At 43.0% G+C, this 113429-nt stretch overlaps 8 protein-coding genes across 9 annotated transcripts; 2 read left to right on the forward strand and 6 right to left on the reverse strand.

Moving 5' to 3' along the window:
* The first annotated feature begins 1140 nt into the window (after positions 1 to 1140).
* Positions 1141 to 16137, forward strand: ttll10 (tubulin tyrosine ligase-like family, member 10). The gene is given in 15 exon segments (XM_070909731.1): positions 1141 to 1197; positions 1200 to 1230; positions 2147 to 2186; positions 5820 to 5825; positions 8085 to 8461; positions 8788 to 8944; positions 9198 to 9316; positions 9568 to 9688; positions 10777 to 10862; positions 12116 to 12305; positions 12752 to 12923; positions 13508 to 13648; positions 14950 to 15066; positions 15156 to 15249; positions 15485 to 16137. Coding segments are annotated over 15 exon segments (2361 nt in total).
* A 5869-nt stretch (positions 16138 to 22006) lies between these two features.
* On the forward strand, positions 22007 to 26094 carry LOC139289486 (rho guanine nucleotide exchange factor 7). The gene is made up of 6 exons (XM_070911098.1): positions 22007 to 22059; positions 22163 to 22309; positions 23764 to 23850; positions 24069 to 24144; positions 24255 to 24331; positions 25561 to 26094. Exons 1-6 carry the CDS (start codon positions 22015 to 22017, stop codon positions 25690 to 25692), a joined length of 564 nt encoding a protein of 187 aa, XP_070767199.1. The 5' UTR covers positions 22007 to 22014; the 3' UTR covers positions 25693 to 26094.
* A 2107-nt stretch (positions 26095 to 28201) lies between these two features.
* Positions 28202 to 46697, reverse strand: arhgef19 (Rho guanine nucleotide exchange factor (GEF) 19). The gene is made up of 16 exons (XM_070910951.1): positions 46597 to 46697; positions 34759 to 35464; positions 34173 to 34664; positions 32353 to 32485; positions 32180 to 32265; positions 31807 to 32063; positions 31564 to 31724; positions 31306 to 31458; positions 30872 to 31001; positions 30601 to 30675; positions 30426 to 30515; positions 30168 to 30331; positions 28993 to 29151; positions 28832 to 28911; positions 28648 to 28752; positions 28202 to 28466 (listed from the first exon to the last, which is right to left on the reverse strand). The coding sequence occupies exons 2-16, from the start codon at positions 35441 to 35443 to the stop codon at positions 28312 to 28314; spliced, it is 2925 nt and encodes a 974-aa protein (XP_070767052.1). The 5' UTR covers positions 35444 to 35464; positions 46597 to 46697; the 3' UTR covers positions 28202 to 28311.
* A 4290-nt stretch (positions 46698 to 50987) lies between these two features.
* ano11 (anoctamin 11) lies at positions 50988 to 68514 on the reverse strand. Its single transcript, XM_070910117.1, has 23 exons — positions 68383 to 68514; positions 67780 to 67906; positions 67483 to 67676; positions 67286 to 67393; positions 65816 to 65952; positions 65674 to 65731; positions 65481 to 65591; positions 65228 to 65393; positions 64091 to 64181; positions 62327 to 62423; positions 62090 to 62233; positions 60854 to 60991; positions 59806 to 59904; positions 59534 to 59636; positions 56849 to 56960; positions 56713 to 56767; positions 56495 to 56592; positions 54878 to 55014; positions 54551 to 54756; positions 54324 to 54460; positions 53921 to 54011; positions 53443 to 53626; positions 50988 to 51054 (listed from the first exon to the last, which is right to left on the reverse strand). Exons 1-23 carry the CDS (start codon positions 68512 to 68514, stop codon positions 51023 to 51025), a joined length of 2757 nt encoding a protein of 918 aa, XP_070766218.1. The 3' UTR covers positions 50988 to 51022.
* A 7379-nt stretch (positions 68515 to 75893) lies between these two features.
* On the reverse strand, positions 75894 to 88975 carry plekhm2 (pleckstrin homology domain containing, family M (with RUN domain) member 2). Its single transcript, XM_070910816.1, has 20 exons — positions 88840 to 88975; positions 87081 to 87187; positions 86602 to 86711; positions 86378 to 86477; positions 86181 to 86268; positions 85911 to 86085; positions 84521 to 84580; positions 82482 to 82767; positions 81614 to 82384; positions 81462 to 81531; positions 80770 to 80860; positions 80373 to 80437; positions 79923 to 80011; positions 79615 to 79747; positions 79075 to 79265; positions 78303 to 78368; positions 77802 to 77961; positions 76946 to 77125; positions 76195 to 76311; positions 75894 to 76031 (listed from the first exon to the last, which is right to left on the reverse strand). The coding sequence occupies exons 1-20, from the start codon at positions 88897 to 88899 to the stop codon at positions 75894 to 75896; spliced, it is 3057 nt and encodes a 1018-aa protein (XP_070766917.1). The 5' UTR covers positions 88900 to 88975.
* A 1042-nt stretch (positions 88976 to 90017) lies between these two features.
* Positions 90018 to 94926, reverse strand: ddost (dolichyl-diphosphooligosaccharide--protein glycosyltransferase subunit (non-catalytic)). Its single transcript, XM_070910420.1, has 11 exons — positions 94692 to 94926; positions 93801 to 93911; positions 93606 to 93692; positions 93414 to 93517; positions 93231 to 93325; positions 92654 to 92747; positions 92271 to 92419; positions 91556 to 91703; positions 91310 to 91430; positions 91028 to 91134; positions 90018 to 90670 (listed from the first exon to the last, which is right to left on the reverse strand). The coding sequence occupies exons 1-11, from the start codon at positions 94924 to 94926 to the stop codon at positions 90521 to 90523; spliced, it is 1401 nt and encodes a 466-aa protein (XP_070766521.1). The 3' UTR covers positions 90018 to 90520.
* Positions 94927 to 95440: 514 nt separating this feature from the next.
* On the reverse strand, positions 95441 to 103737 carry zbtb17 (zinc finger and BTB domain containing 17). Its single transcript, XM_070910228.1, has 14 exons — positions 103518 to 103737; positions 103147 to 103326; positions 102136 to 102483; positions 101866 to 101955; positions 101288 to 101550; positions 100794 to 100936; positions 100376 to 100676; positions 100067 to 100154; positions 99308 to 99424; positions 99070 to 99190; positions 98580 to 98710; positions 98160 to 98423; positions 97943 to 98032; positions 95441 to 96823 (listed from the first exon to the last, which is right to left on the reverse strand). The coding sequence occupies exons 1-14, from the start codon at positions 103720 to 103722 to the stop codon at positions 96384 to 96386; spliced, it is 2781 nt and encodes a 926-aa protein (XP_070766329.1). The 5' UTR covers positions 103723 to 103737; the 3' UTR covers positions 95441 to 96383.
* A 2599-nt stretch (positions 103738 to 106336) lies between these two features.
* Positions 106337 to 109505, reverse strand: hspb7 (heat shock protein family, member 7 (cardiovascular)). 2 transcript variants are annotated; one of them, XM_070910659.1, is made up of 4 exons: positions 109159 to 109505; positions 108777 to 108781; positions 107177 to 107295; positions 106337 to 106939 (listed from the first exon to the last, which is right to left on the reverse strand). In XM_070910659.1, exons 1-4 carry the CDS (start codon positions 109314 to 109316, stop codon positions 106760 to 106762), a joined length of 462 nt encoding a protein of 153 aa, XP_070766760.1. In that variant the 5' UTR covers positions 109317 to 109505; the 3' UTR covers positions 106337 to 106759. The 2 variants fall into 2 exon arrangements, with proteins under 2 accessions (XP_070766760.1, XP_070766758.1); XM_070910657.1 differs by lacking the exon at positions 108777 to 108781 and having other exon boundaries at positions 107177 to 107301; positions 109151 to 109505.
* Between the last annotated feature and the right edge of the window lie 3924 nt (positions 109506 to 113429).

Consider the following 113429-nt stretch of genomic DNA (forward strand, 5'->3'; position numbering starts at 1 on the left):
AACAGGAGGTAACTGTAATTAGTTACATCCCCGTTGGTGACGTCACATCACATGAATCGCATTCCTGACTGGCAGAGAGCCTGTAGAGGATTCCTGCACTGGTCTGTGCATGCTTGGTGCAGTCAGACCAGATTCCTGCGCTACTGCCGGCTGTGGATGAGGAGATTCACTTAGCTGGGTTTGCCACTGGGGTGGAACAGGAGCACAACAGAGGCTAAACGGCTGTGACATACCTACAAGTGTGCTGACGTGTACAGTCTGACTGAGGCGCTGTCACACATTCATGTGTGCAGGGAACTCCTTTAACAGCCAGTCATAGTAGGAGTGGGATTTATTATAGTTTAGAAGCATTGCCAAATTAAAGTTAGATTTTTATTCATCTCCGTGGTAAAAGTTTTCCACTGCATTTTCCCCATCCTTACTATTTATGACCAGCGCCAGGGACCAACTTCAGTTCTAAGGCCAAAGCCATAGTCAAGGACATGGTTTCCTGTGTTATACTTACAGTACATGCTGTGCTCCCAACACTCCCGTCACACACTTGCATGTATTGCATATAAACAAGAAACACCAGCGTTGCCAAAATGCTAAATCACCTCACTGGTTGGAAAATGGCCTCACTTTAGAGACTCAATACAGTCTTATACAGTCCACCCAGTACCCCTATTCTTAGAAAATGTGACCTTATGTGGAATTATGTGGGTGTCATATTTCAACTGAAAATGTTATCCATCAAGGTAATGTTCTATTATATTCTATTATATTATGTGTATCATGGTGTTCGGCTGTATTTCTGAAAGGCATTAAAGGCAGAAATTCTAAATTTTGTTGCAACATAATCAGTCAGTCGTTACCACCTCAGTGTTTGAACTGAAGAATGAAGCAACATCAAACTGCCAGATAGAGAAAATGAGATGTGATGAACTTCCAGCCCCATTCACCATATTCACACGGCGGCCATTTTCATCTGATGCTACGCTCAGTGACGTCAGTTACTCGTATTATCCAACTTTTCTTTAAACATCCAGCACACATTGTAAATGATGTGTTCAGATATTTGACAACCCATGATGCTTTCCTTGCTGCCTAAACATTTACATGTCAAAAGGGAAAATGAGGGCTATTTTAGCATGCTAACATATGGTTTGGAAAAACACAATATTGCATGTAGCAACAACATTTAACAATGGCTACATTTTGTGCTCCTGGTAAGGCGTGAAAAAGGCAGAAGTGTTCGTGTCCAACCAAAGTTGGGTACGGGTTCAGGAAAAAAATGGTGTCTTTTAAAACAATTAAAATTGCCTGCTAACTAGGAACTGTTAGCAGCTACACTAGCTCATTTTACTAGCCATGACCATAGTAAATAATGAAGTAGCCGGCCATATACCCGCGCCACCTATCAGCAAGAAAAGCAACAGCAGCAACAGTTTGGAGAGGAAATAAAAGTAATATTTCTTCCGCCTATAGGCAATGTTGGATATGAATGGGTGAGTTTGTAAGTGAATAATTAGTCACACAAGATGTAGCGTTAACACATCTGAAAGAGGTGTTCATGGTAAAACTGTCAGGCTGGATGCTAGCTTAGCCTTAGCAGCCTAGGCTTAGCTTCAGCCTGTTACATTTCCTCCGTGATACACTATGGTTTGTATGTGGTTTAACTCACTGACAACATGATATAATATATATAAATATATATTCACAAGTTAAGTTGTGTAAAAATAATTTTTCACAATGTGTTTCTTTGCTATTTACTGTCACTAGTGTGTCCTTGTTTAGTTGTAGCTAGTTAGTTAGCAGAGCTTATACAGGGATGTTTGTTGTTTCAGTTGACAGAGAGAAAGGATTTGGGTTCAAATCACCTAAGTGACCCTGTAACACGTAGCCACTGAAGCTAATAGTTGCTTTACTTTCTGATAGCAATGGGTAAAATGCATCAGAAAAACAAGACAACCACTTGACTTGGCCTGTCAAATGTAACTGTGTAGTCAAAGTTGGTGTGTTAGCCTTGTGTTGCTGTTAGACATGAGGACTGGCAGGCTGAGACACTGAAGCTTAGCTAATGTACACAAACAAAGCCAGGAACAGTTGAGGCATTAGCACTCTTGTCAGTATATTTCCAATGTGTTCCTGATCTCATTTTGAACAGGTCAGGTCGTTCTGCAGAGTTGACTGCCGTCTCTTCATAAGCGCTGAATAACCGAACGGGCTCACCCTGGATGCTCAGGTACACTCACTGCATCATGCACCTCCTCTTTACTTGGCGTATTTCAAGGCTTTGTAAACGTGGAGCGTTGCTTCCTCCACCAACTCTCCGTTTCTGTCATGTTCTTGCCAAACTCTGTTATCGGTGAGTCATTTTCCACTTCAAAATCAAGCGGTATTCCTCCGGTGTCTTTTCATAGCTGTAGAGGGTGTAACCAACATACAGTACTCAATGACGTTAATCCAGGAGGTTGTCATCTGTACTCATCACATCCAGAAAACAAGCGCCATGCATGTTTCTCTGCATTTAGAGTGACAACAGGGGCTCAGCTGGGTGGGACTGCCGCAGCATTTCTCCACCATCTATCACCTGATGCTAGTGGGAAATACCAAAGCTGCATGGAGTACATGAAGTCCTTATTTATTTTAGAGCCATATCAGGGATTTTTACATTATGTATATAACATAAACCACATCTTTACCCAATGTTAAGCTACTTGGTAATGATTTTTTGATGACTAATCACTGCAATAGAGTTAAAGTGGATCTAAAAATGTCACTACGGCAAACCAAACCCTCAACAGCGCTCTAATTTGCTACATAAGCATAAAAAAAAACAGAGGAAGGAAGCCTGTGGAGGTATTCAATCAGCAAAAATAGCGCACAGACACCTCATTATGGAGTTATAAGCATAATACTCGTCTGACTTAATAACGTTTAAAAGCATGTATTTAAAATAACTAAATTAATTAAACAACTGTTTATCTGGCTTGTACATTTTCCCAAGTTAACATCAGTCTTGGTGAAATTTTGCATTTGTCACCAGTGGGAATGAGTGAATACAGACCCTGGGAACAAAATGTTGCCCCCCCTACTACAACAGCCCCCCTCTGCTTTACCGGTGTAATTCTGTAAGGAAATCATGAATAGCGGGAGAGAGAGAGACCCTATTGAGACGAGCCTTTCTTTACATCGTAACTTAACTCCATGCCTTCCACTATAACACCTTGACAAGGAGAATCCCTCCAAATAATGGGTTGTGGAGGGACACCATGGCTGCAGGCTGCATCCCTGTAATTGCTGAGCACTTCCTGGTACAGGAGGCAGTTGAGATGACATGGGAATGGGCGAGTCTCCAAAGACACACACACACACACACACACACTTTATGGTGTCACCACCCGGAGACACGCACACACACACACACACACACACACACACACACACACTTCTCATCTAATGATATATATTCATTTCCACACAACTGAATATATATTTTGTTTCCCTGATAGAAGAAATGACCCTGTTTGTGAAAACTCTTACACATTTTCACCCAGTCTTTCCCTGGGAGAGATGCAGCGATGTAGTGTATTACATGTGTGTGGTTTGTTTGGAGTAGCTGCCATGGATGAGAAGAGCCCCCACCTGCAAATCCTCAAACTTAATTTACATAAAGAAAAGAAAAGGAAAGTTAAAAAAATGTCACAGTTTAGCCCCACATGGAGATCAAATCAAAATAGGAAAGTTATTAATTAACATTTCAATTGTGATATATGTAATACAAAAAAGGGAACATACAGATAGCCACACAAAATACACAAGCACATACACGTATTCACATGTATAAATACACACACACACACACACACACACACATGCACACAGCCTCTTGGCAGATGGTGAACCATGAGGTCGACAGGGCTGTAAAACAAGCCTGTTCTCTTTGTCCACCTACGCAGCACTTTGCACAGTGTGTCTATCAGATGGCGGCTCTTTATCAAGGCGTGGCTGACACTGGCTCCACACAAAGCCTAGTTAAATAGGAATATAGTAGGCCCGCTTCTAATAACTGGGGTGCTGTGGCTGGACTCAAGCAGCTCTCTCTTATCGCTGCCATTTTGCAGTCAGACACATAAATGGGACATTCCCAGCCATGTGTGTGTGTAAATGACTGAACTGACAAGACTGCCGGGTGACTATTGCGTCCTCCTTGTAAATGTAGCCATGCGTGAAACGTGTATCAACACCACATACAACAGGGTGTGATGACTCCTAGGTTGTATTTCTTTGATATGAACCATGGAGGAACAGTTTATTGGGATTGTTAAAGTGTCATAATACTCAGTTAAAAGCAAACCACAGCCTTTAGGCCAAAGTGACTCCAAAGCACCTTGTTTATTGGACAGAATTAGAGACTTAAGGGGAGAGTCAAACCAAATCTGACTTGAAGCAACTACGCCTGTGGTCTTCACACAAAATAGCTAAACAGCTAAAAAAAAAGATGTATTGTATTGTGCTCAATCACGAAGCTTGTCCGCTGTCAACACCAGTCTCTTCTTATACCCATAAACCTTTGCATTTAACAACTTAGCACATAAACCCTGGCATTTTGGGGGGCTGTCCCCCATTTCACGAGTCACTCGGTTCAGTTTCCGTCTGGCATAACACTACAGACTTTGAGTGCTCTAAATATGTTCTAAACACTCTGCAAGGTGTGAATGCGCACTACATTGGTGTTAGGTGTATGCGTCACTCCTGGTTACCCTACTGTATGCGTAATTATACATTTGCGTGGATGCTGTGTCTAAGAGGCATCCACCCCTGTCAATTATCAGACTGTTGGGAGGAAGAGAGGAGATTATGCATAATTGCCAACTGTGGCTGGGCCTAGGTGTTTCCTCCTGAGTCAAATCACTGAGACAGAAAGGTGAAAAGTAGATTTGCCATGCGAGCAGACAAGTGCTACGTAGCTCAACTGCATACCTGCCACCGGATTTGGCACTAGACAATGTGATTAATGATAATGTCTGCCATAAAAATAATGAATCCACGAGTGATTCAGCTGGATTCATTCATGTCAAAATAAACTCACAGTACAGTTACAATACTTTACAATAATTAATCATTTTATCCCCTACTACACCTTTCCTAGAGGAAATCTTAAACTTACAGAATAGAACTTTTCTAGTCCGTGTAGATAAATAACTGTTCAGGCTCAGATGTTTATTGTGTAAAATGGAGCTATGGATGTGGGACAGCATAAGAAACAGTCAACCAGTATAAAATGTAAGGTGGACACCATCATATCTACATTAAACATTATGACACTTGGCAAAACGAATGTCACCTGCAGGATATAATGTCCCGGAAAACTGGCAAATCCATTTTGATTGACACTCATGCTCTTATGTTACCATAGGGTTCACACAACAAAGGCTTACAGGCCATCAATACTGAATGAGGCTAAACTTAGAGGTGGGTTGGGTGTGGGATACATAATCTTGAGTAGTTAGTTTGTCTTGAGCTGCTGTTGTCATAAGATTCAATCTACAAGAGGCAACTGTTGCTAAGGGTCCCATTACCCGAGTAACCGCTGATTGTTTACATTGGTCTAGAGGGTTTGCTTACTTGCAGTGTGACAGTATGGCTGATTTCAGTGGGCTAAACTGCTGACAGACCATGTGATTTCACCTCTGTCAAGTCTGTCCTTCAGTCCGTGGGTTTGCTGTTTGTCTGGGCCCTGCAGTTGGACTACAAGGTTGAGGGCACGTGCCAGAAGACGAATAGGCTGAGTAGGTTTCCATGGAGTCTGGCTGTCCATGCGTGTGACGCTGGAGTTGCAGGTAAACCCCCTTTGCTTCTAAATGTAGCTACAATAAGTAGTTCAGCTATTTCTAGATGGCACATTTTCTTCACATGACATTTTCTTTTTAAGTTTTTAGATTTCGCAGGTTGGTCAAACGTTATATTACATTTCAATAGTTCAAATAATAAACAGACTAAAAAACAGGCCATAAGTTTAAAGCCGCTAGCAGGAGTTAGCAACCCCAAGAGGCTGAAATGTTCATTAAACCAAACAAAACTGTTCTAAACAACATACCTAGCTACATCTAAACAAAGAGTTTTACCAGTAGTGAGCCTTAACATGTAAGCTTTGTTCTGATGGAGGCGCTAGAGGAAAGACAATGGGGTCTTTCTACTACAGTGGGAACACGAAGGTGCATATTTCATACTATACTCATCATCAGAAGGGCAGACCAGCTGCATAGAATTCGTAATATTTTCTTATTAGCCCAAAGCACAAAGTACAGCTGGGTCTCGGGCAGTGTATTTGATCTGTTCGAGTTTAAGATGGGACATTACTTCCTTCACCCCAGTGCTTGTAAGATGGTGGCAGAGCTTTCTTCCAACTAAGGAGTATCAGACGTCTAGCAAGTAAGGTAGAGAATGCTATAGGCTCGGCCTGTTGCGTTGTTATTGGTGTCTCTTGCGAGACTATACCAAACAATGCGTCAATGACCGTATTACACATACACGAGAAGGTATTAAATATACCTGTCCAAAATGGGATCAGTTTGGGACATAACCAAAACATGTGACTAAGGCTAGCTGGGTCTTGACTGTACCTGATGCGGACTAAGCCAGGGTAGAGTTTGGCCAGTTTACTTAGATAGATGTAACTTATGCAAGTTATGCAAAAACTTAAACTGCAACAGCCCATGTCTAAGTGATTAAGTGATGGGGCCTATCATATAATACAGGCACCAGACCCCCGCCAACTGGATCCATTTTTAAACATTCATCTATCCAGGTATCGTTCGAGGAACATGTTTGTTCCAAATAATGGAATGACATTTGTTGCTCTTTGAAATGTATGGGGAATAGAACGCTTGGTTATATTTAGCTTAAATCCTGACACCTGCCCAAACTTGGTGATAAGGTCTAGAGCAATCGGTATAGTAGTATATGGATCTGAAAGAAAAGATCGTCTGAGTAAAGTGATAATTTATGCAATTATCCCCCCATTTGCACTCCAACTAGACTAGTGATCCCTTATTTTGTGCCGCGGAAAAGAGGAAAATACTTATAGATATTATCCTATTTTCCGTACTGAGACTTGAGGCGCTGTATATAGAATCTTGATCCATGCACAGAAAGTAGGGCCAAAGCCAAACCTCTCAAGCGCAGTGAACAGGTAGTTGCACTCAATTCTGTCAAGTGCTTTCTGTGCATCTAAGGAAAATATAAGCTCAGGTTCATTGTTCATTGCTGGGTTGATAGATAACATTGAATACACGGCGAAGGTTACTTGATAACTGTCTACCTACTATGAAACACGTCTGATCTGGATGTATCATTGCATAATCTGTTAAAGTTATATTTCTTTCCAATCCAGATTTGTTGGATTCATCCAAGGAGGGCATTTCCAATTTACTAAAGAAGTCATCTACTAATTCTTTGTTACTCGCCTCTGAGGTAGACAAGTTTTCATAGAAAGACTCTGTAACAATATTACCTCCCTGATTTTTACTGCAGATATAAAACCTGCTGTTGCCGAATGTTTAAGTTGACACATGAGCTTACTGGCGTGCTCCCCATGTTCATAGAAATTATGATGTGATTCCGCATTAAGGTCTTTAGCGTTATCATCAGTCAGGGAGTCAAATTCTGTCTGAAGTGAAATTCTCAGAGGGTGACGTCGAGTGTAATCGGTCAACTAGCGTTATATGATATCACTTGTCCCCTTACATATAGATGGAAAGTTAAGGCGTCTGCACATGAATTTTGTGCCAATTCACCCTCTAGATGTTGAGCTATTTCACTGGTGAAAGTGAAAACTATGGCATGTGATACCACCAGAGGAAAGTCAGGGGATCAACAAAGTCATTGAAATACTTGTGTCTGAAGCAAAGTGATGGACCGACTGAACAACAGACTGACATAGCCGTCCCTAGAGCAATGATTTTAATGAAAATAATCTCCTGTGACCGTACCAAACATGTAGAGTACTATTAGTACTGGTTCTCTTCTTCTCCTCCTCTCATACTCCAACAGATCTTCAGTGTACTATGACTCACAATAAAAACAAATTCTGACTACAGTGTCCCTGCGCACCCAAAAACTGTCCACCTGTCCTCGCATATTGGAACATTTCTAGCCACCGACAACAATCTGCGAGAGCACGAGGTCATGTCATCTGAGTGCTGGGTGGAGCCCTGCAGTGAGGGCGAGGCAGAGGAGACCAGGCTGGAGAAGCAACAAGCGGAAGAGGCGGAGAAGGAGGAAGTGGAGGTTCCCTGCGGGGACAACCAGCCCGCTGGAAGCCTGAGGCAGGAGGAGCCAGGAGGAGAACGGCTTCCATCACCTGACCATAGTGGCATGCAGGAAGTGACATCAGGGAGGGAGGGGAGGCAGACTCAGGAAAAGAGAGACAGGTTTTCCTACATGACTGTCAACAAGGAAAGCCAGGATGGTAAGGGTCAGGTGTGTGGAGGGAAAAGTGGGACGTCAAACGTGTTGTCATTTGTTCTTTCCATATGTTGATCCTTTATTGCAGCGTAACAAAATACAACACAGCACATTTCAGCGCTGTAAAAGGCAATTCCCATTCAGAATCATTCTCTTATAGTCTTTGAGGCGGATGGTAGTTTTTCCAAGGGTTGTTGTGTATTCCACTGATATTTTTAACTGTGCATCCATCGAAGTTCATCAACACAATTTACACGTGATAGAGCTTAAGTTTTTTCGTGAATGTATGAGTGACTGCGTGCATGCATGATTTATGTGTGTTTATGACTGTAAAAGTATCAGGTGCGTGCATGGTGGAGCGATACCTTCAGAGGTCCTACCCCAGGGGCTTGTCGACCTGCTCCTACCCAGACAGGGACAGGGAGCGGCGGGTAGAGGAGCCCCGGGGGCCTGGGCCTTTCTACTTCTTTGGAGGAGCCAACGGGGCTGAAATGTAAGTAGAGAAATATGAAATAGAGAATGTGAAGGGTGTCAATAAGGTGTTGGATTTTAGGTATTTCAAAAAATGTGATCACATTCAAAATAATGCTTTAGAAAGCTGATGACTTATAAGGAGAAATGCCACTTTCATGCTCGCAGAAAACATCATTCACCTGCTGTATGTTTTGTTTCAGTCTCTTTACCTGTGCATTGTTGTGTGATTAAAGCAGAAGTGGGATTGATTTGATCTGGGACTTTTCCCTCAGAGTGAGCAGTTACTGTGAGAGCAGGGGATGGAAGAGGATTCACAACAAGCACAGGGAGGATTTCAAACTCAAGTGGTGTGAGACCAAATCACCAGCCAACTACTGTAACTTCAGAAAAGGTTCAATAATTACTATATCAATCACAGGACGTAGTGTTATATTTTACTATATATTGTAAAAAACAAAAAAAAAAAATTACAGCGGTGTTACCTAATCTAAGGAAAGGGAAAAAATGGACTGTATCTCAAAAATATAACTGATGTTTCATTTCTTGTTTCATTTCTGTTCTCATTTTGCTTGTAGTAGAAAAGAGGTTTACTGCCTCCCACTGACAGAGAGAAAACTTGAAATGCTCATGTGCTGTTCCCAGGTGAACAGTTGGTTTACCAGATTCCCAACAACAAGGTGCTCACCACTAAGATCGGCCTGCTCAGCAGTCTGCGGGAGTATGAGCGAGTCAGCAGCAAAGTCAGCCACAGTCGAGGACTGAGGTGATGTGTGCCTTTGCCTGCTGTTCATTTCTTATCCAGACAGGTTGTGTGTATTAAGAGTAGACCGATATAACAGTCTACTTCCCTCACAAAATTTATAGTTGTGTCACAAATCTCCTAGCAACCATCTGGCATCTGGCCATGGAGGTTCAATAGCGGCCCGGCTCTGCAAATCCAGAGTGAAAGACGTATCAACCTGTGATACTATTTAATAAACACGGCCAAATTGCATCATCAGAAATCAGGCCTCCCATTTCAATCATACAAGCTTGGCAATGAGCATTATGTGTCAATTATATAAACTATTTCAGTGGTTAATCATTTCTTGTAAATGAATACACTCTTTTAACTAATGCGTGATATTTGAGTCGTGTGTGTACAAAGACAAACATGTATTAAATTACCACGAATTGATTGTACAGACACTCACATACAGTACAAGTAGGTTTCACTAAAGTAATTAATTAGGCTACTGCCTGACCTATATATATAATTACTTACAGATGAACCTACTGGTCTTTGGATAATAAACAATTCATGTAATGGACCTCACTGGTACAGTGGTAATACTGTGTTAGTTCATTCCCAACAAGTACAACGTACTTTATATTACTTCTTGGGATTTCCCAAATCATAATTTCTGAATGCGTGTGTCCTACAGTCCAGGCAGCCACTGACTTCCATTCTTTTGGAAAATCAGTTTTCAGAGACGTAAAACTTGCTTGAGTTAATCCATCACAGTGAACATTATGTCTGGGATTTGAAATCAATCTGCGCTCACGGTACAGATGTCGTGTCTACAACTCAATGACAACATAACTGTTCAAACATTAAAAGCAAACATGACGATTACTGTAGTGGATTATCAAACTCATGTAAATTCTCATATTGTAGACAAATACATTAATAGGAAAACGTGCCACGTTCTGTAGTTTAAACATAAAGGTTTTTTTTGTTATTTATCTAAAATAACTTTCTCAGGCAGCTTTGATTTTCAATACATGATTTTTCTCATCCTTCCCTTGTGGCATTTTCAAACAGATGAGCCGTTCATTTGGACTTCCTCTTTGTTGTGTTTTACTTCACAGGGCGCTGAAAATGGAAGAGTTCATTCCCACTACCTTCCGCATGGATGTGAGGGAAGAGAGGGAGGCTTTCTTTGCCCAGCAGGAGGGTAAAAATGCCCAAACATCTCACTCACATTAACCTCTGACACATTAATATCCTGATGCAACAACAACACAACACTGGTACAACTGGATTAGTGTTTAGTTAGCGTGCTTCAGAACAGAGTTTGCGCTTGGCAGTGTTAAGACAACAGTTGCCTTGGTGATTGTTTAATCAAGAGGTTGAGGACGTTGGAAAATAATGCACTTCACCTCCCATAAGCCCTGATAAAATCACCAGGGGAACATGCTGTTGCCATAGAGATGAGTCAGCAGAGGGCAGGGCTGAGACACAAACACGAGGAGAAACGCTCAGCAGGATGTGGATGTAGAGCTGCTGCAGCACTGGACAGGACAGAGACCCATACAACACCTTTAATACCAAAACTGAAATACGTCACGATTCTAAGGACTGGATATGAAATGATCCACTGGTTTCTGTGTTGTTTACAGACACACAGCATTATGATAAGTGGTGTGTACAGGTTATGACAAACATGGTTATCACTAAGTAAACAGGAGAGAGACACAGACAGCTGGTTTAGATCTCTGGGTGACGGATGAATCTGTGGAAAAGAAGACCAGAGAACATGTAACATAGTAATGAGAGAATAAAAAAAACTGACTGAAACACTGTCTGAAATCTCTCCCTCCTTCACTAAATACTGAATATTTTATTATACAGGAAATTGAGATTTCGGGCACCTATAACTCAGAAATGGTACGGTCCAGACCTGCTCTATGAAAAGAGCTCTGAGACAACTTCTGTCATGATTTGATGCTATACAGATAAAATTGAAATTGAACATAACTTCAGTGATATCGAGACTTACTGAAAGTTGCAAAACCTCAAAGTGAGTATTAAAAGGAGAAGTGAAAGTCCTGCACTCATAAGTATTAGATGCAAAGTGTTGAGAGTGTTACATTATATTGTAGGATTATATACTGACATACTGATATTACTGTCAACATGTAAGCAGCATTTTAATGTTGTAGCTGGTGGAGGTGAGGCTAATTGGAAGTACTTTACATACTGTTGGGTAGTTTGATTGATAGCAATGCATCGTATTTTATAAGCACTCGTTGTCATTCATAGAATAAAGACGGGAATATAAAACAGGATAAAACAGAACAGAAAGAAATACTTTAACAAGACACCACAGAATGCAACAGAAAAACCTGGGAAGTCTCATTCATAGTAGGACTTAGTAATTCGTACCTGTACGTGTCACATAAGTTTGTTGATTGACCTGATTGCCAGGTGTGAGCAACAATGAGAGTCATATGTGGATCTGTAAGCCCACGGGTCTGAACCAGGGCAGAGGGATCTTTCTGCTGAAGAGCCAGGAAGACGTAGCCGCCTTCAGACTGAAGCTGCAGCACACGGAGGACAGCCAGGCCAACAGGAGGACACACCACCACCGCCAGCCTCAGGCTCGCATTGTCCAGTGGTGGGTGAACATGTGCAACTGTTGGGTTGTCAAAATGAATATCATGAAACATTTGTTTCTCCAAAAATGGAAGTAGGAAAGTAACTTGTTGACTTCTGACGTCGGGGCATGAGTCTGAGGTTTTCAGAGGGTTTGGAGAGTTTTGTTTATTTATTTTTATTTTTTTACAATTTACACACTCCTAGAGAGCCATTTAATCATTCAGTTGTTAAAACATACAAATCAAGGTTTTTACCTCAACGTTGAATACTAATAGCACCCGGGAACATACAAGGTGGCATACTAAAAGTTCTAGTAAATGGGTATGCCACTTATTGGGAATATTTGACCATCTGAGACTATTTAGACAAATTTGTCTTGGCAATTGTCTGTCATACTACAAATGACAAATCACACTTTCCATAGAAACGTTGATGTAGCTCTTGAAACTGACATTTTGCCCTCAGTTACATCCAGAGGCCGCTGCTCCTGAAGGGGAAAAAGTTTGACGTGCGCTCTTACCTTCTGATTGCCTGCACTGCACCGTACGTGGTCTTCTTTCGCCACGGATATGTCCGACTGACCTGCGACCTGTACGACCCCAGCTCCAACAACCTCTCTGCCCACCTGACGAATCAAGTACGCCTTAATGTTGTGCAGAATCTGGCATGTCAACGTTTAGAGGACAGGTTCACAATTGAAACAGGTTTCGTTGCTGTAATCATTCCTCCTGCTCATTCTGGCCTGATGGGGGACAAATCCGCAGTCCTCATCCTGTGCAAAAATATGCTCCAATTTTTTTATCAGACGTTAATATGAGGCTTCAACAGTCAAGACAAATCAAGTGGATTACAGTACAGATTTGTCAGTCAATGAGGGAATGTTTAAAGGCACTCTGTCATTCATTCACCAGCTTGATACAAAATCATAGCTTTTGATACTCTGGGTTTGGCTTTCAGTGGAGAATATTTGACGCGCATGTTAACTGTAACCAGTTTAAGGCCTAATGTTTACCATTTGTCTTAACTCCCTCACTCAAATGAGGGACAAAATCATCTATGATGATATTGGAGAGATATCTGCATCCCATCCCTCTTTACCTTATTTGTCCCCATCATTTCCAGAGAGGCTGAATAGATCAGGCATTAGCTGTGGCACTAACTGTGTCTCTGCCCCTGCTGACTGCTTCATGTGTCTCTGGTCCCCCTGCTGTCCGTCTCCAGTACATGCAGAAGAAGAACCCTCTGTACAGCCAGCTAAAAGAGGATACTGTGTGGTCCATGGAGAGCTTCAACAACTACGTCAACGACAGGTTTCGGGTTGCCAAGGGTCTGCCCAGGGACTGGGTGCTGGGCGCCTTTGCAGTGAGTGCTGCTGCTGTGTGTTGTAGCGCTCGGGGACCAATTACCATTATAATGATGGCAGTTGGCGCTTGCAGCTAATTGAGATCGTGGTTAGGCCTGGATGATCTCATTCCTGTCTGAGGATACATCATGTTATTACTGAAAGGAAATATCACATGTGCTGTTTGGTGGTTGTTTTTATCCGTAGCGCCTTACAGTGCAACAAACAGTACAATGTACATTTGAATCATTTTTATAATGGATTGCACCTGTTAGAATGAAACCATAGACACATTGAAGTATATACAGCGAACCACAACGCGGCTGTTTGGTTTAACAGAAACCTATTGTATCACAAACATAAGTCTATATGGGACTTAGTCGATAAAACTGAACACACTTAGAGAAAGAATCAAGTCTGTTATTGAAACGCTTATGCCATTAGAATTATTTGAAAAATAACAATTCTACGCGTCATGACAATAACTATTATTAATGGCAGATTTATTAAAGGGGCACCCCACGTATTTTTCATATCAAAGTCAATTTACTAATAACAGCTGCGTAATGTCTTCTGTGAGTCTAGAAGAGTCTCGTCAAGTCTGAGAGAATTACTCCACATTTCCAACAGAAAGCCTGCATTAAACATTGCTGTCAAGACGCTATCAAGTTGCATTATGGGATGTGTAGGATTGAGTGATTTTGGAGTTTAAATCATATTATATACACCGCTGCTGCTTTGATTTCTTTCCATTTCTTTCTGTTGGAATTCCAGCTGTATGGAAGTGCAATACTAATGTCCCAATGTGGATGTCCAACTTTTAATATTCCTGCACTAACCCTACTACAATGTAGCTAGCCATTTTAAACATACTCTTCTGTCAGATGATAATAAGATTTTAAGATAATGTGACACTACGATTAGTGAGAAACATGAATAAGCTTAAAGCTTTGTATATACTCCACTAAGTGTTTTAGCTTCTTATAGCTTGTTGTTTTGTTGTCAGTTATATTCACCAGGTGGCCATATGCCTCCACATGAATGGTAACATTGCTGCACCTCTGCTGAATGTGTAACTAGGCAGTTGTTTGCCATAACAACTATATACGGCGTTAATACCTCAATGCTGTGTTTACACCTTGTTCTTCTGCCCCCAAGTGGCCAGAAAAAGCCAATGAATGCAGCTAAATTGTTTCAACACAAAGCCGGTCATGAAGAAATCCAGCCACACATTCTCAGACATTGTTATGAAGAGCTGCAGACCTCCATAAAGAATGATGGATTGACTGACTGACGGTTGTTTTTCCTTTCCACACATCAGAAGCGCATGCAGCAGATCATGATGCAGTGTTTCTTTGCAGTCAAATCCAAGTTAGACTGCCGACTGGGCTTCTTTGACTTGATTGGCTGTGACTTCATGGTGGATGAGGACTTCAAGGTGGGCGAGACGCTGCTGAACATCTGAATGGTTGGCGGTCAGTGGTCAACATGTGTATTAATGTGCATGTCTTTGTGTGTTCCTAACAGGTGTGGCTGCTGGAGATGAACTGTAATCCAGCTCTCCATACCAACTGTGGAGTGCTGACGGAGGTGATACCCAGCACTGTTGTGGAGACACTGGGTGAGCTTGCATTATTACCAGCTGATCACATCCATACAGCTATAAAAACTCAGAGTTCAGTAGATGTTTAAAAAAGTAAATTAACAAAAATGTTCTCACCTCATTTCACTCTACGCATGGTGCAGTAATAGTTCCCTTTATTAAATATGTCACTGAATATGCTCAACAGGCCGATGTGTGATACCACCCAACATGTTGTTTTCATCTGCTGTCACTCCTTCATGCTCTTCTCTAGATTTAACCCTTGAGATCTTCAACAAGTGTCGTCTCAAGCAGAGGGTTCTTCCTCTGGCCAGTCAGAGGGAGTTTGTGCTGCTGTACAATGGAACCTTTCCTCCTGATTCAGCGCCAGCCTGCGGCAAGAGTAGCACAGGCAGCGAATCCAACCAGAAAAGCACCAAAAAGACCCGAAAGACTGAACCCAAAATTGTGCCCTCAGCATCTCCTGATAATTCTGTCTCAGCGAGCAGTGAAGGAAGAGGTAGCTCAAAGTCTGGCCATCCTTCCACCACCTCACCTCAAAGCTCTCTGTCAGTTCAGGGACCTTCACTGTTACACAGCAGCAGCATACAAACTGTTAGGAGCAAGAACCCCAGGCCTCGGGTCGAGCTCAAGGCCAGCAAATGCACTCTGCGTCATCATTCCAAGGCCGCAGACGACGCAAGGCGCTCTACGACTCAGCAGAGGACGAGGATCGTGTCGCTGTCATCACCGGCGCTGAGTGAAGGGATCTCCGTCTGTGGCTCTCCGGAGACAACGACAGCGTTCCCACCTCGCCCTGCACCTCCTGTGTGTGGGAACGAATGTGAGAGAGGAGAGGAACCCGGTGAAGAAGCGCTCAGAGAAGACACAAACAGCTGAGTTTACCAGACGAAGGAGAAACTTTGAGGCATTATATGCAAACAGCTGGGATCTAAAGAGCGTTGCCTAAGAGAAAATGATCTACACCTCGGACATCTCGTGCTGTTTTACTCTCTTTCTCTTTACTAAATTCTGAGAAATACTTAGAACGTATAATGTGTTTAATGTGACAATAAAGATTCTATCTCTTGAATAATGATAACTGGGTTCATTTTACTGTTGGTTGTGAGGAATATGCTGTAAAGAGCACCTTTGATTGAGCTTTTTATCTAGTGGTAGACTCAAGGCACAAATCAACAGCTCTAGCTAATGGATAATGCATCCATTACAGTTGCGTCACATCACAGAAACGGCTCCTGCCCCGTGGAAAGCCCAGACACACTCAGACGTGATTGTGCATGACCCTCCCACCATCTTACCGTAAGACTAATCAGGAAGCTCAACACAAGGCTCCACTGTACAGTTGTTGTGGCTTGTTGTTTTGACTGCAGTCCGTCACCTCTCCGTTTCACAACACATAATTATTATTACTTATGCCCGTTCCATATTCCGGCTCTGTGCGTGTGCACACAGGCAGGCATGGTCCCATCTTTCCCAACAGGGTGCTTGCTTCATCCACATGCTTCTCAACGAGGAGGCTGAGGGCATCAGAGGACATTTTTCGAATGACAGTAGAGCCAGTTTTTATTTGTCATGCTGAAGCGTCAGCAGGTTCCCAGTGTGAGTTGAGAGTGTTGAACAACCAAAGTGAGGAAGCTGCTCTTTTCTCTGCAGACAGCCAACTGACAGGAAGGAAGGAACAACCGCGCCGCGACTCGATAAAACTTCTTGCCACTTTTATCTTCAATTCCTCTTCAGAAGCTTTAACACCTTTGTTCTCTATGGAAATATACATGCTGGCAAAAAGGGGGAACTAGAGCTTAGCAGCTGCCCCCCCCCCCTTCCCTCCCCTTCTCCAACGCACTAGATCCTCTTTTGGACCCAACCAGCCCCCGTTTTTATGTTATCTCTTCGGTTTTAGTGTGGCACACACACACACACACACACACACACACACACAGTGGGGATGGTTGTCTGGGCAGATGGTGCTCAGTGTGTGGACTAGAAGCTGAGAAAAGGTGGAGAGGGACAGACTCTTTGTCCGTCATGGGATGCTGCAGTGTGACCCAGAGGCATACTGGAGTGGACGAGGTGGGCCCTGATGAGATCGAGCTCCTGGAACTCTCTGGAGACAATCTAGGGTAAGACACGGCTGCAAGTTCACAGTTTAAAGTTAAGATCTGTTCAAACAAAGAAAAGTACTAATCATGACTGTACTTGGATCCTGGAACAAAATATTACAGCAGATATAAGAGCTACCAGCATTGCCTCATCCAAAGTGTTAATACAGTCATCTTCATTGTGCTTTAATCACAGCTTTAGAGAGAGTGCCTTTTCGGTTTAAATTTTGTTTTGTGTATCGTGAGTTCAGGAGGACACTTCAGTTTTGAAAAAAAAAAAAAAAAAAGCACTTTAGCAGCTTCTCTTTCAACCTCTGCGGTTTTCTTTGGCATCTCATGCACGATGTTTTGGAGCCGAACACGTCAAACACAAGAGTGCGTCGTCTCCTGCATGACTTTTCAATGATACCGTTTCCAGGATGTGCACCACACTGTATGCTGATTTTCACAGAGTAACAGGATGTGCTTTTACATAGAGAACTTCCAGGTAATGTAGTGAAGAATAAAACCCTTTAACCACGACGAACACACCTGCAGAACGACAGATCACACCCATATGTTTTCCACCCGGCAGAACAACAGGACGGGAGAACTAATTGGCTCCTATTTACTAAACACGAACTTGGGGATTCGGTGATGCCGCACTGATGTGATTAGCAGATTACTACGAGACAATGGCTGAGGCATGGCGGGGTTTAATACAGAGTCGGGGCGGGACAAATCCCTGCTCGCTCTGAGGTTGGGGGATTAGCAGAGGCTAATCACAACAGCGGCTACCAGCCCTTACGTGTGGCTGTTTAATGATCACTACTGTCCTTCTGGTCGCCGGCCGCTCGTCCTCCCGCAACACAGACAGACGATGTGTGTTATGAAGATGCACACTCACACAGGGATATACGCTCGATCAGATGTGTGTGCTGAGACACAAATGTACACACAAATCCATCGCTGAGTATAAAGTACCATTTACTGATTGACTGATTTGGACTGTGTCGGTACGCAAGAAATGAATGCACTTGTGCTTACAGGAAATGATGCAATAAGTGCGCCAATCCGCGTCGTTAATTTGTCGCTAATTAAATGTATTTCCAGAGATTTAACCTTCCACACATGTTTTAATGTTTACTTCTATAGGTGCAGGTATATGACATGGACCTATGTCACATACCACAGTATTTATAACGTAAGCTAGTACGCAATACGAGTCCATAAGAATATACAAAACAGGACAGAACAGCTAAAATTAAGATCAAACTCAATGAAAAGCACCAGATCGTTCATGGCTCCCTCTACCTCTTTAAAGGCTGTCTTAACTTGAGTTTAAAATGATCCCACTCTTGACCCATTTTGAGTTCTGTAAGGAGTGCCACATCTTCGATCTCCCAAACGGAGAGCGACATCTGCCCAAAGGTCACCTCGCAGTTCCCCCAGAGACGCAGCCAGAGTTACTGAGCCAGAAACCCTGAGAGGTACCGCCATGTCAGCCCGCTTACGTAGGCATTTACGGATGGGGCTTGACATTGGCAAATATTATGAAATAATCATAAGAGTAAGAATGTGGCAGCGGTGGGATCTTATCGGCTTCCCATTCAAATGTTTACCGTTATAGTTACAGGTATATCATCTATTGTGAGTGTCTCCTCTGCTTCCTTTGTGCATTGCATTGTGGGACAATAGTTTACATCAACATCAAAATCAACCATTTCTTGTGTGACTGTTTTGACTATACTTAATTGTGCCAGCGTGTACGTTCACTTCAGTACACACTCCAAACCTGCTTAGATTTAGTATGTGGTACACACTGATGTATGAAATTGGGACAAAGCTCATGTCTGTAACGGACGAAAGGCTACAAAATATGGCGGTAAAGGGTCAGCAGGTGGGTCTGTCTCTGCTCCGACGTCTCTAATCTGATTATGTCTGGCTGCTGCTGGGCTGCAGGGGGGTCAAGACAAGTCATTTAAATTGTGATATGTCCTGTTGCTCCTCAGTATCTATTTGTTTTCTCATGGGCTCAGCAGGGCTGTAGACAGTCCAAGCATTTACCATCAGGAAACACACGGGCTCACGTTCACAGCTTTTCGACAGTTTAGAGTCTCCAGTCTCTGCCTGACTCACGTAGACTGCAGGGCGGAACCGAACAGAACATGCACACTGCACAGGAGGGACCAGAAGCTGAACCCACATCCGTGCTACAATGAGGCCACAAAGCCAACCACTGAGCCACTGTGTTCTGCTGCTGCTGCTACGTGACAATGCTGTCTGATGAAATGTGTGAAAACGTGTGTGTTCATTCAGGGTGTGGAGTCTGGGAGAAACCAGGCTTCAGCTGTCAGTAAGGAACAGCAGAGATGAGCAGCAGGCGCCGCCCCCACCACCGCCGCCGCCGCCGCCCCCACCACCACCGCGCTACCCTTCAATACGACATCTGGAACAAGAGGTCACTACTTGTGTGTCTGTGTGTCTGTGTGGGACAGTGACAAAGACACAAAACGGAAACTTCATCGCAGACTTTTCACAGTCAGAACATAGCGTGTGGCTCACGTTCGGCAAGCACTTTAACACGTTTTAGTGCTCAAGCAGAGTGTGGCAAGATGCGCCTCACATGAATACCCACAGTTTCCACTCAGTGCTGTTATTTGTGTTGAGGCCAGACACACTCTGTATACACACTGCGGGAATTTCCATGACAAAAGTGAGAGATTCTGCGTTCCCTGTTTGGTGTGATTCAAACTTTACGGGAAATAAAGGGAGGGAGGAAACACTGCCACACGAACCTGAGTTTTCACACTTATTTCCACTTGAATGAGAAACCGTCTAAATAGGAAGCATCCAAATCCCCTACAGAACAACACAAGTCAGTTCTCATGCACTTCCTAGAAGAACGGACGCTGTTTTAAAATTCTTCTGGATTGTGCAACATTTTGCTCAAACATCAATCACCAGAGGCTTGCAACAGAGAAATTAAACTCCAATTTGCTGCGTATTGCATGACTCATCTCTCTGTGGAACATGTGGCCACATATAAATACTGATGGGGGCAGTGATATGAGCGAGCACATGTGCAAAAAAAAAAACAAAAAAACCCTCAACATTTAGTGATTTTTGACTAGAAAAACGTCAAAATATTAAAATCTATAATCAATAGATATGGGCTGATGCAGTTTTGTGTCTGTAGGTGGTGCTGTGGGGCAGGAGCAGAGACGAGCTGCACCACAGGATTTACTCCCAGCAGCCCATCAGGGACTGGGAGGGCCAACCCGCTCACCTGTATGGAGAGATCATCCACTCCTCCCTGATGTCTCTCTACAACAGCTACACACAGGTAACACAACACCAATGCATCAAACTGAAGGGGCATATTCTAAAACAGTCTGGCAAGCAACATCTTTTATTGACAAATAGTAAAACAGGTCAGGTTTATTGTCCCGAACATAAAAATACACAAGCACACAGATGATGGTGTAGTAGTTTGAGAACTGAATACTGTGAATTAAAAAGCCTGCAGACCCTTAAATCAGGAGTCAGTGCTGCATTGTGTTTGCTTGTTTTGGCGTTATAAACGTATTATTGTTTGTCACAGGGAACCAGTGAACACTTCCTGGTGTTGTTCTCTTTCCATCTGCTGCTCCTCTCCCTGGACCACGCTCGACAAGACTTCATTTATGAGGTATTCTATGTGAATTTTACTTCAAAAGGACAATTGCCAAGAAATGTCAAATAGTGGTCGTGTTAAGATACGTTTCAGACAGAAAAAACTACACTAGCACTCGGAGAACAGGGGTCCTGAACATGAACGCAGCTTTCTAAAACATATTAAACAAAAGCTAAAGTAAATTCATTCTTGCTGGCTAAGCTTCGACCATGTATTAGAGCTGCACCAATCAATATTTTTATATTAACAACAGATCAAATGACTGTGTGAAATGTGAACAGTGTCATCATAGTGACGAACCCACAGAGAATTATCACCCCACTCTGCAGGTTTTTATGTCTCCAGAGCTCATTAACTTCACCATTTGCAGCAGCAGCTGTTTTCAGCTGTTTTCAGCTGTTTTCTGCCAAAAAGAAATGAACGACCAGCTGGTGACCATGGTGGAGCAAGTAGAGAGACAGATATCTTATGAAGACATAAAATCGAATTAAAAGGCGAGTGAATGTTGGACTTGCGTTCGTCAGGTAGACAGAAACTCGTTCGCAGAATGTGACGAAATGAATCTGCTTGACTGCTACAGAAGTTATCCCAGAGGCTGCAAAGACTTGCAAAGACATTTTGAATCAGCACATGCAGCAGGCCTATGTATGACCATGAAGGCTGTTTTGCTGTTTGCTCTTCGGGGGGAACCCGAAGCACAATGACGGACATGATTTCTTTTCCCTTAAACTTTGTCTCCTCTTGTCTCACAGGGCATCCTTCCCCTTTCCGGTCTTTCCCTGCAAGCCGTCTCCCTGGACCCTGACACGTCACAGTCACCGCACATGTTCGAGATCAGCAGTGAGTCGGCGGAAATTACAGTACAGAGTTCAGCTAAGACATGGCAACACGGTGTAAAGTAGTGAGCATGATTTATGTCGTTCCTTCTCACATCCAGGTCCAATGGTGGACCCCAAGGTCTTCATATGCGCCAGTGCTGCAGAGTTACAGAGATGGATGCAACACATAGAGGACAGGAGATACAAGTCAATGACAAAACCCATGAGTCCCTCCCACTGCGCTCTCTCCTATCTTGTAATGACCAAGTGCTTTTCATCTGGTTAACAACTGCAACTGATAAAGCAGTCTGGCTAAGTTGTACTTGATAAATTGATCACATGTAGTGTTTGTTCCCTAGTTACCCTGTGATGAGCACTGGAAGAGAGAGGAACTGAAGAAGTACTTACTACAAGCTCCGATATGGCAGTGGGAGGGCTCGCCGATACAGCACATGGGTCAGCTGGCATACATATCTGTCGTCCACATCGTCAACACACAGAGACAGGTAATACATTCTCTCACTGTATCAATAATCTGCACGTTATCTGCATTATGATGTCAGTTCTTTAGTAGTAAATATAAAGAGCACCAGCACTCGCCTACAAAAGATCAGAGATGACTTGTGTGTCCTTCTTTTTGTACCTTTTATATTCTCATCATGATCACAAAACCTCTAAAAGATTTGTTTTTCCCGGAATCACAAAAAAATTAGCCTGTGATCATGATTGAATATTTCTACGTTAAGTCGGCAAATCGGTTATTTGGTGAGACAGCTGGACAATGTGTCGAGATCAGGGAACGGCTGTTTTCTGCTGACACAGGAGGATAAAGCTTGTTTTGTTAGAATCCCAAAATAAATGTCTTATATGAGGCACCGATGGAAGTGTCACTGGGGCCAAAACAGAATTAGAGAATTAGTCATTTATGTTCTCAAATTACTTTGGGTTAGGGAACAAAATCGCCAAGTATCAATCTTATAAATGATTAATATTGCAAATGCAAAGTTGCTGAAGGGGCTGCATTGCTTTTTTGTAGAAGTTGTATTGTTCAAAATATCTAGTAGTCCGCACACGTTTGCATTCAGTTAAGTCGGACCGTGTAGACTGTAACAGTTGAGTTTGTCAGGTGCAACATTTATGACAGTGTTGGTCAGTCTGTCTGCTTGCAAAATCCTATTTTGCTGCAATAAAAATGTTTGAACTGACATGAACTGACTGAAAACTTCACCGTATTAGATGAAACAGATAAGTCTGACAAAGTTTTCCTTTGGGAACATAATTTGCAGTTAAAAAAAAAAAGTTACACACCGCAATATATGTTACCGCAATACTCAACAAAATGTTTGAAATCGCAATATCATCATATCGTGACTTAAGTATGGCGATAACATCGTATCGTGATTCCCAGCCCTACAAATTACTTCATGCACGTGCGTTATTACAACTCGGGCCTTATTTGAGTCATTTGTCAATCTTTTCTGTCGATTGTAACATTATACTCACCCGGTTTATCTGGAAACATGGTGACATCGCTACAGTCCAATGAAGCGAGACACATGGGACAATTGGACCGGTTGTAAACAAGCTAACAGTTAGCCAGATTATCTCACATCCATTGGTAATAATGCTCCATTTTACTGGAAATCCGTTACTGTTTGCCTTTGTTGCCTGTTTACAACCTGTATGATCGTCTGACTTCTTGTGTTTCTTGCCCTCTCCAACTCAGTGTTGTCATCATTGCTAATAGGATTGATGGACAAAATTACAAAAACGAGACACAAGTTGTAATAAACTGCCATTATCCTTTAAAAGTCTTCTTGTGGCACATGTGAATATGGTAAATATCGCAAGTGTCCGTACGATATTATGGAGAACATAATTTCACGTGTCAGTGTCTGGTCAGTGGTATGATCTGTGTTTGACAGCCAATACAACAGTAACACTGACATTGTTGTTGCAGGGACTCCAAGAAAGACTGATGGTCCTTTTCCCTCAAGACGTCCTGCTACTGTCGGTTGACAACAAGCGGCTGAATTTGAGATATGAGGTGGCGTAAAATGACTCTATGGGAAAAACCTATAATAACACCTCCTCAACCACTGTGGCAAAACCACATGCCCCGTTAATATTTACACCTGCTCTTTTGACACATGACATCCAGCATGGGTGGCACATTTTGTAACTCACACCCGCCGCCTGCAACATGAGGTTCTTCTCGTACAATCATGGTGGTATAATGTTTTTCTGTGTGTCATCTCTTAACAGGGCAGGCTGCCCCGACACAGCATCAAAGCAGTGGAGAGGTCAGCCATGCCTGGACGGCTGGAGTTTGAGCTGATAGGTATGCTGCGCAAACATGTGACGTCAAACCGTCCATTGGATTATAGCAAAACTAAGTGCAGCGAAGAATGGAGAACACAGTCATTTCATGTGAACACTGTTGTGTTTCAGGTGAGCTGGTGGAGCCCCTGCAGGTCTCTTGTGCCTGCGTGGAGGATTATCGGAACTGGATCTTTCAGTTGCAACAGGTTCGACTGAGCTGACCCGACATCTTTAAAGGGATACAAAAGGTTTAGGAAGAATGTGTGGGCCGCAAAACAAGGAGCTAAAAGAGTTCCTTGTGTTCCTTTGTCACTACGAGTGACACTTTTTACGTCACATAATAATTTGATCCATTGTAAAATAAAAAGAAATATTAGTTAATGCGGGTTTTTAATGTTAATAATAAAACCTACTTAAAGCCCAAATTTAAAACTACTTGTCTGTCAATCTTAAGGAACAAAGTCATGTATCATCGACTGTATCGGCCATTAGGAGGAAATGCTGCAATATAATTTAAAGGACCATACTGGTGTTCTGCATGTTTTAGCCCAGTGGTTTGTCTATGAGCTGTGAGCAGGTCAACCAGATTTTGATGTTGGGATTTGGCCTCCTCAGATGATTCTATCTGACTAGTTTTTAGAAGTCAGAGGAAGTAAAACTATCATTTCACAGGGGGGGGGTTTAAAGCTGCTAATAATTGATATTCTTTGTATAAACAGTGCATCAAATGACTTGGTGTAATGTGAAAGGGGTCGCTCATAGTGACAAACCCCCAGAGAATTATAATCTCTTTTCCTTGCTTTACTTTACACATATTGTACATATTATCATCAGCGTTATTTCCAAGCGTAGCAGGTGGCTGTTCAGTGAAAAAGCTACTGTCCACTACCAGCCCAGTGCCAAATGACAGACACAATTCAGCTGGTGAGCTAGTGGAGCATTTAGCAGCTAAAGAAACAGATATTTCCTGCAGGAGCTTAATGGATTGTGAATATTGGACTTACATTCATCACTCAAAATAAATGCTAATGTTGCTCCATATCTGCAGGACGGGTCAAATGTGTACAGTTGCAGCAGGTCTAAGGTGTAAGAGTAAGACCTGCAGGCTAAGAGCCAGTGTTTTAGCCCATTTACTACACACTGTTTTTTTCTAATGCTGCTGCAGTGTTTTACAGTTGTGCATGCAATTTTCTTTGCTACTGGCTTAGTGTGGTATGAAAATCAACTTGTATTAACTTGTTTGAGATCAATTGGGTTCTGTGATCGCTGCATGGAAATGCAGCTGAAAGCACACATTATTTTGAAAATCCTTGGGGTTCTATATGAGATACATGTTATGGACATTAGGACAAATAGTTTGTGTTTACAAGAAATGCAAAATGTGTGCCAAGGTGATAACCCTTTGCATCAACAATATTTTCTCCCTGATCTGCAGCCGGACAAAGGCAGCCACGTTACTGTGAGTCACGCTGGGCCTCCAGTCATGCCAAAGCTGCAGAGGAGCAGAAAGGAGCCCCAGGAGCCGATGATAAGAGCCGACCAACGTCACATCAACGGACGCAGCTGACTCTTCAGAAAGTGGAAAAGCTTGAACATTCACTGTAATTACAAATCTTAAATAAGGTGTAGATAGTATGTACATATTGCTTTTATGTCTAATTGTGCCGCAAAACGGAGATACAGCAGTGAAGAGGTTCTGAAATGTTCTCACCCTCATTTTGATATATTTGGGGTTTGTTTGTCACTCTGAGGGACTGAGAAGATAGTTATAGTTCTTCGTCATGTGGGAACAAACAGAAACAAGGTCGTGACCCAGTTTAAGGCCAGATCACAGCTGAAGAAGCGTTAGAAACGTAGAGAGTATAGAAGGTTACTGAAAATAGAAGTGAACATACAGTGCTGTATATATTGATGCCTTTACCATAAAAGACACAATGTTTGACTTTTTCACAATAAACTGTATAAAAACTCTACAGAGTAATTCCTTCAACACAACTTAAAATGGAAGCATCTGTGTTTATTTCAATGGTTAAACATTTACAGTAGTGTGCAGAGATCCAGTAGACGTCCAGTGTATGACAGTATTTATATTAACTGTGGTATTAGAAATGAATCCAACCGAAAGGTTTATAGTTATGGAATGATAATAATATTTGTCAAATCTTTGTTCATATAAATTACAGCCACAAAAGTAAATGAACCATTTTCTACTCTTTATACATGAAGCCATCTACAGTAAAGTACATTTACATGAGAATCTCCTTAGAGAACGACCAGCTAGAGGAGTATAAATACACATGCTGCAACAGCAACCACTTAAATTACAACTAGGAACGCAGGTATAGAAAAAAGGCTTATAAACATTTCATGTGCCACTGGAAGAGTTTACATCTGCATGTTGATTATAGTGGTTCATTAACAACAGTTACACTGTGCTTTTGGTCATTTTTACACTTGATGAGGGGAGCGATGTGGATGATGATGATGATGATGATGTAGACCTAAATGTAATTCAGTGCTTAGTGTATGACGGTATTATTTTATCTTGTATGATTAGTGTAATACAGTAATGTCTAGTCAACTGGGACTCAAAGTTTTAAAATTAGTACATGCAAAGCTAAACTTGTACATTTACCACACAGGTGCTCAATGTAAATGCATCCCCAAGGTGAATTTGATACGTGTCCATTTCCTGGTTTTTACAGGCCAAGGCTGGTGTTGTTTTGTATTTTTCTTCCTTTCAAATACCCTGAAAAGACAAAAACCAACAACCTCCCTACCTTGTCTGCGGCACTCAGCCCCAAGCCCAACTCGACCCTACTGAAGACATAAACCTTGAGTCACAATATATATAATTTCATCTCTAAAAAAGGCCAAACCATTCCATAAAACAGCGGGGCGTCGTAGCTTTTAGCAAGCGTTACTCAAACAGGAGTAAATAGTGCATTTGTTGGGGACTATTTTCAGCTGTGGATTGATACACATTTGGTGCTCTAGTGACATTAATGTGTTCTAATAGTTTTTGGACAACAATGGAGCTCTATGGCACAGAGGAATAAGCTCTGAGGATCATAACTGCTGAATGGTTTTGGTCTTTTCACGGGCTTTGTTGACAATAATAAAAATATAGAATACAGTCAGCCTAATCCTTTAATCAGATTAGGGCACTAACAGAAAAGAAGTATTTGTGGAGTGCAGCCGTGTAAAGAGGAAAGTCTGTCCTTCATTTGTGTTACAGAAGAATAGTGGAAATCATCTTTAAAAATAATCTATCACTAAATTGTTACAGACCATTTACAGTATATACAGGCAGGGCCTTGTATTTCAGCACATGGATGGAAATGAACACACTGATGCACTGTAGCGCATCAGATATTGGATGGACTAAACACAAAAAACACATCAGGCATTCATTTCTTCCCGTAACTCGTGTACATTTTTGTTGAATGCGTGGACGACGCGACGGAGCTACTTCTCATCTGCCCTCTGAAGTTAAAGCAGCACTCGGTGTGAACAAAGACAAAAGATAAAAGGCCTCTGATGTGTACTAATGCAGCTCAGCAGCCGGATGTGCCTCAAGCGTTTGTCTGATGTTGTAATACTACATGAATGAATCTCCTGCACCTCACGGAGCTCAGCTGCAAAAGGCAGGCGAGCGAGGGATTCTGACCACGTGACGGCAGAAATATGTAGTGACAGACCTCGTCCCGCTGTTCTCCTCTGACGTGAACCGAGAAATGTACACAATTGGCCTTTGGATGTGTTTATATTTACTACCTGTGCTGGTAAATGTGCATGCATGTATACCACACTTACCACAGAAAACGTTCTCAGGCTTTAAAATGGTAATGAAATGCATTCACAGAAAGCATGCACGAAGTCATTGCTCCAAGAAAATGGAGAAACTTCAGTGTGGCAAAGCTGTTAAAAATGTCTTTTGTCGACGGAGTCCGATCGTATAAAAGCCTGAAAAAATATAAAGGAGCATAAAAAGCTTTGCGCTCTCATTTGAAAACTGTATTTACTGCTAGCATGCTGAAGGAAAACGCACAGTTTAGCAACCATGCAAAGAAAAAAACAGCTTGTTCTAGTACCTGCGTACTACACAAAGGTCCCACATCAATCTAAAATTAACACAATGATCCACTATGCACCTTTGACAGGCGACAAGTTGCAGTAAAAATGGTTAGTCGTCCCCCTCCAGTTTCTGTGTGACACATTTGATGCGGATATTTTCCCGGAGGTTGCGGAGGCGCGCGCTGCGACTTGTGATTTCCTCCACGTAGGTTTTGGGGAACCAGCCCCGTTCCCCGTCAGACAGCCTGATGCCTTCCACCCAGCCTGGTGAAAGACAGCATCCCTCAGACATCAAACAAACCACCGCACATTATCATGCACTGCTTGTTTAAAGCTCGGGCAGCGCGGACCTTACTTTTTATGGCCACAAGCTGACATTCACTTTGCTGCAGGTTGAAGCTGGAATGCAAGTTTATCTGAAAGAGGACTTTATCCAAATTCTTACCATCACTTGTAATGGTCTTAGCATGAAGAATGTCGGCCTTCTCCAGCGTTAACTCATCGTGCTCTTGGGCCTGATAGCTTTTGATGCACTGAACCTGGGATATATCTAAGAGGAAAAGACAAGATGAATGAGAGGATTAAGAGGTTCACACTGATTCATAGTGCGCCCAAAGCTCTTTACTGACCATCATTCTCGCTGGCCTGCTCGATGTCTTCACGTGGATCAGATGGAAACATCGCTGTGATCCATCTCTGCTTCCCGCTCCTTGGTAGACATGAAAAAAGGGCAGTTACGCGCCGTCTGCTAAAGCATCCAGTTCTTGTTGACGCTGTGCCGTTAACTCACTCAGTGTGTGACTTGAGCAGGATCTGGTGTTTGAGCTGCTGGCCTTCACACAGCTGCAGGTGGAAGATGAAGCCTGAGATGCCCTGCAGCTTCTGACTGAGGTCCTTCACTTTGAGCTCTCCTATCTTGGCATGTACGAACACCATGAACTTCCACGGGCTGCAAAAAACAGGTCACGTTATTATCACGATCACCAGCAGACAGCGCATGTTTAATTCATTTCATCGTTCACATTATTCTGATGGTATTCATTTATGTTTGTAAGAAATGAGTTAATACATTTTTTTTTACACTACCAAATCCCACACATTGTTGCTGTAAAGGATAGGTTCAATCTTTAAGGAATAGTTTGACACTTTGGGAAACATGCTTTCTTGTTGAGAGTTAAATGAAAAGCTAAATGCAACTCTCATGTCTGGACACCACATATGAAGCTAGAGCCAGCAGGCGTTTAGCCAACTTCACGGTGATGACGACACTGCAGGAAGTTACCACGCTCAGGCAAAAACGTTGTTTTCCAGTAAATTTGAAATTTGAATCACACTAAAAAATTCAAGTTCATTAGTGAGATTTCAAGATGCTGTTTTTTTTTTGGTTAGCTGTTTCCCTCTGGTCCAGTCTTTATGCTAAACTAAGCTAAGCTAAGCTAAGCTTTAAACTTCAGCTTTACATTTAGCGTGCAGAATGAGAGTGGTATCAATCTTCTCATGTGACTCATGTGAAAGTGAATAAGCGTGTTTCCCAAAATGTTGACTAATTCCTTTAATGCAACACTCAGAGGCCATATATACACTGAGAGAGTATTGGCTGTGAAGAGATCTCTTCCTAATGCAAAAAAGACAGAACAGGGCAAAAACACCAAGTTGTAACATGAGGCTTCAGCAGTCTGTGTTAGCAAAATCAAGAGGGCATCTTCCAAAGCGTTTACTTGCTTCTCTATTACAAACCCAGTCCTTTTGGACTACATGGACCTTCCAAATTGAAACACAATTTACACCTTCATGTTGCAAAAACTGACAGAAAATATAATTGAACAGATTAAATAGATAGAAAAAAAATACAAATTACAAAACAGATTTTTGAAGACCCTCTTTTTAGTGCCAGGTCCAAATCATCTAATGGGTTTGTGAGGGGTCTAGTTCCTGGTCTCTCTGTAGCGACTGCATGTCACTCACTCCTTCCTCCTGGACAGCAGGAGACAGTCATTAAACAGGTGGAGGTACACAGGCTTGGTGGGTAACTTGAGCTTCGATCCAGAGATACTCATGGTCTGAGTGTCCACTTCCAGGAGTTCCCCGTGTTTCACCAGCCAGCGAGACTGAGAGATCAGAGGGAAGATCTACAGAGAAAGACCAAACACAAACTATTAACAATGAAGAAGACCAAAAAAGGGAATCAATCAACAATCAACAGCTCACAAAGACTTCAGTCACCTTTCCCTCAAAATTGATTTTCTTATTGAGGTGAATAAGTTCCTCCATCCTCTTCATTGACTGCACACTGGAGTTGCATTCTTTGATGATCTAAGGAGACACACACACACCAACATGGTTATTACTGTTGTGCTTCACCAGTGATAACACTGGCTGTTAGAGATGTAATCACCACCTTTTTTAGCTCATTGAAAGCTTTCGTGGCGGTGTCCTCATCTCGGGAGCACGGCGTCGTCCTCTTTAAGATATTCTGAAAAATAAAGACGTTTTTTTTTTTTTTGAAGACATTCCAAAGAGTAAACAATACTCTTTTTATGCTCTGTTGGGGGAGAAAAACATGCTGCGGCAAACTGCTTAGCCGGTCCCAATATTACCCCATTTAAAGTTTCATGTAATTGGGTTTCAAGTGTGAACATGAATTCTGCAGTGAATGTTTAATCGTGTACCTCCACCAGCATTTTAAGCCGTGTGATCCTCTGAAACGGGAGGATTAGAAAAGAGGTCAGGGGAAGTCTTTGGCAGATGGGGTCCTCCTCCAGACGAGCCAGGATGCCGGGGAAACGAGGGTTCTCGTGCCTGAGTGGACAGGAGAAGTCCATTTAAAGAAAACACTTTCATGACTTACAGTGAAAGTGGGTGTAAATTCCAGCGTGCTTTTTAACCTGAGAAAAAATGTTGAGCTCTTTCTCTAGATGAACCATCTGCAAGTTAAGTCATGCAGGTGTAAAATAACACCTGAACACCCCGAGAGGAAATTATGGACATCCAGCCCAAAACAACTGGACTTTATGCGCTAAAGACACGAGCGTGCACACGGAGATAGTGCCGAGATATATTTACATGTATGCACGTTATACATGTGGTGAAAGCAGCTACTCACAGCAAGCGTTGGTATGTCTGCTCCTGGTAAGCCTGGTTGGTTACATAAGGTAAATAAACCCTTCGCAGAGCTGGGCAGTGTTCCAGGACGATGTCGCACACGTCAAAGCGCAGAATGTCTTCCTCCAGCCGGTGCTCAAGGTCCTGAAGAAACCTAGGAGTGAGCAGAGAATACGCTCAGACAAGGAGACATGATGACTGAAATGTCAAAATGGAGACCTGAGTGCAATAGAGGCATATCGGCAGCATATTACTTCACCTCTCACTGACATCTTTGACTTCAGGCAGCTTGGAGAAGAGCCACTGCTTATTCTGCGCTCCGAGACACTCGGCGAGCTCCTGCGACAACATGAAGTGGTCCACTGCGATCGTCAAGCTACGAATGTACGACGCCTCAGACGTCACCAGCTCAAACTTTGCCTGAGTTGAGGAGGACACAGCATGTCAGCCAGCCAGAGAAACTAGCAAAGGCAACTACACAAATCTGAAATGTCTCAGTCACCTCTTGTAATTTCCTTTCCTCGTTGCTGAAGTTGTCGAGCTGGCCGCTGGTTCGAACATCAGGGATGTCCTGCCACAGTGCAAAAGCAGAGCCCCGTGACGAGCGAAAGGAGCTGGATGGAGACAGATTGGAAGGAGACGGGGTCCCGTCTAACTCCTCATCCCGGAGCCCCTCATCCTCTGTGCCTGGCTCCTTCCCTTGCTGCCTCTGGATCTCTCTGTTGATGGCGACGTCACTGTACTCCTGGTACAGAATCGCTGCAGGAAATATCCAAAGTGAAAAAGGATGTTACAGAAAAATGCAACCAAGTTTCCCTTTAATTAGGTGCAATAGCTAAACTGTTTAAAGAAACAAATAGTTCAGGGACACTTACAGCTGGGCAAAAACCGTGATAAGCGATTTGAACTAGCAACAGTTGGAAGTGTGCTAAAGTCCTCCTCGATGGATTTCTTTCGCATTCTGCGAAGAAAATGTGAATCAACATCAACACATGTCCTTTCATCTCTTTAGTTTTTGTGTTGTATTATATTTCAAGCCTGTATTTACCCGAGTTTTGTGCTCCACCGATGCAAAGGCATGCCATTGTCACTGCTGGGCAGAGTAGGTGCAGGTCCTACAGGACTGTGGGGGGCGCTATCACTAGAACCTCCTGAGCTGCGTTGCTTGGAGTTGGACTTATCTAAAGAGCATAAAAAGCAGACGGTCAGGTCAGGTCAGTTTTATTTATACACAAATTTGCCTCAAGGGGCTTTACAATCTGTACAGCATGTGACACCCTTTATCCTCAGACCCCCGATTCAGGTAAGGTGTGAGGTCCGGGCAAGAAGCAAGAGACCTATTGGTAATAAAGATTCATGAGGTGATACTCTCAGTTTGAACCTCTCTGGAGGGACAGCTTCTTCACCTCCTCAGCTGTTCAAGGCTCTTTGATCTCAACAGTTGGTGCCTTCCTAAGCAATCTACCAAATATCTAAACATACAATGGTACCTTTAAGGGGAACAAATACTTTCTTTTCGACATTTAGCCTTCATTAGTTAGTCCTCAGACGAGAGGTGACATGAAATAAGGAGGAACATATGTGTATATATATATATATATATATATATATATATATATATATACACACACACACACACACATATATATACAGTGTTATTGTATATATTCTTATTTTTTATTTTCATGTAAATATTGTAAATGTATATATTTTATTTATTTATCTATTTATGCTACTTTTCTACAATTGAATGGGAGCGCGTGTAACTTTGTACCCCCCCCCCCCCCCCCCCGGGGATCAATGAAGTATTTCTGATTGGGATTCTGAAGATGACAGGGACCAAAGGTGGACCCAGCCCGGTCACACTGCGATGACATCGTCAGCATTTTGAACTCCCAATAATTGTTTTCATTATCGATTACTCTGTTGATAATGGTTTCAATTAATACAATAAATTCCTTAGTTACATGGTTACTTCTGTAAAATGGTGGAAAGAATGCCCATCGCAATTAAGGTAGTGTCTTCGAATTGCTTATTTGGTTGACCAAAACCAGACCAAAACACTAATATATTCAATTTAAAAGTACATAAAACTGAGAAAGCAGTTCATACTCACATTTGAGAAGTTGGGACCAGGAAATGCTTGGCATTTTACTTAAATGATTAATTGATTCTGAAAAATGTTGGCCAGTCCAATAATCGATTCATTGACTGTTGACCAGTGTTTCAGCACTAAAGTGAAGCATTGTGTTCTCAAATATCAACAGGATTTGAGAATCCACTTTCTCCAAATGTTGACCCACCGTATGCCCTCTGGAGACAGGGCAGTGCCACAACAACATCATTTGTGGTTTTCTTTCAGACAACAGCGCAAATGGTTGAGGTTTGACATTGAGTTATGTTTCCGAGTCTGATTTTGAGTTTTTGATTTTGAGCTCGCTCTCTAATGTACACGTGGGCACAACAAAGAGTGACATGTTAGACAGCGGACTTCACCGCCATCTTGGACGGGAAACATGAGGAAAGAGAGGGATGTGACATGCAACAAAAGTCTCCCTGTGGAACTGTGGACGCTGCAGTTATATGGCCTCAAATATTAGGCTATCGGGACCAAGGGATACCTTTTCATCACTCGAGTAGAGTTCAGAGATTTGAAGAATCTATGACAAGGAGCACTGAAGCTGTTAACCCTAACCCTAAAAGTTAATTTGTCACTGGTCTATAGAAAAGGCCATTGAGCCTGTTTTGTATCTCATGTGGTGTTTAGTTTTTTTTGTTTTCATACTGCTCTTGATTGTCTGGGTCCTAGGTTTCTGGACTACCTTTCAGTGATATGTCACCCTGATGTTGGTTCTGTTGTCTACTCACAGTCCGGGTTGGGGCTGAGGCTGTTGGAGCTCTGCCTGTCCCGGGAGGCTACCCGAGCAGACAGCGACTTCCCCAGCTTCAAGGTGAAGGAGCTCTTCCTCTGAGACAGCTGGAGTCTAGATATCAGTTCTGAAGCTGAGAAGCGCCGCCGTTCTTGATCCCCTTGACGGCTGCGTGACAAGAAGCTCCCCCCTATGGCACTGGATGTCTCTACACTCCTCCTGTCTTCCCCCACCCCTGGAATTGAGTCCTCTATTATCCGCAGTGGTTCTGCAGGTAGATTAAAAATATCATCGTGACTGAGGTTTGGGAGATCTGTAACACCGTCTGTGGATGAAGGACTTGAAAGGGCCTCCAGGGCAGATAATCCACTAAGGTCCTCCTCCAGGAAAGATGCAAAAGGTCCTGGGAAGATGTAGTCTGCGTCCAGGATTGGGCTGCTGAGAGAGTCATCGCTCGGGCTGTCCGGGGAATAGACCTGCATCTTTCGCCCTGGAAAGAAAGAAGAAAATAACTTCATTAGATTGAGAGGAAGCCTAATTTGTTGTGTCCGCTTAGTTAACAGTGAAAAAAGCTGCACACTCACGGATAGACTTCTCTTTCAGTGACCCCTGTGATGTCCTCCTCTGCGGCAGGCACGAGTCTGGGCCCTGAAACCCAGGACCTTCAGGTGAGGATGGGGAACAGGGCAGCTGAGATTCCCAGGAGTCTCTGTTTGTGTATAGAGAGGACAGAGGGAACGACAGAGGGAGGCTAAGAGCGGCGTGGAGAGGACGACACACTGTTGTGACAGTACGAGGTTTTTCAGTCTGCTCCTGCAAAGAAGTCCTGGCGCCATTATGGCATTCAAGCTCACCGGCACCCGCGGGTGTATGAAAGTTCAAATTCAACGCCGTTTCATGTTCGTCGTCTGTCCTGTGGCAGCCGTTCTGCATTTCATTCAGCTCATTCAGTGTGTGTCTGAGGCCATTCAGGGAGTGTGTTGTGCATCGTGCGTCTGGGACAACAGTTGGCCTCGGAGAGCCGAGACTGTTTAATTTAGGAGTCGCTGGCGGTTGTAGCTCAATAAAAGCCAGTGTTTCCTGCTGGCACACTGCGACATGCTTGTGGTGGCACGGGTGGAGGAGAGGCCTGTCCTCCTGGGCCTCGCTCAGAGCCTGGGACTCTCCTGAGCCGGGGATCCACATGCTGGGACTCTCTCCTCGGCAGTGAAATGCGTGAAGGTGGGGCTGGAAATCAGGAAAAGGTGAGAATCCATACCCAGGGAGCATGGCTGAACGAACACATGGAAGCTGGAAAAGAAGAAGAGGTAGAGTATCACTATCTAATATGTTTTATTAAAAAAACCCTGCTAAAGTCCACGTGATCTTTTTATAAAGCTTTTCTATTTAAATGTATCAGTTTATTACTTGATTACAACTTATTATAAGGGACTGCGCAAAAATGATCGATGTAGGCAATTCACGATTAAAACGAAGACAGGCAAAGCATAAAGAATTTAAGATGATGTAATCGAACCTTAACCATAACATTTAACCTTAAATATGTTAATTGCATGAAAAAAAAACTTCAAAAGCTTCATCGCAGAGAGATTATAAGCAGCTGGAGCAAAAATGTATCAAATCCAGGTAGGAATGTATCTAAGATCTGCTCGCTCAAACCACCTGCGCAGGTGAGGAGAATGGGCTCAAACTGTCGATGCAGCACGTCTTTTGTACAGCAAAGAGGAGTCTGGTACGTTACTCTAAACCAAAACAACAACAAACCACTTATCCAGCAACCGAATATGGTTGACTGGACACAAGTCACGGTCAGCAACTTGGCTTAGTGTGTCGCCGGGGGATTCCACAGAGTGTGTTTGGTACGTTTCATAAACTATTCAGGCAGTCTGTGGGTGTTTAGTGGATAGAGTTGGTGGAGGACTGACATTTATTGTTTACACACACACACACACACACACACACACGCACACACGCACACTGAGCAGTCACTCCTGGAATTAGCAAGATGGACCCTGGAACTATTGACACGTGCAGGATGTTTTCCAGTCAAACCCAGTCTTCACACACACACACACACACACACACACAAACACACGTACATGCACGGACACACACTCACACACACTTAAGTCTGGTGTAGTGTGTCTCCTGAGCCGTGTCTTCCTGCTCTAATTAAAGACCTCTCTACACGCAGCCTTCAGCCCCTGTACTTAACATCTCTAACACACACACACACACACACACACACACACACACACACACACACACACACACACACACACACACACACACACACACACACACACACCAGCCCCAGACAGAATACCACAACAGACAGACAGAGGAAGAGAGCCCATCCTCAGCACTCTCACCTTTCACCTGAGATCTATTCCATCACTCTGGTTGCTGGTCTCGCTTCCTGTCAGTCGTTGTTGGCTGGCAGGCACCTCGTCAGGCTGAATACTGAGCGTCGGTTAAAGCCCAGACAGGCTGTTAAAACACACACTTGTGGAGCTCTGTCTCTTCTCACCCTCCTGCTTCCTGAACAGGTAATCCTCAACTTCTGACTTAAAGACCAGGTAAAAGGACACACACACACACACACACACACACACACACACAGTCTAATATGCATGCACAGGGGGCTGGAGAGGTAAATCGGTTTTATATTTTCTATTCATTCACATTTCTCCACAGTCACAAGCCCACATCATTTTGTTATTTCACCATTCAAATAATAGAAATGAGTAATGTATTGATTTCTTTGTTTTGTAAGCTGTTGCATTGTGGGACAATTTTATCACCGAAAACTACACTTAGAAATGAAGTGATTATAGTCTGCGCGCTGGCATTTTAAAGCACACTTCAGTTTGTCATCTTTCCATTCTTTCCATTTTATCTATTTGTTCACAACCACACACACACACACACACACACACTGCAGGCTCTTTGCCGTGGATAATTTGGAGAAATTATACCCTCCCATTCATGCATTTGTGATTTAAAGTTCAATTATCACAATGACACACTGTAAATCTTTATGAGCTACGTATATTTTACATTATAGTAAGTAGTATGACATTAAACTGTCCGCCTGTAATTTACATGAGCACAGGGGTGTCTCAGGAGGGGATAAAAGCACAAAATAGTGCTTTTCCCGAAAGTCTATCTCTGTTTACAATGGTGTTTGTTTTCCTGCGCTGGAAATCATAGTTTACCTTTCTTTTTATGAGCGCACATGTGCTGCGACTATGAGGCTGTTGAAAAGCCACACCTGTTCTTGCGGCAACGGTAGGCAGCCTAGTGAGTCCTATCTCTCTCTCTGCTTCCCTCTTACACACACACACACACACACACACACACACACACACACACACACACACACACACACACACACAGTAGTGCAGACACAAATGGTTACCTGTTCCCGGCTGCAGACAAAGGCAGCCTTTATCTGTGTGCCTGGGCCAGGCTGCCCTGAGCACAGGACACCTGAGAGGGTGTGGGAACTGCTTATACTGATCCACTCATATGGTGCAGCCACTGAGCCATATAAACACATCCAGGCCACTGCTGCATAATGACACAAGCTTATTGGTGTCTGGATGTGATTACTGGCTGGTTATACAGTAATCCTGCTGTAGATGTACAGCATTAACCAAACTTTACCTCTGCAGTCTGTCATGTGAGATTGCACATGAAGCATGACCCAGTCTAGAGTGCATTGTCTTTCAGTTTCCACGATCATCTCATCTTCGGATTTGATTTGTCAATGCCATCCTGATGAATGAATGCTCACATAATCCTCCACCAACAGCCAAGTCGTCATAAATCAACAGACTCTCGGGAGGAAATTAGCTATCAGCTCATTTGATCAGGAAACCTCAAAGATCCCAGCTGACAATGAGCCTCACCGCCACATTTATCAAAACACGAAAGCATCCGATTACACGTGGCGCACATTCCTCACGCTGATACAATTATATCACGCTATTAAAATTTCAATTCCAAAGACGTGTAATTTCCCTTGTCATAGCAGGGTGTTATTTGTGACTGTTATGGACTTTGCTGCCAGTGTTTCCCCCTGTAATTTCACTAGGCTGCTCTAAGACGCCATGTCTGCATACAGCAGTTAATGAATGGCACTCTGGCATGCCTTTAATGCCAGCAGCCGTACGAGGAGCATTTTTAATTGGGATATTTTTCATCTTGAAGGTCTCAGAATGATCCTTTCATGGAGTGTATCACCTAAATATGAGCATAAATCCAATGCTGATTCAGCTCCATGACAGAGCCAAATGTGGTGTAATCGCATAATTAAGGTTTGTTTGATGTTTGCCGGGGGGGGGAGTTGTGACGGTGTTAAAACAAATGGATTCACTGTTGGAGCTGTTTGTGGTTCATGGAGGTGAAGAAATACCTTTCTACACTGTTTACTTTTCCAATGTTAGGGAGTGTGACGGTATCGCTGCTTTTAAGTGGCAGCATGGAAGAGGCTTAATGTTTCAGAGAGGAAAAGGACCATGATATGTCTGTGCCTGGTTTATAAGAGTCTAACTAATATTCAGCGTGTGAATGTGGCGTTTTACGGCCGCTAAGCGTCCCAAGAAATTCTTAGTTAGACACCAACATGCCATTCAAACATCAACGTCAACCTTTCCTAGATCTAGATGACATCACAAATCGGGGCCTTTGCATCTAAAGCTTTCAACTAAAAACATGGCAGCTGGTCTAGAAATCTCAATTCTCACTTCACACTTCAAAGTACACTTTTCACGTCATCAGGTTGTGGTTTTCTAAGGCCACGGACCCGGTAAAGCCTGCTTTAAAAAAAGTCTTCTTTCTCTTCTTATTGTCAACAAATTCCATGGAAAAGTGACAAACCGGCCATCAACTTTAAAGTTTATTTTAAGTCATTTCCGACATACGCCGCCCTGCAGCTGTAAATACTCACAAGAGCCCCGTATGCGTATTTATCTGCAGCTGAAAATAGACCCCCAAAAATGCAATATTTATACCTGTGTTCGTTTTGCTAAAAACTAAATAACTGAAAAAAAGAAAATTGAAATGGAAAAACTGAAATAATCAAGTCTTTTTTTCAAGAATGAAACTATATATTTGTGACATCTCTTTCGTCTCTGGGGCTCAGTGCCATAGAAAGACAGACAAAGTTAAAAAGTATTGAGAGATGGAGACATGCATAACAAAAATATCCAGTCACCAGCCTTATTGTTTAGTCCCAGCAGGGGATGAAACAGTCCTGTGAAGTTGCGATGTCTCCTCAGATTGGGACTAACTGTACCTGAACTATCTGGTGAGGGGGCTTTTTATTACTTTGGGTCTGATCTCTGGAACAAACCGCCTGAATTCTCAGTGGATGTTTTCCAGGATAAAACTGGCCGCTCTTATGTGTGATATGGAACAACAACTTCAAACCCTTCCCACTTACTTTTCAGCTGCTCAACCATGGATGACCCCTGACGCAACGCTGAAAGGTCTGATTCTGAAGTCAACAACAAATGCCCGAGCAGTCATTTTTCCAGTACTTTACGTGGTGACGTACAGTGTAGGTAACCTGGTTCCAGACGGAGCCAATAAGAGCTTTGTATGCTGGATTAAGACAGTGGGGACATCATCATCATCATCATCTAGAGTCAGACGAGAAGCTGCATCCATGAAAGAAAGCAACAGAAAAAAAATGCTACAAACTTGCGCCAAGCATGGGTGAGATGAGAAAAATGTGTCCTGCTCCAAGCAACTTGTGCTACAGAGGAGATGAGCCACTTGTTACTGATCAGTTAGAGCAAAACAACAATAACAACAAAACAAAATAATCCCCACCTGAAATCGTGAAAAGGATGTCAGGCTAAATGTATGAGGTGAAACAAACTCCACGAGACATTTTATTCAGTTGCAGGACACTGTGAGCTTTGCTACGATGTTGCAGTACACCTTTGGTTGTTTGCAGTGTTAAAATGTGGGCGATGAATATCTGAACCAACTTCTATCTTACCTGACCCCGATCGGACTTAAACCGTCCGTCCCTTCCCCCCCACACACAGCTTGTGTCCGGTGCGTTTGGTCAGACACACTGGAGTGTCCTAGCAGTGTGGTGCGACCAGCTCACGTGTGTCTGTGAGATCGCAGTTTAACTTGGTCACATCAGACCACTAATTGCCAAGCAGTAGACTAAAGAGCTCAGCATTGTCTGCCGAGACAAGACATGACATCACTCAGCGTCACTTCTAGGAAAAACCACCCCTCCCAGGCTCGCTGGGTTTTTTGAGAAACCAGTTTTTGTAACATTTCCTATCAACACAGGGATAGCGATGAGACTGTAGACCGGACTTCCCGCTTTTAAACTGGAATTGCAAGGTTTAAACAGCGCAATGTGATCAAGGATGTGTGTTTTTGAAATGATTAGTGTTTGTGCTACTTTTACTTCAGCACGTAATATGTGAATATGTGTTATAATATAAATATGTGTTTACTGAGTGGTGGAGCAGGCTGTGTTGTCATGTTTCAGGCTGCTGTTGAACTGAAATAGCTTTAAAATGCAAACCTCAAATCTTCACCACATCTTTTGCAGGCATGTGTGCGGGTCTTCCATCCAATTATTTTATGGAAAAACAATTCAGGGCAACTGGGGGCTTGCTGATAAAATTCAGACATTATGCAATAAGTTCTTGTGCTTGTTTGAGACGGGCAGTTCTCTGACAATAAATGACGCGGCTTTGGATATTCTGCCTCTCCAATGTGTCTCCGCTTCTTGTTTAGATGATTGTTAGTTGACCCTTTTGAACTTCATTTCTTGAAATGCTTTCCCTTTCTTCTTGTGGATGTCGAAGGACTTGATTAAGCCAAGTCCTTTGCCTCGACCAAGCTGATGGTGAAGCACGAAACATTTCAGACGTACACCAAAGACACCTGGATGGTTTCTTCCGGGTATTTTAATGGGCTCCATCTCTCAATCAAAACAATTCAATTCAACTGTATTTACATAGCGCCAAATCATAACAGGAGTTATCTCAGGGCACTTTTCACATAGAGCATGTCTAGACCGTACTCTTTATAAAACAAACTCCTCAGCGAGACTCGAATTCCAGTCAGAGAAAGCACACCAGATGTCAATGTGACGCACTGATCTGCATTTTTTGTAAGATCAGACGCCTGAATGGTGTGAGAACGGTTGAGCGAATTCAGGTCAGGGAGTTTCTTGGTATTCGTTCCTCTTCTACCCTCCACCCACTGAGACAGGTGAGCACCCCAGAGGCTACAGAGGAGGAGGGTGGGGGTGGGGTTACCCAAATGTTTACACATGGTGTGGGTCCTCCTAATCCTCCTCTACAGCCTCAGGCAACTTACCCACGACCTTCTGAGACACTATGAAGATGCATACTGACAACCTGGCTTATAATAACACAAAGCTATGACATTCAAGGCACACCTGAATGGGAGTGTGTGTTTGGGACGCGACCTATCTTATGATTGAAAGCGACAGGACGTGGAGAGGCCCTCCCTGACCTCACCTCACCCAGCGGGACCCCCGCTAACAGAAACGGACAAACAGCAATCTCTCATTTAAAAGCCCGAAAAAATGGCGACCATCTCACACGTAAACGCCAAGACTTTTGGACCTTTAACCTCCCCTTCCCCCCCCCGCTTCACTCTTACCACCATAACAACTGCAGTCAGATAAGCTGACACACAGTAGACATACGGCCAGGATAGTAGAGAGACACAAAGGAACTATTGACAAACTTATGGAAATAACCTGCTCTAATTATGGTGCTTTTGTCATAAGTCGCAAAAGCTAGCGAGTCGATGGAGGGCCAAGGATCCAACCCGCACTAAATCCAGTAAATCTCATAATCAGTGCCTTCTGACAGACGACGGTTATCTGTATGCGGTGAGATTCTAAGAAAAGGAGTGCTGATTGAGGACGTGTTGGCAGGGTTACACGTTCATATGGAAAGTTAAAGGCGACACATTAAGAAGACACTCTTGGTTTACGGTACGGTCCTCGGTCAGTGTGTTCAAACACCCACCTGACTCCATCATCAACAAAGTCATTTTACAAATAACTCGACATGTTTCACGCAGCAATTAACAACAACACTTATGAGGCAGCAGCTAATGGTTATTTTCATTGTCCATGAATCTGTGTAATAAATGCTTTTGATGAATCACGTCTGCAGAATGTCAGAAAACAGTTAAATATATCCATCACAATATCCCAGAGCCCGGGCTGACGTCCTCAAATTCCCTCTTTTGCCTGACCAACTGTCCAAAACCCAAGAAGAGAAGCTTGATTAACACTCACTGGATAAGGCTAGCGACTGTCTATGTTTTTCTTGTGGTCAATGAATCCCATAAAAAGAACCAAAACCAATAATGAATTGATCCTTAATAAGTATTGTCTGTGTATCTAAAGCCTGATATAGCTTCTTCCTCTGTGCCATAGAGCTCCGCTGTTTTCCAAAAACTATCAAAAGCAGTGAGCCACAGTGTTGCGCTGGGTGACATGTTCCTTGATTACCATGAACACACACACTCATTTATTTTCAGTCAACACACGCCACCCTGCTGTTGTAAATACTCACAAAAGCGTCAAATGTGCATCACTCCACAGCTGAAAATAGTCCACGACAAATGCACTGTTTACTCCTTTTTGAGTAATGTTTGCTAAAAACTACAGCGCCCAGCTTTCTTTGGGAAATGATTTAGCCTTTATCAAAAATGAAACTTTTGTGACACACTTTTAAAGATTTACCTTTTCAGTAGGAACCAATGGGCTTGGGGCTGAGAGTCGAAGACAAGGTAGGGAGGTAGGAAAGTATTGAAAAACTGACTAATGCTTGGTTTTGGTCTTTTTGTGGGAAACTATTAAATATAAATATATAAAACGTCACCATCATTGAAATGTTTAAGTTGTTTATCTAATCAGAAATGCCCAGCCTCATCCTGTAATCCATTCTCAGAGTTACCGTTGATCAGCCAATCATGTCGGCACTGCGAGCTTTGTAGTAAATGTGATGAAACATTAAAAGAAGGTGTGCCATTCATGTATCTGCTGTAGTTTCATTTAAGGCTTTATTTTTAATTCATTGAAAAGGGGGAATCTGGGTTTGCTGGACTCAAACTGTCAATCGGAGCTCTTTGATTCCAATCTGATCCTTCGCCACTGAGCTCTCAAGAGGCTGACCTACTTTACAACAAATTGCTGATGCATCTCTTGCATTCATCTCTTCCTGTGTTCGCTCGCAATCTCTTACTCTCGGTTTTCTGGCTCTCTGCTCCACTTTTTCCCAGCTGAGCACCAGCAGTTTGTCCTCAACCCACCCACCCACCCCCACCCTACTTCTTGCTTTTATTATCTGGACAGGTATGGACAAGCCATCCACTGGGCTGCTTGTTGTTTTGAAATGTGATCAGGTAAAAGTGGAGCACACCTAACGAGCTGACCGTCCAGAAACGATTCCACTTCAGCCCAGAGCTAAAGCCATAAACTATTCAAAACCAAACTCCCGAATACCAGCAGTGTCATCGGGATTAAAGCGATGAATCGAAAGAGAGCTAAACGCCCCTGAAGACGCTGAAAAAGAACAGTTGCTGCTGCTGCACTTGAGAGCAACACCTGGTTTGTGTGAGGGTTTTTTTTTTTTTCAGAAGAGCAAAGAGGCCCAAAAAACCAAACATTTTAGTGAAGAAGAAATGCCTCCTGAGCCAGAAACATATTATCTCGCACGAGTACAAATGCGAAACACACACCGCGTCGTATTGGCCAAGTCACAATGTGAAATAACCTGAGGGCTCCAGTGCCAGACAGGTGTTCAGCAACACAGCCGGGGCCTCTGGGCTCGAGTTTGAGCCTTCATGCACGGGCCAAATCTTCTGTGACGCACAGATGAACTAATAAACGACAGAGCCTACTGTGTCCACTGCTGCCAAAAAAGTGAAGGGTTTGTGCTTTTAAAGGAGATCTCTGGTTGACTTAGTAAAATCAGCTTTTCCACTTACAAGTCAAAGCCATCACATTACTATATTATTATATAGTGCACAGGTTTTTCACCCAGTAGGTGGTCTGTTTTACAGTCCTGGTTTGAAGACAAGTTCATGTCCAACTTCAGAGGCCCCCAGATGAGACCCTCTGACACGCAGAGACACTTTTCCACATTCCCAGGATGACTCGGCAAGCTCATTCCTCTGAAATTGACCACTAAACCGAGGCAGGAGACAAACAAAGAGGCCCGGCTATACACGTGCGGGAACAAGGGCTGCTATTATGGGCTATTAAGGCCGCTGCTATTTAGGCCACGACCCAAAAAGCTAGGAAAGTGACAGGGCCTCCTCAAAATATCAGTGTCACTGACGCTTAAAGGGCAGGTTGCTTTCAGGTTGCAATGGAGCCTAATGATTTTTGCCTGGTTTTGAGGAAAACAGGTCAGTGCAAAACACAGAGCAGAGGCAGTCACGTTCAGGTTAGCAGCTGAGTGTGTGAATGTGTGTGTGTGTGTGTGTGTGTGTGTGTGTGTGTGTGTGCACGAGAATGTAAGCACCATAAGGAGCACAGGTAGCATTTGCATGCAGGGTTAGCTGTGGGAGGAGAGAGGGGTATGTGATAGATGGAGGGTGAGGTGTGGCATTCTGGATTGCTTCCCCACAGCGCGCACACACACACACACACACACACACACACACACACACACACACAGGCTCAGACAGCCTCTGTCTGAGTGGCAGGTGATGGGGCAGGTGCTCTCCAGACATACAGCTGTGGGGGTGGGAGGAAGTGGGAAGAGGGAGGGGCCTGGTCTGTGTGTGATTTGAGCAGGCATGCAGAGGGAAATCAAATGTACAGGAGTGTGCTTACAGGCTCGAAACTCACTCACAGCTAAAGGATGTCAGTCATCCTAAATCTCCTTTTCTTCCAATGTGATGACTCTTACAATAAAAAATAAAAATTGTTATCAGGAGTCTGGCATCGTACAGGGGATCTCCAGCCTGTAATAAAGTGCAGTAAAACAGTTCAAGGTCCTGATTTATGCTTTGTGCTGGTACACGTCTAGCAAACGTGCAGGTGGTGCGTTCAAGTCAGACATACCGTAGTAAATCAGATAATCCAGAAAACACCCACAGCTATCTATTTGTGCTCCAGCCAAAATACGTACCTCCAGACTATCTACACACACACACACACACACACAGCGGCTGCGGCTGTCGACTCACATGACAACACACTTAGTCATCGGGAGGGCAGACAGAAAAGGCAGCCATCGCACTGATGGAGCCTGGAAGGTGTTAAGAAAAAAGTCTGGAAGGTGGTAACCCGTTTCACATGTGGGTCACACAAAGGGAGCAGCTAACCCCAGAATTAAAAATCATAACCTGGCTGCTGAATGTAATGATTGCATTGTTGTTTATCCCTCATGAGGCAGCGTCAACAACTGACCAGCTGGAGGCTCCACAGGAGTGAACAAACAAACCACACACACACACACACACACACACACACACACACACACACAGATCCACGTACACTCCTCAGCTAACAACCCGAGGCTCTTTCTTCGCCTGAAGCCAGAGAAGGTGTTTGACTCTTATGCTAAAATGTCCCACGCAGGAGAACAGAGAAGACTGTGTGAGCTGCGGCGCCAAGTTTCAGCCATGTACAGTTTTTAACAACCCCTCATCCAACATACTCGAGACATGCACTTACCTGCCCCGCTCTGCAACGACTCACTGCTGCACTGTAACCATCGCATTCAGATCTTCACCTCACTTTGCCCTGCCTAGGGAGCTGCTGGAAACATTATTGATGCAAGCAGCTACTTCTTCCAAAAGAATACATGAATAGGGAAGCTAACGAGCCCACTGGCAGCATTCACGCATCTAATTGTGCTGGATATTTGGCAACTTTTTTGTCGCAGGATAAAACTGTCAAACTTATGTCACATTTAATCATGTATTCCACTGTAACGCACATGCATATGTTGAAAGAATGTATTGAAACCGCTGGTTTTGTCAGTGGAGACACAACATCCAGGCAAAGAGGCCTGTGTTTGTCACCTGATAGTCCATCCCACAGTCGCTGTTGTTTCCTGAATCCCACATGGAGACAATATCTACCTTTGTCTTCCGAGCATATACGCTGTCAGATAAATGCAATGCACCTGACAAGCTGCACAGCACAGCTTCCTCCCAAGTGCAGCACACAAAGCAGGAGCCTGCACACTCAGGCAAATCCCACAGCTCAACTTTCACTCCCGGCAGCTAAACTCTCCAACTTGGCAAAAGCTGGCAAGGTATTGACACGAACATGGAACGTGAATGTATTTCTCTGCTTTGATAAAAAAAAAAAAATATTCTGTGTGTGTGTGTGTGTGAGAAAGAGTCATTGTTGCTGTTTTCCAGTACTGTACCTCATTGGTGTTAGCAGCCTAGTGTGTGTGCTGGACGGTGGCCAACAGCAGTGTGTGAATCCAGGCCATCCCAGGGTCAGGCTGAGCCACTCTGCTATCCATTGCTGCCTTGTGTTCCTCCCGGCTTCTTTCCTTTCCTTCTCCTCCCTCACCTTTGTTTTTTTTATAACGCGGCTCAGACTTTTCAAATCTCTGCTCTTCTGCCTGGTTCTTCTCTTTCTCCTTCTTCTTCTTCTTCTCTGCCTCCTAAGGAAAACAAAAACAGGTTGAAAAACAGCCACCACTTGCAGCTCTCAGAGCTACTTACAATGCAGATCCCCTCTCTAAGCTCCTCTGCTCTCCCTTTCCTCTCACTCCTTTTCCCTCCCTCCCTCCCTCTCTCTCTCTCTGCTACTGTTGGGGAAGTGCTCTCTCACTCTCCTCCCCCTCTTTTGCCCTTCCTCTAACTCTAATAGTTATTTAGTGTCTCATTTCAGCACCTGCTTTGAGACACAGAGAGAGAAGCGAGCAGACAGACCTGGAGAGAAAAATGTTGCTCCTCAGTGGGAGTGCGTACAGTAAAAATAAGAAATGTGCCAGTGTGTGTCTATGTGATGGTGGTGGGGGTCTACTTTATCAGCAAAGTAATACACATACGCCATGCATACTTGTGTGTGTGTTCATGTGCTGTGTTATTTGAATGTGTAAAGCGTGCATTTACACATTCAAATTCAAAACAAGCGCTAATTCTTGCATGCAAAAGTGCACGTCGGTCTTTGTGCACGTGTGCATTTGCATCACTGTGCGCACAGACCCACAGAGATGCCTGTGTCTGTTGTGTGTGTGTGTGTGTGTGTGTGTGTGCGCCCGCTGCAGCTTTCTACTACACGTCACACTGCGAGTTGGTGACAGAAAGACGCTGCGACGGCATGCTTGAACTCTCTCATGTCTTTCAGTGCTCCCCGCTTGCTTCTGTATCAGCTATGTTCACTAATCAAACATGAAAAGAATGGTGGTGGGTGGTGGTGGTGGTGGTGGTGGAGGGGGGTTAGGTTACCCCGGGACACTAGCTTACTCAGCAGTGGTGGATGTCTAATTGTCCCCCTTTTTGTTTGAGGAAAACAGGTCGCCAAAGGCTCGAGAGTTGTTTGTGATTCTCCTTTTGTATCACCGTTCTCACTGAGGGAAAAAATTTTTTTTTTAAAACTGTCTTAACCTGTAGCATTTTTTCATTTATTTCCACAGGAGCTTTAAAGCCGCACTAATCAATAATTCATATTAACAATGTTCAAAATGACTGTGTAATGTGAAAGTGATGAACCCACAGAGAATTATCATCCGACTCTGCGGTTTCTCTCAGCTCTATCAAGCATTTTAGCCTCTTTTAGCTCTTTGTCTTGCTTTTCTGGCCTGCAATTTACAAAAAGCCCAGTTGGCCAATGGCTGCTAGTGTTGCTCTGTGTTTCTGCTGGATGTGTAAATAGTGTCAGTGTTGTGTATTTTAATTTGTTGTTCAGCGGATGAATAAATAAATGAAGGCAGCTTCCATGTTGGAATCATCCCCTTGATTGGGACTGTCAGACAGTACCATGAATATTCTGTATTAGCTAAAGAGGTGGAAGTTTCAGATTTATTGCCGCACCATCAAATGGAAGCATTCCAGATGTCTTTTGCAGCATTGTATACACATTCCCCCGAAAAATTAAACCAGACATCTTCGGTCTCTCTGGAAACTTTGGGATCTCCTGATGAAACGATCATGGCGTAATGCATAAAAATGTAATATTTAATTGCATTGAGCGTCAGTTTGATTATGTGTATGTGTATTTTGCACATATTCTACATACTGTGATATAATGTTGCAAACATATTCTTGTTAATATGGTGATATGGAGCCAGCTCTACAGCTTCACATCACAGAAATGAATCAGCCTAATCAGAAATGCAAATTAAAGACGTATTTAAAAGTATGTTTTTGGGCATTTTGCTTTTTTCAGTCTCCTTCACTTGCCATGTTGCAGCGTGTAGCTTGCAGCATCGTAACCTTGCGGCTGATTTAGGAACTTTGTCTTGCAGCCCATGCATGCAAGCGTCTCCTTCCACACTCCGGCAGTCGGTGAGTGAGCCAGCCGGTGTCCACAGTGCATACCTGTGCTCGCTGACATGTACTAACTCACTCTTCCTGCAGGCCATGGCAGAGGAACGCACTGCAATCATAACAATCTGGAGATGAATGTGGCTGAGAGAGAGAGGGAGGGAGAGGGAGGGAGGAAGGCAGCGTATATTAAAAAAAAAAATAATATGGATGACAAAGGTGAAATAAGAGAGACAGAGGGAGGAGAGAGTGCAGAAAAGGGTGAAGAAAGAGTGAGGAGGAGGAGAGGAGGAGATGAAATAAAAGTTAGAAGTTGCCCAGGGCCACAACCACTGATAGAGATTGTGAGGGGAAGAGGGAGAGGAAGAGAGAAATCATCACCGAACACCTGTCTGTTTCTGACTCCTAATAAATCAGTATCTCCTTTATCTGTCTGCAAGTCTCTCTGCTTTCTGGAGAGAGGGGGGGGGGAAAGAAGAAGAAGAAGAAAGGGGAGAAGGAAGATGGAAAGACGTGATAACATTACCGTTCATCCCTACAGCACAGTGAGAACAGCATCTCCCAGCTGACACATCAGCCTTTCAGAATCCCACGCTGAGCAGGCATGTGCATTCATCAAACTCGATTTATTTTGCTCTAAAAGGCCTTAAATGCAAAACAGCTCACGCACAAAATATGCCCAAGGTACTATTTCACTCCTGTTTACAGTATCGTACAGTTTCAAGTAGAAAAGACGGACATGCTCAGCATCCATTGACAATAAACATGTACAGTATATGTGTATGTACATATACACTGCAGACGAGGTTGTAGATGTTATTCATCATAGTGTACAATACAGATACGCTAATAATGTAATATTAACAGCTCACAATCAAAGCCTTTTGAAAAATGAACTGGGAAAAAAAGACGAAAGAAAGAAAACGACCACACGGAAACTCAAAGGGGAACTCCACTGATTTCACGCATAAAGGTGATTTTTTTTTTTCCACAAGTCTATGAAATAGGTTGCATGATAGGAAATGTAGTTTGACCCTCACTAGGACACGACATCTCGGCCTTTGCTACATTCTCTCCCAACTCTATGGAAGTGCAATGCTGAATCACTGGACTGCCCCTTTAAAAAGTAACCTGACAGCAGGCAGAACAGCAGTGTTTCACTGCCCTCTCCGGTTTAAAGTCTTGCCTCTGACCACACCCAGATCCACCGAAGGGTGAGGTCATTGTGCGTGGTCAGAAGTTTACTCACCGCACCCAACACCCGGGTCACGGGGTCCTGGAGTCCACCTGTACATCACTGAATCGAGGTGAAAACTTAAACCACTGGAGGTCAGCAAATACAAGATTTTTTTTGCAGGGAATTCAGTTACACTTTAATGTCATTCAAAACATATAACATCAATGTCACTGCTAGTCACCCTCAGGTTGGATCTGACGCACGCTGCTGCAGGTCTCAGGTCTGTGTGAAATTCTAAGGACGGCCTCACTTTGAGACTAGTCTGGCTCACCAGATGTAGGGTGCTGGGATAAGCCATTTCAGTCAGAATTGCAAAACACGCTATCTTGCGTGTTTTACAAGAGCACCGTCGCTGCATCCCGGGTTTAGCGCCACCCAAGACGACTGTGATTGGTTCAAAGAAATACAAACAAGCCAGAGAGTTTGTTCCCCCTATATTCCCCTATTCCCCCAATTGTACTTGAGAATGTTGCATTTCTGCCAAGAGGCTGTTGAGTTTTACCCCGGCTCTGACACATTTCACCATTCACTTTTCTATATATTTCTGTACTACTTTTACATTTCAACACAAAGAAATAAATAAATGAACTTGATCCAACAGATACAACATCAGACTGGAATAACCAGGCAATGGAAGTTTAGATTCATTTACATTTCAGAGCTGGATAATGTAACAGAGGCAAAAACTGTAAGCAGTAAATTGTTAGAATAATCAAAATGTTCGGGGTGTTTTTGTTCCAATTTCCTCCTCAGCCTATGGCCCAGTGGCTGTGGGGTCAGTACCCAGTTTGGATAAGAGAGCTGTGGATCCTTTTCGGATCAAGGACATGTGAGGATGTCAATTATATAGGCCTAGTGTGAAGTCATATATTTTCAGTGTGTCACAAGGTGGGTAAACTGGGTGAGTTTAGCCTCCATTACACACCTGCTTATCATAATGAGTGTGCAGCGGTACGCACAGTAATAAAATGAAAACAAAATCCCAGCGCACAGACAACATTCCACCCAGAGAAAGAGTTCACTCCTGTTATCCCAGATGTGAAGGAGTGTCTTTTCTTCTTCCAGCATCCCTCCTGTTCCCCCCTCAAAAACCTCCCGTTTTCCACACCGGAGTCCTAACTCATGTTCCCAAAGGACGCGTCGCTTGCTTCGGGGGAAGCAGTTGGGTTTGGACATGGAAGGAATGGGGAAGGAGCAGAGAGACAGAGGAGCGCATTAGTTCTGTCAGACTGGGAGAGGTATGGAGAGGGAAAAAAAAGATGACACAGACTATCTCTGTTGCAACATGCTACTGAATCACAGCTGGCTGCTACTAGACTATATATCATATATACTATATTCGTGCGGCACAAAGTGGTTATATATAGGTGATACCGGCAATGAAACATTTTGGGAAATATGCTTATTTGCGTTCTTTCTGGGAATGAGACTATAGGATCGATGTCAACCTCATGTCTGTGTGTTATGTGTGTTAGCCTCACTTAGCCAGTTGCGTGACTGCGTGCAGCCTCCCAAAGTCTTGTTGTTGAGGTTGCTACGTACCTTTACAGGGACTAAAACCATGAACCTGTGCTTACCGACTGTATCTGGCAAACAATGGTACAGCCAGAGATGCAGCGAGGAAAGTACTGGACAGAAGGAGCCAGGCTAGCTGCCTCCAGTCTCTATACTAAGCTGGATAAGGGAGACACCACACACCGGCAACAGGCTGTTAGTTTATTACCAGTGCGTTTTGTGCCTGCTTGTAGGTAATGTCGAGCATAGTGCTGGGCGATAATTCAACATTACCTTTTATTGACTGAGTGGTATCATGTCTGATGATAAGATGACACTGTATTATTGTTTTACTCAATGCCGTCCACATGAATGATTTCTGAGCAAAATTGTATTTGTGTTCACTGCTCTGAGCAGCGATTCAACTATTTTACACGTGACTTTGCATAATTAGCAGGATCTGATATTAATATTGTGATATTGATTCCAGCAGCATCACCCAGCCCCTGTTGAGCCGCTACAACAGCTCGACACAATACAATGGCTATAATTCCTGGCATGACCCAAGGACCCTGTTCATCTGTGGGCCCTCGTCTTCTACAGATATTTTGTTGGCTTAAGTAATTATTTATTATATATATATATATATCAATTGATAATGTCTGGTGAATCTGTTTCCTACAAGTTATGGAAAGAAATGATACTGCAGCATTGTGTGTATGTTAGGTTTCATGAATTAAAGCCACTGAATGCGTGATACACTTTATACACATGATACATGTTATTTCCATTTCTTTTTTTTTTTATTTCCATCTTTAAGCGTTCCTTCTTGAGGATGCCATTTACTACTTACTTGTTGTGAAGTACTCACCTGCCCTCATCCAGCAACATGCACTACATGAGACACATGACAACAGCATGGGTCAGAGCACAGGGACACACACATACACACACACACACACGCACGCACGCACACACACACACACACACACACACACACAGGTGAGGATGAAAATACACTCTATGGGCCTGTATTCTCCATGAGCAAAATATATGACTATATGACCTTTGACGCGTGGTGTCTACTTACTCACTCACTTACTTCTTGCTTGAATGTAATGATTTTTCATTTTATTGCAGTGAACTAGTTTCAGTCATGCTTTTAAGTGAAACGTCAGCAGCAAGTGTTGATAGCGGAAATGATCAGATCTGCCAACAGATGGCCATGGATGCAATCAAATTCATCTGACGCCGACATGTTTGGCTCGGGTCCCGCGCAGATTACCTTTAATGATTGTGTTGCGTGCAGTGTAGCGAGTTTATAACAGCTCGTCGAGCCGCAGGTGCTTTTTGCAAATGCTCCGTGGTGGTGTGTGTGCGTGGGTGGGTGAGCTTTTAAAAGCCTTTAAAATGTGGAATTTATTTATAAGAACGAACAGTCTCACTGACAGGTTTAACGCTGTGCGTAACCTGTGAACTGTGCAGAGCCACGGGGACTGCAACACACTGCACAACATCGAACATTTACAATGTCACTCTGATGTTTAGGTGTGATCATAAAGCTAATACGTAACTATGTGAGTATTAAATTGAATAACTATAAATATTATGATCAATTATCCAGAGAAACAAGGAAAGACACACTTCTGTTTCAGTGCTTTGCCTCCAGCAGCAGATATCTGAAAAAAAACCTCAGCTCATAAAATCTGTGTGGCTGAATGGAAGCGTGTGATTTGGGTGAACTGAGCCTTTTTCTCCAGACGCTGTAGAGGAGAACTTTGATATATTTGATTATAGATCACTCCATTATCTCTGCACATTAAATGCTCTCAAACAGTTGGTTCGCTCATGAGTAATTATCATCAGATCTAGGTCTCTGTGAGATTAACAGCCTCGTATTTCTCTGACATTAAAACATTTAAGGGACACTAAGAGTCTAAACTTGCTCTTACTCTTAAATATTCAATTACAGAACTAGCGTGTCAGATTTAATGGATGAGGGTGTGTTTGTGTTTGTGCGTGTGTCCCATGTTCTACTGACCTGGGCTGGAGGTGCCTGGGGAGGCAGGGGCGGCCCCTCGGCCTCGACTCACCAACAGAGCCTCCTGGTTTTCAGCCAGAGCCTGCTTGGCCAGGTAGCGCTCCCTCTTGATCTTCAGCTCCAGGGATTCGGGGACATCGGGCACAATCCAGTCGATGACTCGCAGCACGAAGAACACCACATGCTGGAGGAGGGAAGACGCGCAGACAGCAAGATATTTCAGCTGCTCATCAGACTGACGACAGCTGCCTCTCCTGACACAAAATCCGAAGTTTGAACTGGTTGGACATAACACGACATATTAACAAGTATTGTCTGTGTGCCATAGAGCTCCAATGTTGTCAAAACACTACACTTAAGAGAGGCCTGAACGACCTGTAGTTCAAGCATGAACAGAGATACAACTGGGGAATGAGATAAAATAACTGAAACAGGACACAAATGAGGAAACAGAGAGACAAAGCAGCTCTCTTCATACCTCAAAAGCGATGATAAAACCAAGTCTGACAGCAAGAAGTTCCCAGTAGAACAGAGTGTAGTTTCCGTTGTTGTCTCTGTACGCTTTATATCTAACAAACAAATGAATAAAATACAGAGTTTCTGCAGAGCATAATGCAATGGTTGGTGTGCGCGTGATGTGCAGCAGTAGCAGCACACGAGAACACACTGAACGATGTGTTAAACATTAGTAATACTGCCCTCTGTTGGTCAAGTCTGTGATCTGAAGTCTGAAGATTAAAACTGAAACCTGGACACTAAGAAAGCTTTTAAGGATTGTGCCAAAATGACATGAAATCAGACATATTTGAGAGGCAGAATATGGAATTTCGAACCAAAGTGTTTCTTACATTACATGCATCCAGAGTGTCAGCATGCAGTACCTGCACATAGGGTACTCAGTGTAGTTAAGTGGGGCGTAAGCCAAGGTGAAGTTGACATATCCATTGAGATCATTGCTGAACTTGTACTGGTAGAGCAGGCGAGGTAGAAAATCGGATGTGAAGGCGATTAGGAACGCCTGCAGACCGCAAAGAGAAGAACCAACAGAAGATGACATTGTAGAAAAACAGCTTAGCATCCAGTCTGGTGTCATTTTCAACAGACTCACGTTGGCGATGACGGACAGGTGAGACAGGGCTTCCAGTATGTTGAACCAGACTCCGATGTTCTGGGCGCGCTCAGCCACCGGCCGGCGGTACTCGCACACAAACTTGTGGGCGTCCAGACGGATTTCCACCCAGTTGTTGAGGAGGGCGAAGAGCGGAGCGAGGGGGAACGCTGCCACGAAGATGGTGATGAAGCCAAACTGGAGCACTGCGGCGCAATGAGTCAGACGATTTAAACTTAAATAGTTCTTTTTATATATATATATATATTCATCACGCTGTCAAACGCAGGGACATCATGCCCTTTAGATGTAGCAGAGGATACTTGCCCATCTCCAGGTACTCTTCGAACAGGCCTTCACACTCCACCAGCTTGTAGTCTTCCTCCCAGCGCCGAGGCTCATGGGATGCCTTATCGCCCAGCACCTTAGCCAAAGTTCTCTTCTGGCGCCAGGCCTTCACTTTACTGTCAGAGCAGAGAGACAGAGAGCACGCTTATAACCTTAATACAAACTGTAATTCATAGATATTATATTACATGGGTAACTAAGTTAGCCTAATGCCAGTGTTGAGGATTTGCAACTGGCATCTTAATAGTTTATTCTTGCTCTGCTGTGACATATACATGCCTCAAAACTCTCTGTACATGTCAAACAAACCAGTGCCGTATTTCCACTGTCACCCAACCTCACAGTCTTTTATCTATATTGCGATCAGGGGACGAGCTTCTCCCTCCACCATCTCTGAGCCCCAGGAGGAACAAACAAGGGGAGGCCACACCCAGGCCTCCATGCTGACTCTCACACAGCTATCACAGCCGCGGCAGGAAAAAGCTGGACAGGTCGCGCTTAAAATGTGTCCCTTCCTTCTCCTCAGTGGCAGCCATGCTCTTAGGAACAGGTGCGCCGATCCAAAGAGGAGGACGCCGCCACCCGAAGGACGCCCTGCCAATGTCAGGGTCAGATTAAGCCTCGCCTGTGGGCCATCGGGACCTCACTACTGGGGGTATCAGCATAGAGATCTACCTTAAAAATATTTGCCTTGCAAGTAGGTTCAAGAAAAAAGTTCAACTGAAGAGAGCAGTAACGCAACACGATAACAAGACATCAGTGGACCTCCACACTCCACATTCTAATCATTAGTATTTCCACGCGGTTTCCATTTGGCGGCCAGTTTCTGGTGATTAGTAAATGTCAGGAGTTCCATTTCATAGGCGAGGATCTTTACTAACCCTCATAGGTCTCTTTTTGGAAGGCCCCCCTACAAACTAAAGGTCACTCTGAAATGCGGGAAACACTGCATTATAGTGCACTGCAGTGCCACTAGCAGTCAAAAACTCAAGGAACAGTCATTTTAATTTCTACCCGGCTCTCTGCTGTATTATCTTATTCACCAAAACCCTCTGAGTCTGCCCTATTGTCTGGTATGCTATGTGTCTGGAGACACACACACACACACACACACACACACACACACACAGTGTTTGAGTGCTGCAGAGGTACAGTAATGAGGTTTACTGCACCAAACAAACAGAGCTGCAATCAGGTTGCAGAGCAGTCTGCTGCAACACTTGACACTGCAGGTAAAAAAAAAAAAAAAAAAGCAAGGATTTCATGCAATCTTTTAGACTACAAATATCACATGCTGGTATTATGCTAATTCTAATTTATTCTGTTGTATATAATGGTTCTGATTTTGGTTTTTGAAGGGAATACATTATAGCCATTATCGTTACTATTTCATTCCAATTCACCAATTCACTCCTGTCTGGTTGGGAAAACCTCTTCAGGTTTGAAAAAGTCTAATCCCTTGAAGCTGTTAAGTAAAAGCAGGAAACTTAAATCATGTTGAGAGATTGACAACATAATATTTTCAGTAAAATAACAAAGCTCTGATCTCTCAGAAAGCCCGTACTGGTATACGGGTCTTGCGGACAGGAAACGTACGGGATAATAAACTCCTGAATGTTGTTGATGAGTTGCTTTCCCACCATGATGATGAAGAGCTGCTCAGCCAGTTCAATGAGGCAACCCCCAGGACCACACTGCAACAGAGGCACGACACAGCAGAGGATCACATTTTCTACATGCTTGGATGAAAATACGATAGCAGGGATGCGGAATATTTTCTCCCTTTGACATTTATTGGTAAGTTACAGACTCACATCTTCATTTCTCATCCCAAACAAGGTCCCATAGTTGGTGGGGTAACCCACAAACCTATCCACACAAAGAAGAAACACACAGTTAAACGCTCTTCAACTGTTTCTGTGTGTCTGTTGGGACTGACTCGTGTCTCACCTTCCCTTAAAGAAAGCCACATAGAAGGGGGATGAGTAGAAGTTGACAAACTGGAAGATGAACACCTTGAAGATGAAGGCGTTGTCATACTGGGTTTGTGTTCTGTGCATCTCTGCAACAGAGAAAACATGGACACACAGTGTTAAGACATTAAACCATTTAGCCCTCTGTAATCATTTTACTGTTTGCCTGTTTTGGTTTCCTCTCCCAGATAAGTTTGGGGATTTGCGAAAATCTTTTCTTGCACATACTGACTTTTCGTAGCGATGTTGCCATGTTCATCTCAGCAATAACTTGGTGTATATATTATCTTAACTGATAAAAAAAAAAAAAAAAACTATGTAAAAAGGGATCCATGAAATGAACTGCAATCATCCTCTGAAGTATAAAATGGAGTGCAACGGAAGCAACAACGACGAGCAGTGTGAACTGTATCGGACAGCCATTAGTGCTCAACAGCGCTTCATATTTATGGTTAATTTCTGTGCTCATTTCAGTGCTTACATGACTGTTTTTAGCCACCCTACTGGCTGTTGGTCAACCACTTTGGTTCAGAGTGAAATGTCTCAACAACAATTGGACGGATAAAGGTTACTCACAGGATAAATAGTTTTAACTTTGGTGATCCTCTGACTTTTCATCTAGCATCTAGCACGTTACTCTCTTAGCGTGAATCTTGTCGACTCTTACGGTATATACAGTGCATCCGGAAAGTATTCACAGCGCTTCACTTTTTCCACATTTTGTTATGTTGCAGCCTTATACCAAAATGGATTAAATTCATTTTTTTCCTCAAAATTCTACACACAACACCCCATAATGACAACGTGAAAAAAGTTTTTTTGAGATTTTTGCAAATTTATTAAAAATAAAAAACCTGAGAAATCACATGTACATAAGTATTCACAGCCTTTGCTCAATACTTTGTTGATGCACCTTTGGCAGCAATTACAGCCTCAAGTCTTTTTGAATATGATGCCACAAGCTTGGCACACCTATCTTTGGGCAGTTTCACCCATTCCTCTTTGCAGCACCTCTCAAGCTCCATCAGGTTGGATGGGAAGCGTCGGTGCACAGCCATTTTCAGATCTCTCCAGAGATGTTCAATCGGATTCAAGTCTGGGCTCTGGCTGGGCCACTCAAGGACATTCACAGAGTTGTCCTGAAGCCACTCCTTTGATATCTTGGCTGTGTGCTTAGGGTCGTTGTCCTGCTGAAAGATAAACCGTCGCCCCAGTCTGAGGTCAAGAGCGCTCTGGAGCAGGTTTTCATCCAGGATGTCTCTGTACTTTGCTGCATTCATCTTTCCCTCTATCCTGACTAGTCTCCCAGTTCCTGCCGCTGAAAAACATCCCCACAGCATGATGCTGCCACCACCATGCTTCACTGTAGGGATGGTATTGGCCTGGTGATGAGCGGTGCCTGGTTTCCTCCAAACGTGACGCCTGGCATTCACACCAAAGAGTTCAATCTTTGTCTCATCAGACCAGAGAATTTTGTTTCTCATGGTCTGAGAGTCCTTCAGGTGCCTTTTGGCAAACTCCAGGCGGGCTGCTATGTGCCTTTTACTAAGGAGTGGCTTCCGTCTGGCCACTCTACCATACAGGCCTGATTGGTGGATTGCTGCAGAGATGGTTGTCCTTCTGGAAGGTTCTCCTCTCTCCACAGAGGAACTCTGGAGCTCTGACAGAGTGACCATCGGGTTCTTGGTCACCTCCCTGACTAAGGCCCTTCTCCCCCGATTACTCAGTTTAGATGGCCGGCCAGCTCTAGGAAGAGTCCTGGTGGTTCCGAACTTCTTCCACTTACGGATGATGGAGGCCACTGTGCTCATTGGGACCTTCAAAGCAGCAGAAATTTTTCTGTAACCTTCCCCAGATTTGTGCCTCGAGACAATCCTGTCTCGGAGGTCTACAGACAATTCCTTTGACTTCATGCTTGGTTTGTGCTCTGACATGCACTGTCAACTGTGGGACCTTATATAGACAGGTGTGTGCCTTTCCAAATCATGTCCAATCAACTGAATTTACCACAGGTGGACTCCAATTAAACTGCAGAAACATCTCAAGGATGATCAGTGGAAACAGGATGCACCTGAGCTCAATTTTGAGCTTCATGGCAAAGGCTGTGAATACTTATGTACATGTGATTTCTTAGTTTTTTATTTTTAATAAATTTGCAAAAATTTCAAAAAAACTTTTTTCACATTGTCATTATGGGGTGTTGTGTGTAGAATTTTGAGGAAAAAAATTAATTTAATCCATTTTGGAATAAGGGTGTAACATAACAAAATGTGGAAAAAGTGAAGCGCCGTGAATACTTTCCGGATGCACTGTATTATATGCAGTGGACCACCATAATGCCGCCAGATGTTGCAGCTACTGTACAACTGTAATACATTGATAAAAAGATGACAAAAACACAACAAGAGAGACAGTCTGGTGTGTCGCACGTGCTCAGTGCTGTGTATTCATAGTGATACATGCACCCTCCCACTCTTCAATGTCTCTTTGTCGCCCTCATTGAGAGGATATTTTTACCCCAGATGCTGGGATCAGGTTCAAGACATCATCTGCTCTTTGAGTAGTCTCAGCTTTTAGTTAGCGGAGATCCAGTGAGAGGCTGATGTCAATACAGCCTCCAGTGCTGAGGTTTGAGGTGTTAGAGAGCGGTATTGATTCTTACCCCATTTAGTGAGCTGCTCAGCTAATGCAGTGTAGACCCGGCCCATCAACAGGATAAGGCCCAGATTCACAATGCTGCTGGAGATGTTGGCTATGGTCCCTGCCTGAGGGGGAGATCGCACATGTAAATTATGCATACTCATGGAGCTGTTGAAGGAGCTGATGCACACCTGTGGTGTATGCGCGCAGTGATCATTACAAGAACAAAATATTCAAAATAGAACCATTGAATCCACACATGCACTGCAGAAGCCCTGTGTAGCTCTGATTTACCTCTGTACGCAGGACGGGGCTCCCAGTATGGAACATCATCACGCTGATGATACCGCGGCACATGACCACCGTCACCAGGAAGATCACTACCACACACAGCTGAGAGGCAACACACAGGGATGTTTGGTCCAAAACATTACAGTTGGTGGATTTTTGTGGAGGAAAACAGCAAATAAATATGTTGAACTGGAACGACAACATGTCAGAGAAGCACTTCTTCATGAGGTTCAGGAGGTTTCCCCACAATCATGGCTACATATTATAATGCACACCAGCACAGTGTGTAGCTCCGTATAGTTGTCACACTCTTTTTCAACCGTTAAAAAAAGAAAGCTACTCGACTGGATAGGCTTTAATCTCAGTCACTCTTCTTGGCTTGTTTTCAAGATATCAGCAAGCGATCATAGATACAATCTGCCTTGGTGTGCCTGTGTTTTCAATTTTCCACCTCCATCAGTATTGTCAGGAGAAGGGTGGGGCAGCACTGCTCGTCAGATCCCTGTCCAAGAACAAGTTAATCCTGAGACTGAGGACAGAGTGTATGGCTGAGATTATCAGATCATATCTCGCCCTGTGGGCAAATGACCTGGATTCATTATTAAAAAAAGGTTGAGTTACCACTGAAGGATTCAGTGGAACAGCACACAGGTGTAAACCCCACCTCTCTCTTCTTTTCAGGAGGAAGTAAAAGCTCAAAAGACACTGAGAGTCTTCACTGAAACTAATGAGGATGACTGTGAGAAAGAGCAGGAGAATAAGTTTGAACACACCTGTATGGGATCTGATTAGGAAGTGATTCTTTCCATAGAAGTCAAGTGGATTAAGTAATCACCATAACCAAACTGCATTGTATTCATCAGATTAGATGTCGATGACACTGACTGGCTAATGCAGATACCAGCAAACCAATACATTGATCTATCCCTGCAATACAAATGTATAGAGGTCATAAAATAAACACAAGGAATGTTCTGATCAAATAATTCATACACGTGAAAATTCAAAAACAGCATATCTGCCTTCTAAATACTTGTTAACAGTGTCTCACCATCATAATGATGACCATGGAGCCAGTGAACATGCGGGACAACCTGGTCTTCTCTGGAAAATAGGGCTCTTTGACCCCGGTCACTGGGTTTTGCTCCATAGTCGGGGCCATGGCAGCAAACTCTGGACGAGGACGCTCCTGAGGAACACATAGATGACATCGCCATCAATGGATACACTCGTCGCTGCTTTGCAAAGAACGGTCCAGCTGCGGACCGATGGGCAGGGAGCAGGTGCCCCAGAGGTGAGGGGTGTTACCTTTGAATAACAGCCAAAAGGTTTTACAAGTTTTGCTGTGTTTACTCCCGTTTACTCAGGATGATGAGGTAGTATTATCGTAACTTCTGTGTAAAAATGGTAAATAAAAACTAGGATCCAACTTAACGCTAATGTTTAACATTAGCCAGCTAATGTGCTGTTAAAGATTATCTCGTTGCATAAAGCGATGTGGAGTGATGTGGTGTTTGGCAGCAAAATTGCAATGCTGTTAACTTCTACCTTCTACCTGTATTATGCTCGTTTCAGCTCTATATTTTTAGTCTGGGACTCCACTAGAGTAGCTTTGCATGATTCCCAGCAGATGACCCGCTGGTGGGCGTGGCTGAGTGCGGTGACTGTATAGTTGTGACATCACAACCTTACAGAAGTCCTGACGGCTCGTTTAAAGGCAGAGTTTCTGAATACGGGCCGTGTGTATTTCTCTGTGGACTGACCGTTTTGATACTTTCGCAGTATTTATATAGCAACATAGTCCAACAGGCTAACATCACCTGCTCTTTACCTAATGTCAACCATGTTATCCTTGTGTTTATTTGGCTTAGTATTTCTTTCGCTGCAAGAAACAATATTTATCTAGCTGTTGGGAATGGCCCTTGGCTGTTTGCATTGTGTTGCGTTGTGTTAACGCTACATAAGTTTCTGTGAGAAAGAACTACGTGAGAAGAACGTTGTTAAATCTTGTTATAAATAGAATAAAGTTCTTGTGAAAAAAAAAAAGGTTGCTAAAGGAAGTGACACACCTGACCTCTGGGGATGCAAAAGAAAGTGATCACACCTGGGGGACCCCGCTCTCTTCCCATGGGCTTGCAGACCTGGGGTGTCCAGACATGACGTCTGCACTTGGACTTTGTTGGGATTGCTAGCCCCTTTATCATGACATACCTAAGAAAGTGTATGACAGCAGTAAGGTCACACTCATACTGAAAGCAAGCAAAAAAGAAATCAAGGATTGTGAGACCTCTTCTTCGTGGAAGTCCATGCAGTCCCAGTGATGGGCCAGGGTGGCCATCTTTCGCTTCCAGTACTCCAGGAAGGTCACGGCCCAGAAAGACATGAACACACTGAAGAGGACTGTGCCTGGGTGGTCAAATAAGTAGCCCAACTGCAATGCAGACAGGCACAGTACACACTTTTTGAAACAACGATGATTCCGCACTGGGTTGTTTACCAGTGACATGTTTTGAAAGTCCATTACCTTGGCCATGGTGCAGATATCAGACATGTTCCAGGCCTTGCATGTATTACAGAGAGGACACATCAGATAACTAGTTCCACTGTGGCAGATTTCCTTGCTGTTGACAGACACATAGATATTTGGCCTTTTAACCACACATGCCCACAGTTATGAATGTGAGAGCTAAGGGACTGGGTGAATTAACTGTAAGAGATTTTGCATGCACACAATCCCAGGTTGTATTGAGTCAGTGAGAAAATAGAAAAGATGAAAGGTGTTGAAATCAAATCTCCAGGCTGCCAGAGAATGGAGCTCCCGCACTCTTGCTTATTAGAGTTATTCAGTGAGTTACTGAAACCATGACTATGGGATCTGCTGCGCAAATAAAAAGCCTCACTGAGAAACGTCTATCTTTCTTTCTGTGTGATGGGAAAATTATTCTGTACTAATTGTCCATTATCACATGAGATGGCTGCAGTTTATTATTGCCACAGTCTCTCCATTTGTTCTCCACTAATCTATGGCTTTCATTTACAGCGTGAACTAATGAACCTCATGAATCTGAGACATTCGGTTGCTTCCTTTCCTGAAACATTGACTTGTCTTCCACTCACTCTAACCTCTCTTGTTACTTTATGGCGGGATGGATTTTCTGTCACTGAAACCAACAGGATGCCGCAGAAACAGAATGTTAAACACAAAGCAATTGGTAAGGCAATATTAGGGTGCAAACCCTTCAAAGCACACTGCGAGAAGTGACTCCACAGTGCTGTGTCAGCAGAGCGGAGCCCACTGTGATGATAAATAATGAATAATAAATTGGGCACAGACATACCCCATGTGTATTGTATAATAACAGGGTTTGTTTTTATGTAGAACAGACTGTACTTTGATGCTTTGATGCAGGAAGAGTGTAAGTGGAGTTTTAATTTCTGGGCAATTCTGGTTTCCTTTAAAGGAATAGCTCAACATTTTGGGAAGTATTCGCTTTCTCTCTGAGAGTAAGAAGAGTAAATCGATACTAATCTCATGTCTCATGCCTAAAGTACAGAGCTTGACTATGGCTATGGTGCCGGATGCCAGATATGGTCTGCAGGCACACGTTTTAGGTCTCTGTGCAGGCATGATGGTACCTGGCAACCTCACTGTGGCCACAAGACTCCAGGAAGTCACTGCGCCCAGTTGTTGTTCGCCAAGAAATAGTTCCACCGCGTAAACTACTCTAAAATCACAAACTTTTTTTTTTTTTTATTACATGCCACAAGTGACAATTAAAGGATGACACATTGATGGCACATTGCATTTCCCTCGGGGCAGTTGCTTTAAAGACATCGCCATGAGGCGAACTGACTGAGAGCGAGTGGAATGAGGCCGCAAACAAACATCAGCAGGTGTGGCACAGTAATGTCACTTACTTAGTAATACACATCTAAAGTTCGCTACCATTAGCCACCTTAAGCTACTGGTCATACCAGACCAGGTAAGATTATAACAGCAAAACCTCTGACTATATTGAACCGAGCGTGTGTTTTATTGCTTATGAAGTCCAATTTTAATTTGTAGGAGCAACATTGTGGTTTGTTTGTTTTTTTTCAAAAGTTACATAGCAGCAATCAGAATGCTCAGTCGATTCAGCAGAATCAAATTCATTACACGACTAATATAACACTTGAACTGTGTGTTGATGTCCCTAGCTCTTCATGTACTGTACGCATTTCTTTCCTTCTCATTTACTTTGTGTTATGCAATGAAACAGTTTTAACTTTCTGTAGTGTGAGGACTCACGCTGGTGTGTTGGTGCTCATGGACATGACTCCAGACACAAAGACCAGGGTTCCGACTACGGCCGCCGGTAGCAGCCAGGCTGTGTAGAAACCTGCAGAGACATAAAGCTCCATTAGGCTGCAGCTCTCGGCTGATGCAGGAGGGGGATGTGCAATTACACTGCTGCACTGCTGTTTGATGCTGGAATGTCCTTGATGAAGAGGATGGGTTGGCGTCTCATAAGTTTTATTGTCTGAAGCTTTACTTACATTTTCTGTTGACAACCATCGATGTTGTGTGTGCTACACTCGCCTCTTTGTTCTGACATAATGGATTTCACTTACCATGACAAATACCCACTTCTGCTGCTTGTTTTAAAAAGAAACGTGCAATGTGCAACCCTCGGTGAACCGGGTGGATTTCTCCCTGATCAATCTACCAGACAGTGTTTAAATGAGTAAAAGCTTCCCTGGCTAAAGCCTGAACTACTGTGTTAGTATGTTAGATGTATGAAAATGATGTGCATTATTCATTTACTACAGATTATGTGACCAAAGTTCCATGCTTAACGAAGTCATCTCCACGATAAGTGAGAAAAATCCATCTGCTGATGAAGACCATGAGATGCAGCTGAAAGCACCCAAAAAAAGCTAGTATGTGGACCTTGAGTTACCTTTTTTTTTTTTGCCAAACTATTAATCAATAAATCTTGTTTTGGATATGTTTAAAATGTCCAAATGAAGGAGTCCTTTCCAGGAATTTGAGCATCTATTGGACCTTCCAGATACAGATTTACCTAGAGTAACTTGCCATACCTTGATTACACATCGGCACATAGCCTGATCAGCATGTGCATTTCATTTCCCTTCACTCAATGACTTAAATCAATGTACAAACCTGAGATGTGGACGATCTCCATTCAACTTATTATGCAACCTGTGAAAACAACTGGCGGCATCATTGAAGGTTAAGGTGTGCCACAGTAAAGTTGATGAATTCATATGCAATCAATTATTGGATTGTTATTTATATTTGAGCCGAATTTAAACAATTGGGCTTTTTTGTGTTGATCAGTGTCAGAAAGTAAGAGAGTAGCGGGGTTTGAATTCCTTTAACAGGCTCAGCGCCTCATATGTCTGGATAAGAACGTGTATTTACCCAGCCAGGCAAAGTAGAGTGCAATCTTCTCTCCAAAGTAGTCCCTGATATGGTCCAGTGGTTGGTACTTGTACCACTTGAACCAGCGGGCCCAGTAGTAGTAAAGAATCTGCCTCTGGTTCAGCTCGTCAGGACGAATCTCATACTTCGGAAGCTGAAAGGGGCCCTGTCAAAAAAAAAAGTATGTTGATTAGAGAGGGAAAAACAGCAGAAGTTTTACCTCAAATGAAAGAGCAGATAGGTAATATCTGACCTCGTGCAGGGGGAAGGCTGCCGTGTACACCCCTTCATTCACCAGTCTGTCCACACCAACCTCCGCCCTCTTCCTCTTGCCGTACACCGTCCTGGCAAGAATCTCGTACACCTGAAATAATACACAAACTCTCACTTCATGAGAGAATAATTCCACCGAGTACATGCACCGTAGAGGAAGTTCTGTTACTCACGACACGGTGTCTCTGTGTATTAGTGAAGTAGGTTTCATGGTTGTCACAGCCAAGGAACCTGCAGAAGAAAGACATCCATTCAGCCAAACACACTTTTATATATATGTGATACAATGTTAACTGATCCTAATGCACAACTCACCTGTTCATCTTTGACTTGCGAAAGGCACATGTGTAGTAGTCCAGCGGCCTGTTGGGCACTGACTCCATCATTACGTTAGGTATGCATAGTCTGCTCAGCACCTGAGCAGACGTGTTTAAGTCCAGATTTGGCTGTGCCTGGAAGCCAAACACACATTCACTCAGTGTGGAGAATGTTTTATCGTCATTGTCTTTATAAGCTTACGATCCTAAAAAAGGGCTCTTACGTGCACAATTCTTGGTGTGTGTGTATGTTCGGGCGTGTCTATAGATCTGTGTGTGATACTGCATGTTAACTGTAGTTTGATTGCACATGTGTGCTGTGTGTACTGTGCTGCTACGTCAACCGTGTTCTCACGAATGCCCAAGACAACTTTCTCCCAATCTAAAGCGCAGTCAACAGTGTGGCCTGACACGCTCAACTCGTCAGCTTTTGTCCTCCACATACTTAACAGTTTTGCAGGGTGGTGCACAGAGAGCAACCTACTTGCTTAACATCAGCAAAAACCAAGGAGCTGATCGTTGATTTTAAAAAAAACAGTGAGCAAAGACACGCACCACAGTCTGCATCAGGGGAGCTGAGGTGTAGCGGGTGAACAGTTTTAGGTCATTGGGAACCCGTCATGGACATGACAGATCTCCACGCTGGTCAAGAAGGCCCAGAAATGACTGTATTACTAAAGAAAACTTAAGTTCTTGTTGACTTTTACGGAGAAGCAATAGAAAGCGTCCTGGCTGGAAACACTACAAACACGGCATGGGATGTGCACGGCGCAGGACAAGAGGGCTCTGCAGCGGGGGATTAAAACCGCCCAGAACATCATTGGTGAGGTGTCCGAATGATACTGGAAGACAACACCCGCCACAGCCACAGCCCGTTCACCCTGCTGCCATCTGGCAAGCAATACAGAAGTATCAGCTGCCGTACCACCAGACTACAGATCAGCTTCTCTCCTCAGGCTGTGAGACTCCTCGACTCCACCTCTTCCTCCGCACTCCACCATAAATGGATGACATGGAACTTTCTCTTATGCTGGTTCTGCGCATTAAACTTACCATACTAATCTTTTGCACCCCCCCCCATTCCCACTATAACAAAGTATTCTATTTGCACCATCATTTAAAATACTCATATTAAACTGATATTACACATATTTTTTGCATGTGTATGTATTTGAACATATATGTATATAGTAACTGTATATATTCCTAGTTTCTTTTAGAAGTAAAGGTTTTGTGCTACTTTTTTATAGTTAGTTCTATTTTATTGCTCATATTCTATTCTAATTTAAATATCTGAATATCTGTTTATACATTTTCTGTGCGTGTAGCAATTCTATTGTAATGACTGTTTAAAAACCTTGAATCTTGAATGTCCATAGCAGTCCATCTGAAATATTTCAGTCTGCTGTCCATAAAAATCTTAAGGATTATAACTTCAAATGTGACATATTAAGTAACAAACACTAACCTGCAATGGAGCCCTCACACAGAGTTCCTCAGCGTAATACACCAACACATCCCAGGGAGCGCTAAGTTTCAGAAAATGTATCGTTTTCTTTTCATTCGCTGTTTCCTCCTGAAGGGAAGAGAGAAGCTGCGTATTAACGGGTCAACAAAAGTAGATTTGGAACTTCTTAATAAAATGAATAATCTGATCCACAGTACCTGCTCCATGAGCAATCCAGCACCCTCCAGATTCTGAACAAACTTCTCCCTCCACTGTGCCAGCTGTGCCTTCCTTCGTTCAGACCTGCTGTTCTCCTCAGCGGGCACGGCCTCCCCCTCCTCACCAGTGACCTCGCTCTTCCCCTTCCCTCGCCGTTTCCTCCGTGAGCGAATTTCCCACACCAGTACAAAGTCTAAACCCACAGCAACCACAAAGGTCAAAAAAGGTTAAATGAAGGGCTGACCCGGTCATCCGTCAGTGAGCTTGTGACAAATAACGTCATTCGAGCCGCCTACCGATTTTGGTTCTTCCATCTCTAAAGTAATTCCCCAGCTGTGGAACTGGCTGGTTACTTCTTGTATCACAGTGAATATAAATGGGATCATCACCGTCCATATTTTCATCGGCAGCTGCGGCTGAAAGCTAAAAGCACCCAAAGAGTTTAGTTACTATCCGAATCTGTTCATTAAAAACAAGTGAGAGCTGCAGGCAAAAAGAGACTGTTTTCTCCTCACTTTCCTGCATGTGAACCATGTGTTCTATTTATGGACAGTTCATTTCCTTTTGATGAGGTTTAACCATTAAAATCCCGTGCCATTACAGAGCATCATAAAAGCCTCCACTTTGCAATAATGCGTCCCGAAAGATAAGACGGAAAATGATCATTGAGCTTTTTACAGTACGGTTGAGATTCTTTCAGTGTGGTAAAGTCACGTTTCACGTACAGACATTTTTGGATTTTCCCAGCAATATACAGCACATCATAGCACATTGATCCACTGCAACATCTCAGAGGAGTCAGCGAGGTGTGAAGGGATGCAGGGTTGTGGACGCTGTGCTGTTTTTCGATATGTATGAAAGGAAAACACACTGCAGGGAAAAAGTGAAATAGTGCTCACATATCTTGGCGGGATGAAGCTCCCGTTCTGCAGACTCCCATAGCTGTCTGTGGTTTGTGCTTCGCCCCCATAGTCCAGATCCAGGAGGACCTCTCTGTCTCCCTTCAGCAGCTCTGAGCCCTTCCTTAACATGTTGAGGAGGATGACAGCTCCTGTGGCTGGACACATATACTGATCATTCACATGAAACTGTACTGCAGAACAAATCTTATTACTTAAGTAATTCACAGATGACAACAACAGACGTGCTTTAAAGAAGGGGGGGGGGGGGGGGGGGAATGGTTGATATTGTACCTTTGTTTTGGTCAAAACGAGGCTGCTGCTGAAGTCTGGATTTGCAGCAATCTGTGCTTCCCTTGTCCTCTCCCTCCTCTCTATCTCTGCATCCGTCAAGCTCCCCCGCTCCTCCGCTAGATAGCTGTGGAATACCGTAATGGACCTAGCATGCAGGCAGCAGCTGGCACTTTGCTGCATTTCGGCAGACGAAATGTACATCAGGAGACACAGTACAGCGCACATCCCCACTTCATAAATAATGTAATAGTCAGTCAGGGGCAGAGAATGGGAGAATAAAGTCGGAGCTCTCTCCAACACGCTCATTATGCAGCTTATAAAACGTGTGGGGGGGGAATCTCCTCTTTGATGTTAATGGGTATTCCCTTGTCAATACAAGCTGTTTTGCACATTTCATTTTATTGGTTTTGAAACATACACACACAATTAACATAAATGATTAACGCCACACTAGAAGAGAAGCTCCACCCGTTTAAGCTTTATTTCCTGATCTGCATCATCACGGGCACAAGACGAAGGACGTGCACGCCTTCAAATGCTGCTGGCAAATACTCAAAGATGCTCTGACTTGACAACCTTGCATCAGCACTAAAGGTGACAAATTTTTCATGTCTCCAACACCCCCCCCTCCTTTTCTGCATTGCTGCAGTCAACACAGACGGATGAGTAAAGAGGAGGAGGAGGAGGAGAAGGGAGACAGTGGGAGGAAGCAGGCCGGTTTAGGGCTAACCGCAAGTGAGGTATTAAAACTGCAGAAGAAAGTGGAAAAACTGCAGAGCAGAGTGAATGAGGGGGAGCACAGCATGGTTTACACACCAGAACCATTTAACGGGAAGAAATGCTGTGAGCTGTCTGGATAATTATAAGACCAGACTCTGATGCAGAACAGCATTGCAACTACAATCAATTATGGGGATGATTTGTCCAGTCCATACAACTGCGCCTGAACGCAACACTGAGGTTGAGATTCAAAGTAGACCTTTGAAATAATGAATACGAGAATGTGAAGACATCGTTGGACGGGCAAATGAATGCTATAATACTATAAACACCAAAACAGCACAGTAATAAATGTCACATGAAATATCTATTTCAGTCAAAATAAACAACATAATGTCACTAAATAAATATGCTGCCAAATTAAAGGGGCACTCCACCTATTTTACACATGATGATGTCATCAGGGTTATCTCAGAGTGGGCTTTTTAATGGAACGCCTGCATTACAATTGTGGGTTTGAAAGATGTGGGGAGGGAGAGTCTAATGAAAGACGCATCGAGTTGCATTATGGGAAGGGTAGGATCCAGTGTTTTTGGAGCTTGATCCAAGCTAAGCACTACAAATCAGGATATTCTGTTGCTTTGATTTTGACCACGAGTCCCCAAACTAAATTGCTGGAGTAGCCCTTCAATATGTACTTTATAGGTGCCAATGGATTCCAATTATTTCAATATAACATAGAATTCCTGCCCTGTCCAGTGCTTCTTCATGTTCAGTGTAGCTAGTCTTGGATCAATTATTTTGTAGGGGGACCTCTGCTTTGGGTCTGTTTCTGTGAATGAGGAGACTCTACAGATGTGTTTAACGAACACAATAAGACCTCCTGTTTTCCTGGCCAAGGCTTTAAGAATGGCTGAATCTTCAGGATTAATACTTGCATTTGAATACTGGCTTTGGTTAAATTGTCTTTGAGAAGTCGCTCCTGCTTTATGGTCTGATACTGTCTTCAACTCTGTTTTCTGTTTCTTTATTTAATTTCCTCCAACACTGATATTTCCTTTGAGCCTCCCTAAGGGACACAACCCACACTATTTTACTTATCGTCCACCGTATTGATCCGAGAGTGTTTCTCTTCTTTGACTTGATTTCTCTACCCCTTGCCTGCAACCTTCAGCACCAATTCTTGTAAGTACTGCATCACTCATGGTGACACCACTCTGTTCTTCACTGTTCTTGGGTGGTGCTCAGTTCCCTGGAGGCTCACCACCTCAGTGCCTGTTCACTTTCTTTACGAGCCTCGTCTTTTCGGGCCTCCATAATCTTCAAACCGCATCTTTGACAGTCTGCTTATGCCAATTTCCATTCTTGCAGGGGATCGATGTGCCTCTTCGTCCCTTCCTCTCTAAGCTCTTGAAACTCGACCGGCCATTATCGCAGCTCTCCTTGAAATAAGAAGTCAAAACCACTTTCCTAAAAATCCTCTTTGGTCTGGCTCTGTATTGTGTGCAGAGAAAACAATACAGACAGGAAACCATGGTAACAGCACAAGTACACCCAAGGTGACATAATTATGCTGCTAAAGTAATAAAAATGAGTCTAAACTAGACCGGTGGTAACTTGTTGCCCTAGCAACTAAACAAAGATAATCAATAATACCGGAGGCGGTGAACATTAACTGCTCTAAGCTGTGCTGGATGTTGTCTTGTCCTCTTTTCACTATGAACTCATTGCAGCTGGTAGCACACATCTTTAGTTGTAATGGTCATGAAGTTAACTCAACTCATGAAAAGGTCTCACTGATTATGAGAAGCAGTGCTTTCCATACTTCAGATTTCACCCTCAGTTGTAAGGTGCTCCAGACTGAAAATGATGTGATCACGCCCAAAGAAGACAGCTGGTGAGACATAGCTGATTTTGCTTCGTCACAATTCGGGGAAAAAAAAGACTTGGACTGGATCAAATGAGCAAATCAGCATTTTCCATATTGCAAAATAAAATGGGAATCATTATCACTGCGTTTAAAGGACAGTCTACAGTTTCTTGTCAACAAGCAGTGGTGGAGCTTCTCACTGGTGAACTGCTGTAGAAGACAGAGGCTGTGCTGCAGAGCTGCAACTGGGAATATGGGCAACATAAAGACATAACAGGCTGGTTCTGAAAAAGCACATGGTGCTTCGATAAATACACTACATAGCTGAAAGTATGTGGACACACATTCATCTGCTGAAAGTGGAAAGTTTCTCTGTGCTCGTTAATAACCAGATTTTAAGGGGGCGGGCCCACGAGCATGATTCGTGACATTACAAATCGTTTGGAAGCCAATCCTGGTCCGATGTAGACACTCGCACAAGTGCGCACACACTGAAAATGGACTTCACAATGAAGTGGGAGATGTCTTGTGTCCAGCAGGAAAACAGCAGAAATGAACGACATTTGCATATTCATAGACTCTGTAAGATTTAATGAGCTCGAAGGAGAAGATGCCTTTTGGATTTGAATGTGGAAATTATACTTTTTGAAGCATTTGAAAACACATCAGACACACATTATTGTTCCAAGCAACCTATTTATATATATGTTTTAATACATGTCTGGAGGGGATCTTTAAGTGGAACTATGGAGGCTAATCCAAACCATGAAAAACAGCCCCAGGCTAATACAGTACTTTCAGTCATATGGTGTAAAAGCTAAAAATAAGTTTATATGTTTGTCATTATCTGCATGTTATGTACAATATCACAGACAGACCACAATCTTGTTAATGATTTAGGTTTAAAGAGGAACTTCACATACGACCTCTATTGGTGATTTGGATGAACTGCAACATTGGCAAAACATCTCGAACACCATCACTGAAAGAGCACAGCAATGGACAATATGTCATTTGCTTTTTTGATGGGAAAACAAGGCATTCCAGTCACAATAGTTTAACTGTCTTCCAGCTATATTGGTTCACAATGTCAGTGTGTGGGGAGTTCCCATTTCAAAACAGTAACGCAGGCTGGAAAGTGAGCTTTATGAGTCAGAAAATTCAAGTTATTACAGAGTCATGTGCACTAATCAACAACAACTCCCACAGACATATTGCAGTCAGCATGTTGTTTTTTGTTTGCAGTTTTTGTGCTGACAAACATCATTTGACATGCTCTACACTATGATTGTAGCAAAAAGCAGAGTATCGACTGGAAACTACATTTTTTGTTGAACTGCATAAAGCACAGTTTCCTGTATGCTGCTGGAACAATGCAAATTTCCTCCGCTGAGGGATTAATAACAGATTATCTTTTCTTATCTTGTGTTTTCAATGCACAGCATTTCACTGGTCTGACCTATAACAGAAATGGATACGTCAAAAGCAGAGGTACTGGCATATACAGCACATGTATCACCGCAGGGGCCAAGGTTTCATTTCAGTTTATTCAGTTACGCTGTCCAATCACAAAGGTTTATTTGTACATTCATTACCATTATGAACAGTATAAAACCTTCTGGACATGCACGTCTTTATGTGTGAGTGTACAGTATGTTATATTTGATTAGTGGCCTATTTACAATTCAATAAAACCGCTAAACATAATACAAATATTACATGCAGTATACATTTATGAACAAAACCAAAAAAGCGCTTTTTTCCACAATGCATCGCTTAGAAGATGACATCCATCATTGGCCAGCAATGTCCCACATTCAAAACACTGCTCAAAAAGACTTTTTCTTTATATACACTTCATAGGCCACGTCTCGAAGCAGTTCATTTCTTATTTATAATCCAACAAACAATTCAAGTAAGTCCAACTATTGCAACCATACTCTCCCTGGTCAAAAAGTCCTTAAATAATCCAATCCACCGGGGGAGAGGATACCAACTACACGGCCCACCAATCCTATTTTGGAACCCACTGAATTATTAAGAGGACTTTTACATAAAACCTTCTCCAACATTTAGTATTATTTTGCAACCTTCTCTGCGTGCGCTTAACACACAGAACACACATAACTTCATAATGCTGCGTGGAACATGGGGCGGAGCCAAAAATAGAAAAAGAAATTTAAAAAAATATTTAATTGGACAAAACAGCAGCGATAAAAAAAACAATAAAAACACACGGTGAGTCTTAAGGTTTCGGATGTGACGTACCCTTTTCACCTGAGATTAGATTTCTTTGTAACAGAGCAGAAGATGTGTGAGACCAAGTGGCACTTAGAAAGGCTTGAAGCACTGATTAATGCTGACATGAAAGTAACACAGAGAAAGACAAGAGAATTACATGTATAGGTCTGGGCGTCATTTGAAGGTTTGTGTTCGAGGTTCCTGTTCAATACCTGAATATAATCACACTTTTCAACACAAACCTGCCTGATTATTAAATTAGGCAATATCTGATCAGAGAATGATTAGATGACAAGGAGCAAGCACTCTGTGCCAACATTCAAAATGCACACCATTATGTCTGTACCCAGAGGTATCATGTAGAGGTTCGATACCCAGCCCTGCATACAGCACATATATTTTGACTTGTCTATCAAAAGAAACCAGAAGCACAACATAAACCAAGATGATTGTTTACGTGCCTAATTGTACAGTGTAAGGCAACTGCAAGAAGGAAAAATAGTGCTTCATTTAGTTCAAACGAATTGGCCATTTCGTCCAGTTCAGTCAGGGTTGTCGAAAAGGCAACATTGTCATTGTCAAAAGAAATCTCACACTTGTCTCAGCCTTGCAATGAGAGCAGTTACACACCCGTCATTGACAGAGCAGCAGTCCTCTAGTCAGTGTTAATGGCAAGGACAGATTGTAACACATGCACTACCACCTACTGGCTGTAATTTGTAGGGAAATTAAAAAGGGTTTGGTTTAGGGTCTTCTGATTCTTATTCCTTCTCCAAGTGAAGCTTTAATATTGGATATTACAGGCTATTTAAAAGCTGATGCTACACTTGCTCTAAGTTCAAAGGGCTATCTAAGGTTTCTATGAACCTCAGACATGGTCCTACACCACTATATGTGCAGAAAGGGATGTTCTAATGTAGTAGAGTGGCCAGATCTGACTGTACAGTACAGCATGATGCCACCAACCACTGGTGCAAAATAAAAATGACCAGCCAAGTCAGTCAGTAAAGGATTCTTCACACAGACCGTAATTCTTACACTTTACTTAACCACACTAAAGGGGAAGCACAAACGTCAATACCATTAAATGTCACCACTCAATTGAATAATTTAGTAACTGTAATTGTTCCCATTCTCTCTAAAATGGATATACAACAGCACGTTATGATATTAACACAAAACCACAACTGGTACCATTAAAAAAAAAAAAAGACTAACACTGTGCAAGTCCGCATGGAAGCCTCCACTCGTATCAATAGAGTGGAGAAAAAGGCAAGTTCTGCTGCATTTCCTGATAGGTCTTCTTTATCTGAGTGACAACATTGAAATTGGTAAAGCAAGATCTGAGACAGACGACACAGGCACGAGCATGTCGTGTAACAAGTGCAAGGGTTAAATATCCAGATATTCTGTATATTGAGATCCTAACTCTCCCAAGCTGAACATCAGAGACACACGCAACCATCAGCGATTATGCGTCGATACTGTACAGCACTGAACATTTCCTCTATAATTGTACCACTGTTAGGATTCAGTAACTTGTAACTGTAAGTAAGCAAGGAGTGACTCGCAGAGCGCGATAATGATTTTTGTGTGTGTGTGTGTGTGTGTGTGTGTGCACACAAGGCAAGGAGTGTGAACTTTTTCATGTTGCGAACAAGCAGCGTGCCCCCTTCATATATGGCTTTCTCGATGTATATCACAAGGAGCATCCAGATTGATAACATTTTCAGTGCCATCTACATGTCAAAGTCGAGGCTTGGGAGAGGAAATGAGCACGTCAGTGTCCGTCATTTTAAGGTGGATTCTCCTCTCGAGACAACAGTTTGACGCTAACTTCGTGGATACGCAATTCAGCAGGATACATTTGAATGCACGACGTATTGAATATTAGTTTCAGAGTCTTCCCATGACACAACTACCGCATGTGCATTGTACATTTATCCATCACAATATTTTTTTTTCCATCTGGAGAATTTCAGCACATTTGTTCTGCATTGACGCCATTTCTGAAGGGCCTCTAACAAAAGGACTTATGGAAATGTATTACCAGTTTCAAATCAAATCTGCTGCAATGTTCTGTTGGAGGCTCGTTCATATCATTTCATTTCAAGCGAGAATGTCTTACTGTTGCATCATTGCGATGCGATGTGCCATATGCATTGCTACTTCAGCAGGAAGTTTCTCAGGGGGGCATCACCAGCTCGTGCTGCAGAACAACCACCCACCACATCGGATTGGTTCATCTCAGCCTTTCAGCTTAGAACTCTGAACAGTTTGCAGTGACACAGACTGTAATGCAAGAGTTAAATCTATCTATCCTAGAACTATATCAGACTGTCTCAGTGGCTACCCGCAGGTAAGTGTGTGTTTGAGAGTGTGTCTGTCAGCACCAGGGTTCACGCTGGGCTCTGCCTCGGGCCAGACTGTCTGCCCTCTGCCAGGCACTATTCATCAGGGCGAGGGCCTCACCGCAACGCTTCTGCACAGACGGATCCAACACCTCTCTGTGGGGAAGGTCAACCTGTGCATAGTGACGACATACATAAAGGTTTAACCAGGTGCATGATCAGTGGCAGTAGTGCTGGATTTAAGATCTTGAATGCTGACATTTTGGGACAGTAAGCATTGCAATATTACTGAATTTCCCCCCTTAAATCACTGATAACGACAATTTCTCTTCCCACCTGGTAAATGGCCTTCCATGTGTTGTCTAAAGCCTCCAGCAGTCGATCTCTCTCTTCATACCCGCTGAAGTACAAGACCCATGGAGGAAGGAACTGGGTCCGATCGGCCGCAAACTCCTACAGAGGCAGAAAGTTGGAAAAAGCCAAGAGTGAAGGCTCACAAACACAAGAGAATTATACCTATATACTGGTATATATGGTGAACTGTCTAATTCATTGTTTATGCCTTGTCTGTGTGTGCGCGCAAGACAGTTACACAGTTACAGTGGGCTATAGGTAAAACTAAAGATGCTACAATCATGTGGTTATGGATTAGGAAACCCTATTTCTGAAGCATACAGTTCTCGTCTCATTTGACATTGTTCATTAAAAAACATGATACCCCACAATTTATTTGTTACAAAGCAAAACAGAAAATGTTAAAGTGGAAGGTACTAAGTGAGTACAGTTTGTTTGATATACACACACTGACTGTAGCGTGATTTATAATGTGTCTTTCGTCATTCAGTTTAATTAATTCCGCACTTAACCTTTTTTTGTTTTGCACCTAGTTTGCAAAACATCACAAACTATATTTTTTAATGTTAATAAGCATGCATACCCCGAGCAAAAGTACATTCCTGAAAACTTAATTCCATAGTTAATACATTACAACTGTGGGCATATAGCCTAGCTCACACATGAATAAGTTAATTCATTAATTCATTAAAGCCTAATAACACCAAGAGGAGTTAAACAGATGGTCACTTACAATGACACAGTACTCCTTGTCGGCCTCCAGGCTGACAGCAGTGACATTGCAGATATCAGCGCTGCCCAGCGAACGGAAGAAGCTGGTCTGACAGTCCTGATGGCAAGTTAGCAGCTTGCTGTCTGTCATCACCAGGCAACATGGGATACATGGGGTGGGGGCCACGCCCTGAGGGATGACCTGCAGGTACGGCAGTTGTAGATTATACCTTGCTTACGTAAATAGGGCTTACATTAATCCATATTGACATTTTGCATTAAGAGAACGTATGCCTCTTGCATACAATGGACATCAGCTGACGTAACAAAGTCCCAATCAACTTCCTCAGGCTGTACAGCCAGCTCAGTGCATGTCAAGGGGCGTTTATGTATGGTCACTTCTTGTTGAAAGCTGTGAGGAAAGCCAATCCTACTTGACTGCTGAGTCTACCTCTCTTAAGTTAAAATGAAACACAACAATCTGTGTAATATGTCATAATATGGGCTTTGTGGGATGGAATCACAGGAACAAGTGCTCTGTTTGTTCTAATTCAGCATGTTTGGCTTATTTTCGTTTGAGGTCAGTGTACATCGACAGTGTTGACAGTACATGACAGATACTGGTTGGCTGTGTGACTGAAGTATATATTCTTACAGGACTTACATACATAGTTGAATATGGACTGTGTAAACCTTGTGTGTGCTGTGTAATTTCCGCCCGGGGATCAATAAAGTACTTCTAATGAATGACTAATGAACAGACACCTGTATGACACCAATTATTGTCCCCCTGTGTCTATTAAAGCGTTGAGATACATAAAATATTGTAAAACAAATGTTTGCTAAACACTTGGCGTGTGCACTAGACAACTCCTTACCCCTTTGGAGACAGACTGGCAGAGCAGCTGCATCCAGTCAGCCATGTCCTGCTCATTGTTGGCGCTGAGCTCCAGTGGAGGACGCTCTGTCAGGACCACTTGGAAGGCATGGGGACGCTCTGTGCTGTTTGAGCGGCGGCAGCCTCCACAGTGCTCTCCTCTGTTGAGAAATGACAGGGAGCAAAGAGCTTGATAATGCATCAGTGAACATCATTTTCTTATTAGTGAGTATTGTTCCTGCTTTTGAACAGTGAAGGCCTCCACAGGCTAACCATCTCCACTCTAAAAGGCCTTTCTCAGTAGGAAAAGCACAGGAATAAACTATCAAATAAATCCTGGCTGAATTCCATTTAGCTGCGTCAGTTTCAGGGTCCTGGTATTGTGCATGTTGGCTCACTGTCACGGCTTACTGGGACACTTGAGTCAGAGTGCTTTTCCTACTATGACAAGTCAAAATGTCTGCTGTGATAAGGGACCATCTTTCAGCCAGTTGAAGCTTACCCCATAGTGACTGACAGCAGAGGTGTCACATCAGTTCTTTCTGAATACAGGTACAGAATCCCATTGCTGAAAGAAAAGAGGACACAACGATTTATATTCACCTAATCAGAAGCTTGACATCATATTACAGAAAGATGATGTGCTTTACTATTAACATAATACATATAACACATTATAAGCTTTACAGAATGCACTGGTCTGTGCTGATGCCAGTCAACCACTTTTGTGTGGTTGGGCCTCTAAGGGCCACCAGTGGGGCTTTTAGGTTCTTAGCCTTGTTTCATAAGAAGGTGCCACAAAAACAAATGAATTCTAAGACATTACTGTTACTATTGTAACGTGTTTTATATTATACATTGTGTACCTCTGGATGGGTTTTCAGTATGTCTGGCAATAGCAGATGGTGGAAGTAGTGAAAAGCCAAAGGAAATATCACTTCCACTGTGGTTTTTTTTTAATTTTTAATTTTTTCACTGAGCAAAAAGTGTGAATTAGGTAAGAAAATACTGGGGATCAGGGTAAATGTGATCAATCTTTTTGGCACAACACTCAGGATTACAATATGTTACAATATGCTATGAACATCACAATAGGAAGTAACATGAATGCCTATTTATGAAGGAAAGAGACCCCCCCCCCCCTTGTGTATTAACAAGGTGGGAAGGTTAATGTTAGGTGTGCAGTATGTAGTATGGAACCCAGCCGATGTATATTCAAAGGAACACACTGACACCAGCTGACAGGGGTAGTGATGTGGAAGACCTGCCCATACCTGAGGACAAGGTAGCAGCTTTTCCACAGCTCTTTGCCCAGGTAGGTGGATCCAGCCCGGTACTGCAGAGCCCCCTCCTTGGTGCTGGAAGGTACTCCAGACCTTGGGGGGCCACCCTGGGGTGACAAATTCATGTCCATAGGATCCTCCCAATGGACCAGTGAATACAGTTGGATAGACACTTCAGATACCTGGAGAAGCAGGCAAGCATTAGTTTGCCACTGAAATATTAAGGTGATTGTGCTGCTAAGCTTTTTTCAAAGTAAAATCGTCAACATTAGTTAGTATGAACGCAGGGGGTTACAAATTATCCATTCATTCCTGGTCGGCGACAAGATAGACATTATCCAAAGGACCATAATAGTGTTTGTATGGTTTACTTCAAATCATGTGTACTTTACATTACTGCTAACCACTTTCCAAAGCATACTTTGGTGTTTTACATTTCTGAACTGTGTTCTTTTCATAGTTACATTTATGTCAGACCAGACCTGTAATGAGGAGCTACTACAGTATATGTGAAGTTTAACATGTCTCTACCTCACAGTAAGATTCCTGGGAGACAAACTTAGTGAGAGCCAGTTTTTCCATGGTAGCATCAGTCAGAACAGCGGGGTAAGGAGGCTCACGACAACCCTTCACCATGGCTGACTTGAGAATGGACAAGAACCAGCTGTAAGTGAAGAAGGATGGATTGGATAAGGACAGGTCCAATTTGTGACATTTCCTGAACAGATCAAAGTCAATATTCTTAATAGGACCACAGATATAGAATCTTTGTATCTGATAAAGTATTGAGTCAGAGTATCAAGAACCACGAGGCACAGATATACAGGTATATCACTCACTCAGTCAGAGAGGCATCAGCTGTGTCCAACAGGAATTTTCTTCGTCTGTTGGTGCAAACCACTGTCACTGTCTGTTGGTCGAGGCCCACCTAAAGGAACACAGCATCACAACTAATACATAAGACACAAAACGAACTTTGTGCTCCACTACCCCAGCTGAGGCTACATGGTTCATAAACATCATGTCATTAACTCTGCATGGATCACACTGACGACCATGTAGACTGCAGATTCAACCATGATGTGATGGTGGAGCACTGTACAACAAAAACATACAACTCTATTAACTCATACATATTTTGTAACATTAAGGAACTTTAAAAGATCCCTTAAATGGCGGCAAGAAGAAAACTTGAAAGGGTTTGTAAAAACATGTATGTAAAATAACAGCGGCCATGGCCACGGACAAATGAGAGAAAATAGCAAACCCTTGCTGTGCAGGATACTTACTGAGAGATAGTCCAGCTCATTATACGAAACTGCATCTTCCACTGTGTAGGGCTTCTCTGCTGCACCTGTGGAGGAAAACAAAAGTACAACCAAGGCATGCGTTGAGCACATGTGAATGTAATGTATTTTCTTCCTACAGAATAACTTGGTAGAAACTCTGCAGAGATCCTTCAGAACAAGGGACTCTCAGGGTTGCTAGTACAGGTGGACACCATCAGTTTACACAGTCATAGTCAAAATCATATTCACTGCATGTAAGAAAAGTAAGAGATCAATGCTTGTTTGCCCTGTGTAAAAAATCAAGCGTGACTCCCCACACCAATTTAATGTCCCAACTACAGACTTCACCCCTTCTTACCAAATAAAGTCAATGCATGCTGTGTTTTTAGCCACTTACCCTTCCTAAGCAGGTAGATGTAACAGTCAGTCAGCAGCAGGTAAAGGGGCTGCAGGTCCCCCTCCATATGGCCTGTGCTCATTCTCACCATCTGAAAACACAAAGGTAAATTCTGTCAAATGTCGGCAACCTCCACATTCATCTGTCTCGATCTCTTCTGTTCACTAGTGATGGGCCCTGGCAGTTGGATAGCAGACAGTAGCACAGTGTTGCTAAAAAAAATATAGCAAATTACAGACTATATTTTGTAGCCATGCAGTCCATCAGCAGCTGTGGGTTTTCACCATTTATCACAAATCAGTGAATATTTATTCACTTCATACTGGAAATCATTTTAGAAGTCGTGAAATTGTATTAAATCTGCATTTTTTTTGTTTGTTTGCAGTTTGGTGCCAAGTGGGAAAAACACTGAATGTTTTTTTTTACTAACTAATACCCGATATAGATTACTACAGCCTGAGTAAAAGCAGTTAAAAGGCAACTGGCAAACTGAGCCTTGCAACACTTCCACTGAGTAACTGTCTTAAACACATGTGAAAGAGGATGCTGTAAAAAAAAAAAAGTGCATGACATCACTGTACTGCGTTACGTCTCTAAATGTTATCACTCGATTATTAATGTTACAGCACACACATTCAGTTCCTCCGAACAAAATGAAATGAATGAAGAACAATGAGTTTGTCTGTCTTCACCTTGAAGAGCTGCTCCTCGTTCTCTCTGAATACATGAATCATGAGAAGAAGCAAGTGATTGTTGTCCACCCTGAAAAAATGAATAATGAAGAACATTAGACACACTTTGAACAGCATTACAACAACCAGCTCATTTTGTCGAAACTCCTTACTTAAACTCTGCAGGATGAGAACTTTCAGAGGGACTGAGCTTCTCCTCTTGTAGTTGTTCTGCTTCCTCGGTAAATGTTTTCTTGTCCGTTTCCTGTCCTCCTTCTGTGTCTTCCTTCCCGGTCTTCATGTCGGGTTCCTGTCCTGCTGGCGCTTTTGCCTCTCCTTCATCTTCAAGGCCACCTGAAAGAGTCTGCGACTGGCTATGCTCTGTAGAGTCATTGTGGCCACCACCCGTGGGAGTAGGGTCTGGACTGAAGGGGGTAAAGCAGCATAAGTCTGTAGGCTCAGCAGAGGCCTGCAGGAAGGGGGCTGGGTCAGGTGGCTCGCCCTCTGAATCTTCACGAAAGGGCTGCTGTGCAGGAGGCTCAGGGCCCTGGACACAGCCTTCACTGTTTTTCTCCTCTTCCTCCTGTAAGTGCTCCCAGGCCTCCTCCCTATCCAGAGCCCCGTTGAGCCGGTCCACGACATCACGGAGGGGTTGGCCCACAGTGTCCATGGAGGTGTCCGCCATCTCTGGGAGCCGTAGGAGGCCTTCTACTCCGTCCTCATCTCCTTCCTCCACAACCTCTGACCCCACCCTGCTTCTCCTCGACCCTGCTTCAGCATCCAGCTGAGTTATAGTGCCGTTTAATGAATCCACGTCCTCCGAGGCCAGGAGGCTGTTGTCCATTTCCATGTGCTCGGAGGAGATAGAGTTATGGATGCTGCTGCTGGAATCTGTGGAGCCCTTCCCTCGTCGCTTCTTGGCTGGTTTCCTTCGTCTGGCCATCCTGGAAGACTAGAGTAGTTAGCTGTGTTCTAATACAACTTGATAAGCTATGCAGATATAATGTGAGCCTACAAGCCAGAAAGCTGCAGCTGCTGTACCTGATGACCTCCAGCTCATTGCAGGTGCTCTCTATGTCATCTCCCGCGGTGGCATTGTGGCGGCTGGCCACATGAACTGGCGTGACGTCGGCTGAGGTGTTGGTGGTGTTGGTGTCTGAGTCCTCGTTGAAGGGGTTGTGTCTGAACGTAGGGCTGTGTGGCGAAACATGAGTTTCTACCTTCACCTTCACAGTGCCGGCAGACAGGACCACTGTGTCGCTGATGACTGTCTGGGGATCAGAGCCACTGGATCGCGGGCAGCTGGCCTGGTCGATCAGGTCACCCTCTACCATGAAAAACAACACCAAGACACTCAGAGTAGTAGCAGTCAAGCACATTTAGCTCTCTATATAAGAAACACACAGAATTTTTGGCACTGTCTCGCCAGTAGGTTGTAGTGATAAACATGGTTTACCATAGAAAGTAATTTAGACTAGAGTTGTTTCTACTCATACACATTCTGGGTGATTATTTTTGTTTATGTTTTCATCACCAATGGAAAGTTGACCAAAAAGACAATTTCACAAAAACTTTGTGTATTTCTTCAACAGCATCGCACGCAAACAAATGTTAGGGGCTGCAGCGTTCTTTGGCAGGGTCAAAGAGGCACAGAACGCGATGCGCAACACAGGCAGCAGCTTTCTTTGAAGTGGCACAGGCCTAGGTCACGTATTAGTTCTGCTGCTAGAGACGGGTCATAACAAGCAAATCTTTGAATAATATAATTTGCAGGAACCAGCATTTTGTTTGTACTTACTGGGATTCATGAGTGGACTGACCAAGCTACGGCACAGACCAACTCACTAGAGAGATTCTCATATTGTTTGTTTCCACAAGCTACTTTGATTAACAGCTGTGTTCATCAAAGCCTGAAAAACAAAAAGGACAAACTTCAGCCAGGTCATGGCCAAAGTGGTCCAGTGGAAGGTAGAGTTTGACTATTTGTACATGACAGAAACTGAGTGTCTCAGCCCTGATTCAAGCAAGGAATACATATGATGAAGATGCTTTCTTTTGCTCAGAACTTTCTTTTAACCATTGTATGTTTTGACCCATGAAAAATAAGCAAATTTAAAATTAAAACCTTGAAATGAATAGTCAACCATGAGACAAGAGACGTGTGCATTTAGCAGCTTACTGCAAACAGATGCTGTAGTAATACACAGCAATTTATTGATGTTAATGACCTTTTGCAGCTATTCCTGATTGTTACCTCACACTACAGCTGAGCTGAACCTAGGCCAGTGCCACATATCACACGGGAAGAGAGGACATTACAAAAAACGATACACCAGACAAACAAATAACACGGCGTAATGGAGGCAGACTGGACGAGGTGAGTACCAGTTACATCAGGCATTTATCTTGCTGTGGTAAATAACAAGGCAGAGTGAGCATCAGGAGCATTCCCTAGATGAGTAACACATGCACAACATGACAGGTAAAAGTTCCATGTACCCACCCAACACCGAATTCCCCAGTGGACCAAAGAGCTGCGCTTCTTCCCGAACTTACCTGTCAACTTATTGTGTATGATGACACTTTGTATTTTGGTTTATTTACTTGTTTGTTAAGTCAACTCATAAAATGATTATTAAGAAAGTCACAGTACTAATACTAATACAAACTACTAACGTAGATCAACTAACTGGTCAACGTAGAGGTTTGTTTAATAGTTGTGTAATAATATCTTCAGCTACTGGCTTCCTATCTTATGTTCATCAAATCCAGTTACGCAGTAATCATAGTGATATGCCACAGAACTTCATTTATATTACTGGGTTAGTAGTCCACATGCCTTCTAACTGAATCCATCCCCAAAAATCAAAGCACATTTACCCACATCCCTTTGATCATGCTTGTTTTCATGTCTGCCAATCAGCAGTCTTTTGCACCACCTAGCTGTATTTTACACATTAACATGTGTAACTACTGGCTAAAGTACCCAGCATGCATTAAGCACAAACTGTGGGATGGCCATGCCAGATAGGAGGGAGGGACGGAAAGGCAGGAAGGGGAGGGGTTGACCAATGTCCCACCTTCCCAGTCTGCACTTGGCAATGACTGCAACACGGGGAAGATGTCACCGAAATCATAATCTAAAAAAAGGAGGCATAACATTCAACATTAGAGAGAGATGGAGTAGGAGATTGAGGCAATGGCAGAGAAAACAGAAAAATAACATGACATAGGGTATACAAAATAACAGAATTGATGGGGGGAAAGTGGGAACTAAAACAGGGAAACTGACTCAGTACTTTGTGGCGAGCGATGAGGAAAGCATTCACTGAGCGCTGCAATCTCCCCAATGAGAACATTCTGTACCCATCAGCCTCTGCACGCCAAGTGATCCATTTGATAAAATGCACTTTGGTATCCATGAGTCACAACATGCCATTAGCTTGAAATCACTGTATGAATTTGTGCCAAAGCATATGAGCGTGTATTTGCACTTCAGTGGGGCGTGATCAAATCGTAAACCCAAAAATAAAGGCTGCCATACAGCAAGAGTCACATTAGTCCATATAATAATTATAATAATGTGTTTTTCAAGACACAGCAGCACTTAGAACTGACACTAGATATTTGATGGGGCTAATTTAAAGGGCACTGACTGGTCAATAATAATTCAGAATTGAAGACCAGTATGGGTCCAAATGATTGTCAAACCAGTAAGTCTGAGTGTTCCTCTTCTGAAATTAGACAATCACTGGTGATAAAGTTAAACAATGGATCAAGTAAAAATGGACTAATTAATGTAGTTCCGTCTAAAATCAGCCGATCAAAATCCGATCCTTCCTTTAATGAACTCTACTCTACTTTGTCCCCCTCAGCCAGCTAGTGTTGCAGCGCGCTGCTCTCCTTAATGACAGCCACTGCAAGCATTTTGTTTCATATGTGAGTGAGTGAAAACCAGTGTGTGTGTGTGTGTGTGTGTGTGTGTGTGTGTGAAAAATTCTTAAAATTATATTATAAGAATTACTCTGTAACACAACTGTATAACCAACCGTTTCTGTAGTCCCAACAACTCCAACAGAGTGATCCGTCTTCTCTCTGGCTGATGGTATTAAGCCAATTTCAGGAGTCATTCTCCCAGTTAAACTTATTCATATCAATCATTCAAACTCATCAGTTTCATAGTTTTGAATCAGGACCTTCAGTATTTGGATCAAGTAGCTCATGAAGTTGTGCCACATTTAGGTAGATATAAGTATCATATATTGTAGAGTAGTGCGCATGCGCCAACCGCGCATGCAGCCTGTTACAGCCGCTGCACAATTCCCCCCCCCCCGGGGATCAATAAAGTATTTCTGATTCTGATGCTGATTTGTGATCAGATCGGATTCTGTATCAGCAGACATCAAATATTAAAGAACTTGGATCGGGGTTTGGGCCAAAAAAACTTGACTGGGACATCCCCATGCTTACCTTCACTGGACGGGGCTATGGCGCTGTCATCCCACTCCAGGTTGGTGGAGGTGAAGGAGGTGAAGGAGTGCAGGGACAAGCTGTCTGAGCTGGGCAGTCTTTCCTCAAAGTCCAGCAGGTTCTGGGGTTTGTAGTATTCTGGCATGTAGGGGGCCACGTCCAGATAGGGCACATCCTGAACCAACAGCATCCGACAGAAACGTTACAGACATGCTGCTGACATTTGGGGAGCTGAATTTCTATTGACATTGTAAAGACATATATGCTAACCAGCTCCAGATCAAAGCGAATGAACTCCAGGCCGGACACCAGGGTGAGGAAGAGTGTGAGGTGGTCATGACTGCACACCAGTGCGTTCCTGAAGGAGAAGAAAATCAGTTCGCTTCATGTGGGTGACACATGTTTCCATTCCACTTGTTACATAGCATCAATTAGTGAACACAGATCAGGGTTTCTGGATGACTTACTTAAAATAATACTTCTGCAGTAATCCTTGGTTCTCCTGGAAGAGGCGTAGATAGCTCTCTAAAGAGCTCTCACTCAGTGCCAAGTACAACCATGCACGGCCTGCAAAGAAAGGAGAAGAGTTAGTTTCTATGCATATAATCCACTGAATGATGCACGATGCGTTATCCCCCAAGTGCTGTATGTGTGTGTGTGTGTGTTTGACTGTGTGAAGGAGATGTCTCACTTCGACCAAGGTTGGTTGCTATGTGCTGAAGCTCATCTATCTGACGGACAGCCTCTCTCCTGGTGAAGTGAAGGACCAGGACCCAGTAGCCTGAGGAGATGTCCTGCAGCCTGCAATGTAGAAAATAGTCAATAGCATCACATGCATGACATCAAACAGGGCAAGGGTAGTAAGGTGGTGGCAGAAGAGCTACATTTTCACAGAAATCTAACAGTAATATATGTACATATGAATGATGTAAAGTATCCACACCTAAATCAATTATTTGGGGCTTGACTCTAAAAGTTGTCAAAACTGCCGAAAAAGCGTGTGTTGTAACCGTTAGCATGCAGGGGCGTGAGGCTTGTATATATATGCCTAAAATACAAGAATAATATGATTCATAACATGGATTTTTGCAAGAAATAATTCAGATTTCTATTTGCACTATGCACTTTTCCTCTTCCAAGTGAGCAATTTACTTCCAGTAAACCTCTTACCCATACAACAGAGCATGGTCAAGGTGTTCACAGAGGCGCTGCAGGACCCGGTCGTGATTTCGGATAGCTGGAGTCTCATCTTCACAGGCCGCAAAGTAACTCTGCAACTGTAGAGAGACATGGTTGTTCTGCTCAGTTTGTTTATCTGGGGAGGGGGACATTTTAACTCCAATTCCAGTTACAATGTTGCTACACTTTCTCAAGAACTAATTAGGATAGACCTTTAAAATTACACTTAAAAAGGGTTATATACAGTGTATATATATATATATATATTTATCTATTTGCTTAATAGTTAGATTGGACTCATTGGGACTGACTGACTTGCTTTAATACAAACAAGCCAAACAATCTACAGTCTAACCTGTTGATCAAATAATGTCATTGTTTTGCTTCTGTACTCCAGCACACTGGACTTGAAATATAACAATAACTACAGTATGAACACTGTCTGCTTAATGGTGTTCATATCAATATGGGGATACATGATCCCCTTGGTTTACAGTCAAAGCAACCAAGGAATTTAGTGCCAAGCAGTGGAATGTTCCTGACCTAAATCCAACTGAGCATGTGTTTTACTGCTGTGATTCCAGTGTGTGGGTACTCCTTGTATTGCAGTTTTACTGCTCAAGACCAGACTGATGGCAAGAAACCCACGAAACAAGCAGTAAGTGAAGCTGGCTGCAGCACAGGTCTGACAGAGCATCACCAGGGAAGATACCAGGCAGCTCTACTGAAAGGTACAGTCTGCAAGCAGAGGATACTAAGTGTTTCATAGTGGTCCATTGTCATACAGTGTCCAGCAGAACCCTCTTGAACTAGAGTATTGGAATACTGAGGGATGACCAACCCAAGTGTAGGTCTTTGAGCTTTGAGAACTGGGATCTAAAGAAACAGAATTTGGATCCTGTGACCTCCACATGACTGAGCAATGTTTGTCTGAGGTAAACACTGTACACTTTCTTGGAAGCTTGAGACTTATAAACTTATACTGTCCTTATGCAGTCATTACAATAAAAAGAAATAAACTGGGGAACTGGACAAAAAAACGTGTTAGACACATGTGGATTAAGGAAGTAAGACAAAGTGCTGGGCTATTTGCATTAAACACACTAAGATGGGGCTTTCTAATGCAAGTTGGTGGGCTCGTATTGGGAAATAACTGAGACCGGGACAGACGAGAAAGCCCATGCAAAATAAAAACTGAAATGTACATGGTTTAGGAAAGTGAATGCACAAACATGCAGGGAGAGGAGGTAGAAGATGCAATGCTGTCTGTCAGGTTATAAGATGGGTAGTTTCACAATACCAGGCATTGCTGGAACAAAAAAATCTTAAATATTTCACCACTTAAATGGGAGCAAAGATCTGTTGAATAACCCATATGTTGCAAATGCACATCCGCCGTATGGTTAAAACTGTGTTTACAACACATGCGGCAGTGAGCAAACACAGGGGCTGGGTGCCACTATTGTCCACCATGTTCAAGAAGAGAAGCTAAAACATGACAACCGAGAGCTGGAGCTGTAAAACAGCAAGGTGAATTGAGAAATTGTAGGGAATAGTGTATACGTTATTTGATTATATCAGTAAGGGCAAGGCCCTTCCATGACAGGGAGCTGGTAATGTCCCCCCACCCGACGTGAAAGTTGCCCTCTTGGGCAGACAAAAGATGACCTAACGTTGGCTACAAGTAATTCAAGCATGAGAAAATAGTTAAATTCTGTGAAAGTGTGGCGACCAACCGGACAGGGCTTACCTTCTTGACAGACAGGGAGATGTTTTCCAATATGCGATCCTTTACTTTCAGCTGATCCATCACTGGTCTGTTGGCAGCTCACAGCAGGCTGTCAGCTGACTCCCAAAGCAGAGATCTTGTTGTGCTAAAGCTAATGCCGCCCGTCTTAGCTAGCTAACATTATCTTGCCCTCCAATGCGTTTGGCTGCCAGACCGACGACACAGTTTCGGCTGTCACTTGTACACTTTGAATTTGACCGCACCGCTAGTTCACAACGGCCATGTTAATACATAGCGCGCAGGACAGCTCAACCTCTGTCAGCGGATCCGGTTAGCCAAGTAACGTGATGTTTGCCTAGCTTCGCTTTAACGTTAGCTGTAGCCACTTGACTTTTTCCCTACCGCTAGACTCAGTCTGGGGGTGGCTAGCAAGTTAGAGCCCAACCGTGGTTAAGTTCATAGTCTCCGGTTCATCACTCTGGTTACACTATTGTGAACTAATGTACGTTTTCGTTTTCGTTTAATTGCCTATACAGTTAGCTAATTACGTCAAAGTCACGGGTGCTCAGGTTACTTTTGTGCTACTAACCTAACGTTAACTGCTCCGAGTCTGAACTCCCTCAGTCAGTCGGTTACGTCACCTCTAGCTTCAATACGCTGTATTAACGCGGGGAGAGAGGGGTGGGGGGGACTATGACTGAACGTCGTTCACATGTTTGATAATCAAGTGTTTTTTTTTGCTCAGCTTTGTGCAAAAACACAATACATCACGAAATATGACTTGGTTTTGAATTATCAGAACTACCTCTTGTATTCGGCGCGCACGCAAGGCATGTTTGAACGTACTCGTCAATAAATCGGCGTTTTTAATTGGTTCACGCCTTTCTTTGACACTGCAAGGTGGATAAAGACAGCTGACCGGTACAAACAACTCGTGAAAAGTCTTAAGTCACGTCATAGGAGAAATGCACGTTTCGCTTTTTGCAAAGCAGCTGCACATTTAAATGACCGGATTTTTAAACAGAGTTTTGCGTGAATACGCTATACCAATTACTGACTACAACCAACAACACTATGTCACACTCTGTAGCGTGAAGTAAAACACCATCTATTAGGTCCAGGAGACAGCTTTCATTGCAGTTTGTAAGTCACAGAGCACAGTTATGTCATGTCATGTCACGCCACTAAAAGGACAGGGATTTCTATTGAGTGGAATGTCAATATTTTATTGTTAAGATGACTCCAACTTTTGGAAACACATTAGTCTTATCAAATACATATGAACAGTTGGCATACTCAGTGCATGTAGTTACCACAATAACCTTTCCTGATTGAGAAAATGTGGGTCAAATTTTACTATGGATTTCTTTCACGTTCCAAGGCAAGTGCTCTACAAGGAGATCATTTTATCAAATGTAAAGCAACTTTATACAAACGCTGACTGACTTCATAACATTTACAGGCCTTTGAGTGATTTCAAAGTACAAAAAAAAAAAAAAAAAAACTCAACCACTGCATTGTATTACAGTCAGCTCCCCCTTTGGCCTCCAGACCCCAATTAGTTGAGTGCCCCAATAACCAGAAACAGAAACTGTCAGGACCACGGCCCAAGTCCCTGCGTGAAGATTCAAGACATTCAATTATAACTCTTCACACCACAAGGTCAATAATCTTGTGATCCCTTCTCAGTTGTTTCTCTGCGTTAGTCTGACTTCTCCTTCTCTTTCATGTGCAGGAAGACTATGCTGAAGACAAAGAGTCCCGCCATCATGGAGAAGACGCTGGCATAGTATGGGTAGGCTGAGGGGATGAAGCGCTCGTACTGAGTGTGCTGCAGGGGGCGGACGGACACCTGTGATAAAGGAACAAAATGGTAAATGTTAGCTCGCCATACATCAGAGCATGGTTGTTCAATGCATGTTAAGTAAGAGAAACCTCTTCCAAGCCACAGTACACAGACAGCAAACTTTTAAATAGTACACCAAGGTTTTGGGAGATTGTTCTACTGCCTCATTAGATATTGTGGACAATGTTTTTTTTTACATCCATTTCCATTGATTAACAATGGTAAATGGACTCTAAATTAGTCAATCTCCAGTATTACGGTCCTTACATTTGTATTTGTCACTTTCCATGCATGGAGATCTCCATACAGCAACCATACCGGTATTTTGATTAGGCCCAATTGAAGTAAACCTGATTAACTTGCCTGAGTGGAGGAGTAGAGATGTGTGTATCCCAGTCGGTTGTAGTCCACCTTGAACTGAAAGACTCCGTACACATCAGGCAGCTTGAACTGGACGCTATATTTACCTCCTAGACGAAAGACAACACAACATTTATAGTGGATAGTTTGAGACCGCAAAAGGTGCATACAGCTCAAACCCCCCCAAATCACAAGGATACAATACATTTAGGCATTAGGCATTGTAAGCATGAATTAAAATGAATTAGTTCGTACTGTATATGTTTCATAACCACAGCAACATACCGTTTTTCTTGAGATAAGTCCTGACAAAGGGATCTATCCTCACAAACTCCAGCTGAATGTCATCTCCGTCGAAGGGAACCCAGCGGCCCTCGGACAACATCTCAATGACAATGCTGTACTCCTGCATGGGAGAGTTTTACACTGATTGACACGAACATGTAAAAATACGCAGCCCCTCATTCATGCTAAGACAAACATCTCCAGGTCGATGATTGTTCACATAAGTCACTTTGCTTTTAAACTCACCACGAGGTCGGTGATAGTGTATGCTGCAGGGGGAGTGGTCTCTCCAACAGGATGATGGGTAACAGCTCCCACCCTGAGGACTCCGGCCTCCTTGAACACCCAACGAGACAGAGCCTCAGCCAGCTCCATGTTCCCTGTCTGCTCGTGCCTAACGAAGACCGCGACAAGAAGAGTGCGTCAACCACAGGGAGACTAAGAACTGGACAGTAATTAATTCTCATAAAAAATAAGAATGTAATTTAGTACAATGAGGGTCGTCCATCTCTGATGGGATGAAGTTTGTTTCATTACAGAATTTACAGTAGAATTGATCAATATTTCACTGTTTGTCAGAGTAAAACACTGCTAATTAGCGAAAAGAGTTGGCCAAATTCTGTACCAACCATGACTGCACGCATAAATGCTCAACAGTCGTTACAGTCTTACACATTACATATTAACGACACAGGTTTTGAATGTAAAACCATAATACATCTTCAAAGACAATGTAAGACTACTTTCCTTCTACAAATTCAGGGGCTTTTAAGACACTGAACTGTAAGCATCTCAAGACTCTGTAAGGACTTGCAAACGCCTGAATTAAACAAGGTTGAGTAGTAACAGAACACCTGTTCACATGGCAAAACTGAAAGCAACCATAATGTCACTGATGACTGATGACAATAGGAATCCATGAGACAGAGAAGGGAGGGATGTGACGAACAGTGAAGACTACCTCTGGGAGCCAGGCGTGGCCTTCTGCACCGCGGAGTTGAAGAAGGCATCACTGAAAAAGTCCAGGGAGCCGCTGAAAACCACCCTGGCGTTGTTTCTAGCCTGAAGGCCAGCGATCAGCAGGGTGTTCTTGCCAACAGCATGGGGGTACTGGAGAGGTAAAAAAAAAAGTAGTTCATTTCTAATCCAGAGAATACAAGGCTATCTATGGCTTCTGACGCAGAGACACTTTCAAAAGGCACGTCCAAAGCTTAGTCACAGACAGGAAAACACAATCATAATTCTATTCAGGCCTCCAATAGTTCAAAATGGATACATTTTTTTCTGAATAAACTTCTTTTTAATAAATACATCTGATGTAACTGCTATGTTCAGTGATCTTACCTGAGAGATGGGTCTGTCAGGGAAGAAGGAGTAGGAAGTAGAAGAGCCAGTGAGGATGTCCAGGACAAGAGGGTTCTCTGGGTCTGCCACCATGCTGGAAGGTAGGGGGAGCATGGTGTGTTAGTCAAATTGTATATGGTTTGCATTTGCAATGAGTAATGCAGTTAACATTACTAAACAGGTGCAACATCAAATGCTGTCTCTTTCTTCGAAAGTCTCAGCCAAGTACAGTAAAGATAAGAAGTTAACCTAGGGAGGTGCTGCTCAAATAAATGGTCATTTATTCAGTTTAATATAGTTCACGTGTAAACAAGAACAAGTAAAACAGGGAGCGCTGCTTTGGAAGATCAATTGTGTCAACATACCGAATGTTAGGGTGGATAAGTGTCGTAATAAACTTTGTAATCAAGACAAAAACTTGGGATCATAATATTTACAAAAACAACTCAATATTGGGCTGTTGTTTATTAATGTCAGATCTCAGCACCCTATCCGATTCAGTAGATTATGGCCATTTAGTGCTACATGTGGTACAGTGGGAATCTTGGTTGTTGGCATTTAATTCAGTCGTGCTTACCCAACACCCTTGAATAAAACAGGTTTACTGGTGGGTTTGCCGACAATAGTTGGAGCTTTCAGCAGGTTGTCTTGGTCAGCAACAATCAGGGTGTGCTGGAGACGAGAAGGATCACTTGTAAATAACAACATGAAGTGTCAGAAGACTGGACTGTGCCTGCTGCCTGTACAGAATCCTGTTTACCTCTCCGGGGTCAGACACATCGTAGTTGTGATGGTCAATGACAGCAGTCTTTTCCTCGTCAAACTCGATGCCACACTCACTGCCCAGCTCCCTCAGAGGGTCACCTGTGTAACAGGAGAAGAGTATTAATATAGAACAATATTATGGTATTTCATATTGTGTTACAGCAAAGGCTTTTGGAAATCAACCGACCAATATCTGAACTGGCAGCAACCAGCACGTTGCCTCCACCATCGATGAAGGACGTAATAGTCTCCACATTTATGTTTCCTCCAAAGTCTGCAGATGACCGAAAAGACATTTTGACATTTTAAAGATTGTTTCAACAAAGCAAACACAAGCCATAAAATTGTGAACTTGATTTTGAATTAAGAGTGTGAAATTTACCCTCAACTGATGGTGAAAAGATGATTAAGTGGTCGTACAGGAACTGGCCATATTTGATCAGAGATAGGGAGGGGTCATCAGCTGTCTTGAATGTGATGTCAAAGCCACGATCTGAAAAGGAGAGATACATTATCAGCTGCACTGAAACACTTGTGCATCTTCGCAGTAACTTGAACAAAGTGGCTGTGCACTGCTTTAAAGTTCCTAGATACTATAACTCTCTTGCTATAACATCATAATACAACTATGTACATACCTCTGGTCAGTGATTAGAAACACATCAAGTGTCAAGAGACACTAAACTAGTATTCCACAACTCCCTATGTACAGTATAAACTCCTCTTATAAATACAAATGTCAAATTCTACTGCACAAAGTGGATTACTACTTATATGAATCATTAATTCAGGATAACATGTTAACATGCTGTTAACAACATTATGTATATTAAAATTAAGTTATTCTAATGTAGCCTCGATCAATTACATCGGCCATAATTGAAGATGACTGCTAAATTGATTTGAAGTATAAAGTTTGTATTTTTTTTTTTAAAATGTACTATTTGGCGTACTGGAAGTAAGCCGAAATGAAGAGTGGCCACGTATCGATTCAGTGCAGTGTAACTTAACATTACGAAACGCGTACACTATCCTTATTTTGATTTTTAAAAATGCATTAAACTGCCAGAAACGTGAATGGAGTTTGACGAGACCCAGCGAACATAATAAAGCTAAGATAACGTTAGCATGTGTAGCATGAAGCTCAAGCCCACAAGCTAGACTCCCGCAGGCTCTATATTCCCTTCCAGAGACCAGTTTGCAACAAAATAGGGTTTTTAACAGTATAGAGGAGAGTATTTATGGATGAAAAAAGCACGAATCTCGTACTGACCTGCCAGACTGCGGAAGAAGATTGAATGGGTGTCTCTGATGTTGAGGTTGTCCAGCAGAACCAACGTCTTAGCGTCAGCAAAAGCACAATGCAACATGGAGGCTAACGAAAGGAATAAAAGGACGTTGTTGTCCAACAGTCTGAACCTCCTCTGGGTCATCATTCCTGTCCGTTTTTTGGACGATGATGAAGAACCGGACCGGTTCGTCTGCATGACTGCTGTCAGCGACGCCATTTTGCTGCAGAAGGCGACGTCAGCGTTCGCAGTCGACTTAACTTTGACCCCGAGATCCAGCCAATCATAGAGAGGAACGCGTCGCCCTGACTGCCACTCCGCCAATGGGATGAAAGCTTTATTATAAGAATGACAATCACGGAAGAATTACAAGTCAATGAAAATCTCTACCATATTTATTGAATAATCATAACCAATATCAATAGTTCTAGGACTTAATCATGAGTTCAGATTAAGTGTCTAAATTACTTTAAATGTTCACATTTTATGGACGTTGATCTTAAGATATGGTATAGTTGCCAGTAATACGGCTGAAAACAACCTTTTAAATGCAATTAATGTTAAGAAATAGTATTATTATGCCATATTCGTGTTACTACATTTTTATTACTCAACATATCTGGAGCACACCTTTCCAAACTGCATGTTATTCTAGGAATTCCATGAGCAATGGAAACTTTAAGGAAACAGTAACAGTACATTGTTTCTATAAAAATAACAGCACAACACAGACTGTGTGATAATTCTTTATTGATCAGACGATGACTTCCAGTGAGTCTAAGCAATGTTACTGATACTAATAGGGCATGTTACATGTGTTAATACAAACAGACAAACTAATGACATAAAACCATTGGTGTCGGGGAGCTGTTTTCATACCAATGTGACCAGTTTACTGTAATACTTGAAAAAAGTTGTCTTGGTATTAATGTGAAACTGACATTTGCTGACTTTGTCATCACCACACATACTTCTTTTTATCTTTAATGGGAGGCATTAAGACTGTTTTAGAAGACACATAACAAAAATACAAATATTATACATGCACAGCATTTACAATTTGCCAGTACATGAACACATGACATCCCACTTCAGGAAAAAGGAGGAGGTAATAATTACCCCCCAGTTAAACCTTTATTACCTCCACATGTTCATGTGGATAATCTCTGTATAATGTGCTTTTCATGAAAATACTAAGTACAATAAAATATTTTGACTGTTTCAAGGAAAATGTACATATCTCATCTGAGTGACATGGAAAAATAACACAGAGGTCTTTCTTTAAGTTATATCAGGTAAGACAGAATTGTGATCTAAAGGTTTTTATACAAAGGACAATGCATAGTACTGCATTTCAGTCTAAAAATAAACAAACTATACAAAGTAGTATGACCATCTCTGAAATAATTCTCAACAATATTTACCAAATCACTGGATCTCAGCTCATTTCCTGGAAGTAGGACTGTAAAAACATGATTTATGACCTCCGTCCTACATCCGAAGATAAAATTGTTTAAAATAAAAGTTGTATCTTATGAATCCAGTTTATATTTATTTTTAAATGGCATGTTGAAACTCTGAGGCCTCATCAACTCACGTCTTGTGTTTCCTTCTCCTGTATAAATTAGATTTCTGTTACAAGCAATATTTCAAACACGCTTCACAAGTCTGCCCCACTACGCCTGACTCTCACATTCCATCTCTTCTTCTTTTTCCTCCTCTACCTCTGCTGCAGCTTCATCTTTTCCCTCCGTGTGGAGCTCACTGTGGGTTTCCAGCTCTCCATCCCCCCTCCCTTCCTCATGAATCACCCCTCCTGATCCTTCTTCTTGTTCTTGTGTCTCCCCAACCATCCCTCCTTCTGCCTCTCCCTCTCCATCCTGGGCGCGGAAGATCAGCTCTCCTTCCTGGATGACCTGTTCAGCTGTGGGTTGCCATGTTGTGGCAGCCTCCCCCTCAGCGGTGGTGGCTGTGGTGTATTGGTAGAAGTCTGAATCTGCCTGAAACATGACCAAGGCCTGAGCTGTGTGGATGCGTACGTGCTGGGCAAGAGAGCTGGCGTCCAAGAATTTATCACCACATGAATCACAAGCATACAAGATCTGGGTGTTGGGGTCTGTGGACAGAAGAAGGGTTGACAAACAAAGTAAGCCATTTACATTTCTCATACTGTGTTCCCTTTAAAGTTTAAATTTCCACCTAGAAGCTCTGACAACCTCCATGTCTTTTGGAGATATCACTTAGTACATAATATCATACTTACTTTTGATACATTTAGCAAGTTATCACAGCATCTGCGCAGTTCATAATACGTTCTAAATTCTGCCAAATGTTGTATCACTTTATTATCTACGACATTGAACGTTATTGACAAAATACATTACTAATAAAGTTGTTTTCTCAACTGCTGCTTCCGAGCTCAAGAATTAACTCTGAACCTCAGCTTATAGGCTAGCATGGACAATAAGTCCTTCAAATACTTTGATATCTATTTATTTATTTAAAAACATCTACTGGACAAACTCTATCTGCTGAGAGATGTGAGATCATCGAAAGTTAAATCAAATAGAGGGTTGTTTTCTCAACATCATGTCACTTTTATTTTATTAAACTAAACATGTTGTAATGCATTAGTTAAGCCACAAATGTACATCAATGTTATTTAAGTCATAACACTATTTTGTTTATCAATAAATTGGACTCTGGCATCAATTCCATTTCAATGTAAAGTTCAATGACCTTCAGTTGAGCATCACTGACCTAACTTTATCAAATAGCAAGTCTGTGAAGTATATGCAAGCGTTTGTTTGCTTTGGATTATGTCAGGATTTTGTTGTTGTTTGCATGTTTTATTGGTAAAAGGAATATTCTATTTAAAAAGACAGAATGACAGGAACGTTTGTGTTTTCAGGAAGTCACAACATTTTGTCCTTAAGCTGTTTCTGTGAAATTTGTTGATAGTTGATGTTGAGTGCCATGATAACTTTACTAACACACCAATTCTGCCCAAATCCAGATGATGCCCAAACCCTCAGCACAGCTTTTTACATTTAACTCACAATTGTGCAATATGTACAGTACATTCCTAACATTGGCTTTGTTTTCTTCTTTCGTTTCTCCCAACCCGTGTCTGGTATCCTGTTGTAAGTGCCAATCCTGACCCCACTGTTGTATGATATTATTCAAATACAGATGCTTGAGCTCATACTGTGCAGTGAGTACTTTGCAGTCTTACCTGCTTCTTGCACTTTCTCTACTGCCTTGGTGATTTCAGCTTTCAAAGCCTCCGTCTCATCTGCAGACACTGAAGCAGCCACTGGAACTACTGTGAACAGACACATGACACCAGGTAAACAAACGCTCCTCGTTGTCTAAGCTCTTCCATCCTCACGCTTCTTTTATCATTTGCAGCTCATTTGTCGCTGAACTCGGCCCTGAAGGTGTTGTCTGACCTGTCAGCTGAGCTACAGCGCTGGCTGCCAGGGCCTCGGTTGCCAGGGTGACAATGTCCTCTGTGCTGACGGTAACTATGTTGATCTCGCTGTCGGAGGTGGACGCCCCTGCGCACCCATCAGCCCCCTCGTCTGCGCTGCCCCCGGCCACCACCAGCCGCTTCATGCCGGCCTTGCCGTGGTGGACGGTCTTGACGTGGGAGCGCAGATTGTCCACCCGGTTGAACCCTCTGCCGCATTTATCGCACAGGAAAGGTTTCTCCCCTGAGAGAGCAGGGAGGAGGGAAGGAAACAACTGAAGATTTAAGGATGAAAGCTCTGAGCTCTGTTGGACGTAGAGAAACAGTAACAGAGACTTACTCCCTATTTTCTCCATTACCACAGAGCCCCATAATTACTTGACACTAATTCTGTCCTTACCTGTGTGAATGATAATGTGCTTCGACAGGTCACCCACATTAACAAATGCCTTGTTGCACATCCGACACTTGTGCGGCCGGACATTGTCGTGGTGCCGAATGTGATTGGCCAGTTGACTGGACTGCACAAATCTGTCCAGAGAGAGACATAAGACACATCTTCTCATCTGGCTTCCTAGATGTACCCTGGTAAAAGGGTCGGTTCACAAAACTTACAAAAGGAAAAACAAACATATTTTCTCACTTACTTCTAGTGGCAGTTTTTGTTTAGAATTTCATGTCAGTATATTACTTTTTGATGGTAAAAAAAAAAAAACACCTGCCAGGCCACATGTGATCTGTGTTTCCAACGATTCCCGAAAACATTTAACCATTAGCTATTGTTCTCTCTTCACATATTTCCAACTCTCCTTGTTGGATAATCTCAGGTTGTACTCCCACGATACAAGTGAGTTTGAAAAGTTACAGCACTGATCTATGTGCTTGCTGACCTTTTGCCGCAGCGATCACAGACGTAGGGTTTCTCTCCAGTGTGCTGGCGGACGTGAGCGATGAGTGAGCTGGCCTGGGTGAAGGCCTTGCCACAGATAAGACAGACACAGGGTTTCTCTCCTGTAAAACCGGAATTACAGTCTCACCATGGTGGAAAGCAGATAATATTGATGTGGGGTTTTAGATTGAAAAATGAGAACATGTTTGTCTCTCTCTGTCTAAATGTCATGGGAGTACCTGTGTGGATGCGTTCATGCCGCTGCAGAGCTCCAGGGTCACTGAAAGCTCTCTGACAGTGCACACAGATGTACGGTTTCTCCCCACTGTGAACCCGCAGGTGCCTCTTCAGATTTCCTAAAAAGCAGATACCATCACACAAAGGTTTGGCCAAATGCCTCAAAGCAAAGACACAACTACAGAAGACCTCCTTTAGATACCAAGCAAACGGAAAGCAGGTGGAATGGTGCACTTTATGGAATTCTTTGGAATGAAAATAACATTTAAATGTCTGAAAAGGTCAGTATCAGGAGGTGATTATAATATTTCAAACAGCAGTAAATTTAAATATTTCAAACGTTGTGTGTTCCAGGTGACTGAACGCTACACGTCAGTCACCCCCCTCCACAGTGCAGATTCCTCCACACCACAAAACCTCATGTTAGGTATCTGGCTCACATACAGCAGGAGTTTGTATGACCAGTTAACTGTAGCTCCTCTGTAACCACTGTGTTGACACCACTGGTAGTGTCTTACTAACTGAAATCATGTGACAATAGTGGGGTGGAATTATTTTCATTATAAATTCATCTGTTGAATAAAAGCCCCAAACCCAAAGATATAAAATTTACAATGATTTAAAAAAAAAAAAGGCAAAAGCAGCAAATCCACAGAGAGAGAGTCTTTCATTTGTTTCAGTAAAATTGTCAACCTCAGCAAATGTTTTACAAGTTAACATCACTGTATAACAGATGAATGTGATCCATACTTTCTTCTTACCTGAAGTGGTAAACTGTTTGCCACACTCCTTGCACTTGAGAGGCCCATCTGTGATGTGGATTTTTAAGTGAGCCTTCAGATTTCCCAGCTAAAGAAAACACAAAATCAGGTAACAAGTTCACATACTCAGGTTCAAATACAGGTTTCCTACAATGAAAGTTATTACAACATCTGTCTGGAAATTCTGCCATCATGGCATTATGTTTGTAGTACAGTTGTGTGAATATGTTTTATAAAGAAAAGCGATGCAGTAATGGCTGCCGTTTTTTTTCCCACAGAAAAGCAAAACTTTCACGAACATGTTGTTACCTGGTTGAAGCGCTTGTCGCAGTGTGGACACTTGTTGCCCTTCTCCGTGTCGTGCGTCTCCAGGTGTCGCATCTTGGCGGTCGGGTCGGAGAAGGACTTCTCGCAGTAGTCACAGTGGTACGGCTTCTCGCCGCTGTGCACCAGCTGGTGGCGCTTCAGGTTGCCAGATGTGGTGAAGAGCTTGCCGCACACTTCGCAGCTGTACCGCGCTTCGCCCGTGTGCCGTTTGCGGTGCAGATTGAGCAGGCTGATCTGGCGGTAGCTCTTTCCACACGTCGAGCAGCAGTATGGCTTCAGAGGGCTGGGAGGCAACAAGAGCTCAATTTAGGACACAAACCCCGACAGAGCTAAGTAGGCAGGTGTCAGTAAAAAGGAGTGCAGGTAAACCAATTGTCTCGGAATAAAAGAAGTAATTCACCTGTGTGTTTTCTCATGGGCTTTACAGGCAGCAGGGTCAGAGAAAGCCTTGTTGCAATCCCGGCAGCTGAAAGGCTTCTCTCCCGTGTGAATACGCATGTGTCTCTTGAAATTACCAGTGTGGGTGAATTTCTTCCCACAGTCCTGGAAGGAAGAAAATATGTCACGAAGAGTGAGCTGGCAAAACCTTTTAATGCAACTGTGACCAACATTCGCCCCAAAACTCCACCTAGATTTGCATGAAAGCTCCCAGCATCAAAAACATTTCCATGTTTGATGCAGATATTTTAGCTTTAATGCCTCTGCCGACGGCATCGGGCAAAACTGCTCGGTGTGCATGGGGCTGTCTGTGCTTTTCCACAGCTTGTAGTAAAATGCTGATGATAACAGCATCAAGTCTGACAAAATGTAAACACTAAAGTGATGAAGTTACAGACCGTTAATGTTCTCAGTCACTTTATTCTTCCCTCCAGCACCCAGACTAATATTTCTTACCTCACATTCGTGGGTCACAGAGCTGTAAGGCTTTGACTCGGAGCGGTTGCTCATAGACGCTGACTGAGCTCTCTCGCTGCTCGAATCGGCTCCTCCCAGTTGCTGGCTGACCTCGTCATCTTCCTCTCCAATTCCCTCTTCATCATCAGCTTCTCCATCGCCAGTCTCCCCAGAGTCATCGTCGTTGTCCTCCACTTCTGCCGGCACCGCCACCTTCTTCACAGTCTTTTTCTTTGATGTGCCTTCATCCTCTGAGTCGTTGTCTGCGAGGGCGACAATACATATTGTCTAGAGTCCTGACTGGAAATGGCAATTGCTATAATGGCAAAGCCTCTGCAGGTTTCAGAAAGCCACTTTTAAAAATGTAACCCTGTCACTGAAAGAAACACTAAGATAAATCATACAAGTTCCACTGAAACTCAGGTGATAAAAATCCTGAATCACAAGGTTTTTTTCAAACGGCTCAAATGTTTCTGTATGATGATACTGAACAAATTCTACAACCAGAGGAAAGCTTAGAGATGAAGGGGGTTCTCTTTGGTTTGACACGGCAGAGCAAACCAGCACAGCCTGCTCACCAGGTGGGAAGTTTCTTCGAGGAGGTTTTCTGATTCTTCTCCCCCGAGAGCTCATGTAGGACGAGCTGCCGGCAGATTTCAACTGTGATTCTGCAAACAGAGAGAAAATGTCTCAGTTTATTGGTCAAATCAAAAGATCAACATGATGCATTACAGTGAATCATGCATCATGAATCATGTGGACCTTCAACACTTGGTTTATAGATAAGATAAGATCATCCTTTATTAATCCCTCAGCGGGGGAATGACATTCTATGAATATGTACTTACTGGGCGTGTAGTCAGCGTCAGAAGGGTCGTCCTGAAATCCAGGCGCATCCTGTGCAGCACTTTCTTCCTCCTTCTTTACAGACGTCTTCTTTTGAGCAGAAAGCGGAGTGGCTTTGGGGGGTCGTCCTCTGCCTGAGTGGGTTCTGGCAGGGTTGGGCTGAGAAACAGTCTGTTGTGTTTCAGTAGAGATGTCTTCCTTTAAAATGTCTTCCTTTAAAATGTCCTCATTTGGCGTGGGCTCTTTATCTTCTGTGGGGGCGCTAGGAGGACTCTCTTCTGCTTGTGATGCCACTTCTGCCAGGTCACTCTCCAGTTCCTCTCTCTGCTCTCCTTCACCTGTTTTTTGTTCTGGTTTGTTAAAAATGGAAATGTTTCCTTTTTAATAGAATATGGATTGGAATGGATGATTACTGGAAATCAGGCTCCATATTTGATACTTGGACTGCAACGCAGAATTCAATTAAAATGTTGAATTTGAATTATGTTAATAGCTTAGCATAAATAGCAATACATTACCAGAGTAGAACAATTTTGCACAAAATGTCCAATTCATTAAATTGTATCATAATCATCATATCATAACTTTACCGGATGTGAACTTTAATAAAAAAGGTTAATATTAGCTCAATACAGCTCTGACTTCTTATTTCTTTATAATGCAGGCGAGGAATGCTATCTGTAATGACCGCTACCAAATATGGAGAGAGTGGAAATACTTTTTTGTCACTTGCAAAACAAACATATGAAAGCTCCATGGGAAGTGACAGTTGAGGTGAAACACATTTAAGGTTAAATAAATTCAACACAGAAAACTTGTGTTGTTAGCCTCATCTGAATGAATGAGCTGCTTCAGCACTTGAGCACCAATTGAGCACACAGATGATTAAGTTGAGGACAATGACTTCACTTAAAAAGGTACAGACGTGAAAATGTAAAGAGGACTGATGCACTGAATATTATTATTTACTGCAGCCCTGTGTTGAAGCAAGGCTATGTGAAGACTGGACTCACCAACAGCAAAATCCAGTGTTATGAGGGACGGAGCTGGGCTTGCCATTGACTGGTACGCAGAGCAGGCATTTACAATTTCTTGCATCTGTAGAAAGTTAGCAACAGCCAGCACGTCTTCTACATTCTGCGGACTTAAACTCAGCTTGGCTGTGTACATAAACTCCAGGACTTGGCCCAAACCTGCAACGACAAGCAACAAATACAACAGGTCTGGTTGTGCAGAAGTGATGGTGGGGTACATTTACTCTGTATTTAAGTAAAGCATTGTGATGCAAAGTCAGAGCACTGAAAGAAGGAAATGACACAAACAATTCAAATACATAATGTGAAAGTACGCAGAAATAAGTGTCCACAGAATGAAGGGAACCCACCAGCTGCATTGCTGATGTCCAGGTGCACCACATCCTTCTGGTCCAGGAATAGGGTGCGGAAGTAGACACTGCAGGCCGCCAGCACAGCTTTGTGGGCCTTGAAGTCCACCCCGTCCACAACGAAGGTGCAGTCACACAGAAGGCCCTGCTTGCGCTGGCGGTTAAGCTGCTCCAGAACCTTCCCACTGTGCCATGGGAACTCCATCGTCCTGACGGCTTGAGGATGGTTGAAGAGGCAGGCGGGCAGGCACAGGCTCTGTGGACCAAAGACAAGCAAGAGGTCACATGTCGTACATTAAGAAAGGCTCAAGAGGCAGATAGTCAGCTTGACCAGTAAATCGGTTTGTCTTTACACTGGCATGACTTTCATTGGCCTTTCATTAAAAAAAAGGTACTACACACTTAAATGTGTTTTTTTTTTTTAGTTGTAAACTGAACTATATGACTGCACCATCAATGCTGGTGTTTATATTGACATTTCTTATCAAATTTATTTAAAAAAAAATAGGCATTTCATGGGTTGAACCTTGCAAGACCAATGCCGAGAGAGAGTCGACCGGTTGGGACTGATCTATGTCATGAAATTTTAAAATTATATATTATTTTAAAAAAAGAAAGCAACGCCCACACGCAAGGTAGTCAGGAGCAATCCACTCTTATTTACAAGTCATTAACAGCATCACTGTGTTTGTCAACTCGGTTACAACTGTGTATTAATCTATGACTAAGGTTAGGTTGATGGGTTGCACCAATACACTGCACAATCCTTAAACTTGTACTGAGGTATGCCTCGCTTTGTGTTAAGACAAAACTCAAACAAGCACTAGTAGTTATTCATCTTGTGGAGAGTGTGTCTGCTTTGTGTTGTAACGTTATTGTTAGGGAAGGACAGTGGCGTCTGCACTCACGGGTGTAGACAGATATACATACAGACAGAGGCAGAGTTCAACCCAAAACAACGAAAAAACAATCATCCAAAATATAGCTAGCGACCTACTATAAAGCTAACCAAACCACGAGAACCAGAATGAACCAGAGTGACACCAGCATTTAGCTTCAACTGACGTCCTGATGGCCATGCAACTAGACTACAAAACTAACTACAAAATGCCGACATTTTTAACAGCAGTAACGTTGTAATGTTTGATATTTTGTGACTGGAAACTTGGTGTCTCTAAAAGTTTTGACAGCTTGGTTTGACAGTGCAATACATCGATTGCACTTCCTCCATCCTTGTAGCTTCGTTATCAGGGATTAATTTAGCGTGCCTTGACATGCATGTAGACAGGGACAAGATGGCGGACCATCGACTCGGGCCTGTCTTCATCCCCTGTAGTCACAGCTAGCTCGCTCTTTTCGCTTGAAGCAAGCGCCATTTTAGGATAAACTAACTCGTGAATTACCTCCTTGTTGTGGCTTCTTCACTCCGGCTTCAAACGGCGGGAGCAGGCGGTGTTACGTAGTGTTTGACTCAGTTAGGAAAAACAAACCCAATCGAGTTTTTCGGTGATCGATCCTACCCCGCAAACTCCATCCACCGCCATCTTCCTCTCTCTGATCGATTGATATGGACCAGCCGGATGTATCACAGGAGCACGCGCAATGAGAGCACGTGCTGTGCTGATGATGGCCGCGTAGTGGCGCAATAGACTCGAGCTACGTGATGCGGGCTGTTACTGACAGTAACTTGCTGTTGATGACGCAAACCAAATTCATGACGTAGCCAATCAGATTACAGCACCAGGTCTTTGTTTAAATATGAATAAAGGTGAACTATTGCTTCTAACGTCCTGTAAGCATATATTTTATATGCCGTCTCTGTGAAGTATTGTAAGAACTAAAACTGAAGATGAAAGATGCAAAAAAAAGATTCAACACGTGGCTCCTTCACTTGCTTTAAATGTAATAAAAACTCATTATGAAATGAACAAACAAACAAAAACTACTCCTAATAATGACGTTCTGTGCATCCATGGAGGTTACACACACACACACACACACACACACACCACAACCACCACCAGAAACACAAGATGATGTTAAGATGTGACACACATATATAGCAGATAGCAGAGCCATTGATGTGCTGAATGGTAAACGCATCCAGAATGTGTTAGCTCATCTTTTTTAGGCTGTCTTAAACTTTAACATGTAATCACTCTCACACTCATCGCGCAGTACTGAGTAGTATCAAACTAATGTGAATCCTGCGAGGTCCATGTCTTTTAGGAATAATAATACAATCACTTCCGAAGCACTCTTTAAGGGTAACATAAAGAGCATTCATGTCAAGGCTGCTCACAGTGCAACATTATAAATCATGATGTTATGTGTTTTTTAATCACGCGGCCTTCCTCAGGGAGAAGCACATCACAATGCAAACATGGAGTAAATTATAGCCGTATAACAAAGGCTTTGAAATTCTTTTCTCATGACAGCAGGACCGATGCCTCATAAATGGCTCGACACACAAAAGACTGAATAGAAGGGCCTTATATCCTCGGCACAGCACCTGAATGCTGCTCTGTTTCGTATTGATTTTGAGAGTAGTTTGCTTTGTGGTGTTCACTGCTTGCCCACCTTAAGGCCTATAACTGTCTGATTTTGTCGTTGTGCAGGTGTATGGTGAGGAAAATGATGGTTATTAATTCATCAGCATGTTAAATAAAGAGTGATAACATTCTGCTTCTGTTCTAAAAAAAAAAAGGCAGAAGAGATCTGCTCGAACCAGCTCTCTGTCAAAACTCCAGGCCCATACCTTTAATAAATACTGTTTGTCATGTCATATGTGTCAATCAAAAGGCTTACACATTGCCAGATGTTTATTGTCAAAGGAGGATCATTTTATTCACAAAATAACGTACAATAAATTATTATTAAGGTGGCATCCATCTATTTCAGAGGTGAGTCTTAATTTCTTTTTACTTTGTTAGAGGACAGGAGTAGTAGTAGTGGTGAACTGATCAGCTATTTGCTGTGTGTGTGTGTGTGTGTGTGTGTGTGTGTGTCTCAATATGTAATGTGCAGGTATGGCCTATTGCTGCTGTGTATGGTGAACAGACTCAGAATAGTAATGAGCAGCAGCAGGCATCATTGCAGTCGTGGACATGGCATGTTTCATAGAGCACGGTGCCGACGCTGTGTGTTTAAAGTAGAATGGTTTAAGTGAAGACAGGAAACAGAGAACACAGAAATAAAAACACAAAAGGTGAAAGGCTCGTGACGAGAAAGTGGGTCCCTCTCTAGATCTTGATCTCGGTGCGGAAGGTCTGTACGAGCTCGTGTTTGGCCGGGTGTCGCCGCGCCCTGACCGTTAGGGTCCCCTCGGCGCCCAGAGAAGATGTCACTGAGGTGGGGTCCACGTCCTCAGGTAGCTGGCACTTGTGTGTGAAAGTGTTCATCACCGAACCATCCTGGGCCAACTGTTAGAGACAGAATATTAGTGATGACTTAGTGATGTATTGTGACCGAAGGTAGATGCTGTGATGAGTGATTCATCTACTCACGTTTAGACAACTTTTGCAAAATGCCTATTAAGACCACAGGCCCCAGTTTAATAAGATTTTAGTTTCAAGATCCTATCCTGGGAAAATTAACAATGTTTAAACACCCCCCCGGGATTTAAGTTACCTTTCCAATTCAAAAAGAAGGCTGCTCACCTTTTCTGCATGAACTTCAATCTGGTTGTTGGACGTGGTGACGATGACATCTTCAGGGGAGAAGTCTCGCACGTCAACGGTGAACTGGTACGAATCCCCAAGAGTCTTGATATTTCCAGCTCCACCTAAACCCACAACAAGGTGAGACAGTATGTTAGACCACAGGGGGAAACAGGGCTAAATCTTTTTCTTTCGTTGCAAAATCGTTTTCACTGAATCTTCATCCATGCTGCTTGCTGCAGAGGGTTCATCTTTCTGGTCTGATCACTTTTGGGTGTTAATAATTACAATACCTGCAGGTGGTTCATTTGGGATCGGTTAAAGATATGTTACAGGCTCGAATTGATTTAAAAGACTACATCGCGCTACTGAAAGATTTTCTGTTATTTTCATTTAATTGCTGTGTTCTTTGCCACCCTGTTGAATGGAACAGAATCCATGATAAGATCGAACATTATTTTCAGCTTCATCACGAGCCTTAATAAAATAGCTAAACATACTAGCTGACCAACGGTCACTTCTCTGTTAACTCAAAGGAAGAAGAGATTTTAAGCTTTCTAAAGAGGCTAAAGGGGCCTGGCTCTGTGTATTTCCTGGGAGCCCAATTTTGAAACACATACCTTTTAAAAGATCTGTGAACTTTTTGTAAAAATATGTATATCATTACAATTAGCTAAAAACCAGGCCATTAAGTGTAGCTAAAAGGCCTTTTTCATGGGAGACGTTTCACAGCAGAGAAAAAAATCACAGCTTTAAATGAATGGGTCCTGGTATTGTGCATGCTGGCTCACACTGTCATTACTTACTGATCATCTGAATAGAACAGAGCCAGAAACCAAAACAATGAGCTAAAAGAGGCTAAGAACTGCAGAGTCGAGTGATAATTCGATGTGGGTTTATCACTATGAGCGACACCTTTCACATTACACAGTCATTTGATACATTGTTAATACAGAAAATATTGATTAGCGCAGCTTTAATGCTCTGTGTGGGTTCATGGCAGCAGCAAACAGTAAAAGGACACATGATCATCTTGCAGTCCGGTCAGTGATTCTGAGATCAGTGAAGAACTGCGTGGTAACACCTGACCTCACACCAGACTGGAAATGACTGTCTGTGTGACATTAGCTCTGACTTCACATATGCAGGTGACTTTGATTGTGTGACATCATTCCAACTGTGTGTGTGTGTGTATATGTATTTGGTGTGTACACTGGTCACCGGGCAACCATCTGGTCATCCGTCATGCAGGCGTCATTCCAGATACTCAGTGTGTGAAGTCACACTGCTGGCAGTCAGTCCAGCATTCCCCGGCTTGCTTGCGTGTGCATGTGTGTGCGCTTTGCTTTCCCTTTAGCCGGCCCCATCCTCAGGCTCCTATGCTGCACCCATGGGATACCAACCATGGCTCCAAAACGATTCTGCTCTTCCTGACACATGGACCAAATGGACTGCGAGTCCCATTTAAAGTTCAGATGTCACACATTCACACGTCCGTGTGCAGTTCACACCAGCCCCACACATTACTGAGCCGGAGGATGAACCGGGCACTGTGAAGTGAAATGTCTCCTGACCTTAATGCGCACAATTTCAAACGCACGAAACCTGGAAGAGGAGGCCAAACAATGCCTCAGTTTCTACAGAAATACAGCTCACACTTTAGTTATTCCATCAAACGGCGCCACGGCTACACTGTTGCTTGGAGACACATTTATCCACACACATCAACCACACCAGAGTTTCGCCTTTTAAACTCAGTCCTGCCTGTTGTCTCACTCCTCTGAACTGTCACCTCGGACATGTTTTATCACTATTTTACACAGAAAAACAGCACACTTTAAACAAGTCGCTTCCAAGCACAGACATCCATCTACTCTGCAGTCAAAGCTGTCACTTCAATCTGCTGTTGCTGTTATTTATAAACCATGTTTGTACAAAATGAGTTACAGAGACCCGAAACTGCTTCCTACTCACTGGAAAACCCCAAGGTGTCGCTTCCAGGCCTCATGAAGGAGCCAAAGTCCTCAGCAAACAGCCCCCGGCTCTTCTCCATGTATGGGTTACCAGAGGACGAGGATGAGGATGAAGTCTGGTGGAAACTACGCTCCGATCGATAGGCAGAGGAGTTGGTCACACTCATGGATGGCTGAGAGTGCTGGGTAAGGCAGAGGAGGAGAGTAAAGGGAGGGAAGAGGGAGGCGGAGAGAGCTGATTCTTCTTGTGGCTGCTCTGGGAGTCTTCCAGAGGCCTAAATGTAAGAAAAAATAGGCACAGTTCTTCTGTCTTCCTTTCTTTCTGATTGTTTTTTTCTTGTTTGTGTTAGGTAAGCTCACATGTATTCCCACTCTCCTGCAGCCACTCACCCTTGGCACTTATATACTGTATGGTCCCATGCGTGGCTGGGCGGTGCGCACGTGTGTCACAGCTCATTGGGAAAGGGTAATAGTGTTCTATATTTATCACGAGACGCACAGAGCGATGGAGAGAAGGGTCTGTGGTCGGAAAAGTTCTGGGCATTGAAGGCCCTGAGGTTAAGAGCAGGGGAGAGAGAGCAGGATTTGATAGAGAGAGGTAGAGAAAGAGCGGGGGCTGAGGGGGGCAACAGTTGTCATTCCAGACACATCATCCCTGAAATAGCTTCCCTCTCCTCTCTTTAATTTTCCCCGCACTCCATTGCTCCATCTGTTTGTTTCTTCTGCTCTCTTAATATTCAGTGCCGGGCCTTGGTCCCGAAATTTAATCCTCACATGGTTCTGCCATTAAATGACATAGTGTCCAGTTTTTTCACATCATGGTTTCGTCTCATTTTTTTGTTTGTTTCAGGCCCCATTTTAAACTAAAATCCCGCTTCAAGTCATTTGTTTATTGATTTAATCTCTCATATCTCTGAACGCACAACATTGACTGATTTATATGCTGGAAAATGCAGTTTTCTCCCCCGCTGAGCCGGATGGAGAGAGGAAAGTGAACGGAAAAGTGAAAAAGGGGCCTTGCCTCTTATCTCAGAGGATAAGTTAAGAGCAAAACAAAGATGGAAAGAATGTGCTTGAAAACAAAGCCGTCAGCGGGAGCAGGGGACTTAGTAGTGACATTGCTTTGTGTCTATTAATATCGGCAAGGGGAGCGCAGCCCATCCTGATTAGAAAACAGTCACTGCTCTCCTCTCTAGTTAGTGCAGCTGACAGCTGATCCATTAAAACCCATTTATGAGCTCATTGACATTATGCATTTGACTTCTGCTTTGTCTTTTCGGTCAACAGTAGGTCGCCTCCAAATTACAGATGACACACGAACACATCGCTGATTTATTGACCCTGACATCAAATATCTGCCATCGCAGTCATCCTGAAATTGAAATTCAAGGCAGTCCGCAGTTGAAATAAAACACACAAAGGTTGCCGTCTTTAGATTTGAAGCTTTGAAGGTTACCCAGCATTACTAATGACACCTCACAGTGATATGTGCTTCCAGTCTTATCAGTGTAGAGCTCAAAGCCCCCTGCTGACGGTCTAAATCCAGCTCAGCAACTCACCACTCCCCCTGCCAGGGAGCACACAGAGCTTCCTCCCTTCCCTAGTAACAGCAGTAATATTGTTGGTTTGTTTTGGCCGTTTATGTAAAATGTTATATTGACCAGACAGCGTTTAACACCTCTGATGGAGCTGTCATCGAGACCAGAGCTAGTGGTGGTCTGCAAAATGTGTTCGATCAATCATTTTATCATTTTCATATTCATTTCTCAGTTGTGTTTTTTTGGGGGAGCATTTTTTAACATAAGAAAGGCCAAAGTGATCTCCGCTAGTACCTCACTTTTCAAAAAATTGAAAACATTTCTCTTTTTTTTTTTAATTATGCAAAGAAATAAAAGTCATTTACCCAAATCAGTGGTTCCCAGAGGGGTCGCAAGATAAGTTTGAGGGGTCATGAGATGCTTAATAAGATTAAGAAAATGGAATAGCAATTTTAAAAAAGCACTTCTGATAAACATTTTAGTTGTATTACTATGCACTAGAAAAAAAACATTTAATTGACAAAATTATCTGAAAGGGGTTCATCACTCTTTGGTTTAACTGCTTGCAACTCATAAACAATATGTATGCAGCCTGTGACAAGGGATCAGATCAAATCAGATCCCCCAAATCCACCACCCTCTCCTATACACAGTCAAATCGTGTCTTTGTTTATTGTAAAACTGGTCGAATAATAACAGATCCAAACTGTAGGCAGCTTCATCCCATCAGCAGCAGCGCTGGTATCAGTCAAGAGCCCCGCCTGACCAGGCTGCTATTCTAGAAGAATTATGGGGTGAGAGTAAAAGAGGGGTGTGTGCAGGGAGGGAAGAATGGGATGAGCACCGATGGGTGAGATGACAAAGATGAGAGGGTGTCAGATGGAGCTGTGATAGGAGAGAGACACTGAGATAATGGAGGGATGAACAAACAGAGAGAAAAGGATGGGAAGGGTTGGACAGTAGAGCCAACAGTGATGTTTGTTGCATTCAAGACGCCCGGAAACTTGTACATTTCTGCGTCCAAGCCTGAATAATCAGCAGAGACAGAACAGCACTGAATATTCCGGTGCAGATGTGTTTAAAGTTTAGATGAGTGATCATTTAAAGCACGTCTTTTGAGAAGACTTGAAGGAGTTGACTTATTTGACAATTTCTCAAGATAAAAAGACATCTTTCTGATATAAGAAATGATATAATTGAGAAATTTTGTAGAGAACAGAGAAGCAGGCTCGCATCCAGAAAGTTGCTGGTTCATATCCTCAAACTTTACTAACTACAATTTGAGGATTGGGGATGATGGGGAGCTTGTTCCAGAGATTTGGGCGCCGTGTCAGAATGTCCTCCTGTTTTCTCCTCCTCTCTCTGTCCTGGGGTTAGAACCAGGATGAATAATATTCATCCTGTGATTAAGCTCAGGACCAAATACAAAAACGAGAGAGAGAAAAACACGAGAATCACCAATAAATAAGATAAAGCATTGCTAATAATAACTTCAGGCAGCAGGCCAGGAACGCAGGAATTATAGGAATGACAAACAAGAATGAGAAAAGAGTGGGAGGACGAAATGCAAGAGAGTGAATCTGATCCAGTTGTCAGTAATCCATGTTGTCTCACCAGTGACATTGAATCACCTCTAAATGAGCGTGTTTGTGTGTGCATTCCTATCTCCCCACGTAGAACACTGAGACACACACACACACACACACACACACACACACACCTCCTGTGGTTGGGTTGCGTCTGCCTCAGCTGCTGTGTGTTGCATAATGTTGCAGACTGAGGGACTGGTCCCACAGTGATAGACTGTGGCTGAGCAGGAAGGCCATTTCACTGCTGCTAACTTATTTTCATAAATAGATGGTCAGCTTTGTAAGAAAATGAGTTGAAACTTGAATGATTGAAACATTCACGCATAGAATTTAATTTAAATGTATATTCAAATTATTATCCCAGCCTGACATCTCCAGACCAATTCACAATGCATCTGCCAGAGCAAATAAAACATGAGCTTGCTGATTCGTCTGGTTCGCAGGCTAACATTATGCTGCCTCGAATCAACAATATAAACATTGAGCATTTACTGGACTGATAAATACAATTTAAAATGTTTATATTTAATCTATTCGTTTTCAAGTGCTTTAGATTAATTATTTACTTTTTTGAAAAACACACCAGCTGTAACTGAAAACCAAGCAAATGTAAATTGAATTGCTAATTTGATTCTATTTCATAAAGTGCATTATTGAAACTGACTTAAACGATACTATTTTATCATGGTTGCAATCATTCTAGCCATTTAGCTTTCTTTTGGCCACTTGTGGGTAGCAGAACAAGCTGAAAATCGAGGCCCCGTTCATACACCCGCCCGACCCAATCACGAGCACGCCACAGTCAATCACAGCTGTCAATCATGAAATCAGAAAAATGAACAATTGAACAAACACCAGCGTGATAAGAACTACCTAAAATGACAGAAATCATCTTTGGGAAGAATGTATTTGACGTGTACTTTGATTTTTTAGTTTGGCCCATCCGCTAACACGGAGGGGGCGGGGTTTATGACCTATGCTGCAGCCAGCCACCAGGTGTTTTGACTTCACCTTTGGGGATCTGTCATGTCAAAAGAGGACATTTAACGCGTGACTCATCGCTTCATATTCATTTGTAAATATATTGATATTCAGTTTTTGAAATTGTGCTACAAACTTTGATTTGCCGATTGTCTTCGTTGCCTGAGCAGAA

The sequence above is a fragment of the Enoplosus armatus genome, chromosome 8 (genome assembly GCF_043641665.1).
Source record: "Enoplosus armatus isolate fEnoArm2 chromosome 8, fEnoArm2.hap1, whole genome shotgun sequence".
In the NCBI taxonomy this organism is placed as follows: Eukaryota; Metazoa; Chordata; class Actinopteri; order Centrarchiformes; family Enoplosidae; genus Enoplosus; species Enoplosus armatus.

What these genes read in the sequence shown, in the direction of transcription:
- LOC139289486 (XM_070911098.1), top strand. Translation starts at nt 22,015, where the DNA reads ATGACAAAACCCATGAGTCCCTCCCACTGCGCTCTCTCCTATCTT. An exon ending in ACTGCGCTCTCTCCTATCTT is followed by an intron (nt 22,060 to 22,162) that starts GTAATGACCAAG and finishes TTTGTTCCCTAG; the next exon opens with TTACCCTGTGATGAGCACTG. An exon ending in GGCTGAATTTGAGATATGAG is followed by an intron (nt 23,851 to 24,068) that starts GTGGCGTAAAAT and finishes ATCTCTTAACAG; the next exon opens with GGCAGGCTGCCCCGACACAG.
- arhgef19 (XM_070910951.1), bottom strand. Translation starts at nt 35,443, where the DNA reads ATGCTCCCTGGGTATGGATTCTCACCTTTTCCTGATTTCCAGCCCCAC. An exon ending in CTGCTGTCCAGGAGGAAGGA is followed by an intron (nt 29,152 to 30,167) that starts GTGAGTGACATG and finishes TGTTTTTTGCAG; the next exon opens with CCCGTGGAAGTTCATGGTGT. An exon ending in GCAGGCCAGCGAGAATGATG is followed by an intron (nt 28,753 to 28,831) that starts GTCAGTAAAGAG and finishes TTTTCCTCTTAG; the next exon opens with ATATATCCCAGGTTCAGTGC.
- ano11 (XM_070910117.1), bottom strand. Translation starts at nt 68,514, where the DNA reads ATGTTAAGGAAGGGCTCAGAGCTGCTGAAGGGAGACAGAGAGGTCCTC. An exon ending in CAGCCTTCCCCCTGCACGAG is followed by an intron (nt 65,394 to 65,480) that starts GTCAGATATTAC and finishes TTTTTTTGACAG; the next exon opens with GGCCCCTTTCAGCTTCCGAA. An exon ending in ACTCTACTTTGCCTGGCTGG is followed by an intron (nt 64,182 to 65,227) that starts GTAAATACACGT and finishes ATGTCTCTGCAG; the next exon opens with GTTTCTACACAGCCTGGCTG.
- plekhm2 (XM_070910816.1), bottom strand. Translation starts at nt 88,899, where the DNA reads ATGGATCAGCTGAAAGTAAAGGATCGCATATTGGAAAACATCTCCCTG. An exon ending in CCCAGGAATCTTACTGTGAG is followed by an intron (nt 79,266 to 79,614) that starts GTAGAGACATGT and finishes CTGCTTCTCCAG; the next exon opens with GTATCTGAAGTGTCTATCCA. An exon ending in GCCAGTCTGTCTCCAAAGGG is followed by an intron (nt 77,126 to 77,801) that starts GTAAGGAGTTGT and finishes CCGTACCTGCAG; the next exon opens with GTCATCCCTCAGGGCGTGGC.
- ddost (XM_070910420.1), bottom strand. Translation starts at nt 94,926, where the DNA reads ATGGCGTCGCTGACAGCAGTCATGCAGACGAACCGGTCCGGTTCTTCA. An exon ending in GTTTTATTCAAGGGTGTTGG is followed by an intron (nt 92,748 to 93,230) that starts GTAAGCACGACT and finishes CCTACCTTCCAG; the next exon opens with CATGGTGGCAGACCCAGAGA. An exon ending in CTGACAGACCCATCTCTCAG is followed by an intron (nt 92,420 to 92,653) that starts GTAAGATCACTG and finishes TTACCTCTCCAG; the next exon opens with TACCCCCATGCTGTTGGCAA.
- zbtb17 (XM_070910228.1), bottom strand. Translation starts at nt 103,722, where the DNA reads ATGGAGTTCCCATGGCACAGTGGGAAGGTTCTGGAGCAGCTTAACCGC. An exon ending in GGACATCAGCAATGCAGCTG is followed by an intron (nt 103,327 to 103,517) that starts GTGGGTTCCCTT and finishes TTGTCGTTGCAG; the next exon opens with GTTTGGGCCAAGTCCTGGAG. An exon ending in CGCTGTAGCTCAGCTGACAG is followed by an intron (nt 98,033 to 98,159) that starts GTCAGACAACAC and finishes GTCTGTTCACAG; the next exon opens with TAGTTCCAGTGGCTGCTTCA.
- hspb7 (XM_070910657.1), bottom strand. Translation starts at nt 109,316, where the DNA reads ATGAGTGTGACCAACTCCTCTGCCTATCGATCGGAGCGTAGTTTCCAC. An exon ending in CGACACCTTGGGGTTTTCCA is followed by an intron (nt 107,302 to 109,150) that starts GTGAGTAGGAAG and finishes TTGTGGGTTTAG; the next exon opens with GTGGAGCTGGAAATATCAAG. An exon ending in TTGAAGTTCATGCAGAAAAG is followed by an intron (nt 106,940 to 107,176) that starts GTGAGCAGCCTT and finishes TGTCTCTAACAG; the next exon opens with TTGGCCCAGGATGGTTCGGT.